The sequence below is a fragment of the Peromyscus maniculatus genome, chromosome 4, assembly GCF_049852395.1.
Source record: "Peromyscus maniculatus bairdii isolate BWxNUB_F1_BW_parent chromosome 4, HU_Pman_BW_mat_3.1, whole genome shotgun sequence".
Lineage (NCBI taxonomy): Eukaryota > Metazoa > Chordata > Mammalia > Rodentia > Cricetidae > Peromyscus > Peromyscus maniculatus.
Genome location: NC_134855.1, coordinates 110,535,016 through 110,679,194, shown reverse-complemented (window position 1 = coordinate 110,679,194; position 144,179 = coordinate 110,535,016). Strand labels below are relative to the sequence as shown.

General features: G+C 42.3%; 1 protein-coding gene across 12 annotated transcripts; it reads left to right on the top strand.

Moving 5' to 3' along the window:
* Window positions 1-22,969: 22,969 nt before the first annotated feature.
* On the top strand, window positions 22,970-80,753 carry Gpcpd1 (glycerophosphocholine phosphodiesterase 1). Of its 12 annotated transcripts, none has more exons than XM_076570688.1 (21): window positions 22,981-23,151; window positions 29,238-29,310; window positions 32,222-32,318; window positions 35,974-36,058; window positions 42,603-42,678; window positions 44,440-44,481; window positions 47,335-47,458; window positions 51,718-51,949; window positions 56,033-56,195; window positions 56,701-56,833; window positions 58,180-58,234; window positions 62,424-62,516; window positions 63,766-63,786; window positions 64,531-64,608; window positions 65,475-65,514; window positions 66,949-67,010; window positions 68,698-68,763; window positions 70,997-71,133; window positions 71,725-71,860; window positions 72,424-72,584; window positions 79,073-80,753. In XM_076570688.1, exons 2-21 carry the CDS (start codon window positions 29,262-29,264, stop codon window positions 79,260-79,262), a joined length of 2,040 nt encoding a protein of 679 aa, XP_076426803.1. In that variant the 5' UTR covers window positions 22,981-23,151; window positions 29,238-29,261; the 3' UTR covers window positions 79,263-80,753. The 12 variants fall into 12 exon arrangements, with proteins under 12 accessions (XP_076426806.1, XP_076426812.1, XP_076426813.1 ...); XM_076570689.1 differs by having other exon boundaries at window positions 23,001-23,151; window positions 29,235-29,310; XM_076570690.1 differs by lacking the exon at window positions 22,981-23,151 and adding an exon at window positions 23,191-23,853 and having other exon boundaries at window positions 29,235-29,310.
* Window positions 80,754-144,179: the final 63,426 nt, after the last annotated feature.

Here is a 144,179-nt window from a genome sequence, read left to right as displayed (position 1 = left end):
TTCTGAATGCTGGAAGCAGGTGAAGCGTACCCATGCTATTCAGTTCTGCTGAAAACTTGACTGTTGATCAACATTTATGCCAAGTGACTTCAAAAGCATAATTATGCCAGGTGTGATGATGCATGCCTGTGATCCCAGCACTTGGGAGACTGAGGCAAGAGGATTTCAACTTTCAGGCCAGCCTGGAATGCAGGCAATATACACAAAACACAAAAGCAAACAACAAACTAAACAGCATTATTATTGGACCTGTTTTCAGCGCAGTATATATTACAAAGGGTCTTGTCTTGAGAAGTTGTACTCTGAATGGACTCTAAATGCCTTCCCAGGCTCTAAATGAGATGCTGCACTGGTGTGGCTCTAGAACGCTGCATTTCCCGGAACTGTAATCATTTCTAAGTGCCTGAACCTAATCTGGAGTTTCATTCATGCACTCCCATAGCATTTAAGCTGTGCTCAAGTCTTCCTTTCTTGTTCCTGTGTCCATCTCCTGGGACCCTGGTCTTAAAGAAGGAGAAAAGGAGACTAACAACAGACTCTAGTGAGAAACACAGGAAACGAGCCTTACCGTGAGAACATTCTTCCAGGGTCTCCATGCTCAGTTGAGTACAGCTGTGTCACGGAGGGCCCAGCCCACAGCAAAACAGGAACTGGGTTTCACTGAAAGGGTCCCAAGAGCATCCTCATCTTTATCGTCATGTGCCAATGTATCTTATCATCAGCATTTAGATTTGAGTATTGTGCATAGGCAGATACATGCAGCAGGATTTCCAGGCAGGAAAGAGACTTGCTGTTTTCTACTTATTTTTTTTTTTTCAGATCTAACACATTCCTTAAGACACCCAATTTGTTCAGCTGTGGGAAAATTGGGCTAGCCTTAGGACTATGAGGTTTGCTGCGGTGATGGAAAGAGAAGAGTCAAGTCATAAAGGAACAGAAAGACTTATTTCAGATAGGATGGGCAGGGGAGGCCACTCCGAGGGAGTAATAAGCTAAGACCCAGAGGAAGAGAAAAAATTAGGGGAAGGATTTCTAGGAACAGCATATGCAAAGACCCTTTGGCTGGGCAGGATTAGTGTTGTGAGCCAAAGACAGTGACATGAAATGAGTTTGGGAAGGTGGCTAGAATTCCTGAAGCCAGAGAGCTAGCCCTGTAGCTAAAAGCTCTTGCAGAAGACCCAAGATGATTTCCCAGCACCCACGTCAGGTGGCTTACAGTGCCTGCAGCTCCAGCTCCAGGGTTCCAATGCCTCTGGTCTCTGTGGGCACCAGCACTCATGTACACAGACATATATGCACATACATAATTTTTAGAAATTAATTTTTTAAAAATTTTCACTATGTAGCCCTGGTAGCCTGGAACTTTCTATGTTAATGAGGCTGGACTTGAACTCGGAGATCTGCCTGCCTTTGTTTCCTGAGTGCTGAGGGCAAAACACAGTTTTTTAAAAAAGAATCCCTTTTTGCAGCAACTTAGAGGGCTCTGCAAGTTTCTATCATCTATCTGTCTGTCTATCTATCTATCTACCTACCTATCTAATGTTTTTGGAGACAGTATCTTGAGGACTTCAATCTCCCAAATGCTGGTATTATAGATATGTTCCATCATGTACATGTGTCAGTTTATTTTTAATTCTTTGTGTAGTAGGAATCCATTAAAATGTTTTGTGTAGACTCTAGTGTAAAATGGTTTTTTATTTTCTCATATAATCTAATTTTCTGTGATAAGAATAGGTTGACCATAGCAGGAGATGGGCAGTGATAGAGGTGGCCATGTTTATGGTGGGCTTTGGAGAGAGAATAGATAGCACCTTGGATGTCTTGGATGCAGAGAGTGAGGGGAAAGACAATCCTAGGCAGGGCATCTAAATGACAGATGGTGCTGTTTCAAGACAGGTAAAGCTTTGGGTGGAGCAACAGGTTTGGACGGTAAGGAACAAGAGCAGCAGGTAGCACATCTGGATGGCTGTGGATTCACTAAAGAAGACATCAGCAACACAGTTTGGATATAGTTATCTCAAGCTGCAGGGAAAGATCAGGGCTAGAGACAAAAATCTCAGCATTGTGGCATCTGATGCCATCAAAGCTATTGAACTGGATAAGATCACACCAAAGAACACAGATAGGACCCAAAGGACACTCAGAGGCTGAATAGTGATGGTACACACATAGCCAAAGATGTGGCAAGCAGTGAGAAAGGGACATTCCTGGGACTAGGAGAACATTTCCAGAAACAGTGGGTGATCATTGACTGACTGGCATTGCCTAGATAAGAAAACTCGAAAACAGAAACATGCGTGGGGTTGGGCAACACAGACATCCTGGCTCCCTATGATGAAAGCAGATTAGGTGAGGTGACGGGGAAGAGCCAGCCAGAGGGAAGTGGAGACTGAATGGAGAGGGCACCCTTCCAAAAGCTCGGGCCCAGATGAAAGCAGTTTTAAGGCCTTTTGCTTCTCTGCACATTGTGAAAGAACAAAGCTCTAAGGTTGTTGTCAGACTGCAACCTGGTGTGTTCCCTCCCTGTTTTGATCACAGAGTCCACTTGGCTTCAGTTTCCAATTAGGCCTCACTAGAAAAATCATGTCCTTTCATCCCAGCGCGAAGCCTGGACACGATTGTTCCACAAAGTTACCTCTTAATGATATTGGCACACGTGAGCTTCCTAGCTGCGTCCTTATTGAGTGAGGAGAGCATTCTGGTGACCCTGATTTCTTGTTAGAAGTTGAAAATACCTTTCTGTCATCAGAAAACCAATTAATATTTCAAGAGAAATATTCTTCTCCTTGTAGTTCAGCCAAGAAATAGAGAATGACTGAGCATGGACAGTCTGCTTCTGTTGTTCGTGCAGGAATCACAGAAAAAGGAGGAATTGTCCCCTCTGTTTTTACTTATCTTCTGCAGCCATGCCAAGGACTACCCACGGTTGAGTTGTCTCACCCTGTTCCCAGATCCAGGAACTAAATCAGCACCTTTCTGACTGCTCTGGACCTAATGCTGCATCCTTGCATCGTTCTCTCCCCTAAATGTTGTGTCTCCTTTGGACTAGTCACTCAACTGTCTCGTCCCTGTCATGACGGCAGCTGACCTAGGCGACTAATAGGAAATGGTGGAAATGACACAGAACGGCTCCCAAGACTGGGCCACAAACTCCACAGTGGCCTTTCACTTGCTTTTTCTGGATTTTGTGCTCTCGGGAAAGGCAGCCACCATGTCAAAAGAACACTGAAACACTCTGTGGAGAGGTGACCAGAAAGAAGATAAAGCTTCCTCTCAGGGACCAAGATCCATCATGGAGATGAATCTTCCGACCCTGGCTGAGCTACAGATAGCTAGATGCCCGGCAGCCATCTTGAGAGCAGTCTCCTGAGAGATCTTAAGCCAGAGCCTACACGGAGCAGCTCGTAAACTTGGTAGATACAGAGCGCTTCACTGAGATTGAATTGCTGGGAACAGTGTTACAGCCTCCCAGACAAGCTTGTATATATTACTGAGGATTTTCTTTTCAAACTCAGGTATGAAACAGGTACATTTTAGAAAATAGAAAAATAGATGTGAGGGATCCAAGGCATAGGTAATGAGCATGCTTTGTTTGTTTGTTTTTGAGACAGATGTGATGTCAGATGTCCTTCTGTACACTGTATATATGTGTTGCTCTCATTGGTTGATAAATTGTGCTTTAGCCTATGGCAAGGCAGTGGGAAATCCAAACTGAATAGAGGGAGAAAGAAGGGAGGAGTCCATGTTAGAATCCCTAGCTACTCCCCCAGCTACATGAGTGCATTTGTGCTGTCCAGTAGCCAGGCAGGATGCTTAGTCATCCTAGGACCTTAAGTCCTACATAATCTGTGTGCTTTGTGATCATGTAATCTTCAAGCATTGTGGTCATGTAATCTATGCACATGCATGGTGTAGCTACATAAGCCCATATGCGCATGTGCAGGGGGAACCTATAAAAGCAGGTTCCACTTAGCCCTCCTCCTCTCTTCCTGTACAATCATTCCATAGGTCTATGTACACTCCTTCTGTTCCCTTCACTCAATAAACTCTTATGGTGGATTGCATTGTACCTCATGGCTTTTCTCACATGGTAAACAGCACCGCTTAATGAATAATATTGCACTGCTGTGTAATAAATAACAGTCAAGGCAGAAGCCAGCGTCCACCAAAGAAGCAAGATGCCAGCAGACCAGTAACACCACAGCAATGTTGCAAAATATAGATTAATTGAAATGGGTAAATTTAAGTTGTAAGAGCTAGTTAGTAATAAGCCTAAACCATTGGCCAAACACTTGTAATTAATATTAAGCCTCTGAGTGAATATTTTAAAAGTGGCCGAGGGACCGGGCCAGGCAGAGAAAAGCTTATGGAACCCAAGCTGGCCTTGAACTCCTGATCTTTCTACCTCCATCTCCTAAATGCTAGGATTACATGTACTGGGTTTGAAGGGAAATCACTATTGTGTACATAAATGTGTTTTGAGATGTAGAAAAGGCAGAATATGCTGACATGTCCTTGAATAAGTCCGAATGTTGCTTTAGAATCAAAACACCCCTTAGTTTGTATTTGTTAGAGCCTCTTTCCTCCCTAGATGTAAACAAACAAACAAACAAACAAACAAACAAAAGCCCCACTTTTTTTTATTGAACTAGATTACTGTGGCAAATTTAGAATAGCCATTCCAGCAGAAGCTTGTCACCAGGTGAGATGTCTTTCTTTAGTGCACCATGCTGTGAGGAAGCCCATGTAGAAAGGAGGGTGAAAATAGAGATTCTTGTTCTAGCCATTCCATCTAAGAGACCACGCATGAGCAAAGAAGCCATCATGAGCATGTAGTCCAGTCAGGATCAGCTCGGTGAGAAATCCTGAGTTCCCAGCTGAGCCTGGTCAGCCACAGCACTGGGGGAGATAATGAAATGGTTGTTTGAAGCCACTACATTTCAGAGTTTGTTCTGCAGCAAAATTAATCCAAGAAATGAAAGAGGGAATTGATCAGAGGAACAGTAGGAATCCTTGTGAAGGCTACTGGGCTTCTGTGTGTGATGGAGCTGTTTGTCTGGCTGTGTGACTTTCTGTAGCTTTGTTTCCCAAGGCCAGGAACAGAGTAAGAGAACAGTAGAGCTTATGCATGATTTGTATTTTACCACAGGGCATGAAGAGACATCAAGCACCCAAGGAGTGATGAATAGGCATTTAATAAAGTTGGCTTTATTTGTTTGCCTTTTAACTCATTTACTTGTAGTGTAGGAGTAGAATTCGGTGGTTCCTCTCTCCCCCCCACATAAGGCAAGCATTCTATCACCATTAAGCTACATTAGACTGGATTTGATCTTAAAGGCAAACAATAGTCCAGAATGGAGGTGTGGTTCCTAAAGACTTGCCTAGAACAATACGTTACCTAACTAAATTCACTTGTAAAAGAACAGTAACCACAACTGGGACCGGCAGGGGCACTACCGACAAAAGCTAATGACTGGTCACAAGTGTCTCCTCCTCTGAACTCCCAACCACCTTGTTTTATCCATAGTTGTGTCTCTTCAATGTAATCACTGCTGCACTGAGTCCCAGTTTTGAGGTGGTGGCATCGAACAGCACAGGGGCGACCATGTTCTATTGACCATCTTGTAGCTCTTTGCTCAGTGCCCCATGTGCACAATATTATTCATTAAGCAGTGCTGTTTACCATGCTAGAAAAGCCAAGAGGCAAAACAAAACCCACTATAAGAGTTTATTAGGGGAAGGAGACAGAAGAGGATGTGCTTAGGACTATGGAGATTGTGCAGGGAGAGAGAGGGAGAGGGGGAGGAGTCTGTGACCTGCTTTTTATGGATCCCACCCACCCACCACCCACCCCCGCACACATGCACATGTGGGCTTACACAGCTATGCCACACATGCGCATAGATTATGTGATCACACAACACACAGATTATGTAGGACATAAGGCCCCGGGATGACTTAGCCTCTTATTTAGCTACTGGACAGCACTTCAGTCATGTAGCTGTGGGAGTGGCCAGGAATTCCAATACCCCAGAGAAACTTTTTATCAAAAGTGTGTAGATGGCTAACATTTAAGAAGAAATATAGGGCAGTGGTAGCGCATGTCTTTAATCCCAGCACTTGGGAGGCAGAGGGAGGAGGACCTCAATGAGTTTGAGGCCAGCCTGGTCTACAAAGTGACAGCCAGGGCTGTTACACAGAGAAACCCTGTCAAGAAATATCAACTGGTTTTATCATTAACTTTTTTCTTGAGCACGGAACAATATTGTGTGGTGATATTTTGTTTGTCCTCTAGCAAATAAAGTGGACCTAACCACTAGAGGCCAGGCAATGGTGGCACACACCTTTAGTCCCAGCACTTGGAATCTCATGCCTTTGATCTCAGTCCTTGGAAGGAGGAAACAGGAAGTAATATAACTGGGCAGAGAGAGGAAGTGATAAGGCAGGCTGGAGATAGGAGCTCAGCCCTTACAGTCTGAGGATTCCTAGAGGTAAGAAGTCTTTCCAGTGGCTGGCTGCTCTGCTTTGCAGATCTTTCAGCTTTCACCCTGATATCTGACTCTAGGTTTTTATTATTAAGACCAATCAGAATTCACGCTACAGTATTGGGCACTTTCAAAACAACCCACTATGATTTTTGTAGTTGTTTACTTTGTTTTGTGGTGTGTGTATGTGGTGGAGGAGTAGAACATAGAGCCTGACATGTGCTGGGCAGTGTTTTACCACTGAGCTACACCTCCAGGCCTGGTGTTCTGTCACTTGGATGTGCCCTCTTGGTCAGATCAAACCCCCATCCTTGGGCTAGTTCTTGACTTGGTAAAGAGTTCCAATGTCATATAGTTTAATCTATGATCTCAAGTCATGATGAGAAAGTTTGCTCTTCAGGTAAGTGGAGAAGCACAGGATGCTTTTCTTCAATGTAAGCTTCCAGCAAGGACCTGAGGCTAACAAAGAGATGCACTTGTGAATGCATCTGAGTAACCCTGGGCCGGGCAGGTGGACTGTCCTAACTAACAGCCAAGACTTAGACATTTATTTTCAGAAAACAAGGAGATGACACTAGGGGTGTCAGTATGGTCCCTTTAATTGCAGTCTCCATCCACTCACTATTTTGAAGCTGCTCTAATTAGAGAAATAAGCATGTGGTCCATGTCTCACATTGAGTAAAAGTCTCAATGTTTGCTGAAAATGACAGACGACAGAGTCACCACTCCCAAGCCACAGCAGCTGAAGCCGTCCAGTATGGTAAGCAGCTGTGACGTCAGAGAGTGTGAAGAGTAAGTTTAACAGAATCTAAGATCTGCTTTGAGAATGTGTTCACTGGAGCAAACATATGTCCGCACAATGGGTCTAGTAATCTTACCAAGTGTTTCCAGAACCCTCTTGACAGATATGGGTCAGAGACAAAGAAAGGTAAACACCCAATTCTTTCTGCAGAAAGCCTGGGGCCACTGGAATGGAACCAGTGGTGATTTTATTCTTGGAGAAGGTGAGAACCGAGGCCATTTTTACATTCTTTTAAAAGCACCAATTTCGAGCCCAGCATAATGGTGCATTCCTGCAATGCCAACACCCAGGAGGCTGACACAAGAGGATCACAGAGAATTTGAGCCCTGTGGCTTCTATGACCTGCCCTGGGAAAGAATTCAGACTTCTGTGGCTTGTCTTCCTGGAGGTGGAAAGGAGAAACAAGAGGGGACGGGGAGGGCAGAAACCACCTTACGCTTCCGAGGCTGCTTCTGAGACCTTCCCCTTGGGGTATTGCTGTCTGAACTCCAACCACAACAGCTGATTCATCCAAGGTCTCCACAGACGTAATGTGGGGGAAGGACAGTGAAACTGCAACCAAAGGCCAGACTCTGGTGTGCATGCCTTCAATCCCAGCACTCAGGTGGCTGAGGCAGGGGGATTGAAAGTCAAAGAACAGCTTGGGCAAGACTCTCAACAGCTGACGTGTCTAAAGCAAGGAAACTAGAACCAAAGGTGCTGAACACAGTCTTGAAGTTTTATGGTCAATTTTTGTGTAAATATTGTCCCAGAAATTGAAAGTGACTTCATAATTGTAGAGGGTTTGAAGTAAGACAACGTAAAGCTGTAGCAAACAAATTTAAAATCCCGGATTGCAGCCCAGTGAATCTGTGCAAGAGGCAAACCAGAGATGATCTTTGTTGCCCTGGCTAACCTATAACTTGCTGTGTAGACCAGGGTGGCCTAGAAATCACTGAGATCTCCTTGCCCTTGCCTCCCAAATGCTGGATTAGAGGCATTCACCACCACACCTGGCTCTTCTGAGAACATTCTCCAGCCAAAGAACTTCATGGAATGGACGGTACCACAGATGCCGAAGATATCACTTGGAGCTCATCAAAGCTGTGGAATCACAAGTCCTTGGGACTATCAAGTCACAATCACATCAAACAAGACTTCCCAGCTGATGGCCCTGCAAACTACAATTTGTAGAGTATTTGGGTTGAAATGCTAACCCAAAAGATGGTGATAGTAGGGGGTGGGACTTTGGAAAAGTTATTGGTTTACGAGGGAGGGGCCCTTGCACTTGGATTAGTGCCCTTATAATAGGAGACTCTTGACAACTATCTAGGGACCAGGAAGCAGCCCTCATCAGCCAGCAGTGCCTTGATCTTGCACTTCTTGCCTGCAGAACTAACTATGAGGAGTAACTCTGTTGTTTGTGAGCCACCTGGTCCATTGTATCTTATTATAGTCACCCCAATAGATAGGTATCCGAGTCTTCAAGGAACTAGAACTAGCTATAGAGAAACAGCTCTACTCAGAATTCTGAGGAATGCTCAGAACTGTAGAACTTGGGAGTTGAAGGAACAGCCCAGTCAGAGTTCCCCATTAGGAGGACTTAGTACAAACGTTCTTTGACTCTGGTCTCCAGATTTTGGAGCTAGAAGCATAGCTCATTGGTACATTGCCTGCTTAATGTGTGAAAAGCCCTGGGTTCTGTTCCCAGTACCATTTTGAGGAGGGGAACCATGTTTCTCAGGAAGTATATTCCTGCCTTCAGCCTGCCCTGGAAGTCACCTGCACACAATTCTTTTATATGTTATATGTTCCTGTTTCTTCTGCCTGCAAGTATTTTTGGGTCACCGCCTTGACTGAGGCAAGCCAGCAGGTGGAATTCTTATGCCCCTGGAATTAGCCCTCTAACAATAAGAGCTGGAGTTGAAATAAGTGCCCCAATTCTTTGCCTCCCAGCTTACTCTACATGGCTCCAGCTTATGTGCCAGTTGTTTTTTCAGAGAATCTGATACTCTATTGTGCAGCCTGTTCTATCTCAACATTCAGTGATGCCATGTTGGTGGCTGGAGATGGCTGTGGGGAATATTTATACCAGGATGATTGGCACATGCAACACTTCAGATGCTTTAATGTTCTGGAGCCCATTCTTAAGCATGTACCATCACACCACTGACTTACACACTTTCTTTTATTTATTATTATGTTTTTGAAACAGGGTCTCACTGTGTAGTCCTGGCTTTCCTGGAACTCACTCTGTGCATCAGGCTGGCCTCAAACTCAAAGAGATCTGTCTGTCTCTATTTCCCTAGTGCTGGGATTAAAGGTGTGCACACCACCATGCCCAGCTTCTTCCCAACCCGACCCCCACCCCTCCCCACACATGGTCTTTAGCCTAGGCTGGCCTGGAACTCGTGTAGTTGAGGATGACTTTGAATGCTGGATCCTCCTGCTTCCATTCCCAAATGCAGACAGTACAGGTGTGTATCACCGCACTGGGTTTAAAAGCAACCTCTCCTGTAGCTGGAGTTTTCTCCAGTCCCACTCAGGCCCACAGCCACTCAGACCTAAGTAAACACACAGAGACTTATATTACTTGTAAACTGTATGGCCATGGCAGGCTTCTTGCTATCCAGTTCTTATATCTTAAATTAACCCATTTCTATTAATCTATAAGTTGCCACGTGGCTTGTGGCTTACCGGTACTTCACATCTTGTTTCTCATGATGGGGGTGGCTGGCAGCGTCTCCTGACTCAGCCTTCCTTCCCTTTCCCAGAATTCTCCTCTCTCTTTATCCCGCCTATACTATACTTCTTGCCTGGCTAATGGCCAATCAGTGTTTTATTTATCAGTCAATCAGAACAACACATTCACAGCATACAGAAAGACATCCCCAGCACTCTCCTCCTCCACCACCACCACCACCCTTCTTCTCTTAAGACAGGGTCTTCCTTTATACCCAGACTGACAGAAAATGCTGAGATGACAGGTGTGTGTTACCAAGTCTAGCTTTTAAGTGTGAGCTCTCTCTTCCCTGGTGTGTGTGTGTGTGTAAGGGTGGGGGACTGGGAATTGAACCTACAGCACACACTAGGTTGGTGCTCTGTCACTGAGCTACATCCTCAGCCCTGGTTTACTTTCTGTTTTTAGACAAGTTCTTACTAAGTTTTCTAAACTGGATTTAAATTTATTCTGTGGCCCAGGCTGGCCTTGAACTTACGGTTTTCCTGCCTCAGCTTCCTGAGTAGATAAAATTATAGGCCACATTATCCTGGGATTTCATCACAATTTTAATGGGCATTTTACTCTTTTAAAAGTAGAGATAGCAAAATAAATAAAATATAAATAAATTGTGGAGACTCACAGAGGCTTCCTAGTGAGAGCTTATTCAGGGTCAGAGAATCTGAGCTTGCTTTACCGAGCAGGGCTGTATAATCATACAATCAAATGTATGATTTGACCACAGGCGTGGTTACCAGGTGTTTGGAAGGGTCTACACTTGGCTGTACAGTGTACTTTGATCTTGTAAGGTGGAGGTCTTTTGCCTCTCCCCTCAGCATTTGTATAAAAAGCCCTTTTGGATAAATGCCTGAGGCTGTTGGGTATTGACCCAGGCCCTCCCGAAGCTATTCTGTGTCTTTGTCTTTCTTATTGTCTTCTTCTATCTTTCTACCTAATATTTCCTAATTCCTCTCTCCTCCTTCAATAGGTGGGAGCAGGTCAGAGCTGGACTCCCACAGACTGCCACAATAAATAAAATAGAAAATAAAAAATAGAGATAGCAGAACATGGTAGCTCCTGTCAGTAATCCCATCATTTAAAAGGCATGGAGAGGAGGATTGCTGTGAGTTGGAGGCTTGCCTGGGGTATATAGTGAGTTCCAGACCAGCCTAGGCTACAGAGTGAGACCTTGTCAAAAAAGCAGAGATAAATCAAGCATTGTGGCATAGTTCTGTAATTTCCCCATCTTTCAGGAGGCTGAAGCAGGAGGATGAGTCCAAGGGTAGCCTAGGTTACATAGTGGAACCCTGTCTCTCAAAACAAATAAGGACCCCCTCAGAAATACAGACATCTATGAAAGGACAGTTTCAATGCTGTATTTTTGTCTTTATGATATTAGTGGGATGACTCAGTGGTTAAAGGTGCTTGCCACAAACTCTAACAACCTGAGTTCAGATCCCCAAACCCACTCCTTAGAGTTGTCCTGACTTTCATATGTCCAGTATGGCATATGAATGTCCCTCTAACACACACACACACACACACACACACACACACACACACACACACACACAAATGTAATAAATTTTAAAACTTTGTCTCATTACCCTTCTTATGTATCCTAATTGTTCTCCTTAGCTCGGGAACTTGTCTATTGGTCTCACCACCTGTTTGAAACACTGACTTTGGGGAGGTTATTCTTTTAGTCAAAGACTATTAAGGTTTGGCTCTGAAATGTCCCCTACAGGCCCATATTGTGAAGGTTCAGGTCTCCAACAGAAGTTTTGAATACTGTAGCTTCTTAGAATGGAGACTGGGTGGTGACTGGGACTGAGACCTTGAAGGTTATGCCTACTTCTGGCCCTACTCTCGCTTCCTGTGCTTTCTGGACAGAGGACCAATCCTCTGCATCAGTCCACTGACAGATCCTCTGCCTCCGCTCTGCCATCCCCATCATAACAGACTGTATTCTCCGCTCTGCCATCCCCATCATAACAGACTGTATTCTCTGAAACCAGGAGTCAAGACAAAGCTCTCCTCCCTCCAGCTGTTTTTAGTCAGGTATTTTGATCACGGTGACTCATCAAGAAACCAATGCAAGGCCCTTTATTGTAGGTTGTTGTTTGGCTCTTTTCTTCTTTTTGGGGGGCGGGAAGGGCTGCCACACAGCTTCCAAATAAATCACTCATGGAAGCTTATTCTTAATTATCAAGGCCTGGCTTTAGCTTGGCTTAGTTTCTTGCCAGCTTTCCTTAACTCATTCTAACTACCTTTTGCCTCTGGGCTTTTCCTGTTCTCTTACTTCTGTAAATCTTACTCTTACTCCATGGCTCGCTGTGTAGCTGGGTGGCTGACCCCTGGAGTCCTCCTCTTTCTCTGGCTCCTAGCCAGACTATAAATAGAAGGAGAAATCTGAAAGAGGTGATCGGTAAAAGGGGAGGGAGGGAGCCACTGGCAGCAACGCAATGCAGACCACACTCTCTAGTTTTCAGGGGCTGCTCACTGTCTGCTCTACACAACATGAATGTTCTCACTGTGTCTCCTTTTGACTCGTGATGGACTTGGCCTAGTTATTTACAACCTCCTCCCCGACTCTACGGCTTTTAGTGTATAGTCTCTTATGTAATAACACTCTTAGTATCTCTCACAGGTTGAGTGGTGTCCTGTTCAAGTCCCAACTCCCATGCCTGTAAATGTGCCTTGACCTGGAAACAGGGTCTTTGCAGATGTAATCAAGTTAAGGTTAGACCATTAAGAGTGGATCACAAGTTAGGATGGCTGCTATCTTCATAAAAAGGGAAAACAGATAGACACACATTGGGGGATGACACCGCAAAGACAGATACATAAGGAGAATGCTGCCAAATGACAGAGACTGAAGTGACACTTCTACCACTCAAAGAATGCCCCAAACTGTTGACACTATCCAAAGCTACACCACAGGCCTAGAGAAGTTGTGCGCTTAGAGCGCTCGGAGGGAGTACCTGCGGCTTATACTGTGACTTGAACTTCTCAGCCCCTAGAATGCTGACAGAACTCATTTCTTTAATTTTAAACCACTGAGCAGTCAGTACTTGTGGAGATAAGCTGATTGGCTGCCTGTTGATCACATGGCTAATTATGTGATCAATCAGAAGCCAGAGTTTTTTGTTTGTTTGTTTTTTTGCTTCAGACCTACAATGTCAGATGCTGTAGGCTGCAACCACTGGAGAATGCCAGTGGTGTGGTCAGAGGATTGAAGATGTGTGTGTTAGGGGAGTGGGTTGAAACATCACACACACACACACACACACACACACACACACACACACACACACACACACACAAAAAAAAAAAAAAAAAAAAAAAGAGGGAGTAGAGAGTTTTCAGGGGTTGGAGGTCAACCACAGAAATAATGTTGGCTAATACTGCATTATTCTAATAAAATATCTTAATTTCTCTAAGTCAACCGTTCTTACAAAACATGATCCTGTAGAAGAAAGACTAGCACCTGGTTAATAAACAGCTACTACAAGGCATAAGCATGACAAACAAAATCGTGTTAAAAATCATCAGTCTGGGTCCTTTTGGGCAGCAACTGGCAGCATAGAGGTTTTGTGTTTTGTTGTTGTTTCAAAGCTCACATCCACACCCAGATATATTGTGCAAAGTATATTATTTTTCCCTAATCAGATTGAAACAGCTGTAAAGTGAAAATCCTTTTCAGGGGCTGCTTTCCCATGCTTGGAATTACTATGTATGAAAGCCGGGGAAAACAGGTCTCATGGCGTGCAGAGCCAAGTTATGAATCAGTGGATCTCATAAAAGAAAAGAAAAATCTGAATTTTAGCCAGCGCAGCAAATCCATGGTCCCTCACTCAGTCTAGGAAGTGTGGTGGCCATGAAATAGTGAACAACAGGCTCTTCAGGAAGGGCCCTGATTGGTAGTGTTTCCTGGTTCCCACCCCCCATGGAGGCCAACTCTAAGATCCCAATCCAAGAAGGCTGAATTTGGGTCGGAGGAGGGGTATTCAGCCAGCCCCTGAGCTACCTCCAGCACACTATTGCTAAGGCGTCTTTTATAGTTGTATTTAACGCCTGTAAAGAAATGTTAATTTCTCATTTCCCTAGACCAGGTGCTTTATACAAGAACTCCTTCACACTTGGCATTCTTTTTTTGATTCTGCATTTGATAAGGCAGATTCTATCTTGATTTTCTAGATCAAAAAGAAACCTGAAAATAACAAAGAGGAATTTGTGTAAGGCCAGTCAGTCAGACAGAAGCCGCCAAGTATTTACCTCACTGGCCTTTATTCTTGGCCTTCATTCCTTTCAGAAATGCTAACGCCATCTCAAGGATGCTTGGGAGGACCAATAAGATCATGCCTGCAAGATGTCTCTTATGCATCTGTTCTCCATTTGAAAGACAAAAGAGCCACACATGAAATCCTAGCACTGGGGAGGAAGAGGCAGGAAGACAACAACTTCAGGCCAGCCTGGGCTACAGAATGATCTTATTTCAAAAAGCCAGAAATTGAAAATTTAAAACATAAAGTAATATAAATGTTCTTAGGAAATACTAATCTACCAAGGGGGGGTGGGGAATGGTTCTTAACTACTAATGATTTCGGTGCAGAATTCTTTTGCTAAGTACTACAACTAAGGGACTGTCTCAGTAAGCAAGGGGGGAGGGTGGCAAAACAGCTTGACCACACAGCTGCCATGACAGGCTTAGAGGCCCAGACACAGCTTCTAGCAGGCAACACCTGGACCCAGGAAAAGCCATAAGCTGACCCCACCCAGTGGGGCCTGCATCTAAGAGGAAAGACCTGGCATTCCAAACATTCCCTAGAATGACCCCTCCACCCCAGAAAAAATGTCAGCCAACCCTGACATAAACCCTGGAAATCCCCTCACCCCAACCTCTGCTATGATAAAAAGACCCCACCCTGCCTGGACTCCAGGCTCTCTGTTCTCACTGCTGAGAGTCTAAGCTCTGAGCTTGAAAAGAAAGGTTCGGGGCTGGAGAGGTGCCTCAGCGGTTAAGAGCTCTCACTGCTCTTCTAGAAGGACCCGGGCTCAATTCCCAGCACCCACATAGCAGCTCACAACAGTCTGTAACTCCAGTTCCAGGGGACCTGACACCCTCACACAGACATACATGCAGGGAAAACACCAATGAACATAAAATAAAAATAAATAAATTATTTAACTGGGCGGTGGTGGTGGTGGTGGTGGTGGTGGTGGTGGTGGTGGTGGTGGTGGACATCTTTAATCCCAGCACTCGGGAGGCAGGAGGCAGAGGCAGGCGAACTCTGTGAGTTCAAGGCTAGCCTGGGCTACAGAGTGAGTTCCAGGAAAGGCACAAAGCTACACATAGAAACTCTGTCTCAAAAAACAAAAACAAAAACAAAAACCCAAAATCACCTACCATTTTTGAAGAATCAGACTGCAACCCACAGAACCAGGGAGGCTACATAGCAGGGGGGACCCTAGGATGACTGTGGCTTATAATGAGTTTTGGTTTTACTCAATCACTGGGCAAGCCTCAGTGAGACATTTCACTATTAGGATAAGAATTTGTACTGTATCAAGCTGATAATAGAAAAAAGATAAAATAATTAAAAATAAAAAAAAATTAAAAAAAAAGAGTTGCCATGATCATGGTGTCTCTTCATGGTAATAAAAAATAAAAGGGAAGGGGCTTTTTATAACAATGTCCAGGGGCATGAGGCAAAAAGGCCTCCCCCTGCTAGATACAACCAAATGGAGACCCTTCCAAACACCTGGTACACAGGCCGATGGCCCACTCATCCTCTTATGCAGTCCTGCTGGGTAAAGCCACTAGGAAACCTCTGCAAGCTTTTACAGGGATCCATCTGGATCTCTGTGAGTTCAAGGCCACACTGGGCTACGTGAGAGAAACAGAACCAGGCAGTGGTGACACACGCCTTTAATCCCAGGAAGTTATACGGCAGGACACAGAAAGGCATATGAGGGGCGAGGAAACAGGAACTCAGCTCTCTTTAGGCTGAGGATTTCGTAGAGGTCAGAACTAGAGGCTGGCTGATCTGCTTCTCTGATCTTTCAGCTTTCACCCTGATATCTCACTCTGGGTTTTTTATTATAAGACCCTTTAAGATTCATGTTAGAGGTGCATGTCGAGGTCAGAGGACAACTTTTGGGTGTCAGCTCTCTCCTTCTACCAGGTGGGTTCTGGAAGTTCAGCCCAGGTCTTCAGACGTGGTGACCAGCCAGGCTTTACTGGCCCAACCATCTCATCTGCCCTGAAATACTTTCTCTATGACGAAGCACTGCAGCAATTGTTGACCACAAGTCTGTTTGCACCATAACAGGAGCTTAGTCCCAGTGCATGCAGGTTATGTTTAAAAATAAATTAGAGCAGGAATAATAAAGTCAGTGTCACTCACATGTGCTAGAGTGCAATCGTGTTCTCTTTGGAGAGAGTTACAAGGAAAAGTGATGCAGTCAAGGCCCTGAGGATTTAATAACCATGTGGGTGGGACACACACACACACACACACACACACACACACACACACACACACACACGAAATAAGATTAAGTGTAAAAATCATACCAGCCCCAGTGTGATGGTATATGTCTATAATTCTCAGCACTCAGGAGGCTGAAACAGGTAGATCTCTGTGAATTCAAGGCCAGCCTGGTCTACAGAGTATGAGTTCCAGGAGAGGCAGGGCTATGTAGAGGCTATGTAGAGAAACTCTGTGTGTGTGTGTGTGTGTGTGTGTGTGTGTGTGTGTGTGTGTGTGTGTGTATTTTTTTCTATAACCTGGATTGGCCTTGAACACCTATCTAGCCAAGAATGGCCTTGAATTTCTGATCCTGTTACCAGCACCTCTCAGGTGCTGGGCTTACAGAAGTGTACCAAATCTGGGGAATGAACTGGGTATAGTGGAGCCAGCCTTTAATCCCAGGACTCAGAAGGTAGAGGAAAGTGAATCACCTTGAGTTCCAGTCCAGTCTGTTCTACATAGCAAGTCCCAGGCTAATTAAAGCTTCATCGTGAGATACAGTCTCAAAGAAAGGAAGAGGGAGGAAGGAAAGGAGTGAGTGAAGGGAGAAAGGGAAGAAGGAGGGAGTGAAGGGAGGGAGGGAGGAAGGAAGGAAAACCAGTAGATCCAATCACCATTATTTTATCATTGATAATAAAATAATGACGGTTAGAACTAACACTTCCTTAGCAGTCTCCGGAACTTTTCTCTGTTCTCCGTACATGCATCTACAACTGCTGTGTGCCAGGCCTGCTGCTGGGGTGTGATGATCCGTGTCCCAGCTCTTTCCCTGGCAGCCTGATTCTAGGAGGGCCCAGCTGCAGATACAGCAGATAAGCACCAAGTGGTGTCAGTTCTCACTCTCATTTTTGTTTTATAGGTAAAATGATAAAGGAGGGGTGGGAATCTGTATGTCAGGAATAGATAGAGAGCAGAAACATTGCCTCTAATCTTCTCATCAAAAACATGCACATAATTAATGCACCACATTTGCCAAGAAACCCTGCCTCCCTGGGTCCAGTCCCAGCTCGCTTTGGCTGGCTGCCAAGCTGCAGTTGGCAACTGGGTATTTAAACCCAGTGCATGGTAACAACACTTTTAAGAGTTCTTTTGTTCACAGGCAGGATACATTCTGAAAACAGTAGCTCACTTTGAGGAAAGTTATCAGTATTTCCCATAAAATAAAATGAGAACTAGTCAATTGCTGAATCATTTAAAAAGTGTCTCCTGGCGGGGTGGTGGTGGTGCATGCCTGTAATCCCAGCACTCAGAAGGCAGAGGCAGGTGGATCTCTGTGAGTTTGAGGCCAGCCTGTGCTACATAGTGAGTTCCAGGACAGCCAGAGCTGTTACACAGAGGAATCCTGTCTGGAAAAACAAAAATAATAAATAAATAAATACATACATACATACATACATAATAAACAGACAACAAATAAGTAAATAATAATAATAATAATAATAATAATAATAATAATAATAATAAAGTGTTTCCCCCCAAAGTGCTGGGGATTGAAGCCAGGGCTTTGTGCATGCAAAGCACACACTTTACTTACTATTGAACTCTAATGGTTTTTTTTTTTTCTCTGAGATAAGATCTCCTAAAACCTGGATTGGCCTCGAATACCTAAGTAGCCAAGAATGGTCTTGAATTTCTGATCCTATTGCCACAGCCTCTCAGGTGCTAGGCTTACAGGAGTGAACCACCATATCTGACCAAATCCAGGGAATGACTCCATGGTCTTGCACAAGCCTGGTAACTTCAGTTTGATCTCCGATACTCTTTTTTTTTTTTTTTTTTTTTTTAATTAAAGAAAGCCAGATGGGTGGTTGGCCTCTGTGATTCTAGTACTCCTAGGGAGAGATGGAAGAGAAAGAAAAATGGTGGAGAATCTTATGGTCAACTAGCCTGGAGTACACAACTTAGCAGCAGAGTGAACTGCACACGTGTGCTATGATATATGCATACTCATACACACATATCATATATATCACACATGTATACATACTAAGAAAAGTGTTCTCAGCTGGGCAATAATAAAATTAAAATATCCATAAACTCTGAAAAATGTTAAGCTATTCTATATCCTGTGGCTCCGAAGTTCAGCCAAGTTTTGTTGGGGTTATCTATTTGTGGTACTGAGAGTTGAACCTAAGCCATGCATGTGCTAGGCAGGCTCTCTACCACTGAGCTGTGTCTTCTGAAGTCTTTGGAGACAAGGTCTCACTGTGTTGCTCAAGCTGGTCCTGAACTTACTCTATCGGCCCCTCAGGCCTTGAACTTGTGATTTTCTTGCCTCAGCTGACTCTCCCAAGTAGCAGGATTGTGCTATCAGGCCTGGGCAAAATTTAATTCTTTCTGTTTTGTTTGTTTTTTTGTTTTCTGTTGTGTTTTGTTTTGAGATAAGGTTTCTCTACCCAGTTCTGGCTATCCTGGAATTGTCTATGTAGGCCAGGTTGTCCCCAAACTCACAGAGATCCACCTGTCTCTGGAGTGTGTGCTACTATGTTCAGCTCAAGAGTAAATCTTTATGTAAAAATAAACAATTTTTCATCTGTCTTTAATAAATAGTAAAACTGTATGTATACCAAAGAGTTACTTTAAAATAAATTACTTTATGCTTTATTGCCAATAAATGTTTGATTTTTATACCTACTTTACTTTTTATTTTATTTTATTTTTTGGTTTTTTTGAGACAAGGTTCCTCTGTATCCCTGGCTGCCTGGAACTTGCTCTGTAGACTAGGCTGGCCTCAAACTCAGAGTGCTGAAATTAAAGGTATGCACCACGACTGTCCAGGTTTTATTTTATTTTTTTAGGAAGGAAGGATTTGTTTTGACTTGCAATGTGAGGGATACAGCCCCTTACAGAGGAAAGCCACGGGCAGGTGGCTCCGGGGTGGTAGGAGTATGTGGCTGGACTCCTCACCTCCCTGCACATTGGCAGAACCTGTTCAACTATTTTATACTCCAGGTCTTGTAAAACTCTCAAGTAAACACAGGTCATGAGCATTAGAAGTTCAAAAGGCCTTGACCTACGAGACGCATTCCACAGTGAAGGCTATGATTTAGGACTCCCTTGGAGTAGCAGGGCCACCACGAGGTACACAAACCACTTAACTGATAACGTGGAGAATGATAAATATGCTGATAGTAGAACTATAGTAGAATGTGGGACAAAAGATAAGTATCAGCCTTATATCTAAGCCATAATACTTCTAGGGAAAAAAATGCACACAAAACAAAGCTGATAGTAACCATAACTGCCAAGGAAGAAATACACACACACACACACACACACACACACACACACACACACACACACACACACACACACACGTACATACTTATACACACATCACATATGAAAAATCAGTATTTATGACAAAAGTACAGTCTTGCAATATTAAACTCAGTAAGATAGTAGCCACAAAAGGCCACTAACAACAGTAGGAGCAATAATTGGTGGTTTGTTTAAAGCTAGTGTCAACATTGTTATTTTCATGTTAAATGCATATGAAAAATTGAATCAAATAAAACTAATTTGAGTAACTGAAACTGGAGCAGTTTAGCACCAAACAGCCTGACCCCACCTCTAGGAAATTAAGAGAGTAAACAGGCTTCCTGGAATTCTCAGTCAAAATAGCAATAAATCTTTTATTGAAGATTTATATTTGTAATGTCACAGACAGAGATGGGCAGAACACAAATCCAGACCTAGTTCCTAAATTAAGAACTTTTCCCATGAACACATTTAAAAATGAACATACAAAATGAGATTGTGTGCAGATTCCAGACAATCCAGAATACATTTCATTATTTAATCAAGTAAAATGGCAAGTGTTAAGTATTTTTGTGAAATGTAATGTGCTCAGTGCCCTTTTGGTGATAATAATAAAGTTAATTCTCAAATTAATCTCATGAAAAATGTGTTCGTGGGATTATAATGTCCCTCACATGGAGAGGGAACACACTGCCAGGTCTTGTTTTTGGATCGATGGTGGCAGACTCGTATTGTGATTGGAATAAATGATGCTATCAAAGAGTTCCAAGGCAGGTGTTAGAATTCTGCCCTCACTCCAGCTGCATGACTGCACATGCGCAGTTCAGGAGTAAAGCAAAGGGTCTTGGGTCTTACGTCATCAGTGTATGCTGACAACTACATGCTTGAGGCGTGGTCACGAAATCAGCGCATGTGTGGTGTAGCTCTGTAGGTCCACCTGTGCCTTAAAGAGCCCGACTCAGACCCCACCCTCTTTCTGTGTTCTGTTCTCTCTCCCCCAGGCCTGTTTCTTCTCCCCCTGCTCCTTCCTAATTAAGCTCTCTGCTACTAGGCCGGGCCTCATAACCTTTTCTTGTGGAAACTAGCGCCATTTATCACTCATTTCAGCAGGACTATAAAACGTTCCCAGGAACCCCTTCCTCAGCTGTGTGGATTCAGGTTCTTTTGTAAATCATCTCTTGTTACTGGCTAGCTATCTTGCAGAATCCCTCTGTTTCTGGCTCTAGGCCATCCTTCAAATGTGTAAGCAGTTATTCCTCAGAGTCTGTAGGGGTTAGCTGCAGGACTCAACTAGGATTACCAAAACGCCCAGGTTTCTTATATGATTAATATGATATCTTCATCTAACTAAAGCATATCCCCTGTTTTTAAAAGGTACTTTAGGTTTATTTTATATGTGTGTATGTGTTGTATGCATGTATGTGTATATGTGCATCACATGGATATCTGTTGCCCTTGGAAGACAGAAGAGGTCATTGGAGCCCCTGAACTGACAGAAGGTTGTGAGTTGCCATGTGGGTGCTGGTAACTAAAGAACAAGCACTCTTAACTACTGAACCGTGTCTCAAGCCCAGCATACTCCTTTATTCTGAAATCATCTATTAGTTTCTTATTATACCTAATACAATGGAAATGCTTCTGAAGTATTTCCTATACTGTATTAGCTAGAAAAAAGGCTATGTTTAGTACAAATGCATGTTTTCCTATTTCTTGTCTGTGATTGCTTGAATCTGCCAGTGTGGACCTCATGGATGTATTGGGCCAACCATTTTTGTTACTGTTTTGAGACAGGGTCTTGTTCTGTAGTTCTAGTTGATTTGGAATCCACTATGCAGCCAAGGCTAGCCTCCAACTTGTAGCAATCCTGACTTAACTTCCAGAATTCTGGAATTACAGAACTGCACCAGACCCAGATGTTTTGTTGTTATTAATTCAAGAGGATTTGGGGGAGGGGCATGGGTTAGGTCTGCCATCGTTAGCCATAAATATTCCACAATAGTAGCTTGACTAAATGGTGATTACAGAAGAATAGAGATCTACTATATAAACATTTAAAGGAAGTAGACTCTTGAAAAACTTCACTGAAGTATGACTAACAGAGAAATGAAGTACAGCTCTTCAAAGGAAAAGGTGGTTGTTTGATGTTTACTATCTCAATTGAAGTGAAACCCGGTTACATTTTCCAAGTTACCTAAGTGGTTGATTGGGGGCTGGAGGAAAACGGAGGGAGAGCTGTGGGGGGAAGGAAGTATAGTTTTAGAAAACAAAGAACAACTCTGGAGAGGGAAGGTCTCTCTGGTTTATTTATTTGATTTATTTAATGTTTGTGGCACCAGGGCTTATAGAAGTCAAAGGGTGTTGGGTCTCTCCCACCCTATTGGCTCCAAGGGTTGAACTCAGGTCTTGTTTGGTGGTTAACCTTTATCCACTGAGCTATCTCAAGGCCCTTGTTTCAGCTTTAATGATTTTTGTTTTGTAATACAGGGTGTCTTTGTGTGTAACAGCCCTGGATGTTCTGGAACTCACTTTGTAGACCAGGCTGACCTTGAACTCAGAGATCTGCATGCCTCTGCCTCCTGTGGGCAGGAATCAAAGGCGTGTGCCACCACCGCCCGGCAGCTTTAGGGTTTTGATCTAAGTATGATTGTTTTGTAAAGAAAGCAAGTTTCAGCCGGGCGTTGGTGGCGCACGCCTTTAATCCCAGCACTCAGGAGGCAGAAGCAGGCGGATCTCTGTGAGTTCGAGGCCAGCCTGATCTACAGAGCGAGCTCCAGGAAAAGTGCAAAGCTACACAGAGAAACCCTGTCTCGAAAAACCAAAAACCAAAAACAACAAAAACAGAAAAGAAAGCAAGTTTCCAGAACACACCAGGCTCCCTCATCTTTCTTTTTGAGACAAGGGGCTCCCTTTGTAGCCCAGGTTGGCCTTGAACTCGCTATCTTCCTGCCCTGATCAACCTCCCGGATGCTGGGATTTCAGCCGCACCCTCATGACCTCCTGTCCTTAGATGAGCCAGACCAGGACCCTCCCTGGTCAGCTCAGGTCTCTGGGCCCGCCTTCCAGGAACGTGCAGCCCGGTTCCCCCCCCCCCCCCCCGCCCCCGCCCCCGCCCCGCGCCCCGGCGCGCGAACGCCGATTGGCCAGGACGAGACCGGGCGTGACGTCAGGCCCCGCCCCTCCGCCCTTCGACCCCGCCCCGTGGGGGGTGGGCTGGCAGTTTAGTCTAGGGCAGCTGAAACCGGTTTGAGAGGCGGCTGTCTCTGGGCTCCGCGCTGCCCCGGGCCACCTAAGGGAGCGCTGGCGAGGCGCTGACGCTCGGCTCCGTCGGCCGCGGCCCAGGTCTCGGCGCGGCGCGGCTCGCCTCGGCAGGTGAGGGGGGCCGGCGGGCGGCGGTGCGGGCGGGCGCTCGTGCGGAGGTGCGGGCGGGCGGGCCTGGCGTCCCGGAGCCGCGCTGCGCGGCTGGAGCCCCGGCTGCCCCGCGCTGCCGCGTCCCTCCGAGCGGCGTGACCCAGGACCGCCACGGAAATACCGGGCGGAAAATTGGGGAACAAAGAGACGGCAGAGCTGGAGCCGGAGCCCTCCGTGCCTCCCTCCTTCCTTCCCTCCCTGGGCGCCACCTCTGCCACCTCGCGCCGGCGCTTGGTGACTCGCGCCGTTTTGACAGCTGCTTATTTTCCCAAATTGCCTAAAATTAGTGCCCACAAAAGGAACTCCGGGGAACAGTACGGGAGGGTGGGTAGAGCCCAGGGCTGCTGGGGAACTCGGTCGTCGGTGACGTTTTAGGGTTGCGGTCCTCTCTTTCTCGGCGTCGCCGGCTTCATCAGCCGGGTCCGGCCAGAAGAGCAGGGAATCCAGCCAGGGATTCTCTGAGCAGGCGAGCCGGCTGGTTGGGGCTAGTGGACCCCTCCGTACTCCTTGTCCCCTGTCGCCCCGCTTTTACCCACTTACTCTACCCTTCAGGCTGCTGCTTGTTACACTTTTAACACTTACATAACGAAATAGATACAAGCTGTTAGTCTTTCTTCCCGCATTGCCCAATGATCCAGAAACAAACGGCACAGAAGAAAACAGGTAAACTGCATGCATTGGCTTAAGTACTAGGGGAAATCGGTGTGTTAAACACAATTGAAATCTGCCAAGAAAGCTGCAGGAAACTTGGACCCAGAGTTAATGAACACAAAAGAGTGTGTACAAAAAGTTGGCGGGTGAATCAACTATTGGCATATAGCAAAACTGTACGATAAATACATATAAAAATAATATCAACATAAAATGAAATGGATAAATGTCTAAAGTCTAAAGCTGATGAAAATGTTAATTTGGCTTAATGAAATCTCCATAATTGCTTGCTTAGTGAAAAATCCATTCTTGTTTAAAATATTGGCTTGAAGTATATGGAGGTCTGAGAAGTGGGGCCATAATGATCCCCTGTCAACATGAGCAGAAATCAATATGGTCACTTAACCTGTTTCTTGATTGTAGGATATTCTGAGGATCAAAGCTGTGGGAATCTAGGGAAGAGCGAGGAGAATTAGAAACAGCTTCTTAGTTTTAAAGGAAAACAGACGTTCCTTTGGCTAGAAATACACGCTTTAGCTAAAAATACCCACTTATACTTCATCTGTAAACGAAATGTTCCTGTACCCTTGGTTAGCTTAAATCTCCAGTTTGTTTCTCAAGCTGGTAAACTGGTTAGGTCCACTTTTGAACGTTTAACAAAAAGAGTAAACTTTATTTTGCCAGGTAGGGGGAACTGAAAAGTTTTCATGTAAACAAGTTACAATGGCATTTAAGAACCCCCCAGTCTTATAATAACGTTAAAATGGGCCAGGCCTGGTGGTGCCACCTCTAATCCAGGCACTTAAGAGGTGGAGGTAGGCAGATCTCTGAATTTAAGGCCAGCCAGGGCTTCGAGTGAGATCCTGCCTCAAAAATAAGTAAGCAAATTAAGTTAAATAACTGCTCAAATTCAGCTGAAAGTGCTGTGTAGTATCTATCTCTGGACAGTACAAATTGGAGGTTGTATTGGAAAGAAATTACCAAAGCCTAAACAACAAAAACCTCTCCAGAAATGTAGTGTGTAATAAGGTGATTGGTAAGCTGGTTATCTGTCTGATCAGCGAAGTATGCAAGGTGACAAGAATTTTTTACTACTTTATATAGCTGAAAGACCTCCATCCAAGTTGGGATATTTTTGTTTGTTTAGCAGCAGAAATAAAGGTAGATGTGTCAAGTTTGGGATTCTCAGTAGAAAGGTACTTTTTAAAGCTGTCACCGTTGTTTTGGAGGCAGTTGGGTGCCAAGCTATATGCTTCAGTCCTGCACCAAAATTTTGGCCTCTGTCCATCGTCAAATAAACTGCCATTGAAGCAGCTTCCCAGGTGACAATTGAACTAGATTGCTGACTTTTGACAATTCAAGTGGACAATTCAATTCTCTCCTGGGGTGGATCAGTGCTTCCTTCCGTGTGTGTGTGTGTGTGTGTGTGTGTGTGTGTGTGTGTGTGTGTGTGTCTGTCTGTCTGTCTGTCTGTCTGTCGGTCTCTGTGTGATGCACGCACTGCAGCTGGTCACTGCCGACTTGCTGTAGCTATTTCATTCACTACTGAAAGCTTGTTGGTTTCTCTTTTATTAAATATACAGACTGTTCCTGGTTGTCCTAATATAGTAGGCGTCTAGAGCTAAGTTTGTACCGCTAGAGCTAAGTTTGTACCGCTGTTGGTTTGAATACGTGAGAATAATTACGAGTGACTTACTTTACTGAATTGGTTATTGCCAATTGATGAATAGTTGGCTGAATACCAACTCTGCAGTCTTCTCTATAAGATTGTCCTTAAGTTTAGAATTGTAAACACCGGGTAAAAGTTCAAGTTACTGTTAAAAATTGACAAGCTGGTTAGACTCAGCAGAAAGGGATGATTGCTTTTCAGCCCCATTTCAGAAGGCCTAAATTTAATTTCTAGGACGTTCATGGTAGGAGAGAACTGACTCCTGCAAATTGTCTTTTTGACCCTCACGCATATACCTTGGTTCTCCCTCCCTGCCTTCCTTTTTTTTTTTTTGCGCATACATGCAAATAAATTGAGCATGGTTATTCAACCATATTGCTGAGTTATGGGTTTAAGCTGTTCCTTAAAATTAATTCAGTATTCCAGGCGGTGGTAGCAAACCTTTAATCCCAGCACTGGATTGGCAGAAGCAGGCAGGCAGATCTGAGAGTTGGAGGCTAGCCTGATCTACAGAGTGAATTCTGGGATAGCCAGGGCTACAAAAAGAAACCCTGTCTTGAAAAAACAGTCCCATCCCATCCCCCCAGATCAGTAACTTTAAATCTTTTTTTGTTAGGTTTAGGGCTTTCTTGATATAATTTGGATCTGTTAAATGGAGGGTTGCAGTGGTTCAATGAACATTTTACTTATTAGAAAATGTTTGTATGGTCAGGATCATACTCAGGTTTTTGTCAGTTATCCTAAAAGAACTATTGAAGTGTGCAGGTAGCAGGCTAATTAATCTAGAACTGTTTTTATATGAAGATGTTCTTGAACAGTTCTAGCACAGGATATATTCACATGAGTAGATCTTGTTTACTCTTAGACACAGAAAATCAAATAAGGTTTTTATAAATTATTTTGCTCACGGAGAAGTTTTCTCCTGTGTAGTCTTGGACTTTTTAACCAAAACCAGTATTGCCAAATATGGGACTCTGTTCAAGTACAGCATGATACCACATTATTAATTTTGTTTTACCTCTGTATGTAAAAATATATATGATATTGTACATTTATAAAATAACTTTCAGCATTACATTTTCTAATTGGCGTAAATGTGACGATGCATCCATAGTGTGTAGCTAATATTAATTATGGACTCTTGATTACTTACCAGCCCTCTCTAGGTATTACACATAGATAAGGTTTTAGGACCTCAGACCTATTGCTGTTTTGAACTGTGGAGGACTGCTCAGTCACTGTGTGATGCTAGCAACACTATTGGCCTCTGCCCACTAGATTCTAGAAGCATCCCTATTCATAAATAAAATGAAATTAGCTGGTAGATTAAGGGATATGATGCCAAATAAAGATTTTACTGAAATTCTTTTAGAGACCTGGATTATTTCTGCACAAAAGTCTATTTTTTGGATAGTTGAATAATTATTTGAATTGTTATGTAAACCATATGAAGAATGTGTTCTTCGTTTAATCTTAGTAACTATCTTGAGATGTGTGTGTCTATGCATATGTATATATTTAAAAAGTAATTTCCTGCCTTCCCTTAGTTATTTAAGGTAGGCTATGGTGAACAAATGTACTTAGCTAAGTCTGGAGGCGGGAAGGAAAAATTAGAGAGAAAATATGAATAAGAAGGCAAAGGATCTTAGCCTTAGAAGTATAGATTTCTGTAAATAAAATCTGTGCAGTGAGGAAGAATGTTCTCCTTGGTTAAGACATAGTACTGAGAAGAGATTTAGAAGCCAGAGTACCGGGAGATGTGATTTTGAATGATGTTGACTGGAGAGAATGCTGTAGCCACATGAACATCAGATCGAGTTTTTTTGATAATAGATTACAGTTAAACTAAATTTAAAGAATCAGAGTGTGCTGTCTATGAAGAAAAAAATCTGAAAAGACATAATTTTGAGGAAGGATGTGTGTGGGTAGCAAGTTAACATTGTATATTAGAAACAGATTCATAAGCTTTTTACCAAACAGCTAGTTTCTGTAAGATGTGCTGAAGGACTCCAGTTGCTTTTTTGTTACTAAAATAGAAGTCTCTAGTTGAGCTTTTTCTGTTTATAGGTTTTCTTTCCTTTCCACACTAACCTGGGCCTGGTTAGGAAAGATAGGTTGACTTAGCACAGCTGCTTATCTAAAGAGAAAGTATGTGGCAAGAGAATCTTGACTCCCTAAAAATAAAAAGTTTGAACACATTTGTTTTGCAATATTTTTGGTCCACACCTTCTTGGTTTTTGGAAAGTAAGTGTAACAAAACTAAGTCTAGCTGGAAACTTCCTCCTTAATGCAATCAATTTGTATATTAGGACTCTGAAATGACTACTTGAATATTTTGTTTGTATCCTTTCTTTTTAACCTTTTTCTTATCAAAGTTTTTATTTATTTATTTATTTTTTATTTTTTAGTTCTTCTAGGCAGGGTTTCTCTGTATAGCTTTGCGCCTTTCCTGGATCTCGCTTTGTAGACCAGGCTGGCCTCAAACTCACAAAGATCCGCCTGGCTCTGCCTTCTGAGTGCTGGGATTAAAGGCTTGCGCCACCACTGCCCGGCTAAAGATTTATTTATTTATTTATTATGTATACAGTGTTCTGCCTGCACGTATCCCTTCAGGCCAGAAGAGGGCACCAGATCTATTATAGATGGTTGTAAGCCACCATGTGGTTGCTGGGAATTGAACTCAGGAACTCTGGAAGAATAGCCAGTGCTCTTAACCTCTGAACCATCTCCCCAGCCCCAAAGAAGCAGCAGCCAGAAACTGATTGTTCTGGAACTTTTATTTTTTTTTTTTTAAGATTTATTTATTATGTATACAGAAGAGGGTGCCAGATCTCATTACAGATGGTTGTGAGCCACCATGTGGGTACTGGGAATTGAGAAGGCATAAAGTTGGGATAAAAGGTAGAGGGCACTAGAGGGAGCTGGAGTGAGGTAGTAGGATGTGGATATGATCAAATTGTATAAACATTTTTAAAGAAAAGGTTATTTTAAAAGTTTTAAAAAATTGTCATAGAATTGCATAGTTATTAAATATCTTTTGCTTGTTTAAAACAAGATCTCTTTATAGTCCCGGCTGTCCTGGAACTCAGAGATTCCCCCTACCTCTGCTTCCCGAGAGCTGGGATTATAGGTGTGAACCAATTAAATATTTTTGTTTGTTTGTTTATTTTTTTTAGACAGGGTTTCTGGAACTCCTCATAGACCAGGCTGGCCTTGAATTCTGTAGATCAAGACTACCTCTGCCTTCTGAATGCTGAGCTTAAAGGCAGGCACCACCACCACCACCACCACCACCACCACCACCACCACCACCACCACCCCAGTCAAATAAATATTTTTCTAAATAACACTTATTTAAGTGTATGTATGTATAGAGCGCCGGTCAAGGACAGTTTTCAAGAATCAGTTTTCTTCCACTTGGGTCCTGGGGATCAAACTCATCAGGCTTGGGGCTTTTACTCTCTGAGCCATCTCATTGACCCCCTTCTTTGTTAAGACAGGGGCTCATATATTGTAGGTTGGCTTCCAACTGACTGTAACATGGATAACTTTGAACTTCTGATCTCTCACAGCCACCATGCTAGGTTTATGTGATACTGGGGATTGAATCCAGGGTATTGTGCTCTTGATCAACTGAACAACACCCCTAACCCCATTGTGTACCAATGGTAAAATACTATTATTTTTGTATACAATTAGTGACTATTTTTCTTTTCTTTCCTAGCAGAAATTCTAAAATAAATCTATCAGAATGACACCTTCTCAGGTCACCTTTGAAATAAGAGGAACTCTTTTACCAGGTAAAGTTTTACTCTAGAATATTTTTAAAAAATTAATCATTTAAAAAAATGTCCCCCTTTATGTGTATGGGTTGCATGTATATCTGTGCACCATGTGCATATAATTGCTGTAGAGCCCAGAAGAGGGTGTCAGATTCCCTGGATCCTCTGGAACTGTTGTGAGCCAACATTTGAGTGCCTGGAGTTTAACTGTGGCTTCTGAAGAACAGCCAGTGCTCTTAACCTGAGCCATCTCTGCAGCCCCTCTTTCTGCTTTATTGAAGCAGAGATCATATCTGCCCCAGGAATGTCCTTCTTGGTGTTCTCAGCATTGTCCATCAGTGCACCTTCTCAGGTGACACCTGTGCTCCTCTTGGCACCTACATAGAAGGATACAGCAGCATGCCAGTTTGGTGTCGTCCTGTGCTTCCCTCCCCTTTTAAAAATTGCCACAAAGACCTTGCCTTTTTCTTTTCTTTTCTTTTCTTTTCTGTTTTTTGTTTTTCTTTTTGTTTTTTTTTGTTATTTTGTCAGCTCCCTCCCTCTCCAAGCTGAGGACCGAACCTAGGGCCTTGCGCTTGCTAGGCAAGCACTCTACCACTGAGCTAAATCCCCAACCCTGACCTTGCCTTTGTTAATGTTACCTTGGCTACCTCTTTTTTTTTTTTTTTTTTTTTTTTTTTTGGTTTCTTGAGACAGGATTTCTCTGTGTAGTTTGGTGCCTGTCCTAGATCTTACTCTGTTGACCAGGCTGGCCTGGAACTCACAGAGATCCTCCTGGCTCTGCCTCCTGAGTGCTGGGATTAAAGGCATGCACGCCCCCCCCCCCCCCCCTTGGCTGCCTCTTTTTAAAAACAAGGTCTTTGTATCTCTGGCTGGCTTGGAATTCAGTGATCTTCTTACCTCTGCCTCCCAAGTACTGGATTAAAAGTGTGTGCTTCCCCACCTGGTCAGTGTCACTTTTTTTTTTGGCAAGTGGACACACAGGTGTCTTTTAAAATTTTATTTATTTACATTTTATGTATGAGTGCTCTGCATACCTGCAAGCCAGAAAAGGGCATCAGATCCTATTACAGATGGTTGTGAGCCACCATGGGGTTGCTGGAAGTTGAACTCAGGAAAAGCAGCCAGTGCCTTAACTGCTGAGCCATCTCTCCAGCCCCTCAATGTCTCTGATTTTAAATTCTGCTACTTGTGAATTTTCTTTATATCATTTTCTAATATCTGTTAAAGTACCATGAAGTAATTTTGTTGTAAGGTATCATACCAAAACACTGCCACACTTGGGTTTGAATATTGCTATTTGCTATGTTCTGCTTATATCAGCTGCCTTTCAGTTCTCCAAATCTGCTACTCCCCCCTCCCCTATTCCTCTTTTGTGAGTTTTTGTTTTTTTTCAAATTCTGTTTTCCTCTGCCTCCATATGTGACCCTTAACTCTCACCTTTTTCGAGGTGAGAGCCTCTGAGACATTTCCTCAGGTTCTGGCACTATTTTTGCAGCATTCTCTAGAGATTTTTAGAATTACTTGAGTAATTTGCCCTATAGACAAATGGTAAGCTTTATGACAACATGATCTTGTCTTAATGATAAATTTCTGAACCTAGCACAGAGCTTGGTACAGACAGATGAGGAGCATAGTAAATGTCTTCAAAGAATAAATGATTGACTGATTCTATAGCTAACATGCTTGTTCTAGCAATCACCACAGCAATTGATTGTGTGTACCTGCATGTGTTTTCCTGTGTGCACGTGCATTTCCGGTTATGTCCTCAGCCAGAAAACCTAGTACAGCTGTACTCCTTTACTCTGGGCTGTTATTCTTCAGACTGCAGATTGCCAATGGTTAGCTTGATGGTGTGGGTCTCACTGGCTGTTGCTCACCTCTGGACCTATGTGGAGCCTCCTTAGAGAGACTGCAGACTAAACTGTACTCTGTCTGAAACAGGGTCTCATGTATTTCAGGCTTGCCTGGAATTTTCTAGGTAGCCAAGGATCCTCGTGCTTCCATTTCCCAAGTGGTGGGATTACAGGTTTTAGGGATTAAGGCTAGAGCTGTTATACTTCCACAGCCTCCATACTATACTCTTGAAGGGAATTGTAAGTAGGCAGGTTAAGTTAAAAGAAACTGACCACATCAAGCAGATGAACTGATCAGAGTAAGCCACAAAGTAACCAACTTTGCGAATGGGCAGGCACTCAGTTTTAGGGAGTGAAGCAGAGATGGTTGATACTCATGACTAGATGAGAAGGGAGGTAGAGGAGCAGAGGTGGGTGTTGGAGGAGACTTCCCAACAGCTATTAATTAATATTTCTCTAGAATTCTTAGTATGTTTTTGGGAGCACAATGTTAGCACTCTGGAGGTGGAGATGGGTGCCTCCCTGTAAGTTCAAGGACAGCCAGAGCTACATAGTAAGACCCTGTCTCCAAAAAACAAAATAAGAAAACAAAAAACAAACAAAAACCCTTTTTGGTGTTTATTTCTTGAAGTTGGAAGTGTCAAGCCTTGATCACTTTGCTACTTGCATGCTTGTTATTTGCTTACTAAGTAGTTGAACAAATGAAGAAAAGCTTGTTCCAGTGCCTATTTCTTTTTGCTGCCTCTGGTTCTGGAGAGATGAGTCACATTAACTTACAAGGGGATAGAATGGCAGTGGGTCAGAAGCCGTGCCTGAGGCTCCCTTTCTTGACTCAAGGAGATTCTGAAGACAGTTATAGCTGACTGTTCTCTTCTTGCTTCCTAAAATCGGAAAATTTCCTGTTTGGAAAAGCCTGGCGGTTCTGATTTCTTTTTATTTTTATTTTTATTTATTTATTTTTTAAAGATTTATTTATTTATTATGTATACAGGAGAGGGTGCCAGATCTCATTACAGATGGTTGTGAGCCACCATGTAAGTGCTGGGAATTGAACTTGGTTCTGATTTCTTTAGGAGAGGTTTTTGCAATATGTGGAAGCTGTGATACCCTGGGAAACTGGAATCCTCAAAATGCTGTGGCTCTTCTTCCAGAGAACGAGACAGGAGAAAGGTGAGTACAGAAATGCCAGGTTATAGAATAATGGTGACATTTGTATTATAAACTAGGGACTACTGAGGTAATCTGTATATAGTGTTTCTTTTAGTTTAATTTTTATGAAAGTTGTCATGTACACAATTTCAAAAGAGTAAAATCACTGTACAAAGTTTGTGGAAAAAGAGATTCCTTAACTTCCATTCCAAACTTTTAACATCTTTTGACTCTTATCATTCTCACCCCCCTTTTATTCATTAACATTTTTTATTGTACATGTATATTTGTGTACAATATTTGTATATTTGTATGTTTGCTTGCCACTGTGTGTGTTTGAGTCAGGACAAGTTGCAGGAGTCAGCTCTCTTCTGCCATCTGGGTGCTGGGGATAGAACTCAGGTGAGCAGGCTTGGCAGCAAGCACCTTTACTCACCGGTCCATCCCAAAGAACCCATCTCTCCTGAGAGAGCCCCCCTCCATTTTGGATGAACTAGGAATTTAACCTAAGACTTTGCACACGCTAAGCAAGTCCTAAACCACTGAGTTACACACACAGCCATTTCCTTTATATTTTGAGATGATATCTTGCTGAGTTACCCAGGGCTGGTCTTGAGCCTTGAACTTGAGACCTATCTCAGCTTCCTCAGTTGTTGGGCAGGCCTGTGCCACTAGACTATCTTTACCAACCATTATGTTTCCAAATGGGCTTTTCTCATTTAAAACAAAATCTAGGTATTCTCTCTAGATTTCTCAGTCCATTGCTGCTTTTATCTTTCTTTGTATGTGTGTGTTTGTGGGGGGGGGATCAAATATTGGCCCTCATACATGCTAAACATGCATACTGCCATTGAACTGTTGTTATTATTATATTATTGTTTTGAGACTTTTCTTGAACTTGTGACCCTCCTGCTTCAGTTTTCTGAGTGCTGAGATTGCAGGCACACACATCCACACCTGGTATATGAAGTTATTTTTGTTTTGGGGGAAGCGTGGGGGATTGAACATAGGGCCTTTGTACATGCAAGAGGAATGTTTTCCTACTGAGCTCTTTACTTGTCCTTTTTTTCACTCTCTTGTTTTTTTTTAATTGTATTTGTTTATGTATATATTATTTATTTATGTGTATATATGTGTCTGAATTAACCCATGCCATGGCATGTGTAGACAACTTTTGTGAATAGGTTCTCTTCTACCAAGTGGGTCTTGGGAATCAAACTCAGGTTATCTGGCTTGGTGGCAAGTGTCTTTACTCTATTTGATTTTTTATTTTATTTTATTTTATTTTTTTGAGGGTTTTTCTGTACAGCCCTGGCTGTCCTGGAACTCACAGAGGTCAGCCTGCCCCTGCCTCCTATATGCTGGGTTTCTTTAATTCTTTTTTTTTTTTTTTTTTTTAAAAAGATTTATTTATTTATTATGTATACAGTGTTCTGCATGCATGTGTCCTTGCAGGCCAGAAGAGGGCACCAGATCTCATTACGGGTGGTTGTGAGCCACCATGTGGTTGGTGGGAATTGAACTCAGGACCTCTGGAGGAGCAGTCAGTGCTCTTAACCACTGAGCCATCTCTCCAGCCCAAGGTTTCTTTAATTCTTTAACCACTGCCTGGCTAACTGTCTTTACTCATTGAGCCATCTTGCTGCCTCTTAAAAAAAAAAAAAGAGAGAAGAAAAAAATTGTTTTTGAGACAAGATCTCACCATGTATCTCTTGCTGGCCTAGAGCTTACTATGTAGATCAGGCTGCCTTGAACTCAAAGAGATCTGCCCTTTTGGGTGCTGGGATTAAAGGTGTACACCACCATGCCTGGCTTAGCTTCTGTTTTTATTTTGTATTTTGAGACCGGATCTTAACTAAGTTACTCAGAATATACTTGGACTCATACTATAGTCCAAGCCAAACTTGATCTTGAGCTTGCAAATTTCCTGTGTTAGTCTCCAAAGCAGTTGGTGTCACAAGTGTGTGTCACTATACTTGGCTGAAACTACTTTCTGGGATGTATGTGATATTAATGAGTAAAACATGTAGTCATTAGTAGCATTAAGTTCAGTATAAGCTTGTTGCTAGTGCAATGGACTAGGAAAGGGCAGATCTAGGTGTATGCAGTTAACTGTAATCTTGGGCAGAGTTCATGGATCCAGGCTTTAATTTTCTAATCTTCATGGCAGAGTGGTTAGGATAGAATTGATAGATGTCAACAAAGGTGGCACTTATTTCAATTGTGGACATTTGTGTTGCTGTTGTCCTAAATATTGTACGTAAACGTCTAGTGTCCCTATGAGAAATACCAGCGGGGTGATTTTAAGTTAAAGGACAAAAGACAGTTAGGCTTGGGACTATAACTTACCAGTGTTCATGGTTCACTTATGGCCAAAACCTTTTAGTGGTCAGTTGGAAGACAAGAGAAGATTGACATTATATATTGCTTTGATTTGATTGTCTGGCGTTCTTGTGGTTCTGTGTATAGCTGATTCCTTCTTATTCTTTAGCTCTCAGTCAGATATTTTCTCACTGAGGATTCTGCTCTAAAGCTTCCTCCCAAATTTGGAGTGTTTTTGTTTTTTCTTTCTTCTTTTTTTTATTTTTCATCTTTTTTTTTTTTTTTTTTGGTTTTTCGAGACAGGGTTTCTCTGTTTAGCTTTGCGCCTTTCTTGGAACTCGCTTTGGAGACCAGGCTGGCCTCGAACTCACAGAGATCCGCCTGCCTCTGCCTCCCGAGTGCTGGGATTAAAGGCGTGCGCCACCACCGCCCGGCTCTTCTTTTTTTTAAACACAGGGTCTTACCATGTAGCTGAGGCTTGCCTTGAACTTGCTATGCAGTCCACTCAGACCTAGAACTCAGAATTTTTCTGCCTCAACCATCCAAGTACTGGTGTTACAGACCTATACCTCCCTACCTGGCCTTGTTAGTTTAGTGTTTGTTTTCGTTTTTTTGTTTTTGTTTTTGTTTTTCAAGACAGGGTTTAGTTTTGGTGCCTGTCCTGGATCTTGTTCTGTAGACCAGGCTAGCACTAACATCGAACTCACAGAGATCTGGCTGGTTCTGCCTCCCGAGTGCTGGGATTAAAGGCATGGGCCACCACTGCCTGGCTAGTTTAGTGTTTGTAGTTTGCTTATGTATTTGTTTACCCACACAGGAAAGCAAACTCCTTGAGAATGGGGTTAACACTGCATTCTCACTGCCTGCTGGACAAGCCTGGAGTAAAATCATGGGTAGGATGTAGTTGGATTTTTCTTTGAGCCGCCAGCTCACATATGACATGGAGACTTATTAATTATGAAAGTTTGGCCTTAGCTTAGGATTGTTCTCAGCTAGCTCTTATAACTTAAATTAACCTACTTATATTAATCTACGTTCTGCCATGTGGTGTTACCTTTCTTTCATCCTGCACCTCCTGTTTCATCTCCATGTCTTGCTGGTGAATCTTACATGCATACATTCAGCCCTATGTCTTCCTCTCTCTGCCTGCAAGTCTCACCTATTCTCTTCTGTCTAGCTATTGGCCATTTAACTTTTTATTACACCAATCACAGGAACACATCTTCACTTAGTGTACAAGTATCCCACAACAGTAGGGTCCTTATTTGAGAACTTTTGTGAATTATGAGTTCTTTATACATTTTACTTTGATATTGATGTTTGTTTGGTTTCTTTTTTGTCCCCAATCCACCAGTATGTTATGGAAAGCAACGATTGCTCTCAGTAGAGGAATATCAATTCAGTACCGCTACTTCAGAGGGTGCTTTTTAGAACCAAAGGTATGTTTTTCTTTATTTTCCAATTTCTTTAGGACTTTCAAAAGCAACTGCTTTAAGTTTGAAAACATTAGAAGTTAAATGAGTATGTTTTGGTCAAATAGGAATAGAACTCTCAATAACATTTTCATACCAAAAACAAAAACAGAAAAACAAGTAAGTACCTACTTCACAGACAAACATTGTCTGTCATGGGATTTTTAAAAGACTAATAAATAGTAAGTATGTTCTACAGTGTTATCTAATGCATGGATTTTCTGTAACTTTGTAAACTAGTATCAATTAAAATTTTTTTCATTTGTTTTTAATATTATATGGCATAAATACATTTAGAGAAGTACGTTAGCCAACTTTAAGCAAGTTACTGTTTTTAAAAATTATTTCATGGCAGTCATCTGTCTCTTAGTGGCTGCATTGTTTAACACCTACCAAAAGCAGAGTGATTCCTCTTAGAGATTTCCATAGATGCTGCTGATCAGTCAGGGTCTTCTCCAAAAGTTTTGAGCATCTGTTGGTTCTCAATCTACCTGTTCACATTTATTATTTTAGGATTGTTTTAACTTTCAGAAAAGAAAATGTTAACTTGTTTCCTTAATTTACAGACATTGATTTATTTAGTGAAAGGATTCCTTCTTTCCCTTTGGATTTTTACCTTTGCCACACTTGTGCATGTGAACAAGGGTTTAGCAGGGGTGTAGGAAACAAAACATGGACTAGGCCTTGGGAAAAAAATGTATTTCCCTTGGGAATTACAGAATACTTTTATATATGAACATATTAGCAACCACTGTTACCTCACTCTCAGCTGTCATAAAAACGGACAAATCCACTCTAGCTGTCTTTTGCACCTATTACGTTTTTTATTCCAAGAATATTTTGTAAACATTCAGTAATTGAACTGAAATTACATTGTGGGTAATCATGGTGTTGGCTTATCTTGACAATAGTCTAACAAAAAAGAGCATCTGCTTATTTGGTTGGTCTAGGGGTTGTACCTCATGGTCCAGTCCTCCAGTACAAATTGAGCAATATGTATGAGTAAACAAACCATGGCACTCAGGATTAGATGTATGAGAGTCCTGGTATACAGAAACTTTGTGTTATGGGAAATTAAATGTTATTTGGAAAGGAGGATCTGGACAGTGAAAGTGAGTCCTTTGGGCAGTTATATAAAACTATTGTCAACACAGGCCACAATAAGCCAACTTGTAGTGTGGTTATTTTCATGAAAAAAAAAATGTAACCAAAAGCAGCAGATTAGTCCACTGATACCTCTTGGAAAATTGGCAGGAAATCTGCCTAACAGTAACCAACTGAGTTTTCCCTTGTAATACTTGCAAAAGTTTACAGTATATGTTGGTGAGTGTGTTTCTTTAAGTAGGTGCTTGCTCTGTATCGTGTACACATGTACCGTGTGATGCAGGGGCTGCCCTGGTAAGTATGTTTTTCATGGACTAGAGTAAATAGCTACATAAAATCCCATGCATATGGCTACAGTCTTTTCCCCTCATGCCAGCTTAAAGTGACACTTCTAAAAGTTGCTAGCCTTTTTAAAATGAAACTTTTTTTTATTATAATTATTATGAAACTTTGTCTTAACAGTGTATTGCCAAATGATAGATGTAATGCAAGGAATCTTGAATAATGAAAATACGTGAATCAGTTGAATCCATATCTTATAAATATTATGGTTGATAGGAAAGCTGAAGTGGAAGATAAGCAGGTCACTGGACAGGAGTTTTAGGAGGTCTAGTTAGGCAGCTATAGAACTTGAGGCAGATGAGCTTGTGATTGCTCTTCTCCTTTAGATGGATGCCAGCTCTATCTGTAAGATGAAGGGCTTGAATACAGGCTTCCTGGGTCCCATTCATTACTAAGTTTTATTGTAAGCAAATACAATGTCACAATTCTTGTTTTTCCATACTTTTCTTCTCTTCGACATGTTCTTTTTAGTTTGCTAGAATTGTAAAGTCCTTTTTATCTCAGTTTTTCTATTTTCTTTCTTGGTGTGTGTGTGTGTGTGTGTGTGTGTGTGTGTGTGTGTGTGTGTGTGTGTGTGTGTGTATGTGCGCTAGCGCATGTGCACACATGCATGCACACATGCACATCCATGAGTATGTGCTCGAGTACCAGTGAGTTTGATTGCAATTGCTTACAGGTGCATGGGTGAAGGGTTATTTATAGGAGAATAAACAACTTGCCAATCTCTAGACCACTGCAGAAAATGTCTATCCCTAGCAAATTGATGATCTGTGGAGCACAAGAAAGGGAGGGTATTGTGAGCTCCTCCTTTTTCTCAGTTTCTCAAAGCTGTGTTTATTCTTATAGGCATTGTAAAGTGAGAGTAAGGTGTTAATGTGATAAATTTCAGTAATTTTACAGGAAGCAATTGTTCCTTTATTTAAATATAGCAAACAAAGGTGATGGACATTCCTAGAATGGAAACTCAGTGTGGGTCCACATAGAGTCTATTGATTTCACATCTTCACTAAATAATGAAATTTAAAAAGACTTATTTATTTCCTTTATGAGTATTTTGCCTGTGCGTCTGCATGCCTGTGCAGCATGTGTGTGCCTGGAATCCCCAGAGGCCAGAAGAGGGCATCACAGTTAGGACTACAATTATGGATGGGTGTGAGCCACTGTGTGGATACTGGAACTGAACCCTGGGTCCTTTGGGAGGACAGCCAGTGTCTTTAACAGTTAACCTATCTGTTCAGGCCCTAAACTACTTTTTTAAGGAATTAAAATTTAAATTTAAGGAGTTGATGAATTTTTTTTAGAGTGAAATGTACCCAATTTTTATTATGTTTTTTGAAAAACTAATTTTTTGTGAAAACAAGCCATTATGTTTTAAAAGTATCATAATTTTTATAATGCTAACACTCATAATTTAATTCATTGTTAACTTTTATTTTGACTTTCATCTCTTAATTTTTAAAATGCTTTAACAAGTCAGTCAGTTATAAGATAATTGCTCATTGTTACAATAGGCTAGCTTGTCATTTTTTAGAGTGGCTTCTTGATATAATAATATTCTTCTGGATGCCGAATGCTTTACTGTTAACTTGAGGTCTACCTACCTTTATTTGATTGTCGGGATGATCATTTTCTTATTGGACATTTACTAGAAATGTAGTTACATAATATTGTATCTGGTATTGTAGAGTAAAAAAAAATCTTCTTATATGCAGGTTGTTTTTTAAATTGTGGGACGAATGGAATCAGTAAAGTTTGTCTTTAAGCAGTGCCTTTACCTGACTCACAGTTGGGTGTGCTGATGTATTAAAAACATACAGCAAACTCATCTCCGTGTCCTTTCTCTCTCCTGTTGCTTGTTGTACTTGAGTGGTGTTAGAAGGCAACAAGTGGGCTAGAGAAACAGATCAGTGACTAAGGGCTGTTGCTGCTCTTCCAGAGAGCCTGAGTTTAGTTCCCTGCACCTACCACAGTTAGCTCACAATGGTGGGTAACTCCAGCTTCTAGGGATCTGATGCCTCTGGCCTCAAGGGCACCTGCACCACACAGCCACATGCAGACACACCTATACATAATTAAAAATAATTTTTTAAAGAGAAAGCAATAAGTAAATCTTTTCAGAAATTAATGCAAACATTTTTGTTAGTAATGTTTAGAAATATTTCTATAGTCATGATTTTATATATTAAATTGTGAAGTAACTGCAGGTATTTATGTTAATAAAATGCTTGTTACTTTTTCTCCAAAAATAACCTACTGTATTCCAAATGCTTAAAGTTATCACATCATTTGAAGAAATAAAACTATTCTTTCTCAAAATTTTAAAGAATAAGAATGGATGATTATATTTAGCCTATAAATTAGCATATTAGCATAAAGGATTTTTTTTTTTTTTGGTTTTTCGACACAGGGTTTCTCTGTGTAGCTTTGGAACCTGTCCTGGAATTTATTCTGTAGCCCAGACTGGCCTCGAACTCACAGAGATCTGCCTCCCAAGTACTGGGATCAAAGGCGTGCGCCACCACTGCCCGGTGGATTATGTATTTTTGAATCATTTCTGAGATTTTAAATTTCCTAATATTTCAGTTTTTTTTTTTTTTTTTGCTTTTTTTTTTTTTTGTTGTTTTTTTGTTTTTTTGTTTTTTTGAGACAGGGTTTCTCTGTGTAGTTTTGCGCCTTTCCTGGAACTCACTCGGTAGCCCAGGCTGGCCTGGAACTCACAGAGATCCGCCTGTCTCTGCCTCCCAAGTGCTGGGATTAAAGGTGTGTGCCACCACCACCTGGCCAGTGTTATTTTTTTTTTAAGCCCATCAGTGAAATTTAAATTTAAGATTATATTCTCTAATGTATGTAAAAGTCATAGTCAACAGCTTAGAAATCAATGTACTTACTTTAAAACTAGGGTTTTTGTTTGTTTGTTGTTTTGTTTTGTTTTTGAGATGAGGGTCTTACTATGTAGCCTTGACTGGTCTGGAATTTGGCTATGTAGACCAAGCTGGCCTCAACTCAGATCTATCTGCCTCTGGCTCCTGAGTACTGGGATCAAAGGTGTGTTGTTTTTGTTTCTTGACTCTCTAATGCTGTATCAGCCAACACGTATCTATAGTGTGAATGCTTGTAGACAGAAAGTCACCTATTAAACTATTCCTCATTATTCAAATCTATGTGAATAATAGATCTGTTACTAATTGATGAAAGTCAAGATATTAAAATAATTACTAAAATAGGTTTTCTATGAAATATATAATAATTCATAAGACTGTTCGTAGGTGGTAGGTACTGTAGTCATCATTCCGTAGAGTTATCCTGACACTGGAACGACACCAAAGCAAAACAAACTCTCTTTTCTTCCTGTTTTTATCCCTGTTAATAGTTCTATTCATGGCACTCTTTTATTTCATATTTGATTACTGATAAGTCCACACCATTTTTGAAAGGTAGTTTGGCTGCCAGGAGGTAGAAGGATGTAATAGAGAGGTAGAGTGAATGAGAAAAAGCTTAGATAACTCTTTGTTTTCATTACTAAGAAACATACCTGTTTTTAATGTATACATTTGCTTCTTTTGAAGATTAAAAGACAGATGAAAATATGCCTGCATGTGTGAGCATAGGAACACGCACACACATGCACTCACACTCTTAATTAATGTAAAAACAGTTTAAAGACAGTTTTAAGCATATAGCAGGTATTGTAGGATTAAATGTCCTTTTTTTAGTGTATTAGAAATTATAATATTCAACATATTTTAGATGACCAATGTAATGGCAAAGAGTTATTGTGAAAGAACATGTCATTTAGTATCTCAGAGTTAATGATTTGAGTAAACCTTCAGTGCTGTTGTAGTTTTTAACTGTTTATAAATTTTAGAAAAGAATTTACCTGTTTTAAGTTCTGGAATTATATTGTTTAATACTATGCCTGTTTTGTTGAATACTGATTAATTGACACATTTACCAAATTAAATCAACAATTAAATCCAATAAGATTGTGGAATACTTTTATGGAAGAGCCATCTAAAGGTGTATAATATACACAGAGAAGCTTATATATTCCAAGTTCAAAGATTTATGTTGGTAGTAATTATTCAGAAATAGTGTAATAGTGAGTAATTTTTGTATTTCCTTTTTGCTTCTCTATATTTTATTTAAATTATCAGAGTATACAAAAAATTCTGTCTTACAGGGTTACAGTTTCAAAGTCTGCTTTTAAAATGTATAAGTACTTTTTTTGGCATATGATTTTAAATATGTAAGTTTCTTTAGTCTGCCTTGTATTTGTTCAGAGGGCCTTTGCTGTTGGTTCATTCCTGTTCTAAAATTGTGTGGCAGCAACAGCACATAATTTTCTTTACTAGTAAGGAAACATGATATCAACATAAGAAATTATTATACCATGGCTTTTAAATTTGAAAGCGTAAATCTCAAATTTGGTGTTAATTTAGTTTCCCTTTACCACAGTTATTCTTCAGACTTGGCTGTTCACTTATGTATTCTTCTAGGATTTCTTGTGCTCTTTGCAAACATGAGTTACTATAATATGAGAAATGTAATGAGCAGTATTCTTAAGTAGAAGATTTTGCTATACCTCTAGGTTCCTGCAGTAATATGTGCTAAGTGATCTTGTCCTGTTCTCATAGGTTGTTTAGGCTATCTCTTCAACATGTAGGGGAATATTTAGAAACATCCCTTTGACATACCAAAGGAAGTATAATTGATGTTAACTTTAACTTTAAATAGAATTAATATTAGTGCAAAGTTAATTTTTCTTTAAAAAAAAAAGTATTGTAGATAAATTTGCATTTGGGTTAAAGAGAGTTTTGTATGCCAGTTCATCTCAGTTCTTTTTATTTATTGCTTTAACACATTTTTTTTTGTAGTATTTCATCATGTTTTGTGACCTGGGTACATGTCTGATTTGGGACATAATAGTATTGATAATTAGCAAGATGAATTTCTTGTTTCTTGGTCTCATATTTAGTGTAAGACTTAGGCCACAAACATCTAATGAAACCATGGGTAGAAATAAGATATAAGAAATTATTGCAGACGTTTAACTTTTAAATTGCAGACTATCGGTGGTCCATGTCAAGTCATAGTTCACAAGTGGGAGACTCATCTACAACCACGATCAATAACCCCTTTAGGTATGGGCATTAACTGCATCTGTTTGAGGCGTATGCATAAAGTTACTAATGTGCTGCACAGTGGCTTAGGGACTTAGTGCATTTTTATTCTGAAATTTAAAATCAATGCATTGTCAGTACTACAGATAATCACTTAACATTTCATGGATCTTATTTCCAAAACTAAACAGTTTGTATAGCCTTTCTTTATAAACTATTAGAAATGCTTGTCTACTTATTTTTATTTGGGGGTTTTAGATTATTATGAGACATTGAAATTTGGAGTTGTTAGAAAGTTAATAATATTCTTTACTGAGGATTCATGGCTTTATTGCTCAAATTTAGAGAACATTTTAAGAAAGAATTTATCTAAAACAAAAACTCTCAAGAGTTCAATTTTGAATGCTAATAGTTATCATATTTGTTTTTTTTAAATACTAGTAAATACTTAAATGAATTTACATTTCTTTGTTATAGTTGATGTATTCTTCTAATTCATTCAAACTCCCTCTTGGCTGTGCTATTATTTATATTCAGAGGTTTTTTGTTTTTTAATTCAATTTTCTGTGCCAAAAAAAATGGCAATTCTCTTCATCCAAGTGTTTTTTAGTTCACTTGTCTATGCTGAAATAGATCTTGACACTCATTTTACATACATGAAACTACTCACTTGTAGTTGTGAAGTGAATCAGTCTGAGAAGTACATGTTTTAGTTCCTCCAGGAAATCAAAGTTGAGGAGTAACAACTGGTTGTGGGGTTTGTAGCTTAGATTAGAAGTGGTAGGAGTTTCTGCTTTGCCCTCTTTAAAGGACACATGGTGTTTAAATAGATGTCTCACTCCATCTTCCTTATTGGATTTTCTTCTTACATATAATACATGTAATACATTTAATATATTTCTGATAGATTTTACAGCAGCATCTTTACAATTACAATAGTTCATATTGAAGTTGGAGCTTAATGAGAATTAAGTATTTTAAAACACAGTTTACATTTGGATGCATCTTGAAATTAAATATATTTTTGCATTGTGAGAAGTGGGATGACTTTATTTCTGTTCTCATAGAAATTAATGTTCTGCTTTGGGGGGGAAGGTGATGTAAACTTAAAGGCAATGTGCAGTCTGCTGGACAGTGTTTAGGAAACACGCCATTTATTCTAACATGGTTTCAGGCTTGCTTAAAGTAAGCTGAGAAGAGTACTAAGAAGGAAACGTCTTTCATGTTTTACTAGATACAGCTTTGCAGCTTTTTTCATGATCTTGAACTGTTAGTGAAGGGCTGTGCTAGCATTTACTCTTGGTAGCTCTCCACAGCTCTGTATGTACAGGTAAGTTGATGCTGTTTATAAAGCTTTTGGCTGGCTGCAAGAATGTTGGGGTTTGAGGACATTAATTCTTAGCCAAGTTCTGGATGTGAACCACATAAGAATAAGCATTTTAATTGTGCCAAGACTGTTGGTTTGAGACATAAGCAAGGAGCTTGGTAGGCTAATGCATGGTGGGTGCTGAGCTTCGTCCCATCCCACAGAGCACCTTCCCAGGACCTTGTCTCTCCTTGTGAACAATCACTTAAGTCTGTAGGACCAACATTGCTTGCTGGCCTCCTGAAAGGGAATACTTTATCCAGGGCCACAATAAACATGCTTATTCACGTAGGCTGCTTTACGTTATATATATAATTACCATTGTAAACAGTACTTAAAGTAAATTTTCAGTTGTTCATTCGTTCTGTAGACATCATGAGTTTTTAACTAGGCCTTTTATTTTCCTTGAATTCCAGAAAGCGAAATCATTATTGATGATGGACAATTTGGAATCCACAGTAAGTGAGACTGTATTTTGAAAACATCTAATGGTATGATTAACCTGTTGCCTTAACATCTCATTGGAGATACGTAACATACTGAGATAACACAGTGCGACACTGAAAATAGAGACAAGTCTATTCTGTTAAATCATAAATAGCTTCAAGGTTTGCATTTAGTGTTTGGTCATTTCAGATTTAGGAGTTTATATAATTATAAAGAAGTATACCTGGTAGAGGAGGTAGATAATGCTAATTTCTCTGATTTGATTACACATGGGATATATGTTTTAAATTAATGATACTATACCCATAAATAGGTACAAATATTTTTAAAATTATATATATTGGTATTAAAATGTTAGCTTACCATTTCTTTTTAACACTTATATTGAAAATATAATGGTTCTAAACATTTAAAGAGCTAAATGTTGCTTGTGGGCTAAATTGGTAGATTTTATATGTTTAAATAATGTGTTTACAATAAATCCACACAGCCAGAATTTTCTAGTAATTCTTGCTAACTCTTCAAAAACTAATTTATAATAAAGAAACACATCTTCAAAATATGCTTAAGATGTTTTTATGCCTTTCTGCTCCGATAAGTACTTGATCCTCAGAATTCAAACTTCCTGCATGGCGGTGGTGGCGCACGCCTTTAATCCCAGCACTTAGGAGGCAGAGCCAGGTGGATCTCTGTGAGTTCGAGGCCAGCCAGGGCTACAGAGTAAGTTCCAGGAAAGGCGCAAAGCTATGCAGAGAAACCCTGTCTCGAAAAAACAAAAAAAACAAAACAAAACAAAATTGAAACTTTCTCTAGTGGTTTGAAGCCTCCCAGTCATCAGACTGCCTTGCTGCCTTGTCTTATCCTGAGTGCTGTACCTAAGGATCAGAAGTGGTCTGACTCTGAACCAGAGATGAGTTGCTGGTGACCACTGTACTTTCCCGGCAAGAATGCTCTTTAGAGGATTTACTATATACATTAAACACAGAGGCAGTATATATGCTATGGCAGTATTTGAAAAGGAATTGAACCTTTCCCCATATATTTCATTAGGAAGTATTATATTAAGAAAATAATATAGTCTAAAGTGTTTGAATAGTTTTAATGCTTATTTTTAAGGTCTTGTCCTATTATTTACTATATATATAGTAAATATATATATATATAGTATATTTTTATATATATATATATGTTGTTTTAAAACTTTATAGAGAATGGGTTGTTGTTGTTTGGTTGGTTTTTTTGTTTTTGTTTTTGTTTTTTTTCGAGACAGGGTTTCTCTGTGTAGCTTTGCGCCTTTCCTGGAACTCGCTTTGGAGACCAGGCTGGCCTCGAACTCACGGAGATCCGCCTGCCTCTGCCTCCCGAGTGCTGGGATTAAAGGCGTGTGCCACCACCGCCCGGCTAGTTTTTTATTTTTTTTTGAGACAAGGTTTCACTATGTAGCCTTGGCTTGCCTGGAACTCATAGAGCTCTATCTGCCTCTGGGCCACCACTCCCAGTTAAGATCATTTTATTTTTAATTGTGTATGTTTCTGTGCACCTGAGTGCTGGTGTCCACAGAGGCCAGAAGAGGGTGACACTCGGAGTTGGAGTTACAGGTTGTGACCTGTCTACTGTGGGTGCTGGGATCTGAACTCAGGTCCTTTGTGAGAGCAGATATACTCTCTCCAGGCCCCAGAGAATAGATTTTTCTTCAGCTGTAATGTATGACATAATATCTGTCGTGTTAATTACTTTTTATGGCCATAAATTGTAGCATTTCCGTCTTTGCTATCTTTTTCATTTCCCAGTGCATTTTAAATTTAGCTTTAGTTAGTTTTCAGGGTGGAAAAGCATTTCTTTGACTTTGTCCATTTTACAAATAATGTTTGAAATTAGAAGATTTTAAGACATAAGTTATACCTTTTGATTTTTTTTTTTTAAGTCCTGTTGATTTAAAAGGTTAGGTTGAAAACAGCACCACTGGTATTTGAAAATTTTATTATCTTCATTAGTAGGCAACTTCAAGTTAAGTGGTATTAGCAGAATGTTATGGTGGCTGGCACATATTAAGTGTGAGAATCAGAGCTGACACAGTTTAGTTCTTCTCTTTTCTCCAGTCTTTTATACTAGTCTCATAGTCAGATTTAGTTGGATATGAAGACTTTCAGGTTTTGTTTTTTGTTTGTTTTTAGACCAGGCTGGCCTCAAACTCAGAGATCTTCCTGCCTCTGCCTCCTGAGTGCTGGGATGGAAGGGTGCCATGCCCAGCAACAATCCTTATATATATATGTATGTATGTATGTATCTTCCCCCCTCCCTCCCTCCCTCCCTCCCTCCCTCCTTCCATCCATCCTTCCATCTATCTCTCTGTGAGATAAGTCTCTTACTATGTAGCTTTGGCTGGCCTGGAACTAACAGGGTACCATGCCCAGCTGAGATGGAAGGGTGCCATGCCCAGCAACAATCCTTGTTTGTTTGTTTGTTTGAGACTGATCTCTTATTATGTAGCTTTGGCTGGCCTGGAACTAACAGAGACCTACCTGCCTCTGCCTCCAGAGTCTTGGGATTAAAAATGTACAGACATTCCCAGGTTATAATGGCAATTTTTACAGATTTACTCAAAGTTCCAAGTAGCTGACTATTAGTAGTCAGTTCGCTTTGTTTCTCTAACTTCAAATGAAAGTTCTTTTTCAGTGACACATTTAAGGTTTTTTAAATTACGGTTAATGTATTAATTACATTTTATGTTGGAAAAGGACCAGTATTACATAATCTCAGTGTATTGAAATATGAATGTGAACTAGAATTGTTAATATGTATTAAACTTAACTGGATTGCTTACAGCTGTGTAATTATATTATCCTTCTTTTTTATCCCACCAGATGGTGTTGAAACACTGGATTCTGGATGGCTCACATGTCAGACTGAAATAAGATTACGTCTGCATTATTCTGAGAAACCTCCTGTCTCAATTACCAAGAAAAAATTCAAAAAGTCTAGATTTAGGTATGACCATGTGATTTTATTACTTAGGCCATTTATTTTTGCTATTACTGTAGATATCTGACCTTTAAAATGATAGCATTCTAGGATGAACTGTTTATCTCCCTCAAATACTACTGTTACACACATTTATATTAGTCTTAACCTCTAAATTTGCAACCAGAAAAATTCTCTTTTATAAAAACAAGTAGTTTCTGTCAATAACCTTTCATACTGTAGAGATTGCTTTAAAGTTGATAAAATGAGTAATTTTATGGAGAGAGGAAAATGGCATAAACAGAAAATGATTGTCAGAAATGGCTTTTAGAGTCCCAACTTTGTTATGACTTAGTTTTTGACAGTGAAAGGTAAAAGTTATCCTGGCAACTCCAGAGTCTGCTGCTTTCCTTCCTCTTCTTCCCTTCCTCCCTCCCCACTCCCTGTTTTAGGGATAGATGGAAAAGCTTTGCTAAGATAGTTAAATTAGTTTTGAACATAAATCTGAGTAAGCTGGCTTCCTTAAGATGTAGCCTACCTTGACTCTTGACTTCTAACCATGGGATTTTGGAATCAAGAATTCTAAGTTTTGATATATAACAAGCATGCTTTTCTGGTATATCAAGGCTGGGTAGAAATGTCCATTTGCAGTAACGGGAGACCTTGATATTATCTTTTTAATATAATTCATAATGATATACCCTATAAATCTTTAGTTGTTTTGCTATACTTACCTAAATGTTATAAAACATATCCCAATCACAAGAAAAAGTGGCTGCCAGAGACCTGCTTGAGCAGGGGTGGGTAGTAGGTGAGTGTTCAGGTACCAAAGAGGATGTGTGGAGTTGGGGGGTGGGGGGACTGACATGATCTCAGGGTGAATCTGGATGATTGCCAGCAGCATTTATGGAAAAATGATTAAACCTTTTATACTCTAGAGTTGCATATAGGATTAAAGTGGAGAAAAGGGGTATGTGAGCTGGGCTGTGGCTTGAGATCTGCAATTGAGGAATCTAGCACTGATCTTGACAATGGGCAGCAGTCATATGTTAAGTTCCTCTTTCCAGAGACCAGAGTTAACTTTCTTTGTAGCAAGCTGGAACTTTTTTCAAGTCCGCTGGAACTTTTTTCAAGTCCCCGAGGAAATAGGGACCCTTTTCCAAATGCCTGACCTTGGGAAAAGGACTTCTGGGACTAGATACTCCACTACAATTTAAGAGCTATTTTCATCCCTCCAAGGGATAAGTACTGAGCTATTCCTCAAATGTGTCCCTTTGTGTCTTAGTCTTTTATATGGGCCTGTTTCCCCTCATGCACTCCTGAAAGGGAAGGTCCTAATGTCTTACTGTTTTCCCATTATACCATAGCATACCATTCTGATTTCTCTATACTTATTAACTGAACTTTTGCCCTTGATGGCCTCAGGCTGTGCATCTGACTTGTAGGCATTTCATCCTTGGGATCAGTTGTGTCTAGTAAATATCTAAGTTTCCTGTTCTTTGTGTAATTAGGAGGACACAATGTGATATTTTTTTCCAGAGAATTAACTTTGTTTAGAGAAGCTACCATTGTACACATTTTCATCTTTTGCCAAGGCCCACACAAATTCCCAAAGGGAAAGCCATTAATAGTGAGAATCATTAAAAATAAAAGTAAAAACATGCTGGAGAAGTGTGGTCTGCAATGTCAAAATACTGGAAGTTTGTCAAACAGTAATGGTCACCTTGCAGTAGCACTTTAAACCCCCATATATTAGCTATTGTGATGAGAGAATTTAATATGTGTGCCTTGTCTATTTGACTTCATTTTTTTAAGTAGTCTGCTGTGCATAATTAAGTTTTTGTTTACAGATTGTTTTAAATGAAGGGAAGATATGTTACACATTCTTTTGAGTGTGTATGGGGGGGGTCATTGTGTACCCAAAGTGGCCTTGAATTGCTGCTTTAGCCTGATCTAGTGCACAGGTTGTAGACATGCACTACTCTGCAGTTTAGTGAATTGTCTCATTAGAGTAAGACTTTAGGATGTTTTTCCTGTGCTGCATTTAAGAAATAATAGTTGGGGGTCTGATTTGAATGAAAATTAGTACTGTGTCTTACGCCATTCTTGTTTATATAGAAATCATTATGAGGGTTTTGATTGCTACTTTGCTCATTAGACTTGAACCAAAATATTTTCTTATAATTCTATGTAGTTGGATCTACATGATAAAAGATTTGATTCTTTTTGAAATAAATGTGCATAGTTAGAAATAGGTGACTGTTCTGGTCATATTTTTCACTGAAATTTATATTAATGATAGACTTAGCCATCATGGTTTAGAAAACAAATGTGTCTGTAATGGCCTCAGTAATTTTAAAACTTGGCATAGCATTTGCATTTTAAGTATAGCAGTGAACATGTATCTCAGTAGTACCTTTTTTCTTTTTCTTTTTTTTCTTTTTTTTGATCTGAGGATCAAACCCAGGGCCTTGCGCTTGCTAGGCAAGCGCTCTACCACTGAGCTAAATCCCCAACCCGGTAGTACCAAGTTCTAAAGAAACCTTTCTTTTTTATTCTACTCATCCATAGATGGGAAATGTATCTTTGTAGCGAACTACAGCATCATATAGCTATTTGAAGATTTTTTTTATCTTTTGTTCCATTACAGATCCCTTTCCTTTGGACTTGCTCCCTCTTTTAAATGGTTCTCTTGTCTGCTCATTTCTGTAAATTTCTGGTCTCTCATGATGTATCCCTCTGGCTGATTAATAGTTGTCCAGAACTATTCATAGAGTTTTCTTTCTGAGAGGAGATAATGGCTTTTGACAGGCCAAACATGCAGATTACTTCATTAATAATACTGTTCTGGTATTGCACCCCAAAACACTTCAATAACTCAAAACAAAAACCATCAATCCATCTATCAAATTGTCTACCTAAAATGTGATCTCCCAGATGGAGTTCTTGTTCTTTGAAGGCTAAGAAATCGAAAGCTAGCTATAATTGGTATTACAGTAAATAGTCCTGACCTCAGTATACTTCTTGACATTAAAAGTTTCTACAACTAATTGCCTCTCTTTAGGAGTAAACTAGTCCTTGTGCCCTATGGTTTGGGTAACTGATCTTTGTGTTCATTACTATGAGGCTTATTACAGATTCTTGGGTCGATTAAAAAAGAAGTGGGTACATATATGTACAAATAATATCTATGCATAAAGCCTCAAGTTGTGGCTCATGCCTATAATCCTAGCACTAGGGAGGCTGAGATAGCAGGATTACTGTGAGTTTCAGGCCAGCCTGGGCTACATAGCTAGTACCAGGCCACCTGAGGTACATAGTGTGAGACCCTGTTTTAAAACAAATGGGCCAAATAAAAAACAAAGAAAATATTTATACATATACAAAGTGATGTTTGCTGTAATACTTTCTTTAGTAGTTACTTTTTATAAGGTACCTGGGCTATTACTGTGGTAGAGAGGAATATGGCAAGTGTTCTGTAGGTGGATATTTCTGTCCTTCCTGCCAGCTCCCAAATAACCATACAGAGACTTCTTATTAATCATGAAAGCTTGACCAATAGCTTAGGCTTGTTTTTAGCTAGATCTTATAACTTAAATTAAGCCATTTCTATTCATCTTTGTGCTGCCTTGATGCTTGTTTACATCATCCACGTTCCTCCTGTCCTGTTCGCATCTGCATCGCTCTGCCTTCTTTTCAGTGGTTCTCTGCCCTGACAATCTTGCCTAGCTATCGGCCATTTAGCTTTATATGAAACCAATCACAGTGACATATCTTCACACAGTATAAAGGAATGTTCCACAAGTGTTCAGTTTAAACCTCCAATTCTAATGTACATTTAAAAATGCTTTAGTAGCCGGGCGGTGGTGGCGCACGCCTTTAATCCCAGCACTCGGGAGGCAGAGCCAGGTGGATCTCTGTGAGTTCGAGGCCAGCCTGGACTACCAAGTGAGTCCCACGAAAGGCGCAAAGCTACACAGAGAAACCCTGTCTCGAAAAACCAGAAAAATGCTTTAGTAGATTTTGATTTAGTTTGTGCTTAGGAGATCAATCCATCTATCAAATTGTCTACCTAAAATGAGATCTCCCAAAAGGAGTTCTTGTTCTTTCAAGGCTAAGAAATTGAGAGCTAGCTATAAGTAATATTACAGTAAATAAGCTTGCAGTGTGAATAGTCTGTCTAATATGTTATTTTTGTTCTTTGAAAAACACTTTGTATTTATGTACATTCTGTGATTTTTTTTTTCCCCCTTACTGGGTTTCATTATTTTCTCCTGTCAATACAGGGTAAAGCTTACACTAGAGGGTCTGGAGGAAGATGATGACGACAAGGTGTCTCCCACTATTCTTCACAAAATGTCCAACAGCCTGGAGATATCTTTAATAAGTGACAATGAGTTCAAGTGCAGGCACTCACAGCCAGAATGTGGGTATGGCTTACAGCCTGATCGCTGGACCGAGTACAGCATACAGACAATGGAGCCAGATAACTTGGAATTAATCTTTGACTTTTTTGAGGTGAGTAGTTATTTCAGTGAGGGACTAGACAAAGAATTCAGGCATGAACTTATTTTTTGTAAATGGTTAGATTTTGCTCCTTAGAAAAACTTAGTGGAGCAGAATAAGCAACCTCAGTAGAATTCTATTTTAAACCAGGACAAGATGTCTATGCCTATTAAGTAATATAAATATAAAACGTTCAAAGAACTTTCCATGGATTGGGTAGAAAGGGTGGAAGTTTTTTTTCTCCTAATGAGGCCTTTTGTAGCCCATTCATGGGGCAAGGTGGGAGACAGGAGGCCTTGCAGGCAGCTCCGAGGCAGGAGATGCAGGCACTGCAGACTGGGGCAGGGCTGTGCCTAAGTAGCACCTGTGATGGCTGCAGTCTGCTGCAGGCCCCGCCTCTGGTGGGTGTAATGGCTCCAGGTCAGGAACAGAGGGGATTTTAAAAACCTGGGCTTGGGCATGAGAGGTGTTATGCTCCTGGAGCTGGCAGGAACTGCTTGCTGGACCAAAGCCTGAATGCTGGTGGGACTCTGCAGGCTGCAGAACTTGGGACACCAGGCTGTGGAACAAAGGTGAGTGGAGGGGGATGGCCACACAGCCCGGGTGTATGTCTGACAGAGTGGGATTTTAAAAGATGAGTTTGAGCATGCAACTCACTGCGCAGGTAGTGGTGCAGAAGCACCCGGGCAGGCCACACAGGTTTCAGGTGGACATGGGTTAGCTCCACATTGGACCTCGGATAGTGAGGGACATTGAGGTAAAGTGCCTGGTAAGAGTTATTAAGGAACGAGATTTATAAGGTACATTCACAACGCAGAACAAGGTAGACACTGCTGTTGATCCAGTTGTCCTGCTGTTCTGCCCAAGGGTGGTGAGAACCAAACTTTAAGCCACACTTCTCAGCAGCTTGCTCCTGCTCTGACCACCCAAGAGAGCCTGTGACCCCAGCCCCACAGTTTTTAAGGTGTCACATAGCCTCAGAGCAGTCCACACCCATAATGCCAAAAAACACTTCATCCAATTGGTTATTGGGCTGAATGGCGCAATTCCTTCAGCAGGCCTCTAACTCAGTGTGTAGTCAAGGATGATCTTAATTATAGGCATGGACCTCTATTCTATGCCCAGTTTTTGTGGGGCTGCAACTGGGACCAGGGCTTTATGCATGCTAGACAAACATTCTCAATTGAGTTACACCCTCAGCTTCAATGTACCTTTAATTATAACAATTCACTGTGATGGTAGATTTATTTTATAACTTAATATGTTTAGCAACAAGTTAATAAATTTTTTTATTTTATTGTGTGTATTGGTGGGATGTGCATGCCACATTCTCATGTGAAGGTCAGAGGACACTTAGCAATTTGGTCCCATCTGTATGTAGGTCTGGGGTTTGAACCCAGTTTTCCAGATATACTGGTTGTTTTTTTGTTAACTTGACACAAACCTAGACATACCTGGGAAGAGGGCATCCTAATAGAGAAAATGTGTCCATAAGGTTGGTCTGTAGGTGAATCTGTGGGTATTTTCTTGATTAATGATAGATGTGGGGAGCCCAGCTCATTGTGCCACCCTCAGGCAGGTGGTCCTAGATGGTATAAGAAATCAAACTGAGGTCTTAAAAAACCAAAGAAAGGCCGGGCAGTGGTGGCGCACACCTTTAATCCCAGCACTCGGGAGGCAGAGCCAGGCGGATCTCTGTGAGTTCGAGGCCAGCCTGGGCTACCAAGTGAGTTCCAGGAAAAGGCGCAAAGCTACACAGAGAAACCCTGTCTCGAAAAACCAAAAAAAAAAAAAAAAAAAAAAAAAAAAAAAAAAAAAAAAACACCAAAGAAAGGAAGAAAGAAAGAAATCAAACTGAGAGAGGCATGCAAGCAGTGCTTCTGTATGGCCTCTTCTTTAGTTTCTGCCTTGATTCCTGCCTTGTCTTTCCTGGATAATGAACTATAAGTTGTAAGCTAAAATAAACCCTTTCCCTCCCTAAGTTGCTTTATTTTAGGTCATGGTGTACTATCGCAGCAGTGGAAAAGTAACTGAGACATCAGGTTTGCATAGCGGGACTTGGACCTGCTCAGCCATCTTGCTGGTCTAAAAAGCTAGTAAAACTTATGTCAGGTTTTAAAGACTCTATGCTAAGGTCCCAACCTAATGACACTTGTAATAGAAATTGTTAGCTCTTTTGCTTCCTGCAAGTAATACTTGCTTGATACCTTCCCTAACGCCCTTATATAGTGTGCCTGTCCTGTTAAGTATATGTACCGGTTCCTTAACCTCTAGCTTCTTTGCTGCCTCTGCTGATTTCTGTTTTTTGAGGGAAGAGAACATGCTTTGATAGTGGTATTACCTAGCTACATTTTCTTGATAGCAACAGAATCAAGGTAGACTTAAACATATTGAGTGAAACTTGTTACATATTAAAAGTTTTGTAATCTTTAAATTATTTAATTTGATGGTATTTTTAGTTTTTTTGTGAATGTCTTTTTGATTGCCTCTTTTTTTGTTTTGTTTTGGTTTTTTGAGACAGGGTTTCTTTGTAGCTTTGGACCCTGACCTGGACTAGTTCTGTAGACCAGGCTGGCCTTGAACTCACAGAGATCCACCTGCCTTTGCCTCCCGAGTGCTGGGATTAAAGGCGTGCGCGCCACCAATGCCTGCCTCTTATTACATAAGATCTCATGTGAAAATTATAGATCTAAACTTAAGATGATGGAATTTATAAAAATAGAGTATGAAGTTTTGGTTGAACATTTTTTTTTTTTTTTAAATTACTGAAGTGCCTACCTTAAGATCTCACTATAAATATACTCCCGCCTTGGCCTTCTGAGTGCTGATTACAGATATGTGTCATCATGTGTACATTTATCTTTGAGGTGGGGTATCATGTAGCTCAGGTTAGCTTAAACTGTTCTATAGTTAAAAATGACCTTGAACTGAGCCCAGTCCTCCTGCTTCCTCTTCCCATGTGCTGAGATTATAGACATGTACCCCCATGTCTCGTTTTGTCTACATTGGGGATCAGACTTAGGGCTTCATAAATACTTGGGCAAATATCCTACCAATTGAGCATGTATTCCTAGGTTCCTTGCTCATTAGTTGTCTTCCACAGACTCCAAGTTCACTTCAAAGTTCTTTTGGGCATGAAAATTGACAGTGTTTAAATATTTAGGGCAGTCAAGAAAGGTGGCTCAGTGTAACAGGTTTTCTTTTGGGACTATCTTTGGACAGCTAGCCTGCAAATAATGGCCCAAAGATTTAGCCTGTTATGAAAGCTTGGCTTTAGCTTAGGCTTTTTTCCAACTAGCTTTTATAACTTAATTAACCCATACTTTTTAAATCTGTTATGCCACATGACTCAGTTACCTCTTAGTACAGTACGGCATATCCGCCTTCCTGCCAAGATCCCCACCTCTCTTTCCAGAGTTCTTGCTCTCCAGAAATCCCACCTGTTCTCTCCTGCCTAGCTATTGGCCATTCAGCTCATTATTAAACCAATCAGTAGGCACCTTAGGCAGAGAAACATCTTTACAGTGTACACAAATATTCCCCAACAGCTCAGTGGTTAAGAGCCCTTTTCTGTTCTTGTGGATGGCCTGAGCTCAGTTCCTAGTGTCTAGGTGGGACAACTCATTTCCTCCTGTAACTCTAGCTCCTGGGGTTCTGATCTCCTCTCCTGGCCTCCACAAGTAACTGTACTCATAGGTATATATCTACCACCCCCAACATACTATTTAAGAACTAAATCTATTATTAAAAATTTTTCCATTGGAGCCAGTGAGAGCATGGCTCAGTGGGTAAGGGTGCTTGCTGCTAAGCTTGATGGCCTGAGTTCAATCCTGGCACTCACATGATGGAAGAAGAGACCCAACTTTGGCAAGTTGTCCTTTGACCTTTACATGTATGCAGTGGCATTTGCATGCCAAATCTCATTCACACACACACACAACTTTTTTTTGTTTTGTTTTGTTTTTTTTGGTTTTTCGAGTCAGGGTTTCTCTGTGTAGCTTTGCGCCTCACACACAACTTTTTTAAAGTGTAAAAAATATAAATAAAAATTCAGGACATTCTGAACTTTTTTGTTGTTGTTGTTGTTGTTTTTAGGAAGATCTCAGTGAGCATGTAGTTCAGGGTGATGCTCTTCCTGGACATGTGGGCACAGCATGCCTCCTGTCATCTACCATTGCTGAGGGTGAGAGGAGCGCTGGAGTCCTTACTCTGCCCATCATGAGCAGAAATTCCAGAAAAACTATAGGCAAAGTCAGAGGTAAGTTGAGGAGAAGCAGATAGACCCTTAAAACTAACCTAAGGTTATGCTAGAATTTTTATTGTTTTTTTTAAAGATTTATTTATTTATTATATATACTGTGTTCTACCTGCATGTATGCCTACACACCAGAAGAGGGCACCAGATCTCATTATAGGTGGTTGTGAGCCATCATGTGGTTGCTGGGAAATGAACTCAGGACCTCTGGAAGAGCACCCTGTGCTCTTAACCTCTGAGCCATCTCTCCAGTTCAAGAATTTTTATTAGTTTAAATAGAGTATTTGCAAATGGTGAAGATCAAATAAACAGTTTACTTTCATTATTAATAGGACAATAACACTTTAAGGGGTATACTTACTGAATTTTCTGGGTTTACTCTGAATCAGTTTTGCCTTGATCTTTTCTTGTTTGATAGAGGTTAACAGAGCTGGTTCTATTCAGATGCCACTTTGCTCATAGTGGTCTTTTTAATCATGCCTCCCTCCCTTCTTTTCCCCTATGGAAGTTGATTTTATCATCATCAAGCCATTACCAGGATACAGTTGTTCTATGCAGTCTTCATTTTCCAAGTATTGGAAGCCAAGAATACCACTGGATGTTGGACATCGTGGTGCAGGGAATTCAACAACAACTGCCCAGTAAGTTGCATATTTGGGTGAGATTACCATTCAGTAGCCCATTTTTGGTAAGGTTAATAGATTTACCTGCTAAATATCAGAAGATGCCTTTTTATTACCTTTAGAAGTAAACAAAAGCGGTTATAAGGAAAAGGGTTTACTATTTCAATAGAAACCAAGTCTCTCCTGAGATAATGTTCAATCTTTTTGATGTACTGAATACATAATGAAAAAGACATTAAAAATTGAAAGCCAGGAGGGAAATTTTGATGCAGAAAGCTTTTTTTTGAGTCTCTTATGGTTGTTGCTTTTGCAAGCTGCTCTCAGTTTCCTCCCCTGTGGAAGGGTTTGGTCAAGGTTATCCTTAGTGCTTCTTTCTTAGCTGCATACCCATGGTTCTAAGCATAAAATTGAATCCTACCTTAAAAAAAAAAAAAGGTTGGTTTTTTTTTTTTTGTTTTTGTTTTTTTGGTGGTGGTGGGTTGTGTGTGTTCATGTATGTGCAATGCTCATTGAATTTAGAGGATGTCAGATCACCTAGAGCTGTAGTTACAGATTGTTAGCTATCCAGTGTATATTGGGAACCAAACTCAGGTCCTCTAGGATAGCAGCAAATGCTCTCAACCACTGAACCACCTCTCCAGTCCCCATATATATATATATATATATATATATATATATATTATATATATATTTTGGTTTTTCAAGACAGGGTTTCTTTATGTAGCTTTGCACCTTTCCTGGAACTCACTTGGTAGCCCAGGCTGGCCTTGAACTCACAGAGATCCTCCTGGCTCTGCCTCTCGAGTGCTGGGATTTAAGGCGCATGCCACCACTGCCCAGCTGTTAGTTTGTTTTTTAATGTGGTTGCTAACATTGTGGGTGCTGCAATCTGGACTCAAGTCCTTATGCTTGATCTGCAAGTACTCTTTCCCATTGAGCTATCCCTGTAGTGCCTTTCCTTCTTTTTCTTCATGGAATCTACCCCTTGGTGTGCCAGTCAGTTCCAGTTCCCAATGGTTTGCCAATGTGAGGACATTTGGAGACTTTATTACAAGTAGTAAATGTCTTCTGTCTCAGTTTCTCCATGCCCTGCCACCTTACTTGTCTCCAAGAAAAATCCAAGTACAGGGAAGGTATTTGTTATGATGTGGAATACCTCTATCATTAGTAGTAGTAGTTAGAGCTTGTATTTATGCAGTGCACATACCAGCTACATTTGTTCACTATCACACTTTGAGTATAGGAAAATTAGCCTCAGCATAGAAGGTAAGTCTTGTTTTCACTGTTGAAGATAAGAGGCAGTTGTCTTACTACAGTGTTTCTTTTCTTTGGTCCTTGATGACTACATTTCTTCTCTATTTCAGGCTGGCTAAAGTACAGGAAAATACTATTGCTTCCTTAAGAAATGCTGCCAGTCATGTAAGTATCATTTCTTTAAACAATTTTAGAGTGTTGAGATGGAGACAAAGAGCTCTTCCAGTTTGTACTAAGAAAGAAAACTATTCCTCGTTCTGAAAATGTTTCTAAGTGAAAATAAAATATCTTTTGGTGTTTGTGTTTAGGTTTGTGATGAAGATTCACATGTAAATAACAGAATAATAACCAGCCTTTAAAAATATTTTATGTGTATGAGTGTTCTGCCTACATGTGTGTAAGTGCACTGCACGTGTTTCTGGTTTCCTTGGAGGCCAGGAGTTGTCATATCTCCTCCAGCTGGAGTTACAAACCTCTGGAAATCATCCTGTGGGTGCTGGGAACTCAGCCCAGGTCTCTGAAAGAACAAGTGAATAAGAGCTTTTAACCACTTTCTCCAACTCCTCTACAGATGTTTCCTTCCTTCCTTCCTTCCTTCCTTCCTTCCTTCCTTCCTTCCTTCCTTCCTTCCTTCCTTCCTTCCTCTCTCTCTCTCTCTCTCTCTCTCTCTCTTTCTTTCTTTCTTTTTTTTTGAGACAGGGTCTTTCTGTCTCAAAAATAGAAGCTGACCTAAATTGCATGATTTAGCCCATTACAAGTATGAGCTACCATGCCCCCTTTCCATCCATTTTTGAGGTTAACACTTCATTGCATTTAATATTTATTGGGGGTGGGAAGCTGGCATACATCTGCATGGCATGGTATGCATGTGGAGGTCAGAGTACAACTTGTAGGAATTCTGTCTCAGCACCTTGCTCCCACCATATATGAGTTCTGGAGATTGAACTTAGGTCATCAGGCTTGCTGCCAAGTGTCCCTACTTATACTATCATCTGGCTGTCTCTCTATAACACTTTTTTAAAAAAATGTATCAATATATGTGTGAACTACCATGTTGAAATACATTATTCTGTACTCTTAAAAGAAAATAAACTTGAAACGGTTAAATTTCTTCTTTTATCCAATCATAAAGTATTAGAGTTTATTTTGCTTCCTCCACCTGACCATAGAGACTCAGACTCTAAACTTAACTGAGGTGGGGGATAAGAAGACATCTCATTCTTTTCCTTTCCACTGTTTTTCACAGTGGCCTCCATGTTCCTGAAAAAGTACTTTAAGCCGGGCATAGTGACACTTGTCTTTAATCCCAGCACTTGGAGGCAGAAACAGGAGGAGGATCTCTGAGTTGGAGAGTTCCAGGACAGCCAGAGCTAAATAGAAATATACTGACACACCCCCCACCTCCCCATCCCGCCAAAAAAGAGAAGAAAAGAAAAAATTGGGTGGTGGAGACAGAAGAATTACATGTATTTGAGGCTAGCCTAGGCTATATAATAAGCCTGTCTCAAAAAGACCAAAAAGAAGAAAAAGTTGATTTAATTTTTTTTTCAATACTAGAGATTGAATCTAGGACCTTAGGCAAGTCCTAGATCATTGGACTATATTGACCTCATCTTGCTTATGCTGGGATTATTTAATGAACTAATATCTGTTCTAAGGTAATTCATATTTTAGCCCCTCTGAAATCAGAATAGCTTGAGTCATGGTTTAATTGGCAACATTTTCCTTCTTTTTTCTAGTAGTATATAACATTTTATAATTTATGTCACCCTAAATAGTTTATAGTAATTGTTTTAGTATTTAAAAGTATTTGGAGAGCTGTGTATGGTAGCACATACATTTAATCCCAGCACTTGGATAGGGCTACACAGTGAGGTCCTGTCTCAAAAAAATTAGTATCAAGTTTTTCCTTTACTTGAAAGATATACTAATCTATGATATACTGGGCCATAGTTCATAATTTGGAACTAGTTTTAGTTCATTGTTGCTAACTAAGCAGCATTTACCGTTTAGTAAAATTTTTGTGGCTAATTTACACAAGTCAAGACTTTATTTCCTTTAACCATGGCCTCCTTAAAGGCACAAGAGTTCTTTCTTGTATACCATAACTAGACCTTAGAAGTTTGATCTAGAGCTGAAGACATTAAATAAATTCAAAGCTGCAGTATTTCTTTTCTTTTCTTTTCTTTCCTTCCTTCTTTTTTTTTTTTTTTTTGGTTTTTTGAGACAGGGTTTCTCTGTGTAGCTTTGTGCCTTTCCTGGATCTCACTCTGTAGACCAGGCTGGCCTCGAACTCACAAAGATCCACCTGCCTTTGCTTCCCAAGTGCTGGGATTAAAGGCGTACGCCACCACCGCCGGGCCAAAATTTTCTTTCAAATGGATGATGATATACAAAAAAGCATTTTAGCCAGGATGATGTGACTCCAAGTGCTAGAACTATGAAGAAATGGTGTAGTTTGTGCTCTTGCAGAAACTGTGTGGTATTTTCTTATTTAGAGCCCCAAAACTAGCTAGCTATGTTTCCTTGTTTGGAAATGAACAGGAAAGAGGGCGGGAGAGATGGTTTGGTGGGTAACAGCACTGGCTACTCTTTCAGAGGACCTGGGTTCAGTTCCCAGCATCCATATGGCAACTCACAGCTGTTTGCAACTCCAGTTCCAAGATATGCAATGCCCTTTTCTGACCTCTGGGACCAGGCATGCTGGTGGAGCACAGACATGCATGCAGGCAGAGCACCTATACACTGTTCTGGAATATGATTTGTAGATTAGACTGGCCTTGAACTCACAGAGACCCGCCTGCTTCTGCCTTCCAAGTACTAGGATTAAAGGTGTGCACCACCACCACCACCACCACCACCACCACCACCACCACCACCACCACCACCACCACCACCACCAGGCCCTGTACATATTTAAAAAAAAAAAAAAGGTAGATAACACAGTCAGCTCCCAAGCTCCTTCATTTCATGTATATTTAGAAGCTGGACCCTTAGTGCCTGTGAGCCACTGCAGAGCTAGAAATGAAACCATTCACTATGTGTGGCTTTTCTGTGGTCACAGCAATATTACATAATTCACAGGTTTTGTTTTTGTTTTTAACTTGACTGGCTTTTTTCAGTGAATGTGTCTCAATTTATGTTCTTGGCCTTTACTTGGGTTAACTTGTAAGACATGGGTAGCTTTTAAAATTAATGCTGTTTTTTCTTCTTTCTCTTGAACCAGAGTCTCACTATGTAGCCTGTAACTCACTGTGTAGGCCAGGCTACCTTCAAACTCACAGAGCTCTGCCTGCCTCTGCCTCCTGACTTCTGGGATTAAAGGCATGTGTCACTATGCCTAGCTAAAATTAACTTTTTAAACTACATCCCTGTCCACTTTTTAATCAGTTAAGGCCTCTGTCTAGAATTCTACATGTGTATCATTCTTGTCATTTATTCTCTGACTATTGTACAACAGTGTAGCTTCTTAAATTGTCATATTTTTCTTTTTTAAAGAATTTTAATTTGCATGTATGTGTGTGGGTCCGAGTGTGTGTGTATGTGCACCATATGCATGCCTGTGTCTGCAAAGGCCAGAAAAGATCATCAGCTCCCCTGGAACTGTAGTTACAGATAGTTCTAAGTGATCTGATAGGTGAGCTAGCAACTAAACCTGGATAGCTTCTATTTAACTGCTGGGCCACATCTCTAGCAGATGTCATTTTCTAAGAAAAGCTTTTGAACTGTACTGCTTAGGTGAATCCAGGAACAGAGTGAAGAGGTTCTATAGTATACTTTTCCTTAGTTCTCCCTGAGGCTCAGCTGTTTAGCTGAAATATACAGAGTGCTCCTGTTCAATTCCATTTCCACTCATAGCAGTGGCAGAGGCGGTATCCTGAAGGTTGTCTCACTGCTTCTGAATTGCTGTGAGTGTTTGCAAATGGATCAGGACTCTGACTCTCTCTCTCTCTCTCTCTCTCTCAGGACACCCCAGCACACTCTCTCTCTCTCTCTCTCTCTCTCTCTCTCTCTCTCTCTCTCTCTCTCTCTCTCTCTCTCTCACACACACACACACACACACTTTTTTGGGGGGGGCAGGAAAAAATTGTGCTCTTTGCAAAATAGAAAATTGTAGGAGACTAACCATTTTGGAGAAGTTTGAAGTAAGATATTCTTGAAGAGGTTTTATGGTTTTGTGTACAATATTATAATTATACTCTAAACAAAAAATTTTTTTTAAACAAAAATATTTTTTTTTGAGCTGAGGACCGAACCCAGGGCCTTGCACTTGCTAGGCAAGCGCTCTACCACTGAGCTAAATCCCCAACCTTAGAAATTTCTTTCGAACACTTGGTTCCTTTTCTTTTGTCAGGGTGCAGCATTTGTAGAGTTTGATGTTCACCTTTCGAAGGACTTTGTGCCTGTGGTATATCATGATCTCACCTGCTGTTTGACTATGAAAAAGGTATGTTGAAATTCCTGTGTTATACTTAACGTCATAAAATGTTTAAAAACAAGACATTTTATTACATGTTTAGTTACTTGTTGGAGTTATTAGTAAATTCATTCTTAGTGAATTACTTCCAATTCTTTTCTTAAGCCCTTATAATATTAAGACATAGGTTTGATGGAATAATGATTTCCCTGAGTCAGGCATCAGGGTTGGTCAGTTTGCTTTTTGATAGTACTGATGAAGGGACATGCCAAGTGTTTTCTGCATTGCTGTCTTCTGTATAATATTGAGGCAAAGGAGAATTTTTTTTCCAGAATCCTGTTTTTCTGCTTCATGTCCCAAATTAATCAGCTGGCATAGTTTAGCCAAAGTTACAAGATACCACAGTGGAGTGGTGTGGAGTGAGTATGTAGAAGGCCTCAGTCAAGGCAGGTTAGATGGGAGAGTTAGGGGGAAAGGAAAGTCTGGCTGAGAAAAGAAATGTGCAGAGCTAAACTTCAATACCAATCCATGTCTAGTGACTGGAATTTCACGGCTACAGAGCAGTTAGACACAGGTGCAGTAGAGGTAGAAAGAATGGAGAGGAAGGTATGACATAGGGAAGAGTCCATAGTGAGACTTGAAAATGCACATAAACATAATTGTCAGTGCTATATACTCTGGCCTGGAGCATACAGATGAACCAAGTGTTTTCTCGGGGACTTAAATTAGGAAGGTTCTTCATGCATTTTTAAAGAACTGTTGAGTACATTTTCATGTGAGCTGCTTTAAAGTTAAGGCCAGTTAGTTTGCTGCTGTGTGGAGCACTGTAGCTGACAGGGCTGTTAGACAACAGAGTCTTTCAGGATAGCTGGCTCCCCCTGCTCTGCACAGACCTGGATAAGGACTTTCTGTCTTTGTGAAATCTATTCAAATGATGACAGAAGCAGAATAACTAAGGACCAAGAGTGAATGTTGTTTTTACTACAAGAGAATATTATTTCTAAAATAGCTTATTGAAGAGTATTACTGATCCCTTGTTTTCAACAGACCGTCTTGTGAAGTTGAATCTGAATTGAGTTAATGGGTTAATGAAAGTAATGAATTGTATATAGTTTTACCTTGAGTTTTATTTTTTAAGTTGACATTTTCATGTAAAAACAGTTCATCCATATCCATTAAAAAATGCAAGTAGTTCAGAAGATGAAATGAATGACAAGTCTCCCTCCCCTCCCTTGATCTCATTCCCTTACTCTTAATAGTTTCTTGTGTGTCCTTCCAGAAAAAATTTGTGCATACACAGGTTTGTACCAGTGTTCATGAATGAATATATTTGTGCAATGGCTTTTAATGTTTAGTTAATTTATTGGTGGTACCTTAACTAATTTCCTTAAGAGAGTGGTATACTTATACAGCATAACATTTGATATGGCTTTAAAATCTAGATTTGCCTGTGGAGGATACATGCGAAATCATGGTTCTTAAATATTGCTTATAGATAATCAGACACATTTTCATGGAAATTTCTTTGTGTGGCTGCTACTTTTAGTCAAGTTAGATACTTAAAAAGCTTAGAAAAATTGGAAACTTATTGCAGCATTAATTTGCTTATAGTACTTGCATGTTGATTTCCTAGGCATGTAGCATGGTTAAGTGTCAAATGACATGAATACCGCATGGAGGCAGTAAAAATAATGCCTGACATCATGCTCTGTTACCAATGCTTCCACCCCTTCCAGATGCCGCCTTCTTCCAGACACTGAATGCCTGCAGTAAAAACAAAAGCCAGGGGCTAGGGATGTAGCTCAGAGAGAAAAGCTTTTGCCTAGCATGTACAAGGCTGTGGGTCTTCTAAGTCTACAGGGTGGGGAGCCAGAACAAGAGCTCTTGTAGTGTGAGAAGGTCTTTTCTGCATGGGGTCACAATGGGGCCATGATGGCTACCTAAAAGCTATCTTGTCTTCAGTAAACTGGGGTTGTAGGTCTGTGTAGTACAAACATTCAGAAATAGTAAAACATTCATTTCTGTCTCTTCTCTTTTCTAATAGAAATTTGAAGCTGATCCTGTTGAATTGTTTGAAATTCCAGTAAAAGAATTAACATTTGACCAGCTCCAGTTGTTGAAGGTATTAATTAACAGTGACACAAAATATGAATTTTCTTTCAGCTTTAGTATAATTTACATTTGTCTGATTTAGTAACACTCTCTGCACATAAGAATGACTACATTCAACATACATGGAGTATGCTTTAGCTTCTGGTCTAATTGAGGATGGGTTTATGCTCATCTCCATTTTCTTTGCTGTTGTGTTGTTATGGGTCCCATTGATTTTTTGCCTTCTTACAAGAATCAGCTATAGAGTGCATGTTTACAATTTTAGGTTGCTTCTGTCTTCAGAAGCTCTTTATAGAACTGTCTCTGTTTTGCAATAGGCCTTTTATGTGATTGTTTATACATTCTTAGATCTTGGTATATTTTGTTTTACTATATTATTTTGCATGATTCCTTATCTCATCTCTATTAGATACTTAAGTAAATGGCTAAGTACAAATAGTTTCCTAACTTAGGAGTTTTTGTTTTGATTTGGTTTTTGGATGTTCTTTGTGTGCATCCCTGGATGTCCTGGAACTCACTCTTTAGCCCAGGCTGGCCTTGAACTCACAGGGATTCTCTTTAGCCCAGGCTGGCCTTGAACTCACAGGGATTCTCCTGCCTGTACTTCACAAGTGCTGGGATCAAAGTCCTGAAGGCCTGTGGCACTGCCTGGCAACTCAGGAGTATTTTTATTCTTTTCCCCCTTGAGCATTTAGTAATGATTTCATGTGCACGTATACATAGAGAAAATGCCTGTAATAGTGAGTGCTTATTATAAAAACTTGTAATTCCTCATTTTGTCTGTTCTAGCTTGCTAGCTTTTCAAGTTACTTTTAACTAATTGCTTTCATAAACTATGGGTTTTTTCTAATTGCATTTTGTATGTATGTTTTCTAGCTTTCTCACGTGACTGCACTAAAAGCCAAAGATCGGAAACGTATGTGCCAGTTTGGAAACACTGTTTTTGTTTTATGATTGGCATTGATAGGATATTCCCCATCCATTTTAATGTATCCTTGGTCATCTTAATGACTACAGTATTGGTCCATCTGAATGTAATTTCATAAATGTGTAGCTCTTACATTGATTTTTCAACTGGAATGTTACATGCATAGTAAGCATTTCACTATTTCCCTTAGTTGTTTATCAGTTCTTTCCAGACATTCTTAAGTATTACAAAGTAGAGTGCATTTCAGGGAGAGTCCAGTGCAGGGAGTTTGAATTAGCCCTATCCTCTCTAGAAGTGATTGTGAGCAGGTCACTTTACTTAACTACTTTGTGCCTCAATGTCCTCACACCTAGTCCTGCCTGCCACATTGCTGTGTAGTTCCACTTTATATTCCTCTCTTAGCAGATCTCAATCATTTATTGAAACCTTGAAATGCATTGCTTTTGAGCTCCTTTTCTTTAACTAGAATATGTTATCTCTCAAAGGCAGGACAGTGGTTTCATAGTCCCAGAGACTGACTTTCACAGTGTTCTGCAAAGGGCAGGTGCTTTGTGTAAACTACATGACTACCTTTGTTTAGAGTTATGAGGTGCTTTAGACACCAAGATTATCTCAAAATAGGATTTCATAGGCTTGTAGATACTTTATGACTATAAACAAAAAATGAATTTTACCTTTAATTATTCATTTGCAGATTTTTACCTAATTTTAGTTTTAAAATAAATTTATAATGTACATGAATTGGTATTTTATTTTTCCTTTTAGGAAAATATTCTATGCTTCTTAAAATGTAATCTGTTTTGGATTAGAAATTTATGATAACAAAAGTAGCCATAGATTTTCCTGTTTGTTTTTAAGGCAGTTTTACGTAGTTCAAGCTAGCCTTGAGTTCACCATATACCCAAGGATAACTTTGAACTTACTATCCTGCCTTTATCTTCCAAGTGCTGGGATTACAGGTGTATGCCATGCCTACTTTTGTTTGGTCCTGAGGCTGGAGCCCAGGGCTTCATCCGTGCTAGGCAAGCGCTTTCCCAGTTGAGTTATGCTCCAACTGTTAGATTTTCTTAATCTGTAATTTCTGAGCTGGTTTTGATACAACTCCAAATTCAACTGAGAGCTAAACTACTGTTTCTGACTACTATTCAGAGAATAATCTTAACAGTTTTTATTTTATTTTTTTTAAAAAAATCACTTCTAGGGGCCACAAAGGATGATTTTTACATGAAGTATTATGGACTAGTCTTGTTGCTAGATGCTTATTTAGAAAATGGGGTTCTTAATAGTTAAAGGCAGTAAGTGCAAGGACCTTCAGAAATACTAAGCCTAAAAGATGTGATCATTACTTTAGTGCTCTCTTAGGGTTTAGGAGGTCTGTTTTAGTGCATTTTACTTACCAAGCTTTTCAATTTGAAATTTCAGAAAGTCTGGTGGAGGAAGAAAATTTCTTTTCTGAAAACCAACCATTTCCTTCTCTTAAGATGGTAAGTTCCTTGAGGTACACCTAGACAGGGCTATCTCATTGATATCTGATTGCATGAATGATTTGTTTTACTCTTTTAAATGGGCACTAAAAGGGCTTTGTTAGTCATCATCAATATAAGTTTATTATCATGGGTGCTTTAGGGAGGTTTTGAGGCATGATGTCACATAGCTCAGGCTGGCCTAGGCTTCTTGAACTGGTTTTCCTGCCTGCCCCTAGTGCTGGGATTGCAGGTGCTGGCTATCAACCCTGAGGCTATGCAGGTTTTTAAGAAGCACTTACCTGTTGAGCTGAGTAAGACTCCCCCTCATTGGGCTAATTTGGTGACAATAACAAGTTTGCATGTTTCTGTATAAAGAAAAGGAGAGGGCATAAAGGATAATAGGAGAGGTAGAAAGAAGATGTGATGGTGGAAGAGGCCTTTCTGTAGTATTTCGAACGTAAGAGGCTTCATTATTTAAAAGAAGAGATTTCAGAAATTAACTATGAAAAGGTTTAAGCAAAAACTAGTATAAAGATTTTAAAAATTGGCTGGGCGTGGTGGTGCACACCTTTCATCACAGTACTCTGTGAGGCCAGCCTGATCTACAGTTAGTTCCAGGACAGGTAGGGCTACATATTTGAGACCCTGTCTTAAAAATAATAATAGACCAGGCAGCAGTGGCGCACGCCTTTAATCCCAGCACTCGGGAGGCAGAGCCAGGCGGTTCTCAGTGAGTTCAAGGCCAGCCTGGTTGGTCTACAGCTTGAGATCCAGGACAGGCACCAAAACTACATAGAGAAACGCTCTCAAAAAACAAACAACAACAACAACAACAAAATAATAATAATTTAAAAACTGGACAATTTGTATAGCCTCAAGAAAGTTCATATAGGTGCTAGAGAGATTCTAGTATACTTTCATAATGATCTCCTCTTTCAAATCAGTTGTTTATAGTTCTGTCTAGTAACTAGGCTTCTGTTCATGATTTGTATCTGTTTTTGCTTTGGATGGTATTGGTAGGAATTTACTTAGGACCTCAGGCAAGCAAGTACTCTATCATATTTTTAATTTTGATTTTCCAGTTACAACTGCCAAAATATCTGATTGCCATGTGTCCAGATATTTTTTTTTAGAAAGAATGAGCAACTTGTTTATTCGTGTGTGTGTGTGTTAGCCTTTTTGATTTATGGACCTCAGAATACCATTGTGTATTTTCTGGAGGTTATCAATCAGCATGGTATTTGTTAAACAAATACACCATTAAAAAAAGCTAAAAGTGATGGCTCTCATTTAATCTTATCCTAGTATATTCCCATATCTAAATGTAATTCAAAAAGCATGGCTTAGGTAAGGGTTAGGGTCTTCCTCAATTTTTGTTTCCTATAACTCACTTTAGATATTTTTTAAAGGAATGATGAAAAATATTTTAGGTTCAGGGTCTATTTTTATGGTGATAATTGAGTTATCAAAGATACTACTTGAACCTGCTGCTTTTTGAAAATCCTTTTGACTTTCTTATTTAATAATAACAACAAACTACCATGTTTTCGGTTCAGTATTAGAAAAGTTAATGGATTATAATGACAACAAAACATATTGGTAATATATTCTTCCTGATTTTTGTAATTGTTTTTCTTTTTTTTTCTTCTTTTGCATCCATCTTACCAAAACTAACACAATTCATCATCAACAAACAACACTGTAGGTTTTAGAATCATTGCCAGAAGATGTAGGATTTAATATAGAAATAAAATGGATTTGCCAACACAGGGTAAGTAATTGTTTTGTTACTCTCTTTTGCTTTATTGGCATTGAGTAAAACTGAAGTCTTATAGTTTCTTTCTTTGAAGTGCACTTTTTGCAACACAGGAGAAGAAATTTTTGGAAATATGTTTTAAATCATTCCCAGGTTTAATTATTCATTATCTACAACTATTTACTGCAAAGTTAGTAAACGCCACGCATTTTCTGAGTGCTGAGACCAGACCATGTGCAGAATAAGAACAAATAAGTTCCTGTTTTCCTAGATTTTTATGCTAGTTGAGGAAAACAAGGACTAAGTAATTAATTATTGGGACTAGAAAGCACTTAACTGTTTTTGTAGAACATACAAGTTCAGTTAAGCATCAGGTCCTCAGAACTGTCCTTAATTCCAAGTTCAGGAGGACCCAATGTTTCTGGCCTCCAGGCACCTGCTCTGATGTGCACACGTCAACCCAAAACTTAGAATAAATCTTTTAAAGAAAGAGCCAGCTGTTGAATGCATCTGAGGCTGGAGGAAGGTATATATGGTAAAAGGTTGTCTGCAATGTGGAGTCCTGAATTATCGAGTCATAATTGGCCATTTGGACCAACAGCCTAGATTTGTTTCATTTAGGAAATCTGTATTTGCCTTCAAATCAGGCTAAGGTAGTCCTGGTTCAGGTGGCAGATTTTTTTACCAAGATTTTCCTAATATGTAGTTTTTGTTTGTTGGCTGAGGATTTGAAAATTATTTTGACTAATATTTAAGATGTTCAATATTTTGTAATAAAATTAATACTTGATAATGACTGATATCTTATGGTTTGTGAAGATTATGTCAAAATAGTTAAGTCATAGTAAACTCTAGAAACTTGAAGGTTTCCAGAAATGTATCTTTTGTTAAGTTTAAAGTCAAAGCCTATTGGTTGTTTAATCGATCCTTGTTGTCTCAGAACCTGAATTATTATTGCTGTGCTATCACTAGATAACCGTGTGGTCTTTAGCTTCTCATCTGTGAAATAAGTCATAGTTCTACCAGCAGGTATCATGCCTCATGTCTTTAACATGGTTGTTAAAAAAGTTAGAAAGCAAATAATGGACACCATGTGATTAAAATGGACCTCCTGAGCACAATTGGGCAGGAATATAGATGGTATAGCTATTGTGGAAAAAGCAGGTTTCTAAAGAAATTAAAAATAGAAATCTACCATATGACCTAGCTGTCTCTAGCCCTCTTCCTGGGTGTCTTTGAGTTTCTGTTGCTGTGAAGAGTCACCATAACCATGGCCACTCTTAGAAAGGAAACATTTACTTGAGACCCGTTTATAGTTCAGAGATTTAGTTCATTATCATCATGGCAGGTGGCATGGTGGCATGCAGGCAGACATGGTGCTGGAGAAGGAGCTGAGAGTTAATACTTCCTGATCTGCAGGTAGCAGAAGCAACTGTGGTGCCACACTGAGCATAGTTTGAGCGAAGGAGACCTCAAAGCCCGCCCCCACAGTGACACACTTCCTCCAACAAGGCCATACCTCCTCATAGTGCCACTCCCTATGGGGGCCATTTTCTTTCAAACCACCACACTGGGTTATGTACCCAAAAGGAATGAAGTCTCTACCTTGTAATGGTAATTATTGCCTACTTGTTCACAATAAGCAAAATATAGAGACAGCCTAAGTGTCCATTACTGGACAAACAGGCAAAAAAAAAAAAATAGCTGTATATAAATGAGAAAAAAACGAGATCTTGCTGTTTGCCACACATTAAATGGGCCTTGTGGAAATTATTTGCTAAGTAAAAGTAAGGCAGCCACAGAAAAATACTTCATGATTTTACTTTTATAGTGAATCTAATTTTTTTTTTATTACAAATAAAGAGAACAGAACTAGTTACTGATTGGCAGTGAAGGAGTAAAGGAATCAAAGGTCAAAGAATACAAAATAACAGATGTATAAGATAAGTATAGAGATTCATATACAGGTGAAAACTACGGGTCATTTGCTGTGCATGAGATATGTGTTAAATAAGTTAGTTGATCTGCTCCTCCCACCAAAGGGGGGCAACCATGTAAGCAGATGGACACAAATATGTGCTTTGATTTAATAGTCTGTTTATTCTCTGTATGCTGTAACATCCTATATGCCTCTGGGAAACACATCATTACATTTTTAAACGTTGGGCTAGTTGTTCTTGGCACTAGTCTACCACTGCAGCTCCAGCATGTGTCACGGCCTCTCGTTTCCTTCCTTCCTTCCATATAGGATGGCGTGTGGGATGGCAATTTATCAACATATTTTGACATGAATCTGTTCTTGGATATAATTTTAAAAACTGTTTTAGAAAATTCTGGGAAAAGGAGAATAGTATTTTCTTCATTCGATGCAGATATTTGTACAATGTGAGTACTGTTCAGGTTTTTGTTTGTTTCTGTACCCTCTGTGATAGCTAGGATTTGGGAGGCAGTATGGGGAGGTTGTCCAGATGGTAGCCTGGTTTGTCCTCTTAGTCAGTTGCCATGTCTTCTTTCCTCCTGAAGAAGGGCGCTTCTTTCTCAAGTGCCCCCGCCACTCCTTTGATGTCTGTACTGTACTGGGTTATGTAACCCCACATCTGGCATTTTGTCCTCCATACCAGATGGAAGCCCCTCAGTGTTTCCCATTTCCAATTTCTGAGATTATTTTAGCTCTTGTATATAAACACTTTAAAATTTTATGTTTGACTTGGTTGTATCTGAGTAGTGGGATTGGTCTTTCTTGTTTTTTTGGCCTTTGAGTTAGTTTCTCAATCTGTAGACCATGAACTCACTGTATAGCCCAAGCTGGCCTTGAGCTTACAGTGATCCTCCAGCCTCAACCTCCTGAAGCTGGGATTGTGGGCAAGAGCCATGATGCTCTGTTTCTCTCTGTTTTGTTTTCTTTTTAGTAGTTTCTAAAGTTTCAAAGTAATTATCTTCCTACCATTTTTCCCCCTCTTTATCCTGTCTATTTAGGGTTCGACAAAAGCAAAACAAATATCCCATATTATTTTTGACCCAAGGGAAATCTGATATTTACCCTGAACTCATGGACCTCAGATCTAGGACAACACCCATTGCTATGAGCTTTGCACAATTTGAAAATATTTTGGTAAGTTATGTTTTAATTTTCTTCTTTTTTTTATGTATGCACTATATTTCTATCATTTCCCTCTCTTTTCCTCCAAGCCCTCACATACTGTCCCCACTCCCTCTCAAATCTCCCAAATGCATGGCCTCTTTTTCTTTGTTATTGTTACACACACACACACACACACACACACACACACACACACACACACACCGAATAAATATATAAACACAGCTTACTAAGACTATTAAATGTTGCTCATATGTAAATTTTCACTTTGTTTTGTTTTATGCAGTATTAAATAATGTTTCCTAGTCTAACAACTGGTTAAAGGTTTAACTGTCAAGTAGAGAAATCATAGTGACTACAAATTCAATGTGCTTATAAATTACATATAGCTATTAATAATATGTTGTGTATATACATACATATATATAATCCATTAAATAAGGGAAATTATAAGAAAAAAAATCTGCCTATTTTTCCCTGTTACATCTCCTAGAGAGCACTAACCTAGAGTCTGAACATTTAGCATTTGTAATGACTCATTTCTTTTTTGTAAAAAATGAATTTTTCTTCTTCAGGGGATAAATGCTCATACTGAAGACCTGCTTAGAAACCCATCCTATGTCCAAGAGGCAAAAGCTAAGGGATTGGTCATTTTCTGCTGGGGTGATGATACCAATGACCCTGAAAACAGAAGGAAACTGAAGGAATTTGGAGTAAATGGTCTAATATATGATAGGTATTTGTTTTTTGTAAAAAATCTCCATGGAATGTTATAAAAAGTGTTGCTTTTATCTTCTAAACTATTAAATGTAGTTGGGTTAAAGTTAGGTACTTGATACTTTGTGAGCTTTTCCCAGATGTTGAAGTATGTCAAAGCCACTTGAAAAGCCTTAACCCAAGTATATAAGTTGTCTTGGGTTGAAGACAGCTGCCTGCCCCACGCCTGTTTTCTGTCGGTCAGAACTTTCTCAGTGATTGCCTTAGTTACTTTCTATGCTGTGAAAAGACACCATGACAAAGGTGACTTATAAAAGAAAGCATTTAGTAGGAGGCTTGCTTGCAGTTCCAGAGGGTGAGCCCATAACTATACGTGGTGGCGAGCATGGCAGCAAGCAAGCAGGCAGGCAGACAGACATGGTGCTGGAGCAGTACCTGAGAACTTACTTTAGATCCAGAGCAGGAGGCAGAAAGAGAGGCAGACAAACAGAAACAGAATGGGCTTGGCATGGGCTTTTGTAACCTCAAAGTCTACCCCTGTGACCCACCTCCTCCAACAAGGACATACTTCCTAATCCTTCCCAAATAGTCTACCTACTGGGAACTGAACATTTCCATTCAAACCACTACAGTGATCTCACTTGAATTCTATAGCTTTTTATATCGTTATACATTCCCAGTGAGGTATGTATCCAACTCAGGACATTTCCTTGACCTTTTAAAACTTTGGTCCCTTCTTATCATCTTGCTTTCACTGTAAATGGCCACTCTGCTTATTCCACTTTGTTAGTCTAAATCCTTGGAGTCTTCCATGACAGTGTTCTTTAACCTCTCAATCCTATTTTTCTCTAGGATCTTTCCTCTCACAATTTCCTTCTGTATGCTATTTCTTTTTGCTTCAGAGAGAAACTCCTGTATGCTGATAAGTCACTTGCATGGGGTCTCTTTGACTACACTAGTTAGTAGCTTCTGTTCACAGGGCACTTCTTTTACTTTGCTCAATATCATTTATCAATGACTGACACACAACATGTATGTAATGTAGTATATCATGTGTCTACTTTCCTTCCTGGCCTCTTTGAACTCATACCTACCTGTTCCCTAATGCATACACACAGAGAGAATGTTGGCTGCACAAGGGCAAGGCATTTTGCTTGTTTTGTTTACTGTCTTCAGAGGCTAGGGCAGTAAGATCAAAGCTGTGGGATCAAATATTTATTGACTGGATGTAAGAAACAGTTCCCTAGCTGCTGATACTCAAGGTTGCTTTAGTAGAAAGAGGTTTGGGGGTTGAAAAGAACATTGACTTGCTGGAGGAAATGATAAAGTTTTCACCAGACCTGCTTAAAAAAAAAAAACAAAAATATACGTTCCTTGGATTTAATACATAGTACTCTTTGTCCTACTAAGTTCTATCATTTTTTAATAAAGATTTTACTCCCACTATTTTGTCTGAACTGGTCTAGTTTATTCACTTACTTGTTTAACTTACTTATTTTGGTTTTGGAGACAGGAAGTGTTTCAGTGTGTAGCTCAGGCTGGCTTAGTCTTGTGCAACCTTCCTGTCTCAGCTTTCCAAAGACTGGAATTAAAATTGAATACCACCATGCCTAGCTGGTCTGCTGCCTTAAATTGTAGCCTACATGCTGCCTACCTGTCTGCCTGCCTCTTAAACTAGTTGGTTAATTTTGATTAAAACAGAATGGCCATTTTTTTTTAAATAGGTGTTTCCAAGTAACAAAATAAAAATTTTAATTTTATATTAGCAATTTTATAAAAATACTGGCTTTAGTAAATGTTGGAAAATTTTTTGTGTATCCATGAGTATGCAGAAGAAGGAATGACTGCATATATATATACATATATATATATATGTATATATATATATACACACACACACATACACATATACACACACACACACACACACATATATATATATATATTTGGGGGCAAAGAAAAAGATGGTGTGAGGTAATTCCATGGATGAATATATTTAGACAGTTCCTTCCTCTCAAGGGCTTAAATGGCTGGAGCTGGATGTTGACCTGTAATAATAGCAGGTCGATATTATAACAAGTGCTGAGGAAGAGTCGTCCTGGCTCAGCACCTTTGAAGAGGAAGAGCAGAGTTGGAAGTTTGGGATGGGCAGATTTTCTTTTGATAGAACTTACATTTCAGGCCCAGGTCCAGTATGAATGAGGCAGAGCAGGACTGCTGGCATTTGGAGGGCTAGCCTGGCATAGGCTGTAATTAGGGTCCGAGAGACAAGGTGTGAAAATATGTGCATATCACATAATGATTCTAATAGTTGTCTAAGGCTTATAATAAATTTTAAAAAAAAGTTTTTTATTGACCAGTTGCCCCTGGTCAAGTTCTTGTCTTCCTTTTTTTTTTTTTCTTTTTTCTTTCTTTTTTTGTTTACTTGTATGCTTTTTTTTGGGGGGGGAGGTTAAGACAGAGTTTCTCTGTAACAGCCTGGCTATTCTGGAACTCTGTATCCCAGGCTAGCTTCAAACTCAGATCTGTCTGCCTCTGCCTCCCTAGTGCTGGGATTGTAGGCGTGCACCACCACCGCCTGTTACCTGTATGTTTCTAAATGGACAAACTTAGAAGGTTTTGAGTGGTTAGTGATTTGGAGCCTTTGGGCATTTATGAGAGAGGGGTGATAGGAGTGTATAGGTTTTGTTTTGTTGTCGTCCCAGCTGGTCTCCATACTTCCTGTGCAGCTGAAGTTGATCTTAAACTTAGAGTCCTATCTCCACCTGATGCTGGGATTATAGTCATGGCCACCATACCCAGTATACATGATGCTGGCGATGCATCCCGCCTTTGGTGCGTGCTGAGTATCTGACCTGCAGCCCAGCCTTAAGTATGCAATTTCAATGTTGAAAAACTGTTTCTCTACAAAAGCATTAAAGCACAGATTGGACAGGTAGCCCCAATATGTGATGTAAAACTGTTGTGTTTTATTTTCTGTCATTTCCTTGGGAGTGATTAATTTAGGATGGCCTTCGTAGCCTTGTCAAATGATCGTCTGGCTTTGGTACAGCAGACAGTACAGGGTCTAGTATAGCAACGCAGGCCTTGAAGTGCAACTCCTGCCGCTGTGCAAGCTCTGGGATTGTAGGCATGCCCCCCAGTGCCCGGCTTGACCCGCTCTGGAGGCTGGGAGTACATAGACCAGTGACAGCACCTAAGTGGCCTTGTGAATGGCCTAAGTTCAGCCTCAAGCACCACCACCACCAACTCCAAAGAAGAGAGGGAGCAAGAGAGAAGAGGGAAAAATACAACAGACACTTGTAGTGAATTTAAAGGCAAGTGATTTTAAGTCATCATGTGCTGTGTGATCCCAGTTTCTCCCTCACCTTTCATCAACCACTTAATTTTCCTCTGAAAAAACTTTAATCTTATTTCAATCCTTAAATAATAGGACATTTGGTATTGGTATGAATTTAATCTTTATACTTTATTATGGTCTTAAATTAATCCATTTTTGCATAAAGCTATAAATCACTTCATTTCTGGCTATATAATGTTCTATTGTTTATTCTACTACTTAAGAACATTTAAGTTGTCAGTGTTAATATGAATATTATTTACCAGGTCTCCTGGAAGATAAATTTCTCCAGGGCAGTGACTCAAAAACTTTGCTTACTCACAATACACATACAAATGCATGTCTGCAAGATTAAAAACAAGGTTCCTGAGAGTCTCTCCATTACGTGTTATGTACTGTTTGATTCAAATCTTGATTTTGTTGGCTTTGTGACCCACTCAGCTACTAGCTTAGCAAAATCAGGCATCCACCTCTAGATCAGACGTTTTCAGAAAGTGTCACAAGACAAGTAAGTTGGAGTGTCTGTCATAGCCTACTACCGGTTCTCAGGGTGAAGTCCTGCCAGTGAGACCGAGACTACACGAGCCTGTGGTCCAGACATAATGTGTGTAAGCGAGGTTTTGGTTGAGACGAAGTGTTTCTTAGATTACAAGAGCACTGAAGTGGCAGTGGATGTCCTGTCTTCACCAGGACTGTTCTAGAACAGAGCAGCTGGCTTCTGTGAGCACAGGCACTGTCCTGAGAGCAGGTACTTGGTGACAGTTCGTGTCTTTCCACAGCCATATCTCTTGTGTTACTAACACTGATATGGCGCACATCCTTTACATCATCCTGAGAAAGGAGGATATGGAACTGTTGTAAATATTTGTATGTTTTCTTTGAAAGTCTTGTCCTGGCTCATGTTACTGTATCAGAAGTCATTTCTTACTAGGATTTTCTAACATTTCACCATCATTGCTCCATTTTCAATGTTACCGTTGAAAACGGTGAAGTCACATTGATTGCTGTTTCCTCAAGTATAATTTGTTTTCCCCATGAGGCTTCAGAGAAACTACTCTGTTACCAGTGTTCTGAAATCCCAGAGATGGACCTTCTATCTAAGTCTGGTTTCACCCTTGTCCTGAGAGCACTGGGTACACTTTCTAGCCTGTTGGTGTGTGTCATTAAAGACCTGGCTGGGCATGGTTCAGTGTTTGCCTAGCATGCACAAAAACCCAGTGTGTTTCCAGCACAGCACAGACTTGGTGTGGTGGTGCATGGCTGTAACCCAAAACATTCACAAGACCAGAAATTCAATTCCAAAGCCATATGAGACCCTGTTTTGGGGATTGCAGAGATGTGAAACTTTGGGGTGGAATGTAGCTCAGTGATAGAGTAGGTGCTGGAGAAAATCAGGGGTGTTGTACAGCATTTCTGAGGTTCCTGTACTTTACATGTTTCTGGATTTATTTTCTTTATGTAAGTCCTCTATATTGTTAGCTCTTGGACCACACTTGTGATCCTTTCTTTGTTTTTCTCTTTTCATCCTATTCTGGAAGACTGAACCTTTCCATCTGTTCCTGTAGAGTTTTCCATATATGCTATTGTGTTTTGAATTTCTAAAGACATTGTTTTGTGCTGAAAGTGCTATTTAGGGAACATGTAGTAGCCTCTTCTCATTTGATGAAAGTTCTGTTTCTCCCAAGTCATGATGGTTGTTTTGTTTTTGTCTTTTTTTAAGTTTTATATATATATATTCCATGCTTAAAAGTATTCTTGGCCTCCCAGATGAGCTTGAAATCTAGGAAATTATTAGAAGCTCAGGGTGAGAGAGCGGGATTGTTGACTAGGGCATCGTTATAGGATGAATGGTCTTGGTGGCCTGCTTGTTCAGACCTCTGAGGTTAGTGTTTAGGGCTTTCTTGTTTGGCTGATGGGATCCTTCCTAAGAGAATGTCTGCACCATACCTGGGGACTGACTGGCTGCCACTGTGGTCATCCGAGGACACCTGAGGACGGAAGGGTTGCCTCTGTGTTTGACGAGTTTACATGTTTTTTTGCTGCTGGTAGAAGCAATGGTGGTCTTGTAAAATACCAAGCCCTCCCCCGGGCCTCATCTTCCATTCTAAGAGACATCTATTCACTTTAGAAGTCAGTGTCAGGGAGGGGCAGCTGTGGCCAGACAGAGAGAGATACTTAATTGCTGCTCAGACTCCACCTCATCTTTTCCCCCTCCCCTTCACTTTCAGATCAAGGGGAACTTGTGCTACTTTTAAAAGCTATTTTCCTGTGAATGGCTGGTGATTGATCTTTTCACATTTTTGCTAACTGAAGTTTCTGTTTTTTGTTTTTTTGGTAACTAAATAAATATTTTAACTAATACTGCAGCCGCCCCCCCCCCGCCCCCCCCCCCCCCCCCCGCCGCCACCCAGTTTCCATAATTTCACTGGTTTGTTATTTGGCATATTCCTGTGCTTTTAAAATTACCTTAAATTTTAATGGGATGTGAGAAGGGTGTGAAATTAGAAGCTGCTTGTCATCCTTTTGCACGTGTTCAATTTTGTCTTTTTTTTGGTCGGTTGAATGGATGGATGGTTTTCAGTGCTGGGGACCAAACCGAGAGTGTCATTCATGCTAGAGAAGTGCTAGATCTCAAATCTTTGTCTTGCTGTGCACAGGTATTTCATAGAGTTTAAAACTGTCTTCCTTCCTGTGACATCATGAAGATTCTCTATGGCCCTGTGTTGTTGCTGGGCTTTCACAGGGCAGCATGTGAAGCTGGTCTCTGCTGTGGACATGCCTCATTCACCAGAGGCTCTTTCTGCTCTTTCCATACTAGATATTGATCATCTGTGACTTAAGTCATTGGGGACAAGTCCCAGCTCTCAGGAACTTTTCCTGCTGTAAAATAAGGCATCACTGCTAAATCGACTTGGAGGCATACACTTCCAGAATCATTAGAAAACTACAGATTCCATTTTCTGATTTAAAGAATTGCTTTAAAACCAGGCATATAAAAGAACAGTTTTATAAACACTGTGGTCTTTATCATGCAGCAGAGTAAAAATCTCTGTAATGAGGATATTCCAGGCACTTAAAAATGGATTTTCTTGAAAAGATTAAGTCATGCAGCCTTTAATAAACATGGAATTACATTATTTTGTGTGTGTGTGTTTGTTTCACCATAGGATATACGATTGGATGCCTGAACAGCCAAATATATTCCAAGTGGAGCAGTTGGAGCGCCTGAAGCAAGAAGTGCCGGAGCTTAAGAGTTGTTTGTGTCCCCCCGTTAGCCACTTTGTCCCTTCTTCTTTCTGCGGGGAGCCTGATATCCATGTAGACGCCAACGGCATTGATAATGTGGAGACCGCTTAGTTTGTAGTGCGCAGAGGACGTTTGGGGCATACACCACTGCTCTGATGTTTCATCGTTGAACACTGCTTCCCTGCCTTTTAGGTTTCTCAGTCCAATGAAGCAATAATGAAGTATTTTACTATTTCATTACAGTTCCTGCAAGAATATCAAGTATGCTATTTTTATCACTTGGCCAGGTATAATTACCAATCAATCTGTACAATGAGAAAATGTACTGTTAAATATTTTCAATGGAATATCTAAGCCTATAATGTCATTAAAAGCATAATACTTGGAAATTAATTATATAAATATCTGATATGTAAAGTTTAGGCTTTTCATTTAATTAGGTCTTAAATCTTCAATACATGAGAAAAATGATTGCATAATTATACCTGACCATGGAAAAAATAAGTACCTCAAATGCATGCGTTTGCACTGGTGGCTCCAGCTATACAGATCCTTGTGTCCTCTGTGTACATAGGTATCTTTACACGAGTTGATATGGACATGCACCGTTTTCATTCAGTATAAACTTCAGACTGCTGCCATTCCCCACTGACCCAAACCAGCCTGAAGATGAACCATGACATTTGTTTCACAAACCTTTCAAAACTGTTTTGCATAAATGTTAAAATTCAAGAATGCTGCAGGGTAACTTAATGTATAAAATGTTAGTAAGAAGTATATATTGCATATATAGTAGTATAGATCACAATATATAAATTTGACTCAATGCATGCTTTAGGTTTTAAGCATGAGATTGTACATGTTTACTGGTAAGTTCTTGCATCTGGTGCTAGGTGAGTGATAAGATGTCAAGGACTGAAAATATTTTGTCACCTAAAAAACAAAGTCTGTTTGTGGACACTTTGAATATGCTTATTTAGTGTCTCACTACCTAGTAAATTGCTGTGTGTGTGTTACACAGTAGTTAAATTCCCATGCAGAAAAATAAATGTCCTGAATTCTCAAATTGGTATTCTTTATTGTTTAATATATATATATCATGTATGTAATTTATTTAGTAATGTAGAATTCTTACTGTGTATAAATGCATGTTTTAAGGATTATACTAAGACTTCTTCATTAGAAAGCAGATTGTATTGATAAAACTGTAACTTCAGAATGAATGTTAAATAAAATGACAGATTTATTTTTTTTCTTTATCTTAAAAATGAAATTTCAAGAAGGTGTTACTTTTGTAGAATGGTTTATAATGGTATTTTGACAAATAGGAATTTCCTTCTGATCATACAGACTGGCTCACTCCTCTTTCTCAGTGTGTTCCTACTGAGGCAAGTTGTTCATGTACTGACAGATTTTGACAGGAGCCAAGACCCTAAGACTTGAAATGACAAAGTGTACCTTGTTTTTGTTTTTATTTTTTCGTGACGACCTGTGTCGTCCTGGCTGTCCTGGAACTCACTGTGTAAACCAGGCCGGCTTTGAACTCTCAGAGCCATCTGCCTGCCTCTGCCTCCTGAGTGCTATTAAAGTCGTGCGCCACCACCTTTGGTTTCCTGGTTTGTTTTTAACGGTGCAGCCATGGGGTTGGTCAGCTCTTCACCGTGGGAGGATGGGTTCTGCAGCCCTGTGGCATTGCACTTACAGCGTATGTTTAATGGAACACAGTGAGGAAATGGTCCTCTGCAAGGTGCTCCTATAGCTTTCCCACGTCAAATGGGCGTCGCACGCTTTCACGCAGTTGGTGCCTTCAGAAACAGAACTGGTTTTCTTCTGTAGACCTGCGCACCATGTGGTGAGTACCCCCTTTGCTCTATAGTTTTGTTCTGTGGTCCTTCCCGCGGCTTTCCACTTCCAGCTCCATGATGGTTTCCGGGGCAGGAGGGAAGCAAAGGGTGCAGCGGAGTTGAAGGGGAGGAGTTGATATGGGGCGTGGGTTTAGTCTGTAGAGAAGAGCTGGGGGACGACACCACAGAACCTGGCCTCTCTTCCTGTTACCTGAGCTCTTACCTTTCCACTCCACTCAGCCATGCTGTGCCTGTGACCAGCCCTGCACCACCCCTGCGCCCTTGTGTCCTGTGCTCGGAAGTCTCCCAATCGCTTTGCGCCATACTCTCTGCCATCTAACTTTGTCCACTGCCAGCACTGTTGAAAGGGAGGGACCCATAATCTATTGTGTTTGCAGTGATCTTACTGAGAAGCCTTGGGACAATCCAGAGAGACACAGTGGTTAGGGCAGAGTCAGCCACTAGTTAACCATAGAGGCCAGGCAGTGGTGGCTCACACCTTTAATCGCAGCACTTGGGAGGAGGAAGCAGGAAGATCAGGAGCTCAAGGCCACCCTGGGCTACACAATATTGATCCAGTCTAAAAAAGAAACAGCCAGGTAGTGGTGGGCACATGGCTTTGATCCCAGCACTTGGGATATTATGCCTTTAATTCCAGGACTATGGAGGTGGAGACAGGAAGTGATATGGCTGGGTGGAGAGAGGAATATAAGGCAGGAGGAGACAGGAGCTCAGTCCCTTTCAGTCTGAGGATTCCTAGATCTAAGAAATCTTTCTAGTGGGGCTGCCCTGCTTCTCTAATCTTTAAAAGGCAAGCTTTGTTAGAGCGTCATAAAAATATCACCACACACTGTTGACATTCATCTTACTTACCTTATTTTTATTTCCACAATGCTTGAAATGTACTTGCTATGAATGTACATTTTGAAGTGGCTTATGTATAGCTTATGGGATAGCTTTTTTTTTTTTTTTTAAAGATTTTATTATTATGTATAGTGTTCTGCCTGCATGTATGCCTGCCCACCAGAAGAGGGCACCAGATCTTATTATAGATGGCTGTGAGCCACCATGTGGGTGCTGGAAATTGAACTCAACTCAGGACCTCTGGAAGAGCAGCCAGTGCCCTTAACCTCTGAGCCATCTCTCCAGCCCCAGGATAGCTTATTGATGTCAAGTTTTTTGGTTTTTTGTTTGTTTGGTTTTTTTGTTTCTGTTGTTGTTGGTTTGGGTTTTTTGTTTGTTTGTTTTGTTGTTGGTTTTTCCAAGACAGGGTTTCTCTGTGTAGGCCTGGCTGTCCTGGAATTTGTTCTGTAGACCAGGCTGGCCTTGAACTCAGAGATCTGACTGCCTCTGTTTCCTGAGTGCTGGGATCAAAGGCATGTATCACTGTGCCTATCTAATGTCAGTTTTACATGGAAAGGTTTAATGTTAAATTATTTTTATACTTTCTGGAAAGTTTTATAAGATGATTCTCTGGCATTGCTCCCTGGAACTATGTACAAGCACTGCTGAGTGCAGACCAAGGCACACAGTTCCCTCCTGAAGGCCGTGTTGTCTGGGAAGGTAGAGTTTGTTGGGCCTGTGTGGTGTAGTCCAGCTTGCTAGGCTTGATGGACGATCATTGTCTCTCCCTGCCTTTTCCCCCATAGCTGTCACTGTGTCATCAATGCTTAAGCAAGCTCAATGGCATCCCAGGTTATCCTTGCAGCCCAGACTTCCCCAGAGTAACCTGTCCAGTCTCTGTTTAGCTAAGTGAAGGGCACCTCAACAGAGCTTTTCTAAGCTACCTGCTAACCCTGACCCCTGCCATGGCTTTTCTCTTGCTGAACCCATGTGATTATGTGATAAGGCAGCTGCACAGCTGTTTCCAGTTAACTTTCTTCCATATATTTAATAATGTGAGAGTAACTTTATCACATGCCAGAGAGTCCACTTAGCATTTGAAACAGTGTTATGTTGATTTGCTACATTTAAATATTGAGGCGGGATGGACGCAACACTAATGTTTTAAAAGTAGTCAATCTAACTAACACTTTACTCAAAATGTTTGTTTGCATTTATTGTTTGCTTTTTGCATTTGTGCACTTAAAAGTTCATTCCTAGATGGATCTTAACTCTGAGGTTTTGTTTTGTTTTTTTATACAGTGCTTTTTTTTTTATTACATTTTATTTTGTGTTTGCATGTGGGTGTGCATTTGGGCATGTTCACATGCCACGATGCTCATGTGGGTTCTGTGGACTGAACTCAGGCCATCAGGCTGATGGGTCTCTTATCATCTAAGTAATCTCACTGGCCCATAAATGGGGTTTTAAACAAATTCCCTCTGTTCAACTGTTTCAGTGGTGAGCAGTTAATTTTTGTTCATTGATCATAGCTCTAGCTGCCTCATGGATTCATTTAATCAAAATAGTTTGAGTACTCTGACATGAGTGGGTGGAAAGGAAAGAGGAATACTATTTAGTCTCAGGGATTTCCTAAGTACCTGGTCCTTTCTAGTTTTAAGAACTATCCTATACATTTTATTAGCTAGTGCACTCACAGGCAGCCTGGATTTTTGTTCTGTCAGTTTGCGTGCTGAACCAACAGATGACTGCCAGAATTAAACAAAACAAAACTCAGTTTCTTCTTTTTTGGGAGAGCCAGCCCCCAATAAGAGGTGTTGAATTAATTTGATGAGCTTTTGGAGGTTTAGCAAATAGTCCTGGTTTTTCATTCATCTTAATTGTAATGTGATGAAGGAGTGAGTAAGTCTCATTTGTTCTGTAGTGCTGACTACAGTTGAATGTGTGCAGCCTACTCACCCACCTGTCCCCACACTTAGAGTTTTCAGAACAGGCTACTTTACAGGGCCAGGTTTAAGCCCAGCACTCTGGAGGGACAGCCCACCTCTGACACTGCAGTTGTTATTTAATAACCTGGGGCTTCTGGGAGTTTATCACCCACACAGCTTACCACTGTGAAAGGGTTTGCTTTGCTTTGGTTTTTCATTCTTGAGACAGGGTTTCTCTGTGTAGCCCTGGCTGTCCTGGAACTCAGAGATCCCCCTGCCTCTACCTCCTGAGTAATAAGACTAAAGGTGTGGGCCACCACCATGCTAGACTTTTTTTTTTAAATTAGCTTACAAAGTAACAGGTTTCCTTGAGGCCTTATCAGATAGCATCCCCCTACTTTTCACCCCATCTCCCTGACCTGCCCCCTCCTTGCTGAAACCTGGTAAAGACTCTTGTCACGAGTTCAGAACAGGTGGAAATCAGGGAGGAGTGCACATCTGTGCTGCATTTGGGGGTATTCTTTTCAGTGTTGTCTCCCAATTTCCTTACTGATGGTTACTATGTGTAGATTAATATGTTTATTACATCTTAAGTATTAAACCATCTTTTTCTTTCCAAATTTTCCAACTGATTCTCACTCATGTACCCCTGATTTTATTTCACTCTTTTCCCTTTTTAGATTATGCTTTAGTTGTTAAATAGGAGTATAACTTCCATTTTTCTATGAATACTCTCAATTTAAAATTATTTTATTTGTTTAGAGACAGAATTTTGCTTTTGATTCAGGACAGCCTAAAACTCACTAATTAGCCTAGGTTGGCCTCATTCCTGATTTTTTTTCTGTCTCAACCCATCAAGTGCTGGGATTACCAGCTTGACCGTCTCAGCCATAATGGTCTCAATCTTTTTGATTTCAAGATACTTTCCAAGGTGTTCTTTCATGAACTCCTGTTCTGTTTGTTTGGGGGCTTGCTTTTTCTTAGCATTTAGTTATGTAAGGGGGAGGGGTTGTGTATATGAGTGTGTGTGTCTGTGGGCATGTGTGCATATGTATATGCTTTGGAATTAAGTGAGCATATTTTTCTCATTTCTTCTTTCTTCCAACATCTAGTGGTCTTGTAGTTTTATCCCTTGAGAGCTCCAGACCTCAATGTGAACCCAAGTACACCATTTATACCTGGTAGTTAATGATCAGAAGAGGCAGGGGACCAGAGTTAAGAATGTGGTTTGTGTAGAGGAGGTCTCTGTTTCTGCACTTCCCAGCATCTACTTTCAAGAGCCAGCTGAATGCAGTCTTTGGGCTGTAAGACAAGGTGCCCTTTCCCCCAACCCTCTCCCAGGTAGGGGAGGGCATGGGAGCAGAGTTGAGCCGGCCAGACTCCTGGATTGCCCTATCTTATTTAGAGGGACAGAGCTTGGGACAGGTGCACAGGTCTCCTTAAGCCTAGCTCTTAGTCCTTCTGACCTGGTATTTTTGGACATTCCTTTCTTTCATTCTGTGAGATTTCTTACTTCTTAAACACTTTCTTCTAGTGTCAGTTTAAGCTGTTCTGAGGCCTTTCATCATATTTGTGAATGAAAATACAGGTTTGTAAAATGTTCCAACATAATTTTGTGTAGGTTTTCATTTTAGCAGCTTGCATTTTATTATCACAGTAAGATAAATTGCATACTTAGCACTAATAAACATTTTAAAAATTGTTTTAGGTTCATTTATTAGTGTTTGGCTTGCATGTATGTATGTGTGCTGTGTGCATACCTGGTGTTTGTAGAGGTCAGAAGCCACCATTGGATGCCCTGGAACCAGACTTATGGGTTGTTATAAGCCACTGTAGGTGCTGGGAACTGAACTTGGGTTTTCTGCAAGAACATCAGTGCCCCTAACTGCTGAGGGATCTCCAGTCCCAATAAGTATATGTCAATTCAAGTATATAATTAAAATGTTTATTATATGAGAGTTTCATATATGTATATAATGCATTTTGATCAAATCCACTCCATAGTCCCCTCAGTGTTCTCTCTGTTTTGAGTGTTCTTTCTTAAACTGTTTAAGGATTTATTTATTATAATTTTGTTTATATGAGTGTTTTGCTTACATGTATGTGTGTATACTATGTGCCTGCCTGGTACTGTCAGAAGTCAGAAGAAGGTGTTGAATCCCTTGGAACTGGAATTCCAAACGGTTGTGAGCTACCTGGTAGACACTCAGTAGACACTGAGCCCAGATCCTCTAAAAGAGCAGAAATGCCCTTAAACTGTAGTAGCCATGTGTTAATTAAAAAAAAAAAAAATCCCACTGAGTGCACTTAGTGCTGGCAGCGTGTGCATGAGTGTGGGGACCCCTGGAGTGTGGCAGCCTCTCAGAGGACTCTCCCTCTCCTGGAAACTACTAATTGACAATAGCTCTGGAGCTAGGAGTGGGCTTTCATGATTCCCCCGTCCCATCCGTGCTGGGGTTGGGGATGGCCTGATCTTGCACATGTTTTAGGCATGCTGTCAAAGTCATGAATTCATGTGTGCAAGTGTGGTGTCCTGTGGTGCCTGGAAAATACTGTTTCTCTAGTTACCCGCTACTTCTGGCTTCAATCTTTCGGACCCCTTGTCCTGCTTAGATTTTTGTGAACTTGACACAGCTGAAGTTGTCTTGGGAGGAGGAACCTGAATTGAGAAAACTCCTTAATCAGATGGACTGTAGGCAAGTCTTTAGGACTTTTTCTCCACTATTGATTGTGGTGGAAGGGCCAAGTTTACTGTGGGTGATGCCACCCCTGGGCAGATGGTCCTGGGTAGGTTATAAAGAAGCTGAGAAGACCTTGAATAACAAGCCGTCAAGCAGCACACCTCCATGGCTTCCTCTCCTGGTTCCTGCCTGGGCTTCCCTCAATGGACTGTGACCCAGTATACACAAGTCAAATAAACCCTTTCCTCTCCAAGTTGCTTTTGATCATGTGTTTTATCACAGCAATAGAAGGCAAACTAAGACAGCCCTCTTGCTCAGTGACCTCTGAACCTGGGGTAAGGACTTCCTAAATAGGACTCTGATCACACAGGAAGTATGGCAAATGGGCCTCATGAAATTCATGAGCTTCTGTTCAGCAAAGGAAATTTATTTGAGTGAAAAGCAGCCTTTAGAATGAGAGAAAAAGCCTTGCCAGCTGATATTGGATTAGTAGTGAGAATATGCAAAGAACTCAAGAAACTAAACATCAAGAAAAATGGCCCAATTCAAAATGTTCTATGGAGCACATTTTTGGACAAAGTGTTCTCGAAGAAGAAAGACAAATATTTAAAGTTCCCTCTAGCTGCATTAATCAGGGTTCTCTAGAGGAATAAAACCAATGGGGTGAATGTGTGTATATTAAAGCTGGTTGTGGTGCCTCATACCTTTGTTTCCAGCACTCAGGAGGCAGAAGCAGGAGGATCTCAGGTAGTTTTAAGGCCAGCCTAGTCTACATAGGACAGCTAGAGCTACATGGTAGACCCTGTGTCAAAATCAACAGCAAAACAAGTCAGCTTTAAAAAAACAGCTGAATTCTGCCCGAGAAGCTGAAGACCTGGTACTCTGTGCTTTAAGCTGGGAGCATCAACAGGTGGAGGAGTCATGTATCAGCTGTCTCTTGCACTGGGGGACAACAGCTGGTACTTAGTCAGTCCACAAGGCCTCAGTGTTCCCAATCTAGTGCCCAAAGCTTCCTCAAGAGCCACTGGTCTCTAGTCAATGATGAAAGCTTAGAAACGCTGTCTGATATCCATTAAGGACTCAGCAGCAGCAGCAGGGTGATCAACTCTGCAGGAAGAGATAAGGTGGAATGTGCAGAAGGTGAGATGGCCTTTCTTCTGCCACACGATATTTTTTTCCCCAGAGATGAAAGCCCAAGAAGTCAGAGTAATAGCCAAGTGCTAAACACCTTACCCTTCACTGCTGCTGCTGTCCTCCTCAGCAAGTGCTCTACTTCCTGTATATCTCTTTATATAGACTTTCTGTTCTGCCTTCTCATTGGTTGTAAGCACAACCACATGACCTCGTCACTGTCCATCTATACAGACCTCCAGGTCTTCTATGGTTGGTATTGAGATTAAAGGCATTGCCACACGATTTTTATCTAGGCTGTTACCAGAAGGCACTGCCCACAATCGGGGTGGGTCTTCCCACACTGATCAAGGCAACAGGGATGGGGTTTATAGAGCTGGGGGGAGGGGTAGTTACTGCTCCTGTAGAGGATCTGGGTTCCATTCCCAGCAGTCATGGCAGTTCGAAACCACCTATGATTGTGGTTCTGGCAATCCTCAGGCACCAGGTGTGCATGTGGTGTACACACATGCATGCAGGCATTCACACATACACATAGAAGGCAACAGGACAGTTTTTCAGGTGCCACTTCCTACCCAGGGGATTCTAATTTGTGGCAAGTTAACATTAAAACCAACCAGAATATTATCCATCAGGAAAATGGGAGCTAAATATAATTTGAAATTTTGTTTCACTCCAGTCAGAATGGCTGTTAGGAAGAAATAACTCACATGGATGAGGCTGTGGGGAAAAGGGAGCACTCATTTATGCTGTTGGCGGAAGTGAAAAATGGTGTAAACTGGCAATGACTATGAAATCATTGTGGAAGTTTCTCACAAAAAATAAAAAATAAAAAATAGGACTGCCATATGACCCAGCTACATCACTCCTGGCTCCATACCCCAAAGACTCTATCCCAGTACAGAGATATTTGCATCTCCATGCTCCTTGCTGCTTTATTGCCGGAGCCAGGTAATGGTACCAGCCTAGACATCCACCATCTGAGGAATGGAAAATTAAACTGCACATTTGCACATTGAAATTTAATCAACTACAAAGAACAATGAAAGTATAAAACTCACAGGAAAATGGAACTGGAAAATATTAGACTGAGATAACCAAGGCTCAGAAAAACAATGCTCTTTCATGAGTGGATTCTAACATTGAATTGTTGGATTAATGTGTTTAACTTGGAGGACTTGTAGCATGGCCAGGAAACTAGAAAAGGGCCATTAAAGGAAAAGGAAGAAAAAGAGGCATTAAGGGAGAGGAGAGCAGAACACATGTGATACCAAGGTAGGGATAGAGGTGAATACTGGGGATGGAAAGACTGCAGAGAGGCAAGGGATAGCCAAAACTAAGGATGTAGGAACCATACGGAAATCTACTACTTTGTAATGTTAAAGAAAGGCTGGATTGGAGATACCTGGGTGGGTGTATAATGCTCCCCACAGAAGCTATCAGCTAGCTCCTGGAGTGGGATACCTCCACACAAGCTGTTGGTCAGAGAGGCCCCAGAGGCCATAACAACAATACAGGCCACTGGCTTTGCTTTTGGTTGCCCAGAAGAGCTGGGGGGTTCGGAAGACACTGTTGCTGAAGATACCACACTTTAGTTGCAGGACATGGAGAAAGAAAGCTGGAACCAAGCTGGAACATCCTCCCCGTGGGCTAGTTTTCATAGTGTTGGAAGGTGCTGTGCAGGCTGCTGGAAGAGAAAGTCAAATGTTTTACCCAGAGGTGAATTCTATATAAGCTACGAAAATAACCTTCCAGGCCAGAGGGGCTCCTGGACAACACTGGCAGGACTGTTAGAGGTGCCAACCATTTTCTTATTGGATTTGAGGGTGGTACCACAGGAGGGAATTCATGCCCGGTACTGTAAACCTGACCAAGAGCTCATAGGTTGGGAGATAATAGGCCCTGGGGGAGCCTACCACTGTTGTTTTGCCAAATAGACATGTTGTCAAGCTGCCTTCTAAATATGTTTGTTCCTATAGGTTTGTACTGCTGTCAGCCTTGGTCAGAGAGGCTTCTTTTTCCTTTAATGTAGTGATTCATAACTGGCTAATGGGCTGGTGATGTAAGCAAACAGAAGAGATAGATTGGTAACTGAGATCCTGACTTGGTTGACCTAGTACTCATTATGTAGACCAGCTGGACCTCAAAATCATAGAGATCTTTCTGCCTTTCCAGGGATTAAAAGTATGTGACACTAGGCCCAGCCCATGTGCTAGTCTTTGTCAACTTCACATAAACTAGAGACACCAAAAAAAAAAAAAAAAAAAACGAAACATCAATTAGAAGTTGCCTCCATCAGACAGGCCCATGGGCATGGGGGGGGGGGGGCTTCTTGATTAATGACTGGTGTGGGAGGGCCCAACCCACTTGGAGCAGTGCTACCCTTGGGAATATAGTCCTGGTTTGTATAAGAAAGTAAGGTGAGACAGGCCATGGGGACTATGGTGGTTTGAATAAGAATGGCCCCCACAGTTACCAGGGAATGGCAATACTTGATTAGAAAGCATGGCCTTGTTGGAGCAGGTGTGGCCTTGTTGGAGGAAGTATGTCCCCTGGAGGTGGGCTTTGAGGTTTCAAAAGCCCAAGCCAATCTCTCAGTGCCTCTCCCTGCTGTCTGCAGATCTAGAGGTAGAACTCTCAGCTCCTTCTCCAGCACCATGTCTCCGCGAATGCCACCACACTTCCCACCATGATGATAATGTATTGAACCTCTGAAACTGTAAGTAAGCCCCAGTTAAATGCTTTCTTTTGTGTTTCCATGGCTATGGTGTCTCTTCATAGCAATAGAACACTTACTAAGATAGGGAGCAATCTAGTAAGTAGTATTTCTTCATAGTTCCTTCCTAGAGTTTCTGTCCTGACTTCTCCCAATGACAGACCTGGGTGTAGCACAATGTACCTGGCTCCCCTAGAAATCTCTTGGCCTTTTCCCTACACAGAGCTACAGGCTCCCATCTTTGAAGAGTGGTGTAAGTTCCCATTCCTGGTAACAATCATATTCATACAGTTTCCATTCAAGTATATTCTGAACACATGGGCTATGCTTAGTGAGGCAAAACTGCATCTCCTGGTAACCTTTGAGAGACAATCTATTTACCCTCTTATGACTATGCATAATTGGCTGTGCATATGATTAAAACCAGATGCATTATGGGTGGGGGCAGTAGAGAAATGGTTGTATAACCTAATCTACCAATCAAAATAGAGAACTATCCAAACTATACCCCGCCCCTCCTTCTCTTGAACCCTTTAAAAGCAACCTCAAACAATAATTGTGGCCCTAGAGTATTCCCACTCATGTGGCCGCTGTCAAGCTTGCTGGCATATCTCTGTAATCTGCATGATTGCTGCTCCATATAAATCGTCTTGCTTCTTTGCAAATCTGTGGGTTTACAGTTCTTTGGGTAAGAGGCCAAGAACCTGGAAACTCCTGGCTTAGACCTGGACTGCTGATAACACTGAGGAGACATGGCTGTTGAGTCCCCAGACATGGGACATCTGTGTCAACCCCCTCCAGGGCTCAGGGGACATTGTGAAGCGAGGGTGAGAAGAACATAAGAGCTGAAGCATGGGAGGGCTGCTGCACAATGATGTCTCCTGGACAATTCACAGCTCCTCACAACTATGAAATCGCAGGAGCTGTTGTTATCTGCCCAGGACAGAGTCTGTCAACAGTTCATCATGGATGAGAGACAGACTCCTTAGGCCCCATCTGTAGTCAAGTTTTCCTGTGTCCTGGCTGGCTGTTGGTCGGGGACAAATCTCTCCCATTCACATCCACCAAGTAAGCACACAGGTTTATATGAATTATAGCTGCTTGGCCATTAGCTCAGTCTTATTACTGACTGGCTCTTACACTTAAATTAACCCATAATTCTTATCTATGTTTAGCCATGTGGGTTGGTACCTTTTCTCAGTTCTGCCTTGTCATCTTGCTTCCTTTGTGTCTGGCTGGTGACTCCTGACTCAGTCTTCCTCTTCCTAGAATTCTCCTTGTCTGTTTATCCTGCCTATACTTCCTGCCTGGCTACTGGCCAATCAGTGTTTTATTAAACCAGTGTACAAAAGCATTATCCCACAGCACCCATCCCCATGCCAAGGAGTTGTTAGCAGTAATGGTTGCTGGAGAGAGGGGTATCTCCTCAGGAGTGCAGTCACGGATAAGTCGCCCATGCTGCAGTGAGTAATAATTAAACTCAGTGGGTCACGGGGGAGTGGGGGAAGCAGGCATGGGATGGGGTGGGGAACTTGTTGGAAAGAAGAAAGGTTTCAGTGGGAGATGGAGGTCGATGAGGGTAAGGAGGTGAAAATGACCAAAATTCATTTTATACATTTATGAAATCAAGTAAGTTTTTGTTTGTTTGTTGTTGTTGTTGTTTGTTTTTGTTTCTTGGTTTTTCGAGACTAGGTTTCTCTGTGTAATGGTCCAGGCTATCCTGGAACTCACTCTGTAGACCAAGCTGGCCTGGAACTCACTGAGATCCACCAGCCTCTGCTTCCCAAGTGCTGGGATTAAAGGTGAGCGCCGCCGCTGCCACCACCACCCAGCCATCAAGTAAGTTTTTAAAAACCTATTGCAATTCTATTATTTGCAACCTGGCCCTCTGTGTTACAGAATGGAATATTAACAGGCTAGTTTTAACATGCTGTGTCCAAAAACTATAACAAGGAACAGTATTCAGAGTATTCAGGACTATCTTTTTTTTTTTAATTAATTTATTTATTATGTATACAGTGTTCTGTCTGCATGTATGCCTGTAGGCCAGAAGAGGGAGCCAGATCTCATTATAGATGGCTGTGAGCCACCATGTGGTTGCTGGGAATTGAACTCAGGACCTTTGGAAGAGCAGCCAGTGTCCTTAACCAGTGAGCCATCTCTCCAGCCCTCAGGACTATCTTTAAAACGTGAATAAGTTGGACTGGGTGAGGTGGCACAAGCCTTTAATTCCAGCACTGGGGAGGCAGAGGCAGAGGCAGAGGGATCTCTGGGAATTCAAGCCAGTCTGATCTACATAGCATATTCTAGTCCAGCCAGGGCTACATGGAAAGACTCTGTTGCAAAGAGCAAAACAAAAAATATGAACAGTCCATTTTCATTTTAAAGAATAATTTTACTCTTCTGTTCTGTTTTTAGGGGAGGATGGGGCACATGGAAGGCAAACAGGGCTGGGTAGCTGAGGGAGTACCCTTGCCTAGAAAGCGTGGGACCTGCGTCCATGGGCAGTATTGGAGAAAACCAGATAGGGACCACCCTCCTCCGTGCTACCTGCCCACTCCTCACTTGACGTTTGCTCATGGATGACTGGAAAAGCATCTGGTGAACTAGCATGTCAGGTCTGCAGGCCACTGTGGATCATGGCAGAGAGCACAGAGCTGTGCCTCTTGTCCCTGTGCGCTTAGAGGTTTGGGTCTCCTGACTTCCCTATCGAGGATCACTAAAGCATGGCTAGCAGGGTCTGCTCAGCCGGGGCAGACACCGCGGGCCAGGAGGGGAGGGAAGGCTGCAGTCTCGGCTCTCCGTTCTGCCTCAGGTTAGGGTCTTGCTTCATTCCCTTTCTTTGCCTGCAACATTGGAAGGGAAATCCCATTCCACCACCTTCTAAGGCAACCTAAGCTGCAGCAGAATGGGTAAACACTGCGGGCCTGAGGAGCCTGAGGTAGGAGGAGGGTGAGGGAAGGGTGGAGACTGGGAGAGGGCATGCAGCTCCCTCTAGAGCAGTGGTTCTCAACCTGTGGACCGACCGTGTGACCCGTTGGCTCTATCGGCCTTTTCACAGGAGTCACATATCAGATGTCCTGCACATCAGATTATTTACATTACAATTTGTAACAGTGGCAAAATCACAGTTAGGAAGTAGCAACGATATAATTTTGTGGTTGTGGTCACCACAACATGAGGAACTGTGTTAAAGGGTCGCAGCGTTAGGAAGGCTGAGAACCACTGCTGCAGGGGTCTGGCTGGGCCTCAGCCAGAGGAGATCTGGATCTGTCTCCCACGGTTCTGAAGGGAGAAGCCGATCGATTGAAGTGAGGAGGACGGACAGTAACAGAGACCCAAGGTCCAGGCGTCTGAGACTTCCCTGGGAACCTGCAAGGCTCATGGTGCCAGCCGTGACAAGAGCTGTTTGCCAACTCACGGCATTTTGGATATCCAAGTAACTGGTTCTACAATTGAAAACAAAACAAAAAGAAAAAAAAAAAAACGAAAAAAGAAGAAAGAAAAGGAAAAGGAAAAAGGAAACCCGGTGCTCTTCTGAAGGACCCGAGGCCCCCTCCTGCCCAGGCACATCCTTCTGTTCTGTTTTAGTCGATGTGGATGAGTTCTCCCGAGTGCCTGCAGTGTGTGCCTGCACCACACTCATGTCTGGTGCCCGCAGAGACCAGAAGGCGGCATTGGAACTGGAGTTACAGGGTGTTTGTTAGCCTGCCCTTGGGTGCTGGCACTTGAACCTAGATCTGGAACAGCAGCCGGTGCTTTTAACCGTGGGTTCATCTCTCCAGCCTCCTGTCGTTGTTGAAAGTGCTTCTTGCTAGGTAGCTCTGGCTGGCCTGGAACCTGTAATGACCCTCTTCCCTCTGCCTCCCAAATAATAGGACGACAGCCATGTTCTGCCATGGCCAGACTCTGTAGGGTTTTGTTTTGTTTCTCAGGCTGTCTCCTTACATGGTCAAGGGGGCCTGGACCTTGCCGCAGCCCTCTGTTCATGGCCTCTGAATGTTGAGATTACAGGTGTGCACTACCGTGCCTGGCTTTGAATTTCTCTCTTCATGAGTTGCTGATCGTTAGTGTCACTGATTCCATTTTGAGGAATATTCTCAATAGATAGCTAAATAATTGTACTAGTTGCAGAACATATTTCCACCGAAGAGGTTTTACTTCATTTTAAAACAGTAGCTGCGGTGGTGGTAGTGGTGGTGGTGGTGGTGGTGGTGATGGTGGTGGTGTTTATCAGGGATTGGAGCAATTAATTTTTAGACACGAGCGCCACCTTGCGGGCACCTCGTGCACCGGGCCACTGCGGCGCGTCAGGCAAAGGGCATAGAGTTCCGTTGTCAAGGCTTCTAATAATTCGAATCCTTCCTTACTCATCTGTAGGACAAAAGTAAGCACTACTATGCCAGGCGGCTGCAGCGGTGTGATGAGCTACATCAGCCACTGACTCTTGCCCGACAGCAGACGAAATTCTTCATAGATGAATGAAAGCAGTTAGGGCCAGCAGCTGGCTTCAGGGGCAAGGTGCGTGCACCCCCTTGACTGAAACGGGAAGAATTTCAACTACACGATCGCTTGTTGTCTTTTAAGTCTTTACCTCCAGCTCAGAAACGCTGCATGAGCTTGCAGTGAGTTCCTGTAAATGCGTGCATCAGCTTTAAGCTTTAGGATTTCCCCAGCCTCGGTGAATCGGGACTTTGTGGAACACACTTGACCTCCACGTGCTCTGAACAGTCTCCGGAGGGACATCTGGGTGCTTCCCAGTTTGGCCTGGTGAGAAGAAAGCTACTGTCGACATCCATGCACTAGTGCTGTGCACATGTGATTTGCATGAATCCCCTCGACTGTAGTTATCAGGTCCTATGATTACTGTATGTTCATTTTTTGGTTTGTTTATCCTCATATTCACATTCTACCGAGTTGGGTTTTTTAATTGAAATTTTTTTCCTCACATATCCTGATTATGGCTTTCCCTCCCTCTACTCCCCAAGTTCCTTCCCACCTCCCCTCCCGTCTGGATCCATTCCCTGTTTGTATCGAATGGGATTCTAAGGGATAATAGTAAAAAAGATAAAACAAGCAGGAAGAGCCCAAGAGAAGACACAAGAATCAAAGAGCCACTTGTTTGCACACTCAGGAATCCCAAAAAAACACTAAACTGGAAGCCATTACACACACACACACACACACACACACACACACACACACACACACAGGTCCTGGTGCACAGCCACGCAGGTCCTGTGCACATGGCTTCAGTCTCTGAGTTCATATGAGCATTGCTCGTGTTGATTTAGAGGGCTGTGTTTTCTTGGTGTCCTCCACACTCTCTGGTTCTCTAAACACTCTTTCTGCCTCCTCTTCTGAGGGATTCCCTGAACCCTGAGGAGAAGGATTGAGGGAGATATCACATTTACTTCTGAATGTTCCAAGGTCTCTCTCTCTCTGCATAGTGTCTGGCTGTGGTCTCTGTATTTGTTCCCATCTGCTGCAGGAGGAAGCTTCTCTGATGGCTGAGAAGGTGTTGATCTGCTTCCCAGGCTGGAGTCACATGTTCAGTTTGTTTGTTTGTTTGTTTGTTTTTGTTCATTTGTTTTGAGACAGGGTTTCTCTCTGTAGCCCTGGCTGTCCTGGAACTCACTCTGTAAACCAAGCTGACCTCGAACTCAGAGATCTGCCTCTGCCTCTCAAGTGCTGGGATTAAAGGCATGCGCCACCACTGCCCACTGCATGTTTAGTTTTTTTTTTTTTTTTTTTAAGAGACGGCCAAACTTTTCCATAGTGTTACTATTTTACTTTTCCAACGGCATCACGTGAGAGATTGGTTGCCCCCTCCCCATTGCTAGCATTTTCTGTGTTCCCTGTTTTTTCTATGTTCCCTGTTGGAGGATAGGGAAGGGGAGGGGAGGGAAGGGGAGGAGGGGAGGGGAGGGAAAGGGAGGGGAGGGGAGGGGAGGGAAAGGGAGGGGAGGGGAGGGGAGGGGAGAGGAGGGGGAGGGTTTCAAGTGCAGCGGTACAAAGGTAGGAACAGAGCCCCTGGCTTGGGAGGTGTTAACAAAGGAAGGTGAGTCGCTGAAGCCTGGAGCTCTGGACCAGGGCAGCAGTGATTGGGAGCACAGGACACTAGGATCCAAATAGCCTCAGTTGGTAGCAAAAGGTGGAGGTGGGGCGGAGGAAGCCCGTATAGTCCCGTGTCCAAGGCAGCTAGCTCTAAGACCAGTTCTGGTCCGGTCTTTGGAAGACCAGGTGCAGAGAGGTCGCTCCCGGACAGAGCCCCACAGCACGCATGCGCAGGCCCCAGCTTCCCGCAGATGGAGCTCAGGGAAGAAGCTTCTCCGTGTCAGTTATTTTTATTTCTTATCACACTTGCACATCTGCATGGGTTGAGCAGCCAAATAACTTTCAATTGGAGCAGCCACGTCTGCTCCTGTCCGTCCGCATCACAGCCTCTCAGAAAGCTAAGTTCTCTCTCTGAGCTGAGCAGAGATCTCTCCTACCCCCCTCACACCTGCCATGTCTCCGGCTCTGCCAATTTCTTGCCAAGGCATCCTGCTGTCTCCCTTCTGTTCTGTGAGGACATGGATCTCAGGATGGTTGGACTGAAATGAAGTTTATTGCAGCGATTTAGGTCACCTTATCCTCCCCCTCGGGGAGACTTTGCCAGTGGCTTCCCAGCATGCCTTGCTTGGCATATTTCCTTCTCCAGAACATCTCTCTCTAAGTCCCCTGGGCTCATTCCTGCTGACTTATCTCTGAGGCAGGTTTTGCTTAAATCAATTTTTAACATGAAGTTCATTTGGAGGAAAGGAGAGCAGTGGCCCAGGCTAAAATCATCTAAAATCAAGGTTTAAATGTTTTTCTTCTGTATCTGAAAGAACATATAAACCGTGCACACGATGCAGAGAATAGCTGGTCACAGAATCCACCCCAGCTCAGCTGTCCACACCTCTGCACAGACCCCCGTGACTATTTCTGCAAGCCCCTCTGTCCTACCATCCCCCCACCACCTCCCGCAAGCCCGTCTAGAACGCCCTCCTCCTCCACCGGTTCCCTTCTTTACACTGTGCCTACAGTTCTTTGCATTGGCACAGGGTGCGTCCAATGGCTTTTTAGTATCTTTTAAGTGGTGTGTCCCCTCTGGACCTCCAGCCCTTGGCAGGGACTTTCTGTTAGGTTGAAACCTGGAGCCATGGTTTGCACATCTTTACTGCTACAAAGCGTCCCCTCAAACTGTTTCTACCATATTCCATCTCCCCTGTTAACGCATAGTTTACTGTTTATTTCTCCCGTTAACGTACAGTTGGCTTGCAGTCAGCTTTGCTGCTTTGAGCAGGATTCACCCATCCTCTCGGGTGCACATGCCAAGTTGTCTGGCTGTGAAACTGCGGGTTCTCCTTCATCAGTTACGACCAAAGTGATCCTGCTAGCCTATGTCCCCCGCTCCCCACTCCCACGCCCCAAGTGACAGCGGGTTACTACGATTCTCCTTCCATGTAAGCGCTTTAGATCTTTGTATGAATGACTTTCCCCCACCGACAGGCAATGCAAGCCCATTCATAACAGGACTCCTTTCTTCTCCCATCAGAACAGTGGAAGCAGTTCTCACTGCTGGATGTTATTTATTGCCTCTTCTCCAGCCTTTTAAAATGTGAGTCCCAGGAGGGAGGGGCTCTCACGTAGACGCTCCCCCTGAAAGGCCTCTGAGATGCTCCAGACTTGGGGGATTTCGAAGGGGCTTGCTGCACAGAGCACCTCCCCATCCCTCATAATCAATCACAGGCAATGGGGCACAGGAACTGAGTCTCCGGAACTGCAGGAACTTGGTCTCTATACCAAAGGAGCTTCCTGAGGCAGCGCTGACTCTGAATGCTGTGCAGCTTTGCACTGAAGAGCTGCCTTAGGTCCAGGAAGCAGCTCAGTCTGGTGTCCAAAGGTAAAGACATAACAGGAAACCACAGTCGACACATCTTACTGATACAGATGCAAAACTCTTGAACACAGTGATAGCGAAGAGATCTGGCAGTTAGCTACTCAGGGTTTGTCCTAGGAACTTAATGCATCCAGATGTGAAAAGCTGATGCAGTGAGACCCTGCCTCAAAGACGGAAAAGATGTGAACAATTAATAAGGCATACCTTATTAGAATAGAGGTTTTAAAAGCATGTGGTCATCCCAATAGATAGAGAAAATGTGTGGGATATATAAATCCAGTACCTCCTCATGATAAGGAGAACAGTTGTTATGTGGAGACCAAGAAGGGGTGTTTCTCCTGCTGATAAAGGGCATCCATGAAAGCCCACAGTTAACATCACCCTGGATGAACAGAAAGATGAGAATAATATCTTCGATAAAATGTCCCCAAATTCAACATTGAGTTGGATGTTCTAGGCAGGGATTAGGCAAGAAATAAGACTACTTTTATTGACAGGTCACTTGATCTTATGTGTAGAAAATCATGAAAATGCCACTAAAAATGATAGTTTATTAAGACTGTAGGGTATAAAATTAATATATAAAATTAGCTATTTCACTATACTATCCATACAAGCAATTTAGGAAAATGGTTCTATTTTCACAGCAATCACAAAGAATAAAATATGTAGGAATACATTTTTAAAAGAAGTATAAAATTTGTATTCTGCATCCAGGTGGTGGTGGCTCACACCTTTGATCCCAGCACTGGAGAGGCAGAGGCAGGTGATCTCTGTGAGTTTGAGGCTAGCCTGGTCTACAGAGGGAGTTCCAAGACAGCCAGAGCTACACAGAGAAAGCCTGTCTCAAAAAACCAAACCAAACCAAATTATATTCTGCAATATTACAAAGCAGCCCTGAAATAAAGAAACTTCAAATAAGTGAAAAGGCAGCGCAGGTTCACGGGTCAGAGACTGAACAGTGGGTCCCGCCCAGCCCCACGGTCTGTGTTCCTCCAGCTGTGCCTGGCCCCGTGGTCCCTCAGCTGTTTATAAAATAATTACTCAGAGGCTTAATATTATTGTAAATTATATGGCCTATGGCTCAGGCTTCTTACTAGCTAGGTCTTTTTTTTTTTTTTTTTTTTTTTCCCCTGAGACAGGGTTTCTCTGTGTAGTTTTGGTGCCTGTCCTGGAACTCACTCTGTAGCCCAGGCTGGCCTCGAACTCACAGAGATCCTCTTGCCTCTGCCTCCCAAGTGCTGGGATTACAGGCATGCGCTACTACCGCCCGGCAAGGTCTTATAACTTAACCCATTTCTATGAATCTATAAGTTGCCACATGGCCGTGGCTTACCAATACTTGCATGTGTTGCTTCACTCGGTGGTGCTGGTATCTCTCTCCCCTCCGCCTTTCTTCTTCTTCCTGTCTCTCTCTTTCTTCAATTTCAGCTCCTAGCTATAACCTGACTTGCCATAGGCCAAACGGCTTTATCAACCAATCAGAGCAACCCATATTCACAGCATACAGAAAGACATCCCACAGCATGCACGTTGTCCCATTGTGGGTCTTTATGTTAGTTTCCATCTACTGCAAGAAGCAGCATCTCTGATGATGGCTGAGTGAGGCACTGGTTTATGGGTATAGCAGTATGTCTTAACAAATTATTTTATTGCTATGTTCCTCTAATGGACCAATAGTATTTGGTTTTCTAAATACTAGAGCCGTGACCTATCCAGTCTCAGGTTCTTGGCTATTCTAATAGTGTCAAGCACAGGTTCCATCTCATTGAGTAAGCCTTAAATCCAATTAGAGAGTGATTGGTTACTTTCATAATACTTGCACCAGACTGTCTTGCAGGCAGGTTACTGTTGTAGGTCTGAGGTTGTAGTGGGGTTGATTATTATCATCCTCCTCTGACAATGTGCAAAGTATCTCTGCCAGTACCATGAACACTAGTCAGTAGGGGTGACACCTCCACAGTCACCAGCTTGATTTTTCTGTATTTGATATGTGTTGTCTTCAGCAATAGGCCTCCCCATAAGTTTGTGGGGGAACAGCCAATAGCCTTGGCAACAGCCTGAGTTGTTTGGGAGCATCTGTGAGGCCCCTTTGCCAATGACTCAATTAGATGTAACCCCATTCCTGACACTGGATGTTTCACTCGGTGGCATAAGATGTCTAGTTGGGGCATTGCCTCCCCCATTATTCATAAAAACTACAGTCACCAAACACTATGGTAGGGCTGAGTTTGTAGCTCAGCTGGTAAAGCGCTTGCTTAGCATGTACAAAGCCCAGCACCATCAAAACGGCGTGGTGGCACGTGCCTCTAGGTCAGCTGCATAACTAGGTCAGCTTCAGCAGAGAGGGGACATGCATTCCATGTCAGAGCTGCCCTGGGGATCAGCAGCCACAGGGGACCAGCAATGCTGCCTTTCAGAGAAGAGGATGGAGGTCGACTAGATTTGGGGGAGCAGGAAGCTCATAAAGAGCTTGGTGTGGGCCATCATTGGTCATTGATCATTCCTCCAAAAGACTAGATTTCATGAGTAGCAAAGATGTTCCGCAGAAGGGTTTGGAACCACATCTTACAAGAAGTCACGAGAAACCATCTTTCATTGGGAGCTGGCACGTCTGTATGGCAGGCACACACTTCACACAAAACACCAATGGCCCGGCTGTCCTCTGTGGAACAATTGTAGAGAAGGAGGAAAGGAAAGGAAACTCAACATGGACTCCGAGCCTTTCAAACCAATGCACACATCACTGCGTGTGGCAGATTCCGTAGAGGCTTTGGAGGCACCGCTTTCAGTGACAGCAGTTTGGCAGTGTGTGACAGGTGGCAGTGCTGGTCTCCGCCACACTCCGAGGAAACACAACGGAAGTCTTGTGTGGCTTCTCTGACAGTCTGGAGGTGGGGGAAGCAGGAAGTGACGTTAGAATTCACCCTTGCAATATTCAACAGGCAGAGATGGGAACAGCAGAGGAGGGCCAAGAGAAGTCAGTCTGATATGCTTGAGCAGAGCAATCAAGACTTTAAAACAGTTGATGGAATTTAGGGTGATGGAAATGGATTCCCAAGCTGCCTTCTACCTGGCTCCTCCCCACACACAGTCACAGAGGAGAAGACATTAATGGGGTGATAGTTGGATGAAATCAGCCAGACATAGGCAAATGCTGCTCTGGCATTGAGGATGACTCACAGGCTTTGGAAATTATAGCCGTCAGGATTGTAACAGTCTGTGAAATCTGTGAAGCTGTTTCACTGTTCCTGTCTAAAACACCTGATTGGTCTAATAAAGAGCTGAATGGCCAATAGCTAAGCAGGAGAGAGAGCTAGGCGGGGCTGGCAGGCTGAGAGAGTAAATAGAGAGAGAAAAGGAGAGGGAGGATTCCAGGGACCAACCACTGAGCCACCCAGCCCCACAGCCAGCCCCACAGTCAGCCACGGAGTAAGAAAAAAAGCAAGATATATATATATGATATAAAAAGCCCGGAGGCAAACATAATTAAAGGGTAATGAGATAATTTAAGTTAACTTAGAAAAGCTGGCTAGAGACAAATCAAGCTAAGGCCAGGCATTCATAAATAAGAATAAGTCTCCATGTATTTATTTGGGAGCTGTGTGGCAGGCCCTCAAAGTTAAAAACCAACTACACTTTCTGTGTCCCTATTTTCACCATTTCAGTTTGGACGTCGCATTTCTTCTTTTAAAGATTTGTTTATTATATATACAGTGTTTATTATGTATACAATGTTCTATCTGTCTGCCAGAAGAGGGCAACAGAACTCATTATAGATGGTTGTGAGCTGTCATGTGTTTGCTGGGAATTGAACTCAGGACCTCTAGAAGAGCAGTCAGTACTCTTAACTGCTGAGCCATCTCTCCAACCCAAATTTTTGTATTTCTTTAATCCATGTGTCTCCTTGGTGATATATGTTGCATTTATAAGTTGGTATGTCTCCAGTTTACTGATGTGTACTGCACCTACACACACAGACACATAAATAAGGGATGGTGAAAACTGTAGCCCTGCATTTTTGACATGTCTGCGGAGATCGTCAGTCAGCAGTGTGATCTGTGGGTGATATATTGTACACCCCAATAAACTTATCTGGGATCAGAGAACAGAACAGCCACTATATTAAACTTAGGGTTGATATAATGTATACCCCAATAAAATCTATACCTCGCCACGTGGCTGGTGGCTTACCGGCGTCTTCACATGCTTCTTGTCATGGCAGCAGCTGCAGTGTCTCTCCGTGTCAGCCTTCCGCTTCCCAGAATTCTCCTCTCTCCTTGTCCCACCTACTTCCTGCCTGGCCACTGGCCAACCAGTGTTTTATTTATTGACCAATCAGAGCAATTTGACATATAGACCGTCCCACAGCAGTTTTTGATTAAAAATGGGGTTCAAGAGAGAGACTGGGTGGATTGACTTTCAGGAAAAAAAATTGAGTGTCTGGTTGCAGTAGAACATGACTTTAATCCCAGCACTCAAGAAATAGAGGCAAGCAGATTTCTGGGAGTTCAAGGCCAGCCTGGTCTATATCGTAAGTTCCAGGCCAGCTGGGGCTACACAGTGAGACCTTGAAAAGATTTATTGGAGCTGGATCAATGTGGTCTGAAGTAAAAGTCCCAGCCCTGCTAAGGTGAGGAGACCTGTTCTTTTAAGGTCCCTTATGGAAATAGATCACAGGAAATAGATCTGAGGTTCCCCAGCATCACCTAACTAGACCAAGAGATACTTATACACACACACACACACACACACACACACACACACACACACACACACACATACACAATATATGTATATCTTACATATATGTAAAACTGCTGTGGGACGGTCTATATGTCAAATTGCTCTGATTGGTCAATAAATAAAACACTGGTTGGCCAGTGGCCAGGCAGGAAGTAGGTGGGACAAGGAGAGAGGAGAATTCTGGGAAGCGGAAAGCTGACACGGAGAGACACTGCAGCTGCTGCCATGACAAGAAGCATGTGAAGACGCCGGTAAGCCACCAGCCACGTGGCGAGGTATAGATTTGTGGAAATGGATTAATTTAAGCTATAAGAACAGTTAGCAAGAAGCCTGCCACGGCCATACAGTTTGTAAGCAATTTAAGTCTCTGTGTCTACTTGGTTGGGTCTGAGCGGCTGTGGGACTGGTGGGTGACAAAGATTTGTCCTGACTGTGGGCAAGGCAGGAAAACTCTAGCTACAAAAAACCTTACAGTTTTTATTTGGAGTGATGAAAATATTCTAAAATTGATTAGCATTGATGATGGCACAGTGATGTACATATACTAGAAATCTTCATTACAGTCTCTCTCTCTCTCTCTCTCTCTCTCTCTCTCTCTCTCTCTCTCTCTCTCTCTCTCTCTCTCTCTCTGTGTGTGTGTGTTTCTGTGGCCATTCAAGGTCAAGGTCAGGTTTTGTTCCTCAATTGCTCTCTTTGTAAAAACTACTGTTTTTTAGGTAGAGTCTCTCACTGGATCTGGAGCTCATCAATTTGGCTCCGTGGCCAATGCCACCTACAGGGATCCTCCTATCTTTCCTGGTCCCTAACACTGCTAAGGCTGGAGTTGCAGGCATCAGTGCCATATCTGGACTTTGTACCCAGCATGCACTACTGTGTCTGGCATTGCATCGGAAATCAGGTCCTCACCCTTGTGCAGCGGACACTTTACCGAGTCATCTCACAAGCCCAAGAATTTATGTGTCAATTAAGGAGGCAAATCATCTAAATGAGGACATGAGAACTGGTGTTTATACAATCTGTGAAAAAGTACTACAACATTTTAATTGCCACATTTAATACGAAATTGGCTACTCTCTCCAGAGGGCAATAACACTTGATGTTATCTCCTTTATTTTGGCATTTTTATGTCTACTAGGTTTTGCTCAACTAGCTTCCCCCCCCCCCCAGGCAGGGTTTCTCTATGTAACTTTGGACCCTATCCTGGAACTCACTCTGTAGACCAGGCTGGCCTCAAACTCACAGAGATCCTCCTGCCTCTGCCTCCTGAGTGCTGGGATTAAAGGTGTGTGTCCCCACCAGCGTCTGCTCAATTAGCTTTTAAAAAGTAAACACAACTAGCTAATTTTCTGTAAGTTGGCCATCGGCTTTAGAGAGCTATTGCAATGTTGGTTCAATCAACTGAAAATGCTAAGTTAACAATATCTCATTGTACGAGAATGAAATGACCTTCAAGTGCACTTAACTAAAAGTCCTCCTGGAATACACAGATGTCACACGAATCCCCTTTTCTCCTTCAAAATGTTGTTAAGTGTACTAGGTAGTTATGCAGTTCTTACATGCTTGCTGAAGGGTATAGTCATGTGATTGTTAAAATAGTATTCTTTTAATTAGCAAAACCTAAAATCACCTGTTTATTGAGAAAGGAAAACTACATTGCCGTGTAGTGATGTCAGTAAAATGTCACGTCGGGGGCTGGAGACACGGCTCAGTAGTTAAGAGTACTAGCTGCTCTTCCAGAGGACCAGGATTTGATCCCAGTACCCACATGGAGGCTCAACACCATCTATAACTCTAGTTCCAGAGGATCCAGCTCCTTCTTCTGGCCTCCACAAACAGTGAAGCCATGGGGTGCACATCCAAGACAAAACAACCATGCACATAAAAATAAAATTTAAAAACCATATGTTGATGGAAATGAATAAACTACATATGATTTGGGCTCAGCTAGTCACAGAACTTTCTTTGTGGACAACAAACAAAACAAAACAAAACCAGCTAAAATATGATTGCGTGCTGGGTCTGATACCTCTTTACAAATCTAACTTTGCCACTCAAAGACCATGTGTTTGGGATCCATAGATACAGAGATTTCAGAGGCCTGTGGAGCAGATTCCAGCACAGCCTGGATCCTGGCTACAAGCTTGTCTGATCCCCACCAGCCTCACTCACACATGAAATGAATAAATGGTTACTTCACAGCCCAGTGAGTCTTGAGGTACTTCAGTGTATATCACGGAACAAAGACAAGTAAATCATTGACAGGGAATGTTCGAGGATATGCAGAAGTAGTTCATGAATTCTCTCGATATACCCAAAATGTTGTAAAACTATGAAGGAAAGCACATGACCAACTAGTATAACTTCAGGATAATAGTTGCCTCAGTGTGGAAAAGAGACACAGAGACCCTGGAAACTAATGACAGCACTCCATTTCTTCTTCCTCTTCTTGCTCATATTCCTCTTCTTCTTCTTCTTCTTCTTCTTCTTCTTCTTCTTCTTCTTCTTCTTCTTCTTCTTCTTCTTCTTCTTCTTCTTCTTCTTCCTCCTCTTCCTCCTCCTCCTCTTCCTCTTCCTCTTCTTCCTCTTCCTCTTCCTCTTCCTCTTCTTCCTCCTCCTCCTCTTCTTTTCCCTTGGTTTTTTTTGAGACAGGGTTTCTCTGTGTAGCTCTGGCTGTCCTGGATCTCACTCTGTAGACCAGGCTGGCCTCAACCTCACAGAGATCCACTTGCCTCTGCCTCTCGAGTGCTGGGATTAAAGGTGTACGCTACAACTGCCCACTGTGGTTCACTTCTTAAGCCAATGTATGATTATACTGTTCATTATTTTGCTAGCATTCACTCTAATTCACATGCTGTCCTTGTTTGGATCTGTGGTATATTGCAAAGGCCTACATGTTAAAGGCTAGGGAATGGTAGGTCTGGTGGGATATGTACATGTATTTTTCTTTCTCTTTTTTTTAAGTTGTTCTTTGAGAATTTTGTAGAATGTTTTTATTATATTCACCCCAACTCTTCCTAGCTCCACCCCTTCCCCTATTCACTCAGCTTTGTGCCTTTTTTTTTTTTTTTTTTTTTTTGGTTTTTCGAGACAGGGTTTCTCTGCGTAGCTTTGCGCCTTTCCTGGAGCTCACTTGGTAGCCCAGGCTGGCCTCGAACTCACAGAGATCCGCCTGGCTCTGCCTCCCAAGTGCTGGGATTAAAGGCGTGCGCCACCACCGCCCGGCGTGTGCCTTTTTTTCCCAAAACCCTTCAAGACCAAATGTTCCTGGGTGTGTGGTCTTAGGTTGGAGAATGGTTGTTTCTTTACTAGCTAATAATTGCCAATCACTCCTCAGCTAGGGGTAGGACTACATGCCCAGTTCACTACTCCATACTAGAATTTGGGCTTACACAGGTCTTGTGCATGCGATCCTAACCACTGTGGGTTCTTAGTGAAACTGCGCACCTTGCAGAAGGTATTTCCTTGTAGCCATCCACTGCCTCTGGGTGTTACATTGTCTCCACCTGTCTTCTACAGTGATCCCTGTCTTGAAAGGGATAATGGGATGAGTACATCCCTTTAGCACTGAGCACTCTGCAGTCTCTCATTCTCTGCATCTCGGCCCCTTGTGGGTTTCCGTGCTGATCACAACCTACTGCAAATACAAGCTTCTCAAATGAGGGTTGAGAGATGCAATGATCATCTGTCACACATATAACTGGTAAAAAAAATTCCCCCATTTTTAGGCTGCCTCTTTACTTGAGCAATGATACCCTTTGCTGTTCAGAAGCTTTTTAGTTTCATAAGGTCCCATTTATTAATTGTTGGTCTTAATGCCTGGGCTACCAGGGTCTTGTTCAGGAAGTCTGTTCCTTTGCTGATGACTCTAAGCATGGTCTCTCCTCTCCTCTACTGAGTCAGGGTATCAGGCCTGATAGTAATAACTTGGAGTTGAATTTTGTGCAGGGTGAGAGGTAAGGATCGAGTTTCATTCTTCTATGTATATTTACCCAGTTGACCAGTACCGTTTGTTAAAGGGGCTGTCTTTACTCCAAAGCATATTGTTGGTTTTTTGTCAAGACTCAGGTGAGTGTAGGAGTGTGGTTTTATCTGTGGATCCTCAATTCTATTCCATCGACCAATCCGTCCATTGTTATGTGACTGCCATGACATTTTCATTACTATAGCTCTGCAGTATCACTTGAAATCTGGGATGATGATACCTTTAGTGGTTCTGTTGTTTGGGATCGCATTGGCTATTCTGGGTCTTTTGTATTTCCACATGAAATTTAAGATTTTTTTCAACTCCTGTGAAGGAATTGAGTTGGAATTTTGATGGGATTACATTGAAACTGAGTTTGCTTTTGGTAGGGTGGCCACTTTTATGATATTGATCATGCCAATCCATGAGCGTGGGAGACCTTCCCACCCTATGGTATCATTTCATTTATTTTTTTCAGTATCTTAAAGTTTTCATTGTATAAGTCTTTCATTTCTTTGGTTAGATCTATTTTAAAAATATAATTAAAATATTTTTAATTATAGATTTTCAGATTTATTTTATGTATGTGAGTGTTTGCCTCCATGTATGTCTGTCCACCATGTGTGTTCCTGGTGCTTGTGGAGGTCAAAAGAGGACACAAGAGTCCCTGGAACTGGAGTTACAGATTGTTGTGAACCATCATGTAGGTGCTGGGAACCTAACCTAGGTCCTCTGCAAGAGCAACAAGTGTTCTCAACTGCTGAGCCATCTCTCCAGCCTGAGTCACCACAAATATTTTTGAGGTGACTCTGAATGTTATTGTTTCCCCAATTTCTTTCCTGGTGAGTTTGTTGTTTGTGTGTAGGAAGGCTACTGTTGTGTGATGATTTTTGTATCCTGTTACTTTGTGGAATGTATCAGCTGCAGTTTTCTGGCAGAGACTTTACAGTATTTTGTGTCTAGAATATAACATCTTCAAATACAAACACAGCAGCTTCCTTTCTGAGCTGTACCCTTCTTGTCTGATTGTTCAAGCTCAGACTTCAAGCCTATATTGAAAAAGAGGGGAAGGAGTGGACATCCTTGTTTCTGATTTTAGTGAAAATGCTTTGAGTTTTTCTCCATTTAGGATGAGATTGGCTGTGGGCTATGTATTGCCTTTATTATGTTAGGATAGGTCCCCTGTATCCTTATTATCTTTAGGGTTTTTCAAAATGAATAGATGTTGTATTTTTCAAGGACTTTTCTGCATCTATTGAGATGATCATGTGAGTTTTGTCTTTACTCTGTTTATGTGGTGAGTTGCATTTATTGATTTATGTATGTTGAGCCATACCTGCATGTGGTGGTTAGGATGAGAATGCCCCCTCCCCAGGTTCATATATTTGAAAGTATAGTCCCTAGTTGGTGAACTGTTTGGAAGGATTAAGTGGTATGTTTCTGTTGGTGTGGTTTGTCCTTGGATGGACTTTGGGGTTTCAAAAGTCCATACCAGGAACAGCCTCTCTCTCTCTCTCTCTCTCTCTTTCTCTCTCTCTCTGCCTGCTGCCTGTGGAACAGGATGTAAAGCCCTCAGCTACTTCTTCAGCACCATGCCTGCCTGTGTGCCACTGTACTCCCTGTCAATGATGATAATGGACTAAACCTCTGAAACTGTAAGCAAGCCCCAGTTAAATGTCTTCCTTTTCTAAGAGTTCCCTTGGTCAGGGTGTTTCTTTACAGTAAAACACTGCATCTCTGGGGTGAAGCCAACCTGATTGTGATGGATAATTGTTGATGTGTTCTTGAATTCAGTTTGCAAGTATTTCATTTAGAATTTTTGCATACATGTTCACCAGAGATATTTGCCTGTAATTTTCTCTTTCCTTCCTTAATTCATTCCCTCCTTCCTTCCTTCCTTCCTTCCTTCCCTTCCTTCCCTTCCTTCCCTTCCTTCCTTCCTTCCTTCCTTCCTTCCTTCCTTCCTTCCTTCCTTCCTTCCTTCCTTCCTTCCTTCCTTTCTTTCTTTCTTTCTTTCTTTCTTTCTTTCTTTCTTTCTTTCTTTCTTTCTTTCCTTGGTTGAATATTTGTCTGGTTTTTATATCAGAGTAATGTTGACTTCAGAAATTTGGGGTGTTCTTTTTCATTTTGCAGAACAAAATAGTTTGAGGAGTACTGGCGTTAGTTCTTTGAAAGTCTGGTAGAATTCTGCACTGAATCCATCTGTACCTGGAGTTTTTTGGTTGAGAGATGTTTAATTACTGCTTCTAGTTAATTGGGTGTTATGGGTATGTTTATAATATTCACTTAATCTTGATTTAATGTTGGTAAATTGTATATATACAGAAATTAGTCCAGTTTTTAAAAATCTCTGGTTTTGTGAGATTTTTATGTATGTTATGATTCTCTGAATTTTCTCAGTGTGTGTTGTAATGTCTCCCTTTTCATCTTTTTAAAAATTATAATATTTTCCCCACCCTCCCTTCCTCCCCTCCTACAAGTCCTTCCCCCAACCTCTCCTCTCCATCACTACCCCCCTCCACTCCTCTTCCTTTCTCTTCAAGAAAGGGCAGGCCTCACATCTGTTGTATCTGTTATGATTCTGGTGGGCTGGCTGGATTCTGATGTGCCTTCATCTTTTTCTCTTGCTGCTTTCAATATCCTTTGTTCTGTACATTTAGTGTTTTGACTATGATGTGGGGAGTTTTTTTTTTTCTGGTTTTGTCCATTTGTTTTTGTTTTTGTTTTTGTTTTTAATGCCTCTTAGATATTGATAGGCATCTCTTTCCTTAGATTTGGGACATTCTCTTCTATGATTTTTGTTGAAAATATTTTCTCTGCTTCTGACTTGGGTCTCTTTTCCTTTGACACCCATTATTCCCAGACTTTGTCTTTTGTAGTTAGTGTCCCAGAACTTGCATGTTCTATGCTTGAGGTTTTTGGATTTGACATTTTCTTGGACTGCGTAGTTCAATTCCTCCAACACCCTGTCGTTAAGACCCAGTGTTCTCTCTTCTGTTCCACACAATCTATCGGTGAGAAGTTCCTCTGAGCATTTTATCTGAATTCCTGGATTTTTCAAGTTTTTCCCTTTATATTTCACTTAATGAATTTGCATGTTATCTCCCTTAGTTGGGGTTACTATTGCTGTGATGAAACACCGTGACCAAAAAACAAGTTGGGGAGGAAAGGGTTGATTTAGCTTACACTTGCACATTATAGTCCATCACTGAGGGAAGCCAGGACAGAAACTTAAGCAGGGCAGGAACCTGGAGGCAGGGGCTGATACAGAGGCCATGGAGGGCTGCTGGCTGCTTAGTGGCTTGCTTGTCATGACTTGCTCAGCCTGCTTTCCTATAGAACCCAGGACCGCCAGGCCATGGATGGCACCACCCGCATGAGCTGTGCCCTCCCCCATTGCTCACTAATTGAGAAAATGCCTTACAGCTGGGTCTCATGGAGGCATTTCCTCAACTGAGTTTCCTCTGATGACTCTAGCTTGTGTCAGGTTGACATAAAACCAGCCAGTGCATCATCCTTGGGCAGTCTGCTTTGAATTGTTCCAATTTTAGTATATGTGCTGCTGAGGCAAGCATACATTTTGGCTTTTTTGAGAGATTCTCTTCATTAAATTTTGTTTTTATACATTGTAGTTTTTTCATCCAACTGTGTTTTTGCATCTGTATTTCAGCATCCATTAATATCCTCTTGAGTTCTTTTTTTAAAATCGTGTTTATTGCTATTTTGAAATCATCTTGTACATCATCTAAGTAGCTTTTCTCAGCAGGAGGTCGTTACTATGAGAGTACAAGTTTTTGGTGCAGACTTGTTTTAAGTTTGTATATTTGGGATGGGACCTAAGCAGTTGGAGCTAGGTCATTGGTGTTGTTTCTTGATATGGAATCAATCATGTCTTCCATTTGTTGAGTGAGGCTGTTTCCTGCTATTCTAACTTCTCGGGTGGTTGACCAGATCTCTGGGGCTTAAGGTTCAGTCTTTGGGTGATTCAGTGTTGATGTTCAAATGGGGTTTCAGGAGTAGGCCCAGCTCAGGGGTTTCTAATCCCAGGAGCAGACCTTCCGTAGAGTGATAGGATCATCGCTCTCAATCTTCAGGAGTCAGGGGAGGTGCCCAGGGCTTCCCCTGGTGTTAACAAGCACTGATGGAATTTTCCATACGAATTTGGGATGGCCTACATAAAGAAGGGGGTGGGGCGGGGTGTAAAGCAGGTGTAGGACAGGACACCTGGTCCTCAAGGCCTGTGGCAGAGGGGTAGGGGAGTTGCCAGGATGTGAGCCAGCTAGGCACGGGGACAAGTGTGCTCTGGTGGGTGTGTATGAGGTTAGGGTGAAAAGCTAGGCCTCCCTACCTGCATGCAGTAAGGGAACAGAAAGGCAGGCAGGGCTCATGGTCTTTGGCAGGTTAGGTGTGGTTTTCATGCATGTATAAATTGCATGTTTAGCATATTTTACTCTCATAACTCCTTACTCTCCTTTTTCCCCCAGCTCTTTCCCTTCCATTAATTCCTTTAACCCCCTAGATGGCTTTGCTTTTTAAACACATTTATTTTATTTCTATTTGTGTGAAAGTCTGTGTGCATGTGAGCCTGCATGAGGTATTGTGCACCAAAGGCATGGGTGAATGCCTGGGGAGGCCAGAGGGCATTAGATCCCCTGGGACTAAAGTTACAGATGGCTGTGAGCCACTGAGGAGGGGGCTAAGGACTGCACCCAGGTCTCGGCAGGAATGGTAAGTTCTCTTAACTGCTGAGATCTTTCACACTCTCCCCTACACTGTTCACTGTAGAAGTAACCATCTTATTCAGTAAGAAGCACAGAACCAATGCAAAGAAGAAAGCCAAGAGGTCAGAGCTAAGAGCTAAAAACCTTACCCTTCCTCTCACGGTGTTCCTACCTCTCCGAAAGAGACCTACTTCCTATGTGTCTGTCTTTATAAAGACTTTCTGTTCTGCCTTCTCATTGGTTGTAAACCCAACCACATGACAGCCTCATCACTGCCTGTCTGTACAGACCTCCAGGTCTTCTGTGGTTGGTATTGAGATTAAAGGCGTGTGTCTCCATGCTGGCTGTATCCTTGAACACACAGAGATCTACCTAGCTCTGCCTCCCAAGAGCTGAGATTAAAGGCATGCACCACCACCACCACCACCACCACCACCACCACCACCACCACCCAACTTCTGTGATGGCTTGCTATTAGCTCTGACCCCCAGGCAACTTTATTAACATACAAATAAAATCACATTTCAGTACAAATAAAATATCACTATAGTTCACTTCTACTTTCTTGTCGAATTCCATACATGATTATGTATCATATATTTTAGATAAAATCTAGAAACTGAGGGAAAAAAAAACCACACCAACTTTCTGAATTGGTTTAATCCACTCACTCTTGGTATCTCCAGTTACATTCATTTCCCAGCAGATGGCATGACTTCATTCTTTATGGCTGAAAACATTCTATTGTGTGTACAGTGTGTAATTGTGACACACTTTTCTATCTGTATTAGTCAGGGTTCTCTAGAGAAACAGAACTTATAGAATGAATCTCTCTCTCCTGTCTCTGTCTCTGTCTCTGTCTCTCTCTGTCTCTGTCTCTCTCTCTCTCTCTCTCTCTCTCTCTCTCTCTCTCTCTCTCTCTCTGTGTGTGTGTGTGTGTGTGTGTGTGTCTGTGTGTGTGTGTAAAGGGAATTTATTTGAATGGCTTACAGGCCGTTGTCAGCTAGTCCAACAATGGCTGCCTATCAACAGAAGGGCCAGGGATCTCGCAGTTGTTCAGCCCACCAGGCTGGATGTCTCAGCTGGTCTTCAGTCTACACTGGAATCCTGAGGAAGTCAGCTCTAATTGCCAGTGAAGGAATGGACTTGCTAGTGAGAATGAGATCAAGCAGGCAAAGAACAAGCACGCTTCCTTCTTCCATGTCCTTTATATAGGCTGCCAGCAGAAGGTGCGGCCTAGATTAAAGGTGAGTCTTTCTACCTCAAAGATCTAGATTTTATAGAAGTAGGTCGTCCCACTTCAAATGATTTAATTAAGAAAAAATTCCTTCACAGGTGTGCCCAGCCCTTTGGGTTTTAGTTAATTACAGATATAGTCCAGTTAACAACCAAGAATGGCCATTACAAGTGCATTAATTGTCAACTTGACACACAATCATATCTCTTATGTCATGCTTAATTTCCAAATGAAAACAATAACCAGGTCACAATTATGTCTAACGTGATATAACTATTCATCATACAACCACAAATACATTATAAATTTAGATTGGTTAACAGTGTCTCTTAAGGAACATTCCTTTAATATCTCAAAATTAAATATGTTAACCACTGATATTCTCTTAATTGAAGTTACATTACATGATAGAGAAATCAAAGAATGTGTCTTATGGTTTTATTGCTGTGAAGAGACATTTTGACCACGGCAACTCTTATAAAGGAAAACATTTAATTGGAGCTAGTTTACATTTTCAGAGGTTTAGTCTATTACTTTCATGACGGGACGTATATGCAAGTAGATATGGTGCTGAAGAAGAAGCTGAGAGTTCTACATTTTGATCTGCAGTCAGTAGACGGAGTCTGTGTCCCACTGGCCAGACTTGAGCTTATAAGACCTTAAAGTCCACCTCCACAGAGACACACTTTCTTCAACAGGGCCACACTACTCCACAATGCCACACCAGATCATAACATGACATGACTATACCATGTATGACCTCAAATGCATCGTGTGTGTGTGTGTGTGTGTGTGTGTGTGTGTGTGTGTGAGAGAGAGAGAGAGAGAGAGAGAGAGAGAGAGAGAGAGAGAGAGAGAGAGAGAGAGAGAGAATAGGTAGCAATGTCCCTTGAGGGCCATTCTTTTAGGGTATCATAACTTTATGATAACCACTAATATGATCTCAATTCATATTACTGGATAAAGAAATTGAGGAAGAAAATATAAATCTCTACTTTAAATGTTTATATATGCCCAAACACATTCTTAACAAAAATGATAGAAATATTTTATGTCAATTATAATCCTTTTTCTGCAACTGGCAACATGGCCTTATCTTATATTTATAATTACCTTCCTCCACCACCCATTCTGCATTTCCTCCACCCTCAGCAAGCACCTTAGCAGGTCTTGGCTCTTTTCCTGGAGGAGTGACCCATACCCTCATTCCTGAAGGGTCTGTGCCCTTTGTCATCCTGCCTGGATCAAGATGTTGTAGTTTCCCACTGACTTTAATCCCAGGACATGGCAGCACCAAGAGATGCCCTAAAGCAGTGGTTCTCAACCTCCCTAATGCTCTTTAATTCAGTTCCTCATGTTGTGTTGACCCCAGCCATATAATTATTTTCGTTGCTACTTCATAGCTATAATTTTGCTTCTGTTATGAATCATAATGTAAATATCTATGTTTTCTAATGATATAGGTGACCTGTGGATGGGTTACTGGTCCCCTAAAGAGGTTGTGACCCACAGGTTGAGAACCACTGCCCTAAAGGATCTCCTGCACTCTGGACATAATCTTTCTTACTTCCATTATGAAGAAGCAATCCAATCTCCCCCTGGTAGTCTGGATCAATCGCCCCTTATAACACTGTTATTCCTTTCTTAGCCTGTTGGCTTAAGGGCATTAGAAGCTCAAAGTGTCTAGGGGGAAGTCTGGGCTTTCAGTTCAAAGGAATGTTTGCTGTGTCTCTTGGAAGAAGCATTCCCTGCTCTGGAACCAAACCTTATCCAGAACTTAAGGTCATGGGAATAGAGAGCAAAAGAATATTCCTAGTGGGTCACTAGGTGTGACAGTGGGTGGAACTGTTCCCCTTTCCACTCTTTGATGCCTGGATCCATGGATCCTGGCTATGGGAGAAACTGTACCATATATTGAATGCTATATGTAATATATATAATTCAAAGTACATACTGACTTCTAGAGAACCCTGCCCAGCCTTCCAGGCTGCTGCTCCCTAACTGGTGTTCTAACTGAAAAGGCTATTCCATCTTTTCATCAGCACAGCTGCTCCAAGATGGTGGGAAACATGCTGAGACCAGCGGATTCCATGATCTTGGGCCCACTGTCACACTTCTCTCGCTGTGAAGTGAGTTCCTTGGTCAGAAGCAATGCTTTGCGGAATACCATGACAATGGATAAGGTATTCTGTAAGTCTGTGGATGCTGGCTTTTGCAGAAGCATTATGTGCAGGAAAGGAAAATCCATAAACAGAACAAGTATCTACTCCAGTAAAGACAAAGCATTGTCCTTTCCACAGAGGAAGTGGTCCAACATAGTCAACCTTCCATCAGGTCACTGACAGGGTCTCTCTACATGGCCCTGACTGTCCTAGAACTCATTATGTAGACCAGGCTAGCCTTGAACTCTCAGAAATCTGCCTGCCTCTGCCTCTGAGTGTAGGGATTAAAGTCATGCAGCATCACTCCTGGATGTTATTACTTTCTTAAGGACTGAGTTTTTACTTCAGCGAGACTTTCATGTCAAGTGGTTTTTTGTTGTTGTTGCGGGTTTTTTTTTATGTTGTTGCAATTGCAAATCAAATTGTTTCCTTAAGTTCTTTCTTAGCATGCTTGTCCTTGGTATATCTAAGAAGGCTGCTGGGTTTGGGACACTTATGGCTTGTGGGATAGCACATTTCCCCTAGTCCCGCCACCTTCCCAGTTTCTCCACCCAGGTGGACCAGATGGCTGTACCTGGCTTTCCTTTCTGGTCCCAAGTCCCCATCATCCATGGATTTGGACCTCTGTCCTCATCTGTACCTCATGAGAGGTACAGGGAAGGGGAAGGTGTCAGTCCCTGAAAGAGTACTGCGGAGGACAGCCATCCTAGAGGAAGGAAGGCCTGGCTGGAAGTGCAGACAACGGAAGAGGCAGCCACAGCCGATGACTGAAGGAGAATATGACCTCACTTCGCTGAGCAGCACAGACTGGAACAGGGCCACAAGGGATGTGCAGCAGGGCATGAGTTCTTTCTCTGTGCTGGGCAGTGTTTTTGACTTATATGCCCACAGCCTCCTGATGCAGATGAGTCATGAGCCCCATTTCCACGTGAGATCCCCTCTTCCAGCTCGCATATCTGTCCTAGCCTCACAAACACTCTTCGAGTCTGGGCTTTAAAGCAACTCTGATTCTCATAGTGCCTCCTAACTACCCAGCTCCCAAGAGCTCTAGTGTGGAGGGGACTCCAAGTGGATCCCCAGAGCTTCCCGAAGGCGGGCCTGCCACATCTGCTTTCTGTTGCACAGGAAAGGGTACAGTGGATCTGTAGTCTTGAGTCTGTGGCTGCCTCTGTCTGTTTGGCTGTGTCTGCCTGGCTATACCTGTCTGACTGTGTCTTTATATGCAGTTTGTGCCTTTAAAATTGAACTTGAGTTCAGCACCAGCTGTCTGTCCTTTGAGGCCAAAGTCAGGGTCTAGACACTGAACTGCAGCATAAGCCTCTGACGGTTTGTCTTCATTGTCTGGGCGACATGTGTTCTCTGCTCTCTGACTGCTCAGATTCCAGTATTTCCCAATGCCCACTTCCTCCCCATTACAACCTGCCTCCAACTTCTCTAAATAATAGTAATAATAATAATAATAATAATAATAAAAGGCAGGCTGCACAGAAACATCTGTCCTTGGGACATGGCATGAGCCAGAAGGAGCTGGCATGCTGCAACCTTACTGTGGTGTGTCACTCTTACCAGGCACAGTGGCTTCCCACCCAAGGAAGCCTCTCTGCCAACAGTCCATCTCGTTCCCCAAAGGTGCTGAGCACACTCACATGGTGTGCCTGGATGGCTTGAGCTTGTTCATCACTGGTTATCTTCCTCAGCCTGGTGTCTAGACTGGCTCAGGAGATCCACTAGACAGCCTAACGGGGGCTCTGACAGTGTAACTTGCCTCCTGACCTAGAGAGCATGCTGCTCTTCTCTGCAAGGCCGTACAGTGTCCAGAGTCAGAGCTATCTTTAAAAGCTTCGTGCAGAGCTCCACATAAACCACCAGGTTCCATCTTTGCGTGAGAAGAGATCACATCAGCAATTACCCCGTCCTCAAAATTACCAACTGAAGAGGTTTTGAATATTGGGTATTACTCTTTGAGGACATATACTAGCTCAGGAAGGTTCTGGAATCTCAGCAAACCCCATTCCATTTCTGCCCCGAGAGTACAAGGTGGTTTGAGGGCATCTCAGGCAGAGAAGGCCCGGAAGTGCGACTGTCAGACAGGAAGGGGCGTGTCGCTCCCGTCTTTTCCTTTTTCCCGCCCCGACCCTCCATCTCGGAGTTTGTGTTTCTGTCTCATCTTTCACGCTGGCCAGCCCGAGGCGAACCCTCTCCGTTCCCCTCTCGGGGTCGGCGTTCTGAGCTTCAGTTGGAGCTTAGTCACCTTCACCAAGCGCTTCCCCTGCCAAGGCAGCTGTTGTGAGGAACAAGTCTCCTTCATGTGTGCAGAGACCTCCCAGGAGGGTGGTGACTTTGCATCTCAGCTCAGGCTAAGGCCCCTCAGTCTGGCAGGCTCTTAAGGAAGGAGAGGGCTGTGTACCCACGTGCATGTGGAGAAATGGAACCTTTGATTGCTTCCCCGCAGGACATGATTTATACCACAGAGTTTATATTGGGTTCCCGGGACCTTGAGCTGGTCATCCTCCTGCCTCAGCCAATGCTATGACTACAAGCTGTGCCACCAAACTTGGCCTCATTAGTTTTGATTTGCAGTTTCCTAAGGTTTACAGAGCTCTTTTTCATGTGATGTTTGGCCATTTTTATACTCTTTGGTGAAATGTCCAGGTTCTTGCCTGGTTTTGAATAGAGCTGTTGGGATTTTCTATCGTTGAGTTTGGAGAACTGGCTTTTTGTACATCTTTTTTAAAATTCTAGTTCTAGTTATATGAGTGGGTTAAGTTTGTGAAGATCCATCAAGATGTACCTTTATGATTGATATGGGCAATGTGTGTGTATAATACTATATATGTGAATCACGTATATGGATAATATCTCAATAAAATTAAAACAATGCATTGTCAATACGGACTAGCATGAGGAGAAACAGACAACACACACACACATTTTCTGAAGGAATTGTGCTGTCAAAAGAACAGAGCAATGAGGTGGATGGTCACTGGGAAAAGTACAGACATGGGCTTTCTTCTCTTCTGTACGAGTATGTGTGGTGTGCATGTGCGTGTGCGTGTGCGTGTGCGTGTGCGTGTGCGTGTGCGTGTGCGTGTGCGTGTGTGTGTGTGTGTGTGTGTGTGTGTGTGTGTGTGTAGATGCCCATGCGTGGTGGTTACCCTGTATGTGGAGGCCTGGGATTGATGTCAGGACTCTTCATTGGTTCTCTGCCTTATTTATTCTTGAGTGAACCCATAGATGACTAGTCCGGCTAGCCAGCTTGCTTTGGAATCCCTTCTTTCTACCTTCAGAGTGCTGGGATTTCAGGTGAGCTTCCATTTTACCTGGATTTTGGGGATCCGAACTCCAGACTTCATGCTTGTACATCAAATACTTCAATCACTGAGCCACCTCCTCAGACCCCCGCATGGGCTTTTACTTCTTTTTGTGCCATGTGAGAAAGCTAATAGTGTGATTATATGTGGATGAATAGAGAGGGATGGAGGGTGTAGAGAAAACACTGGAGCAGAAGCAGAAGGCTGGCCTCAGAGCACAACCCATTTCTAGAGTGTGAGCCCCACAGGAAGGAGCTGTGCTTCCCCAGGGAGCAGATCTCTGCCACTTCCTGGAGACATTGAAGTGGGTAGAAGGAAGCTTTATGCTTCTGCCTCTGGAATCGGAGAGACAGGAAGCAGGGTGTCTTCTGGCAGTGACACTGAGTGAGAGGGAGAAGTGAGAAGGCTGTGGTGTGTGGGGAAGAGTGAACCGGAAGACACAGGTGGAGGGCGGAGCCACACAGTACATCTTCCCAAGGTCGCTTGGATTATGCTGTAGGTTGCTGCCAACATTGATGAAGGGACTTTGCCAGGTCCTGAAGCTTCCAGGGACAACATCAAAGAAAGAGGGAGCTGCTGGGAGCTGCCAGGTTCAGCTGAGGCCATGGCCAGGGGACTGGGTCTGTGCTGTGGCCCATAATGAGAGACATGAACTAGGAAACTGCTCTTGGCTCTGTTTTAGAACCTTTTTTTTTTTTTTTGGTTTTTGGTTTTTGGAGACAGGGTTTCTCTGTGTAGCTTTGCACCTTTCCTGGAGCTCACTTGGTAGCCCAGGCTGGCCTCAAACTCACAGAGATCCGCCTGGCTCTGCCTCCCAAGTGCTAGGATTAAAGGCGTGCACCACCACCACCACCACCACCACCACCACCACCACCACCACCACCACCCGGCTTAGAACCTTTTTTAAGGTGTCAGGTTTTATGTGGAAATTCTCGCCCCATGTTGGGCACCAAATGTAACCCAAAGCTTTTCTGTGTTCTGCCTGCCCCCCCCCCCCCGCCCCCAGCAGCTTATAAAATAGTCATTCAGAGGCTTAATATTAATTACAAACTGTTTGGTCTATGGCTCAGGCTATTACATCTTAAATTAACCCATTTCTATTAATCTTTGTATTGCCACGTGTCTCATGGCTTTACCTGTGTTTTATTACATCTTGCTCCCCCCAGTGGCTGACAGCATCTCCCTAACTCTACCTTTCTTCTTCCCGATTCTCTCTTGGATTTCCCACCTAGCCATATCCTGTGTTGCCATAGGCCAAAACAGCTTCTTTATTAACCAATAGTGGCAACACATTCACACTCTACAGAAAGACCATCCCACAGCATTTGGCCACAGAGCATTCACAGGTTAGGAGCCTTTTATGACCAGGCCAAGCTAAAGCTAGCATGGCTATGCAAATAGTGATGAGCAGCAAGGGAGAATTGTTACCAAAGAAATCCTCCAGTTTCACTTGATCTTAATTAAGTTAAAAAAAAAAAAACCAACTGCTTTGGGAGGTCATACAACTGAACGACACGTTCTTCAGCAGGGCTTACAGATCTCTGAAGGATGAGGACAGTCAACAGAAGACTTGACATCCATTTAAATATCAGGTCTGCACAATTTCTGCCTCAGCATTTGAGTCAGACGCTGCTTAGCTCCACACGTAGATATTATTTGGGGAACTTTTTGTTCAAGACTATCCCACGGGGTTAATTTGGCCTATTGACTACTGCGATGAACACATTTCTTCTACTCTGTCTTGTGCTTTCTCATCAACACAGGCACCGATGGTTCCTCACAAGGTCCAGACCAAACTATGACACCAGGATGCTCACACAAGATGATAGCAGCAACTGGAAGGATCTCGCAACTCCTGATATGTCTACAAGCCTCAAGGTCCTGCTTGCTTACAAGAAAGAACCCAGTTTTTAAAGCACACAAATGCAAGTGTGTGTGTGTGTGTGTGTGTGTGTGTGTGTGTGTGTGTGTGTGTTCACATATGTATGTGCTGAGGCATGCATCTCCTTCCACTATATGTGTTCCCAGGATCAAACTCATGTCATTGGCAGCGAATGCCTTTGCCCACAGAGCTATCAAAAAGGCCTGAGAACGCATCTTTAGAAGCCAGGCCCATCACCAGAATTTTAGCCTCTTTCCCCAGATTAAACAGCGCCTGCTGTTCCCTCTGTTGTGTAGAACAGCACAGTTACCCTTTTAGTTAGCACTAACTTCTTTAAGCTTTTGTTCATTTTATTTATTTATTTTGAGACTATCTCACTGTGTAGCTGTGGCTGGCCTGGAACTCACAGGGATCCTCCTGCCTCTGCCTCCCAAGTGCTGGGATTAAAGGGGTGTGCAGCCATGCCTGCCCTTTAAGACTTCTTTGGTGGAAGCCCGTCCTCCACCAAACTACAGGTTCACCTGTGTTGCACAGCAGTGACTTGCTTTCCACAACAAAAGATCCAACCATCTGCTCTCAAGAGAGAGAGATTTCAGACCAGAAGTTTTGAAGGATGTGGAGTCATGAGAATAAGTTTTCTGGTGTGACCAGGGGTGAGCATGGCTAAGTAAAGGCAAAAGTCAAAATCGGAGCTGGGCAGTGGTGGTGCATGCCTTTAATCCCAGCACTTGGGAGGCAGAGCCAGGCAGGTCTCTGTGAGTTCGAGGCCAACCTGGTCTACAAAGTGAGTTACAGGACAGGCTCCAAAGGTACACAGAGAAACCCTGTCTCGAAAAACCAAAACTAAAACAAACAAACAAGCAAAAAAGTCAAAAGGAAGTCAGAGGAAGGAATAAGAGGCTAAGATGTTGGGAGGGTTATTTATACAAGTATCCAAACAGCCGAAGAGGAATAGTGCCTAGGAGAATACAGAGACCCGAGAGGTCTACTCCACAAAGAATGACACCCTCCAGGGGTAGGAGATGGCCAAGTAGGTTTGGTTTGATATATTCTGTTATTGATTTCACGTAAAATGTTTTCTGTAGGCTCTTGTATTGAATGGCTTGTCTTCATTGGATGGTGATATTTGGGACGAGATTGGAAACTTAAATAGATGGTTCCCGGCTGGAGGAAGCAGGTCACAGGAGGTGTGTGGAGGTTGTACCTGATTCCTTGTTTTCCATGAGGTGAATAACCTCCTCCTTCACAAGCTCCCACTCCCATGATGTTCTCTCTAACAAGGAGTCCAGAAGCACACACTCCCTAGCACCTAGAGATGTGGCATAGTGGTAGAGTGTTGGGCTAGCCTGTCCCTGGCTTTAATACCCTGAACTGAAAAAACCTTCAAGTGGATTTGCTGAAGTTTTTATCACAGCAATGAAAAGCCCAACTAACTCACAAATGTGATCACACGATAGTCAAAGTTGGGGGGTTTAGGAACAAGGTAGAAAAATATTTCTGGGAGTTGAATATACACACCTGATCCAAGTATGTTGGGAAGCAGAAGCAGGAGGATTGCTAAGGGTTCAAGGTCAGCCTGGGCTTTGTAGTGAGTTCCATGTCAGTCTGGGTGAAAAGTAAGACACTGTAACTTACTGGTATTACATAAAATTTACAGGAGCCTTTGGAACTTGGCCTGGGTTCCCACCCAAGCAATGAAAGACCCAGTTGATGTTGAGTTTAACCGAAGCCATTGTGCAGTGGTTGGTGCAGGAGGTCTTGTAACTGATTCATTGAGTAGTAACCAGCTGAGTGGCTGACTAAGCTGTACCCCCATTAAGCTACGTTCTGTTCCTCACCTCTGGTTTTCTAAGATGCTATCTGGTCATATTGCTGTCTAAAGTTCTTTGAATTTGCCCTGATTCTAGGAACTGCTTAATTTGAGATTTGATTTTTGCTTTATTTTGTTTTCCTTTACTCAGATAAATATCACTAAATTAATTGGTCTAAGGAACATCCAGAAGCAGAAAAGGGAATAAAAAAGATGCATCCCTGCAGTGTTAGTCCCTGGGATGCGCATGAGGGAGGACAGGGAAGCCAAAGGAGTCACCACTAGAGGGCAGCAGAAGATGAAGGCGCCAGCAGCAGAGTCTGGTTTCTGTAGGATCCAGGGGATGAAATCAACACAATGGTTTTTGTGTTTTGCAATGGTTCAGTAGATACCCTTTTTAAAATTGTATGGTGAAGATAAAAAGCAACATGTATTCAGTAGGAGCTATACTTTGAGAGGGGATGGATTAGTGACTTCTCCCACAGCTGTGACAAATACCTAACAGGGTGACTGAGGACTTATTTTGGCCCACGGCTTTGGGACATCATCAGGAAGACTCTGTGGTTGGAGCAGCTTGTTCTATGGCAGTGGAAGCTTGTGGCCGGACCTCTCAACAGGTCAGGGAGCAGAGAGCTGGACTGAACTGGAGGTGAGATAGCCTTAAGACCTGCCCCTGGATGTTTACATCAGCAAGACAGGTCTCACACCCCAGAGATTCCACAGCCTCTCAAAACCGTGTTATCAGCTAGAGACCAAGTGTTGAAACACCCGAGCCTGTGCAGGACATTTTATCCCAGGGATCACACTAGGACGGCAGATTAGAAGCAGCCTCTGTGTGCTTGTGTGGACAGGGGTTGATAAAAATCAGAAAACAAAGGACACAGTCTATACCAAAACCAGAAAGAGGAAGAGATCCGACGAGATCACAGAACAGTGGAGTGTCCAAAGAAACAGACAGCTAAGCAGCAAAAATGGAGGGACCAGTCTACCCAGCTATGAGGCAGAGGAGGGAGAACCAGAGACTCTCCCACGGAGTAAGCCAGGGCTGCTCTGATTCAAAGAGACTGGCAGTTGGTCCTAGCTCAGGACACACCCACAGTCCCAACAAGCTTTAAATCCAGTTGGCAGCTGTGCTGTGAGAATGGCATCTATGTGACATTGGAGAAGTCCATTTTGATACACTGCATTCCTTGGTTGTACCCAGGTGTGGTGCTTTGAAAGAAAATGCCCCCCAAAGGGGTGGCACTGTTAGGAGGTGTGGTCTTGCTGGAGGAAGTGTGTTAAGGTGGAAGAGAGCTTTGAGGTCTCATATATGCTCAAGCCATTCCCAGTGACTCAGACCACTTACTTTTTGCTGCGAGTCAAGATGTGGGACTTTCAGCTACTTCTCCAACACCAAGTCTGCCTGCACTCTGCCATGTCCCACCATGATGATAAATGGACTGAATCTCTGAAATTGTAAGCCATCCAATTAAGTGTTTTTTCCTTATAAGAGTTGCTATGGTCATGGTGTCTCTTCACAGTAATAGAAAACCTAACTAAGAAGAAGTTGGTAACAGGAGTCGGGTATTGCTGTGATAGATCTGACTATACTTTTGTTTGGAGGCATGTGGGCCTTGGGACTGTGGATTAGAAAAGCAGCTGGGTGCTGTAAGTGCTGCTTAATGGGCCATCCTAGTGGGAGCATGGAAGACAGTGGTGCTGAGTGTGATTTGAACTGTGGGGCCTGGATCAAGAGGGTTCAGAGAAGAAAGTTATGTGTGGCCTAGAGACCAGTCTTGTGATATTTTGGAGAAGAATGCCTGAGGCTAAAGTGAAGAGTTTTGGATTAATTCCCTTGGCAGAGGAAATGTCAAAACAGCCTATTTTAACGGCCGGGCGGTGGTGGCGCACGCCTTTAATCCCAGCACTTGGGAGGCAGAGCCAGGCTGATCTCTGTGAGTTCGAGGCCAGCCTGGTCTACCAAGTGAGCTCCAGGAAAGGCGCAAAGCTACACAGAGAAACCCTGTCTCGAAAAACCAAAACCAAAACCAAAAAAAAAAAAAAAAACAAAAAAAAAAAAAACAGCCTATTTTAGATTCGGTTGTGTGGTTACTAGTGTTAACTCTAATGAAGATAAATAATGAAAAGGAACAAGCTGAACAAGGAAAAATATTTGAGGAGAAAAGAAGCACCAGAAAGTGGAATGGCGCTAAGTCCTGTGTTCAAGAAGATAAACAGATTAAGAAATGGCATAAAGGGAACATGGTGATCTCAGGGAAAAATCCTACCCATCTAAGTTTCCAACTTGTGAAAAGGAATTAAAGAAAAACTTAGAGCTGGGTGTGGTGGTGCACACCTTTAATCCCAGCATTTAGAAGCAGAGGCTGGCAGATCTCTGAGGCCAGCCTGGTCTATAGATGCAGTTTCAGGACAGCCAAGCTTCGGCAGTGAAGGTAACCATTGAAAGCAGAAAGCTGGAGAAGATGTAATTGAGTGAGGGGGCCATGTCCCAACCCCAGCAAACAGCAGAACTTGACAGCTTTGGCCACGTGGTTCTGGCTTTAGAGTTAAGGATAGGAGAAAGGGGCTGTGGAATTTGCCTCTGCCACTAAGGAAGCCACTGATACCAGGTGTGTGTCAGGGATGTTCCCTGAATGGAGACCCAGAGAGGCCATTGTGTCCAACTATGAAGTTGAAGCCTGGATTGTCTTGAAGACCCCAAGATGTTAGAGATGCCAGAGCCATGGGTTGCTTGCTAAGGAGAGCTGCTAATAGGGAGTGGAACCAGGAAAGAAGTGTGTTGCAGTCAACAAAGGTGAAAGAAGTTGGAGATCTAAAGAGTGTTTTGACATCAGACATGGAGATACAGAGTTTTAGAATTTGCCCAACTGGATTTTGGTCTTGCTTTGGTCCAGTATTTCCTCACTATGCTCCCTTCCCTATGTTTTAGAATGATAATGTATATCTTGTGCCATTATATGTTGGAAGTATTCGATCTGCTTTTTTATTTTGATTTACAGGGGATTACAGTTAAGAGATTGCAATGAATCTCAAAAGAGACTTTGAACTTTAGATTCTTAAATAAGTTTGGGACTGTTATATAGACTATGGGGAATTTTGAAGTTGGACTGAATACATTTTTGCATCATGATATGGCTATAAGCCTTTTGGGGGGCAGGGAGTGGAATGTGGCAGTTTGAAAGAAAATGGCCCCCAAAGGGAATGGCACCATTAGGAGGTGTGGCCTTCTTGGAGTAGGTGTGGTCTTATTGGAGGAAGTGAGACACTGTGGAGGTGCACTTTGAGGTCTCATATATGCTCAAGCCACTCCCAGTGAGTCAGACCACTTCCTGTTGGCTGCAAGTCATGATGTAGGACTCTCAGCTTCTTCTCCAACACCACGTCTGCCTGCACATCGTCATGTCTCACCATGGTGATAATGGCCTAATCCTCTGAAAATGTAAGCCACCCAATTAAATGTTTTCCCTTTATAAGAGTGGCTGTGACCATGGTGTCTCTTCACAGCAATAGACACCCTAATTAAGACACCAGGTGACATCCTGAAACTGCAGAGTGCTTGAGGCTGAAATACTCAGGGAGACTGAAACCAAAAACCAACCAGAAGCGTGGGTCCATGCAGCCATAGCTTCTGGGATGGGGATGGCTGCATGAGGGAGTCGTGGAGTGTAGGGATTGGGGCCGGACAACAGACACACTGAGAAGCTTAGGTGGCTAGAGGCCAGATAGTAAAGGGCTCAGCCGTAGTCCCACGTCTTCAGCAGAGTGAGGCCACACAGCACGATTCTCATCTCTCTGTTCTTGACAGCTGCTTCACATTTCTGTTGCTGTTTTCCCCACAGTAATGGACCTGGAACTGTGGCCGAGGCCTCTCTCTCTGCTGTGTGATTTGTCAGGGTGGTGTTTCCTCTACGGCACTTCCCCAACGGCCTCCTGTTTCTGCCTCCCCTTCAGCACCGTCATCACTCACCGATTACATCGGGAGAGCATGCTTGCCCTCATCTGACCCAAGGATGTGCTGGAGCCCTTCTGACTTTATGTGGAAACTTTCCCTCACCATCCTAACTCCAGCCCCCTCCCCCTCCTGCCTTTCCCCCAGCTCTTCTTCCCAGCTCCAGTTACTGGGATTCTATTGTCATTGCTAGGCACCTCTGGTCCCTCCTTTCCCCAGCTTCTGCCACTGAGGCCCCAGACTGACCTGTAGAAAGACTCACAGTCTTCCATGGAGCACTTTTCTCTCTGGCTCCCTTAAGGTTTTCCAACTCTGGGAAGCTCCTGTGGATGGGGTGGTTCCCCTTCCTGCTGCACCCAGAGCTGGCCTGGACCACGTGGTGACCATTGGTGCCTGACAAAGTGCTGGCATTTTGACTTTGTGGATCACAGTTCTCCAGCACCCTTTAACTTTCATTTTTAGTGATTCTCACTCTGTGTTCCCTTATACCTTTTCCTCTGGGAAATTTTGTGCAGGCTTTGAAAGACAAAAATGTATAAAATGGGGGCTGGAGAGATGGCTCAGAGCTTAAGAGCACTAGCTTCTCTTCCAGAGGTCATGAGTTCAATTCTCAGCAACCACATGGTGGCTCACAACCATCTGTAATGAGATATGGTGCCCTCTTCTGGTGTGTGAGCAAAAATGCAGGCAGAATGCTGTATACATAATAAATAAATCTTTTTTTTTAATGTATAAAATGACAGCATCTTTAAACAAAATAATTCTTCAGAAAAAAATCGCCACCACCGTAGAACCATATAGCATAATAACTCTGCCTACTCCCATACAAGTTAACATCAGGCTGCTAGAAATTTTAGATAAGTAACATATGCTTGATAAATAAAGATATTTGATAAATAAGATAATAGGTTTTCTGCTCTCCCCCACCCCATAATAAGTTTCTCCACTGATGCAGTAAGCCAGATCAAGCTGAATTGAAAAAGTATTGCTGGGCGGTGGTGGCACACACCTTTAATCCCAGCACTCGGGAGGCAGAGCCAGGCGGATCTCTGTGAGTTCGAGGCCAGCCTGGTTTACCAAGTGAGTTCCAGGAAAAGCGCAAAGCTACTCAGAGAATCACTGTCTCGAAAAACCAAAAAAAAAAAAAAAAAAAAAAAAGAAAAGAAAAAGTATAACAACGGGTATATTGAGCAAAGCAACCCCCAGGCTGGTTCTCGTTTCTCAGAGAAGCCGAATGCCGAACTAAAGTGGGGAGATTATACAGCTTGTAGGCGAGAGGTGATGACATGTTCACAAGCCAGGTTTTTGCCCAAGTGTGGTCAAAAGCTGAACGCTTTAGGCAGGGACTTTGGGCTTCTGGCAGCATCAGTGGAGGGAGTCACAATAGTCACCAAGAATGCAGAACTGGGCTTTTTGGAGCCTTTCCTTTGTTCAGAGACTCTGAGTGGGCAGGATCTGGAAAGGAGGGGGCAGGAATGGGGCTTTCTGTACTGTACAGAGGTGATCTGGAAGCTCCAGCCCAACATAAGATTTGTTTAATAAATACGGTAGATTTGATCAAGATTTATAAATTCCTAAGGTCTACTCAAGTTCATGATAATATTTGTCTAGCTTTGTCTTTGCTCACTTTAAGCTTTAGCTATTTGGATAAACCAAGCCATACACAAAACTGCAGTATTCTATAGTGGAGTGTCTGGTCCTCACAGGAAGTTCTTTTCCCAAGGTCAGGTACTTGAATAGGGGCCTCCATTCCTTCAGGGGCTTGAGGAAAGTTTCTGCTTGCTAAAGAGAGTTACTCTCTTTATCTTTGGCAGGAGGAACTTGTGGTCCTTCCATTGATGTAAGAGTGAGCCTGGAGGAGTTACTGAACCTTAGAGAACAATAGGCATTTAGACACTTGCTGGACTTAAAGCCTTTGTCTCAGGAAAACCGCTGTAATAAAGTTATGGCCACATGCATAGACTGAACCGACAACCTGGGAGCCTGCATAGGACTGACCTCTGCATATATGTTACAGCTGTGTAGTTTGGTCTTCTTGTGGGACTCCTAACAGTGGGAAGAAGGGCCATCTCTGACTCTCTTCCCAGCTTTTGTGACCTTACTCCCTGTTTGGTTGGAACCTCCAGCTCACCCCTGCATGATCTGGAAAGCCCCAATCCTGTCTCTCCAAACTTCACCAACTCGGAGTATCTCCAAACAAAGGGAAGGCACCAGAAAGCCTAGTTCTGCACACATTCCTGGCAGCAATGGTGGCTCCTCCCCTGAAGTCACCAGCCACCCAAGTCCCCACCCAAAGCCTTCAGGTTTGACCACACTTGGACAGAAACCCAGCTTGTGACAGACACATCATCACCCCTCGACTACAACCTATATAATCTCCCTGCTTTAGTTGAGGTGCGTGGCTTCTCCTGCCTCGATCTCTGGGATTGGAGAACCCACCAGGAGCTGCTTTGCCCAAATAAACCTGTTCTTATACTTTTTCAGTTCAGCTTGATTGGGTTTACTGCATCGGCTGAGAAACCTATTATGGGGTACAGGGGCATGGGGGGCTAGAAAACCTATTACTCCCCATACTGGGTCACCTTGCCCAGCCTTAATACATGGGGAGGTGCTTAGTCTTACTGCAACTTGATATGCCTTGTTTTGTTGATACTCATGGGAGACCTGTCCTTTTCGAAACAGAAACGGAAAAGGAGTGGACTGGGAGGTGGGAATAGGGGGTGGGGGTGGGGCGAGGGACGGAGAGGAGAGGAGGGGAGGGAGGGGAAACTGCAACTGGGATAAAAACAAAGAAATAAATTTATATAAAAAAAGTTAGTGGCTGCTTTTATCTCTGAATCATTGAGTCTCCTAAACTGTTCTGTAATTAAAGGGTATAAAAGGTGTAGCCTTTTTTCAATAAAGTGACAGCCATCCCGATTCACCCTCAAATTGTGTCAGTCTCCTCCACGCCTCCTCTTTGGAACCCGAACCCCACTGGAGCTGGATTCCAGCACAGAGCTCAGACTGTACACCAGCAGTCAGGAATCCAGCTGCTCAGCTCAAGGTGGAGGGCCAGCCCAGCCGAGTCTGGAAGGTGGGTGTTTCTGGTAACCAGTGGGGAACAGTTGGACCGCAGTGAAAGAGATGGCAAAGGGCAGAGGTCAGAAGAGGAGAAACGGAGTGCAGACCTGCAGACTTGCTCTAGACCTGTCCTCAGTCTGGCCAGTCCCCACCCTGGAAGTCTCATTTCTCCTGACAGCTCAGATACAGGCTTCCCAGCAAGTTTGCTGGGGTCACAGCCCTTTCCCTCCTGTCTGGGCTTCCTAGTTCCTTGGTTGGGGAAGGTCAGGTTCCAGGAAACAGAGAGCAACTCAGTAAATAGAAACATAGTTTTAACAATACAGCATAATGGCTCCTGCCTGTTATGCCCAGATTGTGACCCCCCAAAGAGACCACCAAAGACCTTGGATGTCCAGAATGCAACAGCAAGGTTTATTCTGCAGATACAAGTCTAGACAGGGACTCATTCCTACACCCAATACAGTGAGGCAGGGAGGAGTCCCTGTTTCTTGGGGAAGTTAGTTTTTATAGGCAAAACCCATAAAATTTCTTAGAGGGGAGGGGGTTAGTACGGGTCCATCCTTGATTGGCCCAGTTTTTCCCGGGCCTGGACTTTATCTTATTTTATCTTATCTGTTTGCCCTGTCAGGAGTTTTACAACTCATCTCCGGGGTCTGGTCATGTTATCTCTGGAGAGGGGTATCTCGTGGTTAATTGGTTACCATCAGACATCCTGACTCTGTTCTTTTGTTCCTGGGGCTGGCGCCATCATTTCTGGGGACTTGAAACTGGCCTGGGTCTATCTATATTGAGATATCTTTGTCTAAGGCCCCCTTTTTGAGACAATAGAGTGAGGGTCTTGTTGTGCCTAGATCACAGTCCCCAAAGCCACCACTGGAGACTTTAGGTACAGAATGCAAAAGTAAGGTGTTTTCTAAGTTTACAAGCCTCCAGAGAGGCTCTTCTAAATCTCTCACTCACAGCAGGGAGGTTGGAAGGAGCACTCCCCTTTTTTTGTGAGGCTAGTTCTTAAAGGCACAGACCATATAATTTATTTTAACCTGCCTCCCTTTTTAGTCTTTTGGTCAAATATCCTGACTGTGTTTTTCAAAGTCCCTGTAGCAGATACAGCCACCTGGGGAAAAGGGGTCTAAGTTCTTATTTACACTTACGAATCCTGGTTTAAGCTTCTCTTTGTCTGTAGGGGATAGAGTGGGGGGTTTTACTAAGGTATCACACTGCCTTCAAAATGGAGCCAGGCAGGGTCCTCACTGGCTGCTTCATTCTGGACTTATTTTCTGTAATCTCTGTTTGACCTGTGTTTTAATCAAAAAGAAAAGCCAGGCTTTTTCAACACCAGTTTGGTCTATGGTAATCCCTCCCCCCCTCCCTCCCTCCCCCTTTGGTGCTGAGGTTCAAACCCAGAAGCTCACACATGCTAGATGAGCTCTCTGCTTCTGAGCCCCTGCCTCGAAGCAGTTTAGTTAGCAGAGCTTTCCATAAATAAAGTGTTGCATTCATAAAGCAGATTTAAATGTCCGCCATATGTGTACAGCGATTCTTAAGGGGGAGAGGACTGTCCTGGGTAGGGGGCTTTGTTTTCTCCTCTGTGGGGAGACGCTCGTCCTATCTGCTCCTTGGAGTTATAACTTGTGCCGAAGTAGACAACATTTGTGAAAACAGCCTGAAAACAACCAAACCATGCAAGCTGGTAGAGAGGGGTTATTGCTGACCTCTGAGCCCGGGGCTTCATTTATTGACAATGTCGGTAGCGTCGACAAGAAGAGGAATGAAAGGAGGGTGGAGGAAGAAGAGGAAGACAATGAAGAGAAGACTGCAGGCAGCCAGGAAAATAGCTGTGCTTCCTAGAGCCTCAGCTGAGGGCTGTCTTTCAAAGTAATGGAAATTGAACTTTGTGAAAAACAGCCCCCGTGGCCATTGTCATGGGAATGTAAATCAATATTTATACGGTTTCCCACGGCGAGTCAAGGGATCTTTCTTCAGAAGGCACAGAGCTTTGATTTTCCAAGTTTAAATAATAGACCCGGAGACGGCACCAAAGGAGCATTTATTAAATATCGGTACAGAGTCAACTTTGAGAAAGAGCGGAGCGGCACACTGTTCCCTGGCCGCAGAGCCTCCCACTGAGACTCTGTTCTGCAAACCCTGGGGGATCGGGCAGGATTGGATGGCTCCTTGAGGCTCAGGTTAAACTCAGTAGGCTGCAGCCTTTCTGGGACAGGAACAAGTCAATTTCCATTCTGCCAGCCTCACACGGCCTAAGAAAAACTTAGCCCCATCGGACGGAAGCTTTGTGGAGGGTTGTTAGCAGCATAAAAGAGTACTCAGAAGTTCACCCACAGAGATTTTCTGGCTGCTGGTGCCCGGGGTAGCAAACTAAATGCACAATGTAGGCGGCAGTTAACCTGGTCCCCCCACTCTTTCTCTAGGACCCACCCTTTGCTCACTGACCCAGATTCCTCACCTCATACCACGCTCAAAGGTCCCAGCCTTTGCTGATCACTCGACGCCATCAAACAGACTCAACAGAACCACCACCGAATTCAGAGTGGCTTGGCTCCGGTGTGGGGTGGAGGAGCTGGGTGAAGTACTGGTGTAGAATTAATATGCTTTTGCAGTGAGAAATCAATCACCCCTCCACTTGGAGACGAATAAAGGAAAAACTCTTCCATACCAGTGTGCTACTGGTTCTGGCTGATGCACTAAAAGGAACTGGCCCTGAACAGAAATCCCAACCAGCTTATGTAGTTTCATGGCCCCAGGTTACACTTTGAAGAATTAAACACAGAGCCTGAAATCCCAGAGTTTGGTTGTTTGAACAGATGGGGGATTCACAATGTAAAATATTGTTATAGTTATCCCGAGACCAGGGCTGCTTGTCCCGACAGCTGTTAAGCAGGGTGGTCTCGTCTGCTGGCAGAATTCCACTCTTCCTAGTCAGGGGACCAGGACTGCTCCTTCAACTAAATTCTGCTTTGTGTAGCTTACTATTTCCTAAGCAAGTGTAGTTGATTTTCTACAACATCAGTTTATTGTTCTCAGTTTCTCCTCCATCAGTACAAGAGTTTTGCCAACAGAAGAACCTGGATTTGAGTCCTAATGTCTGCACATAACCCACAATGACCCATGCCCCTTTGAGCCAATCAGCTGGACTCCATCTGGACTTCCAACCTACTCAAACTATGAGGGAATGGTATTGTTTCAAAACCTAAATTTTGGGATAAAATGTTCTATATACATATTAACAAGGGCATCTGAAGTATTCAGGGACAAAACTCTTTGGAAACGGTCTATTCAACTATACCAGGTGTTAAATATTTCTGTGCTGTTTGTGGAAAAACCCTCTTAGATTAATTCAAACCTAGATTGCTAATTCCCAAAAATTGTTCCCCAAAGCAAAGCAAATTTTCTTCCAAAGAAGGTAACAATCTTGGACACAAAGATCTTCAACAGATAGTTTACAAATGTCATATTGAGCACATGATCAAAATGAAACACACATAGATAGGCAAAAGCTAATTTTTTTTGCTAACTAGAAGGCATCCCTCACCCTGGGCTTATACCAGAGAAGCATTATGCAGATGGTAGCAGTGAGTTTCAGTGTGTATGTGGGGTTGGGGGAATCAAACCTTGGAAGATCCATAAATAGGCCAAAGGAAAGGGGCATCTATTGTTTACCAAATCCGACCTGGCTCTAAGAATTGTGGAGGTCAAACTCCCTCACCTTGCTGTTCTCCAGAGGAAGCTGGACCTCTATAAGGTAGTAAAGAACCAGCCTGCCCACATCTTAGGCTTGAAAGCCATCTTATAGTAAAGACAACTAGCTTCATTCCTGTTTATGATTAAACCTGTTTTTCAAGGTTTGGGCTAGGCCCCACCTGTAACCTTAACTAGAGATAGTTCTGCACTGTCTCTTCCAGGTGAAAATCATGTTTCTGTTTCAAAAGGTTGTTTATCACCATCTTGCAACCCTACCTTTGTTTCCAAAGGTTAGATGACCACCTGTGACTACCTTGTTATGACTATGACTACCTTGTTATTTTCACCTTGCAATCACATCTTTGTTTCAGAACCCTGTGTAGGACTAACCTGTTATGCTTATATTCTGCCCCTATAACCCTGCCTATTTAATATGCCCACCAATTCCCTATTTGAAAACTCCCTACCCCTGAGCTAGAAAAGCCTTGTCTTCCTCTCATCCAATGCTGACCTCTCAAACCCCATCTTAGGGGGAGGCAGCCCGTGTGCACAAATAAAAAAAAACTTGTTTAATTAATTTGGCTATGATGATTTGGCTCAGTGGTCCTTCCCCTTCCATTCCTCAACGAGATCAAGACCCCAAGCCAAATTCAGAAATTCAGAAGTTGGACCCTTCCCTCTAGCCCTCTGGGAATGAAGAGCTGCTCCCTAAGGGGTGAGCACCTAGGAGATATTCCAGTGCCCCAAGGCACACCTTCAGTCCATCAGACTGCCCGAGTGAATGGCCACATCAAAAAAAAAAAAAAAAAAAAAAAATCAAGTACCTTTTCTCTTTTTACAGAGGCCTCTTCTGGTAAGTCATAGAAGCTTACAATTTTTTTTCTGTGACCTTAGTTTCTGGTTCTGTGGGATCCTGATTTAGGATATAGGGGAACTGACAGGGCCTGACATTCAGGGCAAAGGGAGACATCCCATAGCCCTCTGGTTATTTCTGGTTAATTGGGAGTTTGGCCAGAGCCACCAGTTCTTTTTCTGACTTGTCTTGGGACCTTGAGGATGCCCTGGTGATACTGGGGGCTGAGACATTCAGAGAGGCCTGGCCCCTGAGTGCCCATTGGCAGGGTTCCAATGCCTAGGCTGCACAACAGAGCTGAGGAACCATAAGGACTCCCATGACACTGGGGGCCAAGCCTAGGGTCTGGAAAGGCCCAGAGCAGGATGTCCGGCATGACTGAGTCAAGAGAACTTGAAAAGGCCTGGCCTAACTGAACCAGGGAAATGTGGCACTTAGGAAGCCTCTGGTGGGTTCCCAGCTTCTGGGTTGTGTGGGGAGGCAACTGAAAAAAGTCTCCTATTTGTTATGAAAACATCTTTGGTCAAACTGGTGAACCTCTGAATGACCCCAATTGTCATTGTCTCTGCTATATTGCTCTATGTCTTGTCTTGTGTTTGCTTGTCTTTATGCATTTCTCCTGGGGTGAGTTCTCTGTATTGGGTTTGTTTTTACTCTGTTTCTTGTGTGTGTTTCTGTGCCCGTTACAAGTGGACTTAGGAGCTGGACCAACCTTTAGCTGCTGCCACACCCATGCTGCCACAGTGGGGCAATGCAGGCACCCACACATACACATACATACACCAGCATGCCACCCTGCATGTACCCTTTGTGCCCCCCCCCCCCCAAATCCACTACCACTTAACCATGGCTGCTTTGATCGCCAAGGCTCAGAATTCCTCATCTCTGAGCTTTGTGGTCACTGGATTCAATTTAGCAAGGACTCAAATATCTTTTGGGTATGGGTGGTGTTGAAACATTGTTTTATGCTGTTCTGTTATATTGAAAAGCTGTCTCTGGAGTTGGAAGGTTTCTGTCTTATGTTGGGGGTACCACCTGACTTTGTGGCAGAAAAAAAAAGGAAGGGACAAGGCAGAGCAGCTGGGAGGATTGAACTGTTGGTTCAGTTGCCTAAAAATTTTGCTGGGATCTAGGACTTGTCTCTGTAAGACTATTATATGAACTTTCTGTACTTCAGGATTTATAAGTTTATTGGATATGGGTGAAAATCTGTAGAATCTGTAACAAAAGTTGACTTAAGACTTATAACACAAAGTTAATAATTAGGCTACATAGATAATCGTAAACCAAAGACCTAATCATCAATGTCTATAGTTCTGGGCAAATCTTCAACTGTGCCAACCTTGCTTTTTAACCCCTGTAGTTTTGCTCTTGACTGTTTCTGTTAACTGAAATATGTCAACTCAAAACATGGTTTTGCTCAAAGGCTCGCTCTGAGAAAGGCTCAAGGCTACACTGGAATCCCAAACAACCAGCGTAGTCACCAGCCAACTAAAGTTAGGGCCACAACTACTAAACACCAGAAACTGGGATTTTCCTGTCTTATGATGAAGCAAGACAATGACCCACGCAGTCTGACAGAGAGACTATAACATGTCTTGTCTTACTTCAGGTCTATTCAGGCTCACAGACTCATTTAAGAATGTATGTCTGGCCTCCTTGTCTTTGCTCATTTGGTTTGGCTTTAGCTATTTTGATAAACTAAGTCATACAAAAAAACCCCCCAAAAAACAAAAAAACCTGTGATATTCTGTAATGATGCACTATCAAAGGACCAGTAGAGTAACGTTGCTAGTCTTCCTATGGACTGTATTTATGATTTAAAGTTTTATTTTGATAATAAAAGGAGCTTCAATTCAAGAATTGTAATTTTTTTAAGGCTAAGCTTAATGGGGATAAAACTGTAGATTCCTAATCTTATAAAAGCTACTAACTTTTTATAAACTGGTAAAGATAATTAATACACGCAGATTAATAGTCACCTTATAAATGATCAAATTCTTTACAAATATAATTTATTTACAAGGACAAACTTTATTTAGCTTCCTGTGTATGTTTTCAGGGTTAAACCTGGAACAAGTAAAATTTATTTGAAATCAGGTATACTTAATAAATGGCCCTCAAAACTTTTTAGAGATCTACTGAATATAGCATTTAAAATGTTTAATGGAAAAAGCTTACTGTGACAGACAGAGACCCCAGCTCCTACCAGTGACCTAAAGTCTCCAAAGGAGATAAATGGGATACAACAACTCCACCTGGATTGCTAACTACTGAGCAAAACTGCCCCATGCCTCTCCTGCTGCCAGGACTCTGCTCACACAGTGGGTTGACCGCTCCACTCGGCCTTGTCAAAGCAAGGTTAGTCCCCTAGGTTACTCCTCTACAGGAGATCTCTCAGACCTGTGCCTGACAGCCCAAAGCGGATTCTGTCCTGTATGGTAGCTGGAGATTTAATGCTGCCTTGTATGACCACCAAAGACCTACAACCACTTGTGGTGGTATTCTAATTGTACTGAAATGTGATTTTAATTGTATGTTAATAAATAAAGTTGCCTGGGGGTCAGAGCTATTAGAGCCATAGACAGAGTGTGGCGGTGGTGGCGCACGCCTTTAATCCCATAGATCTCTGTGTGTTCAGGGATACAGCCAGCATTGGAGACATATGCCTTTAAGACCTGGGAGGCTGTACATACAGGCAGTGATGAGACAGTCACGTGTTTGGGTTTACAACCAATGAGAAGGCAGAACAAAAGACTATGAAAAGACTGGGCTACCAAGTGAGTTCCAGGAAAGGCGCAAAGTTTCCTTTTTTTTTTTTTATGGTTTTTCAAGACAGGGTTTCTCTGTGTAGCTTTGCGCCTTTCCTAGAACTCGCTTTGGAGACCAGGCTGGCCTCGAACTCACAGAGATCCGCCTGCCTCTGCCTCCCGAGTGCTGGGATTAAAGGCATGCGCCACCAACGCCCAGCTTCCTTTAAGTTCTTTAACTTCTGTCCCTAGTCTGTATCTGTCTTGGCAGAGTGTCACTCAGCTAGTAGACACCATTCAGAAATCAGTCGTGGACCACAAACTGCTCCAAAGGTGATCTCAATCATGCCTGTCCTGGGTAGTCCTACAAGACCAGAAAGCCTTAGACTTGCTGAAAGCTGGTATAAACCAGTCCAGTCAATGTGATTGCTTCCTGTCTCTTCAGCTGGGTCAGCAAGCCAGATGCTTCTGATGAATGCCCCATTGCCCTAATCCCTTTCTGGCCTTTAGCTAATATTCCAGTCTTCCTAGGCCCTGACAACAGCATCGTAAATTAGCAGGAAGTAGTTACAGAGGAGACTATATTGCCCCTTGTCCTCAACAAAGGGCTGGAATATTAGGTCCAAGGAAAATACCCTGGTAAAGGGGACAAAATGGCTACCTATCATACCTATTGGCATACCAAGATTATGTGACCATAAAATATTTGTTCTATCTATGATAACCAAACAGATATAATTTATGAAGGAGTAATGAATCTTCTGATGCATTAAAAATGTTATTTCCCCACAGATAAAGAATATAAGACCCTATCAAGGATTTGACAAGGGCACATAAGACAAAGGGGGAATAAAGAATCGGCATGCCTCCATCCTAGACTCAAAAGCCATCTTACAGTAAAGACAAGTTAGGTGCATTCCTGTTTATGATTAAACCTCTTGTTTTTCAAGGATTAGGCTATGTCCCACCTGTAACCCTAACTACAAATACCTCTGTACTTCCTGTTCCAGGAATGAAAATCATGTCTTTATTTCAAAAAGTTGTTTATAACCATCTTGCAACCTTACCTTTGTTTCAAAAGGTTCTATGACCACCTGTTGTTATGACTACCTTGTTATGCCCATCTTGCTCCATGTCTTTGTTTCAGAAGCCTGTGTAGGACTAACTTGTTATGCTTATGTTCTGCTCCTAAACCATGCCTATTTTTTTCCACCAAATCCCCCATTTGGAAACTCCCCTTCCCCTGATCTATAAATACCTGTCTTCCTCACATCCAATGCTGACCTCTAGAATCCCACCTTGGGGGGAGGCAGCCTGTGTACAGGAATAGAAAAGCTTGCTTTAATTAATTTGGTCATGATGATTTGGGTCAGTGGTCTTTCTCCTCCTGTCTTTAGAATTAACAGTAGCTGGGGAAGCAGTCTCCACATCCTTTTCCCAAAAATGCTGTTCACAAACTTGGCTGGAAATGAGTCAGGTTGCATTTTCAAAGTGGTCAGAACTGAGGACCTGTAAGGAGACAAAAGTGCCCTGGATAACAGGCCATTCTTTCCTAAAAAATGTTTGCTGTTAGAGATTCAGGGGCTCCCGGAATACCTAAATAAAGGGAAAGAGTCCCACAGCCAGGAGAAGGGAGCCTCGGAACAGCCACAGCAGATTTGGGAGAGGACAAAATAGGGCCATTTTCCCCATGAAATACTGTGAAATAAAATTGTAATTCACTGTGTGACAAGTTGTTAAGAATTGGGAATTAGAAGCAGAAGGTCAGAGAGTAAGCCCCAACCTATAGTCCACAGCCCCCGCAGCCTCTCCACATCCCTCTGCCACACAGGTCTTGTCATGTACTCCCATGATCTTGTTGTCTAGAGTTTCACAGACTGCCTGGCACTTACTTTTTCCCACTAAGCTAATGTTTGCCCAGTCATATAAATAGGCCTCCACTGGACACCATTTCTACATCCTCTATATTTTTCTTTCCAACCCCAGTTTCAACATCCACTGTTTTCTTCCTGACAGGTGTCTACAGTGGGTCTTTCTGGTGGCTCTGAGAGCTGGTCAGGACACCACACTTTGTATGATGCCACCTGGCACACCTTACTTCTTCGAGTTTGTGTTGAAATCCTCACTCAGGCAGCTAGGTGCTTTCTGCTTCCTCTTTGCAGACCGATTTGGATAAATGATCCCACAGCTTGCAGAATTTGCCAAGGGTCTCCAGCCCAAGTACTGGGTGAACACTATCCTTGAAGACAATGAAGAATGATTTTTAGCAAACTTCTGCTGATGTTACAAAGCATAGAAGATGGTCCAGGTGACTTAGGATTCCTTCCAATTTTAGTATCATTTTGATTATCAAAGAAGAAGAAAAGCATTAATTATTACAACTAAGAAGAGTTTTTGATTCCTTACAATTTCTAGATTGCTTATGCTGCCATATCAGCTTCTGCCCTCCATCCACTTCTGTTCTCTTCTGCTGTATACCTCCACATTCTGTCAAGACTGTGAAAATCTGAATAAATCCACTAACTCCTCTGAACCTCTGTCTTTTCATCTCTCTCTGCAACAGAGAGATGAAGTGAGGAAGAATGGTTATTATAGATGAATTTCTAAATGGTCTTATTAAATAAAAAACACAGAGCCAAATATAGGGGTGAAAGCCTTAGGGATCAGGGAAATAGGAAAAGCCACCAGCCAACCTCACCTCACCAACTCTGTAGCTTCCAAATGTTTCTTCCTGTCTACCCACGTTTTTATATGCCTTGCTTTTCTATCCTCTCATTGGCTCTTAGCCCAGGTACCTCACTTACTTGTCACTGCCTATCTGTACAGACCTCCAGGTCTCTATGGTTGGTGCTGGGATTAAAGGCATGTGTCACCACACTTGGCTCTGTTCCCTAGTATGGCCTTGAACACACAGAGACCTTGCCTGCTAAGTGATCAGATTAAGGGCATGTGCTGCTGGACTTTGTTTACTTAAAATGGCTGGCCTTTTCTCCTTGATCTCCAGGCAACCTTTATTTATCAAAGCACAAATAAAATATCATCACAGGTTATGAAGTTGGATCTGGTGGCACAGGCCTTTAATACTCAGATGCCTTAGGCAGGAAGGTCATGAGTTCAAGGCCTTCCTGGGCTACAGAGTGAGCTAAAAGCCTAAAATTTACTTTTAAGTTCAGGGCCAAGCTGGGTAACTTAGTGTGACCCTATCTGTGTAACTTAGTGTTACTCGGTCTTAACACTTTTCAAAAAAAGGGGGTTCAGGATACAGTTGAGTGTGAGAATGTTTGCCAATTATATGCAATGACCTGGGTTTAACCCAAGTTACTCTCCCCGTGCCATACACACACACACACACACACACACACACACACACACATACACACACACACACACGTAATGAACATGGAGGAGCCACCTGGGCTCCAGGACAAAGTTCCTCAGCAAACAGGAGCCTCTGTGGCCTGGCCAACTGCCTTATAGCTTGGTGGCCTCCCTGCCTCTCTATTAACCATCTGCTGTCTTCTCTGCCTTTCCTTCGGCCACTAGAAGAACTCCACATGGGTCATAGCCCCTCTAGGAACTCATTACTCAAACCCTGCTGGCTGTGGCACTGTGTCGGTACAGAGCGACTCAGACAAGATGAAGACTTCAGGAAGTTGCCTCTGAACAGACATCCAAATGCTGAGTTCTTAGAACCCAGTTGCAGTGTTTAGCTTTCCTTGACATTTTAATGTGACTGTTACTGCTTTTGCATATATCAGAATAATGACAGAGATGGGCAAAAAGTCACTGAGGATGAGAGCACTTGAATTAAGGAATATTTTGTTTTCTTTGGGGTTTTGAGAGTTTAAGGAGAAATGGAAGAGATAGCAAATAACAGAGAGCAGACTGCTGCAATTAAATGTGATTTGCCACAGCTTAAGTATCACTTTCAGATAGTGTCAAATTAATGCATTTAAGAAGATTGCTGCAAAGGGGACTGTTTTCTTATCTCAATGATGCTGGCACAGGAGGCCTCCAAGGGGAAACTGCCAGAAGATTTTCTACATGGTTGGCATGTTTGTGCCAAGCACCTCCTTGGCGTTTTTGAACCTTATATTGTCTGCAAAATTACCACTTTATGAAAATATCCTCAGAAATCCCCCTGTAAAGAGCAGAGGTAGCTAGCAACCTGCATCTGAGCCACTTTGTCCACATTTTAGAAACATAAGGAATGTTTTCAAGTACATTTTCATGCAAGCTTGCAGTTTCTCTTCCTAGGAAAAATCCTTAGTATTCCTGGAAATCAGAGGGATGCCTTTTAAAATTCAATTTATTTAAAGTTTAATTTTGTTTAACTATCAGGAACTAAAAATCCCTTCCTTCCTTCCTTCCTTCCTTCCTTCCTTCCTTCCTTCCTTCCTTCCTTCCTTCCTTCCTTCCTCCCTCCCTCCCTCCCTCCCTCCCTCCCTCCCTCCCTCTCTCCCTCCCTCCGTCCCTTCCTTCCTTCCTTCTTTCTTCCTTCCTTCAGAAAGGAATTGCCTTGAATTGGAGACACGTCTTCCTCAGTCTCCCAAGTACTGGGATTGAAAGCATATACCCAGCTTAGAGAAAAATGCATCTAAAGTTTGACCTTGTTGCTCTGATACATTCCAGAATCCCCCCACATAGTTTTATTTATTCATTTGTTTGTTTTTTGTTTAAAACAAGGTTCTACCATGGAGTACAGGCTGGCCTTGAATTAACAATCCTCCTGCCTCAGCCTCTCAGGTACTGAGAACACAGGCAAGTGCCACCGTGCTTGCTTTCCAATGTGATTATCACAACATTGACAATGGTCTCATAATTTGGATTGAATGAGATTCGTGTCATTGTGGATTATACTAGTACAGTTATGTAAATACAGGGTGTTGCTGGAGAGCTTCTCTCCAGGTTCCACCAAGCCACGCAGTCCCACAATCCACGTATAAAATAATCACTCAGACACTTATATTACTTATAAACTGTATGGCCGTGGCAGGCTTCTTGCTAACTGTTCTTATATCTTAAATTAACCCATTTTTTATAAATCTATACCTTGCCACATGGCTGGTGGCTTACTGGCGTCTTCACATGCTGCTTGTCCTGGCGGTGGCTGCTGCAGTGTCTCTCTGCCTCAGCCTTTCGCTTCCCAGAATTCTCCTCTCTCCTTGTCCCACCTACTTCCTGCCTGGCCACTGGCCAATTAGTGTTTTATTTATTGACCAATCAGAGCAATTTGATATACAGACCATCCCACAGCACAGGTGACAAGGTGGGAAAACTTTAATGTGTAAGTTTTGAAAAGCAGTGCATACATAAGAAAGAAGATTCAGCCAGGGGACAACTCCTTAGAGGGGTTTATTGCAGGTGGTGGAAGAGGATTAGCATGGTGCAAATGTTTAAAGTTATATTTTCCCAGAAAAAAAAATAATGTAGAGAGGCGAGAACAGTGGTCAGAAACCAAACATTTCCCTAGGAGGTGGGCCCTAACATGGGTTATAGTTAATGGATTGTATAAACAGTATTGGATAAGCATGATTTTTTTAATATAAAAATATTTGAGGTATGGAAAGCTTACCGATGGTATTTACAATAGAACCTTTCTATTTGTTAACATTATTAGTTAACTTTTAATTATTAATAAAAAAAAAAACTTCCCATCCTACTGTTGTGTAACATTTTTCCTCCTGACTGAAACATTTGCTCTAGGGAGGAAGGATTATGAATATCTGGAGATAAACAACTCACAAATCTCAGAAAGTTCCTGAAATTATCAAGATTCACAAAGTCCCTCCCCAAGTTATAGAAGTAATGGACAGCTATTAGGGGAGGAGATTCTCCAACCACCTGAGCTGCCCAGAATGGGCTGTGGCTTTCATGAGTAAGGGCCCAAGCTAAGGTGAGCTTTTTGGTAATGCAGCTATCTTTAAGCTGCTTGTGTAAGAAACTCCTTACTCACACCCTATAAACAATCTCAATAACTCGTTGGTTTAAGAAGTTGGATTTAAAACAACTTATCCCTGTACCTGTTGAAGTGTCTGATGCCCAAGCATCAGGGAATATAACCAGATTCTGGAGTGGGCTTCCTTTTCTCCCCATGCCCTTTATCCTTCCCTGTCCTCTTACCCTTCCTCATACCATGATTTCTCTTAGCTTAATGTGAGCGGAGTCCAGATTAAGATGCAGCAGCAGTTTATGGAGTTGCTTATCCTGACAGCTCTTAGATTCAGCCCTGGAGGAGGAGGACTCACTCTAGTGAAGGCTCCTTCATAATATAAGCGTGACATTCAGATCGAGATGCAAAACTCAGAACCCGAACAGCTTTAAATGCACCCTCACAAAGGGAAGCTGTTAGCAATTCCCACATTTCATAGAGATGGGTAAGGCTGGGGGAGGAGGAAGCACCCAGAAAACTACTCAGGTTTCACAGTTCTGGAAGGATGAGCCCCATACCCGTATGGTTGGAAAAGAAACGTCCAGGCTCCATCCCTGGGCTCCGTGTGTTGATCCTTCATCACTGGGTACAGGAGATGTCTGTGCTTAGTGCCAGATTTCCTGCGGTCCAACAGCCATGCCATCTCATCATGGGCTTTTCCTTTGGTTACTTCTCTTCCACTTTATCTAGGAGAGGAACACTGTGAGGCACGGAATAAAGCTCAATCTTCTTCTGTTTTATGTATTTGGTTGATAGTGGAGGCCTGGTGAAGATGAGTCTGGACAGAGGAGGACATGGTAGAAAGTGGGTTGCTCCAGACTCAGAAGGACAAACATAGTATGTACTCACTCATAAGTGGATACTAGATGTGAGGGAAGGGATGGCCAGACTGCAACCCACAACTCCAGAGAGGCTAGCTAACAGGGAAAGACCCTAGGAGGGACACATGGATGACCCTGGGAAGGAGAAGTGGATGAGATCTACATGAGCGGACTGGGTGTGAGGTGGTGGTGGTGGTGGTGGTGGTGGTGGTGGTGGTGGTGGTGGTGGTGGTGGTGGTGGTGGCAGAGGGCGAGGAGTGGGGGATGAGAACATAGGGAAATGGGAGGGTCGAGCTGAAACAGGGACAGAGTGGGAGGGCAGGGAGGAAGATACCATGATAGATGAGGACATCATGGGAAAACGAAGAAGCAGGGTTCTGGGGAGGCTCTCAGGAATCCACAAGGTTGACCCCACCTTGATCTGCTGGCAGTGGTCCAGAGGGTGCCTGGACTGGTCTACTCTGGTGACCGGTCTAGCAAATAACCTAGCTGTCATCATAGAGCCTTTGTCCAGTGACAGATGGAGGCAGATACAGAGATCCACAGCCAGGCACCAGGCTGAGCTCTGGGAATCCAATTAATGAGAGACAGGAGGGATTCTTCAGGTAAGGGACTTTGAGATCATGATGGGAGGACATGCAGAGGTGACTGGCCACACTAGTGGAAGTCCATGAACTGTGGACTGGTGGCTGTGGAGCCCCCATGGGACTGGACTAGGCCCTCTGGATATGGAAGACAGTTGTTTGGCTCGAACTATTTGGGGGGCACCCAGGCAGGGGGATCGGGATCTGTCCCTGATCTATGGGCAGGCTTCTGGGAATCTGGTGCCTGTGGTGTGACGCCTTGCACAGCCTTGGTGCAGTGGGAAGGAGCTTGGACCTGCCTAGGCTCAGTGTGCTGGGCTCTGCTGACTCTGCATGGGAGACCTCGATTTGGGGATGTGGGGATGTGGGGTGGCTCAGGAAAGAGGGCTGGAGGGTGGTGGAGGGAGGAATCTGTGGATGGTATGTGGAGTGAGTAGAAAATTTCTTAATAAAGAAAAAAAAACTCAGAAAAAA

What these genes read in the sequence shown, in the direction of transcription:
- Gpcpd1 (XM_076570688.1), top strand. Translation starts at nt 29,262, where the DNA reads ATGACACCTTCTCAGGTCACCTTTGAAATAAGAGGAACTCTTTTACCA. An exon ending in AACTATAGGCAAAGTCAGAG is followed by an intron (nt 56,196 to 56,700) that starts GTAAGTTGAGGA and finishes CCCCTATGGAAG; the next exon opens with TTGATTTTATCATCATCAAG. An exon ending in GCTGTTTGACTATGAAAAAG is followed by an intron (nt 62,517 to 63,765) that starts GTATGTTGAAAT and finishes GTGTCCTTCCAG; the next exon opens with AAAAAATTTGTGCATACACA.